The sequence below is a fragment of the Somniosus microcephalus genome, chromosome 13, assembly GCF_052327205.1.
Source record: "Somniosus microcephalus isolate GS21.2 chromosome 13, FLI_Smic_1.0, whole genome shotgun sequence".
Lineage (NCBI taxonomy): Eukaryota > Metazoa > Chordata > Chondrichthyes > Squaliformes > Somniosidae > Somniosus > Somniosus microcephalus.
This window is the reverse complement of record NC_140999.1, coordinates 40,053,374-40,160,842: the sequence shown is the minus strand read 5'-3', so window position 1 is coordinate 40,160,842 and position 107,469 is coordinate 40,053,374. Positions and strand designations below refer to the sequence as shown.

Here is a 107,469-nt window from a genome sequence, read left to right as displayed (position 1 = left end):
GATGTGTAGTTTGTGCATTGTCAATTAGATTGTGTTTGGCTCATTAATGCTGCTTTGCATCTATGATACTCGTAAACAAATTCTGATGCACTGATTTCCTAAAACCAAAAAAGTTGCAGGTATGGATTCAAATTTTGCAGTTAACCTGGTGCATTATTTTCAACAGTGATGATTCATTACAGTGTTGGCCGATTGGTTTACTGTTTTTTACTGTCCATGTGACTTGTGTGAGGAGATCAGATATTTGATTTGATTGGCTAACTCAATCTGCTCAAACACCTTGAGTTTAAAAGAGCTGTAGTCCTCAATTTGGTGTCCTGTGAAATATAAGGTCATGGGATCCAAGGTCAATTGGCTAAATTGTGGGAACATTACCAATGGAGAAGTGCTAGGGGCTTAACTGTTTGCTGTCAACTGTGGGACAGACTGGACCAGTAAGTCTTTTCCTATGTTGTTTTATATGTTTGTATGGATTCCTTTGCCTGAGATGGAGACCATCCATTTAGCTCCCTCTGCTGCTTTTCCCCTTCCACTTGTCCACTAAACCAAACCTCTTTCATTCCCCATCTCTCTTATTCCCAAACAATCCTGCACTCCCATTTACACCACATTACAATTAAGCTCTGGAACACCCAAATTGCCTGCCTGGCTTCATTTTAGCTGATAATGATTCTCTGCTCGGGCATATTTTAAAACTGCTGTCATCACTCCCCCTCTGTCCCCACTAACTACTGTCTCATCTCTTTTTTTCCTCTCCATGGTCCTTTAATGTGTTGTCATCTCCCAGGTCCCTCCAATCAGTTTTTTGCCCCTCCCACAGTACCAAAAGGGTCCTAACCAAAGTCACAAACCGCATTCTTTGATCATAATGCTTTATTATCTCTGCAGTCTTTGAGAGTTAACCAAACAATCCTCTAATTCTTCGGTTGTCGAGCTCCCCAGGACTGTCCTTGCTTTGCTCCAATCTTACCTATTCAACCATAGCCAGACCAAATCTAGCAATGACTTCCCATCACTCTACCTCATCTATGGCTCCCTCTTGCTCACCTACATACTGTCCCTAGGTGATGTAATTTGAAGCTTTGGGGTCAGCTTCCACATGTATGTTGGTGACTTCCAGCTTGACCATCTCCCTCCACTGCCTCTGTCTTGTCAGACTACTTGTTCAACATAGTTTTGTATAGGCTGTAACTTCCTAAACTTCATCCTCTTACCTGGACAGTGTCTTAGGCTGAACCAGACAATTTGCAATCTTGGTATCCTGTTTGACTCTGAGTTCAACTTAAGATGTCCTTCTATCAAAGACCATCTATTTCCACCTCTGTAACATTACCTGTTTCTAGTCCCTATCATAGCCTATTTGCTGCTGAAACATCATGTATGCCTTTCTTGCTTCCAAACATGGCTATATAATGCTCTCCTGGCCAAACTCCCACTCTCCATAAACTTGCATTCATCCAAAGGTCTGCTGGCTGTATTTTATCTCCTAGGTTATGCTCAATGAATCGCACCTGTCCTTGCTAATTGAATTCTTGTCTCCCCTCTCTCTGGGATTTCCTTCCTAAACATTCACCTCCTTTACCCCTCCTAATATTTCCTGCTTTGGCTATGTCCATTTCCAGTACACTATAAATGGCAGTTTTGAAAAGTTTAGATGAGCTGAGAGACCTTGGTGTCCATATACACAAATCCTTAAAGGTGACAGGGCAAGTTGATAAGGTGGTTAACAAAGCACCTGAGTTACTTGGGCTTATAAATAGAGGCATAGAATGTAAAAGCAAGAGAGATCCTGCTAGAACTTTATAAATCACTAGTTAGGCCTTAGTTGGAGTATTGTGGACACTTCAGGAAAGATATAAAGGTATTCGAAACATAGAAACCTAGAAGATAGGAGCAGGAGTCGGCCATTCGGCCCCTTGAGCCTGTTCTGCCATTTAATGAAATGGCTGATCGTCCAAATTTGGTACCCTGTCCCTGCTTTCTCCCCAGATCCCTTGATCCCTAAGAAATATATCTAACTCCTTGAATATATTTAATGAATTGGCCTCAACTACCTTGTGTAGTAGAGAATTCCACAGGTTCACCACTCTGGGTGAAGAAATTCCTCCTCATCTCAGACCTAAAATGGCTTACCCCTTATCCTTAGACTGTGACCCCTGGTTCTGGACTCCCCTGCCATCGGGAACCATCCTGCATCTAGTCTGTCTAGTCCTGTTAGAATTTTATAAGTTTCAATGAGATCCCCTCATTCTTCTAAACTCTAGCGAATATAAGCCTAATCGACCCAATCTCTCCTCGTACGTCATTCCTGCCATCCCAGGTATCAGTCTGGTGAATCCTCGTTGCACTCTCCATGGCAAGAACATCCTTCCTCCGATAAGGCGACTAAAACTGCACACCATACTTAAGGTGTGGTCTCACCAAGGCCCTGTACAACTGCAGCAAGACATCCTTGCTCCTGTACGCGAATCCTCTTGCTATGAAGGCCAACATACCATTTGCCGCCTTAACCGCCTGCATGCTTACCTGTAGGGTACAGAGGTTTAAAAAAAATCATTCATGGGATGTGGGTGTCACTGGCAGGGCCAGTATTTATTGTCCATCCCTAATTGCCCTTTGAGGTGGTGCAGTCCATGTGGTGAAGGTACTCACACAGTGCTATTCGGTAGTTCCAGGATTTTGACCCAGTGACTGAAGGAATGGCGATACATTTCTATGGTGTGTGACTTGGAGGGGAACTTACAGGTGGTGGTGGTGGTGGTGGTGTTTCCATGCACCTGTTGCCCTTGTCCTTCTAGGCGGTAGACTTCGCAGGTTTGGGAGGTGCTGTTGAAGAAGCCTTGGCAAGTTTCTGCAGTTCATCTTGTAAATGGTGCACATTGCAGCCATGGTGCGCCAGTGGTGGAGGGAGTGTGTTTTAAGGTGGTGAATGGGTTGCCAATCAAGTGGGCTGCTTGAGTGTTGTTGGAGCTGCGCTCATCCAGGCAAGTGGAGAATATTCCATCACAATCCTGACTTGTGCCTTTGTAGATGGTGGAAAGGCTTTGGGGAGTCACGAGTTGCAGAATACCCAGCCTCTGACCTCTTGTAGCCATAGTATTTGTGTGGCTGGTCCAGTTAAGTTTCTGGTCAATGGTGACCCCCAGAATGTTGATGGGGATTTGACAATGATAATACTGTTGAAGGGCAAGGGGAGGTGGTCGTTGCCTGGCACTTTTGTCGTGTGAATGTTACTTGCCACTTATTAGCCCAAGCCTGAATGTTGTCCAGGTCTTGCTATATGTGGGCACAGAATGCGTTATCTGAGGAGTTGTGAATGGAACTGAACGCTGCAATCATAAGCGAACATCCATGTTTCTGACCTTTATGACTGAGGGAAGGTCACTGATGAAGCTGAAGATGGTTGGGCCTAAGATACCAGAAGGTTACCAGGGATGAGGGACATCAATTATTAGGAGAGGTTGGAAAATATAGGACTGTTCTCTGTGGAACAGAGGGCAAGAAGTGACCTAATGCAGGTTTTCATGATGGGTTTTGATAAAGTAGATGAAGTGGGTTAATAACCAGAGGTCAGATTTAAAATCATTGGCAAAAAATCTAGAGGGGAGATGAGGGGAATTTGTTTTCACTTAGGATCCAGAATGCATTCTGAAAAGGTGGTGTTAGTTGATTCCATAAATAATTTAAGTGAGTTGGATGGGTACTTCAGGATGACTAACTTACAGGGTTATGGACAACGGGTTGGGGTGGGGAAGAGTACTAAGCATAGCAGGACGGGCCTAAAAGGCATGCTTCTGTGCTGCAAGTTTCTATGATTTCCCGTGGGGCGGTGGGATTTTTTTCCACGATGAAGGCACTATATAAATGCAAAATAACAGAAAATGCTGGAAATACTCAGCAGGCCAGGCAACATTCGTGGAGAGAAATTAGAGTCGACGTTTCGCGTCTAACCCTTTTTCAAAACTGGAAAGGAAACAGATCGAAAGCCAGGGCTGGGAGAGGACAGAAGAAGTGAAGAGACATTAAGAGGTATTCAAAACGAAACGAGATGGTGATGGGACTAGTGGAGACAAAAGACGGCTCACATTCGGTGTGAAATGTTAGTCATAGTCATAGAATTATACAGCACAGAAAGAGGCCCTTCGGCCCATCGTGTCTGCGCCGTCCATCAAGCCCTGTCCAATCTAATCCCATTTTCCAGCATTTAGTCCATAGCCTTGTATGCAATGGCATTTCAAGTGCTCATCCAAATGCTTCTTGAATGTTGTGAGGGTTCCTGCCTCTACCACCCTTTCAGGCAGTGAGTTCCAGACTCCAACCACCCTCTGGGTGAAAAAGTTCCTCCTCAAATCCCCTCTAAACCTCCTGCCCCTTACCTTGAATCTATGCCCCCTTGTTATTGACCCCCCTACTAAGGGGAAAAGTTCCTCTTTACCCTATCTATGCCCCTCATCATTTTGTACACCTCAATCAGGTCCCCCCTCAGCCTTCTTTGCTACAAGGAAAACAACCCCAGCCTGTTCAGTCTTTCTTCATAGCTGAGGTGCTCCAGCCCAGGTAACATCCTGGTAAATCTCCTCTGCACCCTCTCCAATGCAATCACATCCTTCCTATGGTGAGGCGACCAGAACTGCACACAGTACTCCAGCTGTGGCCTTACTAGCGTTTTGTACAGCTCCATCATAACCTCCCTGCTCTTATACTCTATGCCTCGGCTAATGAAGGCAAGTATCCCATATGCCTTTTTAACCACCTTATCTACCTGTTCTGCTGCCTTCAGGGATCTATGTACATGTACACCAAGGTCCCTCTGTACTTCCTAGGGTCCTACCACTCATTGTGTATTCCCTTCCCTTATTTGTCCGTCCAAAATGCATCACCTCGCACTTTTCAGGGTTAAATTCCATTTGCCACTTTTCCGCTCATCTGACCAACCCGTTTATATCGTCCTCTATCCTGAGGCTTTCCTCCTCCCAATTTACCACCCCACCAATTTTCATGTCATCTGCGAACTTACTGATCATACCTTTTACATTCTCCTCCAAATCATTTATGTAGATCACAAACAGCAAGGGACCCAGCACCGATCCCTGAGGTACCCCACTGGACACAGGCTTCCAGTCACAAAAGCAACCTTCGACCATCACCCTCTGCCTCCTGCCACTCAACAGATCCGGCCTTATCATATTAAAATCGGCCTTCCCCCAATTTAGAACCCTTATTTCCGAAACGTCTTTGTCTTTTTCCATGACCACCTTAAATCTCACCAAATTATGGTCACTTTCGCCAAAATGCTCTCCTACTGACACTTCCACCACTTGCCTGGCTACATTCCCTAGAATTAGGTCCAGTACCGCCCCCTCTCTTGTAGGACTTTCTACATGTTGGCTCAAAAAGCTCTCCTGGATGCACTTTAAGAATTTTGCACCCTCTAAGCCTTTCACACTCTGACTATCCCAATTAATATTGGGGAAGTTGAAATCTCCCACTATTATTACCCTATTATTTTCGCACTTCTCTGAGATTTGCCTACATATCTGTTCCTCTATCTCCCCCTGACTATTTGGGGGCCTATAGTACACTCCCAGCAACGTGCTTGCCCCCTTTTTGTTTTTAAGTTCTACCCATATGGCCTCATTAGAAGAACCCGCTAATATATCATCCCTCCTTACACCAGTTCTGGCAGAATGGTGGGTAGCACATGTTCCCCAGCTGCCCAGAATTTGTATTGTTAAACACTGACTCCCCGTCATGTACTCTGCCACAATAACCAGAGTCTGCCCTTTTTGGCGCCAAACCGGCAGCAGCTGGAACATTTCCGCTGCGGTGCGCCTGACGTCACCTCGCCAGCGTGCGGTGTCACTTCCGCTGTGGAAGGTCATTCAGCGGCAAGATGGCGGCGGCCGGGAGCCGTGGCTACCAGGTAAGAGGGGGTGGGTCCGGCTGGGCTCTCCCCTCCCGGGATCGGGTCCAGAGCCAAACATCCGCGTGGAGGCTGGCGAGGGGCAGCAACGGGCACGGTGTCAAAACAAGCAGGGCCCGGCAGCGCGCTTCCCCTTTAAGGAGCGTGGCCTGTGGGCGGGGCTCTTGGCGAGGGAGGCTGGTGAAGAGAGTCTCGAGGTGGGGAGCGACGTGTGAGGGGGAAATCAACACTGAGGGATGGCAATTGAAAAGAGTGTAGGGAGGGGCTCAGTGAGTGAACGGTGTGCACCGCGGGTGTGGGACTGAGCCTTACACCTGAGGAAGATGGGCCCAGGCCATGTAGTGAGTGAGCAAGTCTCAGCTAGGGTTGCTATTGGTCGCAGCGTCCCATGGTTAGGGAAGGGACAGTCAGCAAGGGTCCCTGGCCTATGGGTAAAGACGTGATCTGGCTCGGTCGTGATGCTCATCACAATCGGAACATTTTGCCAGCAATCATTAACTGGGATCACATGTCAAGAACAGAATAAGATACCAGATTGCAGCTGTGAATTTATGTTGACCTTTGTCCCATTTAATTTTTTTAAATTCTTATAAGGGATGCGAGCGTCGCTGGCATAGCTAGCATTTATTGACCATCCCTAATTGCCCTTGAGAAGGTGGTGGTGAGCCTCCTTTTTGAACCGCTGCAGTCCGTGTGGTGAAGGTACACCCACAGTGCTGTTAGGTAGGGAGTTCCAGGATTTTGACCCAGTGACGATGAAGGATCGGCGATATACTTCTAAGTCAGGATGGTGTGTGACTTGGAGGGGAACTTGGAGGTGGTGGTGTTTCCATGCACCTGCTGCTCTTGTCCTTTCTAGGTGGAAGAGGTCGCGGGTTTGGGCGGTGCTGCCGAAGAAGCCTTGGCGAGTTGCTGCAGTGCTTCTTGTAGATGGTACACACTGCAGCTACGGTACGCCGGTGGTGAAAGGAGCGAATGTTTAAGGTGGTGGATGGGGTACCAATCAAGCAGGCTGCTTTGTCCTGGATGGAGTCGAGCTTCTCGAGTGTTGTTGGAGCTGCACTCATCCAGGCAAGTGGGGAGTATTCCATCAGACTCCTGACTTGTGCCTTGTAGATGGTGGAAAGGCTTTCGGGAGTCAGGAGGTGAGAAACTCGCCGCAGAATACCTAGCCTCTGACCTGCTCTTGTTACCACAGTATTTAAGTGGCTGGTCCAGTTAAGTTTCTGGTCAATGGTGACCCCCAGGATGTTGATGGTGGGGGATTCGGCGATGGTAATGCCATTGAATGTCAAGGGGCAGTGGTTAGACTCTCGCTTGTTGGAGATAGACATTGCCTGGCACTTGTGTGGCGCGAATGTTACCTGCCGCTTATCAGGCCAAGCCTGAACGTCATCCAGGTCTTGCTGCATGCGGGCGTGGACTGCTTCATTATCTGAGGAGTAGTGAATGGTGCTGAACACTGTGCAGTCATCAGCGAACATCCCCATTTCTGACCTTATGTTGGAGGGAAGGTCATTGATGAAGCAGCTGAAGATGGTTGGGTCTAGGACACTGTCCTGAGGAACTCCTGCAGCGTTGTCCTGGGGCTGTGAAGATTTACCTTCAACCACCACAACCAACTTCCTTTGTGCTAGGTATGACTCCAGCCAATGGAGAGATTTCCCCCTGATTCCCATTGACTTCAGTTTTACTAGGGCTCCTTGATGCCACACTCGGTCAAATGCTGCCTTGATGTCAAGGGCAGTCACTCTCACCTCTGGAATTCAGCTCCTTTGTCCATGTTTGGACCAAGGCTGTAATGAGGTTGGGAGCGGAGTGGTCTTGGCGGAACCCAAATTGGGTATTAGCGAGCTGGTTATTGGAGAGTTAGTGCCGCTTGATCGCACTGTCGATGACAACTTTAAGAACATAAGAACATAAGAAATAGGAGCAGGAGTAGGCCAATCGGCCCCTCGAGCCTGCTCCGCCATTCAATAAGATCATGGCTGATCTGATCCTAACCGCCAATCTACTATCACAGAACCATCTCCTGAATCTAACAGAATTAGACACACGAAATAGGAGCAGGATCAGGCTACATGGCCCCTGGGCCCGCTCCGCTACCCACAGGGCCGCGACCGATCCGAACCTAGACTCATGTCCAAATTCCTGCCCGCTCCCCGTAACCCTTAATTCTCTTTACTTCTAGGAAACTGTCTATTTCTGTTTTAAATTTATGTAATGATGTAGCTTCTACAGCTTTTTGGGGCAGCATATTCCATGGACCTACCACCCTCTGAATGAAGTAGTTCCTCCTCATCTCAGTTTTGAAAGAGCAGCCCCTTATTCTAAGACTATGCCCCCTAGTTCTAGTTTCACCCATCATCGGGAACATCCTCCCCGCATCCACCTGATCCAACCCCTTCACAATCTTATGTTTCAATAAGATCGCCTCTCATTCTTCTGAACTTTCATCACTTTGCTGCTGATTGAGAGTAGACTGATAGGGTGGTAATTGGCCGGGTTGGATTTATCCTGCTTTTTGTGGACCGGACATACCTGGGCAGTTTTCCACATTGTCGGATAGATGTCAGTGTTGTAGCTGTACTAGGACAGCTTGGCTAGAGGCGCAGCTAGTTCTGGAGTACAAGTTTTCAGCACGATAGCCGGGATGTTGTCGGTGCCCATAGCTTTTGCTGTATCCAGTGCGCTCAGCAGTTTCTTGATATCACGTGGAGTGAATCAAATTGGCTGAAGACTGGCTTCTGTGATGGTGGGGACCTCCAGGAGTAGGCCGACATGGATCATCCACTCAGCACTTCTGGCTGAAGATGGTTGCAAACGCTTCAGCCTTGTCTTTTGCACTTGCGTGCTGGGCTCCACCATCATTGAGGATGGGGATATTCATGGAGCTTCCTCCTCCTGTTAGTTTAATGGTCCACCACCATTCACGACTGGATGTGGCAAGACTGCAGAGCTTTGATCTGATCCGTTGATTGTGGGATCGCTTAGCCCGGTCTATAGCATGCTGCTTCCACTTTTTAGCATGCATGTAGTCCTGTTTTGCAGCTTCTCCAGGTTGGCACCTCATTTTTAGGTACGCCTGGTGCTGCTCCTGGCATGCTCTTCTGCACTCCTTGTTGAACCAGGGTTGGTCCCCTGGCTTGATGGTAATGTTAGAGTGAGGGATATGCTGGGCCATGAGGTTACAGATTGTGGTGGAATACAATTCTGCTGCTGCTGATGGCCCACAGCGCCTCATGGATGCCCAGTTTTGAGCTAGATCTGTTCTGAATCTATCCCATTTAGCACGGTGGTAGTGCCACACAACACAATGGAGGGTGTCCTCAGTGTGAAGACAGGACTTCATCTCCACAATGACTGTGCAGTGGTCACTGCTACCAATGCTGTCATGGACAGATGCATCTGTGACAGGTAGATTGGTGAGGACGAGGTCAATAGGTTTTTCCCTTGTGTTTGTTCTCTCACCACCTGTTGCAGGCCCAGACTGGCAGTTATGTCCTTCAGGACTCGGCCAGCTCGGTCAGTAGTGGTGCTATCGAGCCACCCTTGGTGAGGGACACCCAGACTACATTCTGTGCCCTTGCTACTCTCAGTGCTTCTTCCAAGTGGTGTTCAACATGGAGGAGTACTGATTCATCAGCGGAGGGAGGGCGGTAGGTGGTAATCAGCAGGAGGTTTCCTTGCCTATGCTTGACCTGAAGCCATGAGACTTCATGGGATCCGGAGTCAATGTTGAGGACTCCCAGGGCTTCTCCCTCCCGACTGTATATCACTGTGCCGCCACCCCTGGTGGGTCTGTCCTGCCTGTTGGACAAGACATACCCAGGGATGGTGATGGAGGAGTTTGGGACATTGGCTGAAAGGTATGATTCTGTGAGTAGGACTGTCAGGCTGTTGCTTGACCAGTGTGTGGGACAGCTCTCCCAATTTTGGCACAAGTCTCCAGATGTTGGTGAGGAGGACTTTGCAGGGTCGACTGGGCTGGGTTTGCCGTGTCCGTAGCCGGTGTCGAGGTCGATGCCGGGTGGTCCACCCGGTTTCATTCTTTTTATTGTTTTTTGTAGCTATTTGTTACAACTGAGTAGCTTGCTAGGCTATTTCAGAGGGCAGTTAAGAGTCAACCACCTTGCTGTGGGTCTGGAGTCACATATAGGCCAGACCGGGTAAGGACGGCAGATTTCTTTCCCTGAAGGATGTTTGCCTTGTATTGTACGTTTACAGTACTTTAAGCAGTGATTATTTTTCTTTTGCCATTTACTTTCTCAGTGTGGAAACAAAGCGGCCTATATTTCACCCAGGTGGCCAGTGTGAGTCTTGGCGGTCAGTGTAAGCAGGCTATTTGACCACACAGGGCATCACAACCTGTTCTGTCCCCATGCATGTATATTTTCCAGTGGGAATTACAGGGCAGCGATCATAGAAGATAGGAGCAGGAGTAGGCCATTCGGCCCCTCGAGCCTGCTGCACCATTCAATGCGATCATGGCTGATCATCCAAATTCAGTACCCTGTCCCTGCCTTCTCCCCCATATCCCTTGATCCCTTTAGCCTTAAGAAATATATCTAACCCCTTCTTGAATATATTTAATGGATTGGCCTCAACTGCCTTCTGTGGTAGAGAATTCCACAGGTTCCCCACTCTCTGGGTGAAGAAATTCCTCCTCATCTCTGTCCTAAATGGCTTACCCCTTATCCTTAGACTATGACCCCTGGTTCTGGACTCCCCCGCCATCGGGAACCATCCTGCATCTAGTCTGTCTAGTCCTGTTAGAATTTTATAAGTTTCAATGAGATCCCCTCGCATTCTTCTATACTCCAGCGAGTATAAGCTCAATCGACCCAATCTCTCCTCATAGGTCATTCCTGCCATCCCAGGTATTAGTCTGGTGAATCTTTGCTGCACTCCCTCCATGGCAAGAACATCCTTCCTCAGATAAGGCGACCAAAACTGCACACAATACTCAAGGTGTGGTCTCCCCAAGGCCCTGTACAACTGCAGCAAGACATCCTTGTTCCTGTACTCGAACCCTCTCGCTACGAAGGCCAACATACCATTTGCCTTCTTAACCGCCTGCTGCACCTGCATGCTTACCTTCAGCGACTGGTGCACAAGGACACCCAGGTCTCGTTGCACTTCCCCCTTCTCCCAATCTATTGCCGTTCAGATAATAATCTGCCTCCCTGTTTTTGCCACCAAAGTGGATAACCTCGCATTTATCCACACTATACTGCATCTGCCATGCATCTGCCCAATCGCCCAACCTGTCCAAATCACACCGGAGATTCTCGGCATCCTCCTCACAGCACACATGCCCACCCAGCTTTGTGTCGTCTGCAAACTTGGAGATATTACATCTAGTTCCCTCGTCCAGATCATTAATATATATTGTGAATAGCTGGGGTCCTAGGATCGATCCCTGCGGTACCCCACTAGTCACTGCCTGCCACTCGGAAAAAGACCCGTTTATTCCAACTCTTTGCTTCTTGTCTGCCAACCAGTTCTCTATCCAAGTCAGTACCTTGCCCCCAATCCCATGTGCCTTAACTTTACACGCTAATCTCTTATATGGGACCTTATCGAAAGCCTTCTGAAAGTTCAAATACACCACATCCACTGGTTCTCCCTTATCTATTCTACCAGTTACATCCTCAAAAAATTCCAGTAGATTAGTCAAGCACGATTTACCTTTTGTAAATCCATGTTGACTTTGTCCGATCCTGTCACTGTTTTCCAAGTGCTCTGCTATTACATCTTTTATAATGGACTCTAGCATTTTCCCCACTACTGATGTCAGGCTTCCCGGTCTATATTTCCCCATTTTCTCTCTACCACCTTTTTTGAATAGTGGGGTAACATTAGCTACCCTCCAATCCATGGGAACTGTTCCAGAACCTATCAAGTTCTGGAAGATGACCAGCAATGCATCTACTATTTCTAGGGCCACTTCCTTAAGTACCCTAGGATGTAGATTATCAGGCCCTGGGGATTTATCGGCCTTCAATCCCGTCAATTTCCCGAACACCATTTCCCTACAAATACTGATTTCATTCAGTTCCTCCCTCTCATTAGACCCTATGGTCCCTGAAATCTCTGGGAGGTTATTTGTGTCCTCCTTTGTGAAGACAGAACTAAAGCATGTATTTAATTGGTTTGCCATGTCTTTGTTCCCCATTATAAATTCCCCTGATTCTGACTTCAAGGGACCTATGCTTGACTTCACCAATCTTTTTCTCTTCACATATCTATAGAAGCTTTTACAGTCAGTTTTTATGTTCCCTGCAAGCTTACTCTCATACTCTATTTTCCCCCTCTTAATTAATCCCTTTGTCCTCCTTTGCTGAATCCTAAACTGCTCCCAATCCTCAGGTTTGCTGCTTTTTCTGGCCAATTTATATGTCCTCTCCTTGGATCTTATGCTATCCCTAATTTCCCTTGTTAGCCACGGTTGAGTCACCTTTTTAAAATTTTTATGCCAAACAGAGATGAACAAATTCCGTAGTTCATCCATGCGATCTTTAAATGTTTGCCATTGCCTATCCACAGTCAACCCTTTGAGTAGCTTTCCCCAATCAATCCTACCCAACTCGCGCCTCATATCATCGTAGTTTCCTTTATTTAAATTCAGGACCCTAGTCTCTGAGTCAACTACTTCACTCTCCATCTTAATGAAGAATTCGATCATATTATGATCGCTCCGCCCCAAGGGGCCTCGCACAACAAGATTGCTAATTATTCCTCTCTCATTACATAATACCCAGTCTAAGATGGCTTGATCTCTAGTTGGTTCCTCGACATATTGGTCCAGGAAACCATCCCGTATACACTCCAGGAATTCCTCCTCCACAGTATTGTTACTAATTTGGTTAGCCCAATCTATCTGCGGTGTGACCAACTCATTAAACGTGCTATCCACGGTGTCCTCAGCATCGCGAATGCTCCAGTATGTATCCATTTGCAGCTCCAGTGCCGCAATGCGGTCTGCCAGTAGCAGCAGCTGGATACACTTCCCGCACACATGGTTGTCAGGGACACAGGAAGTGTCCCTGATTTCCCACATAGTGCAGGAGAAGCATACCACGGCGCTGAGCTGTACTGCCATGACTTACCCTTTAATTAATTCAAATTAAATTAAATCAAATCAATCCCACCAATTACACTACAATTAAATGATATACTCAAGGGCCCTTGTTTACCAGCAGACCCCGCTACACAACAGAGACCCTAGGAACTATAAACCACAAAATTTATGTTTGGAAAAAAGCGAGAAAGAGAGAAATACTCACCAACCAATAACTTACCTGCTTTCTGGTGACGTCACACTTCGATTACTTTTTACTTCTCTCTCTCCTCTCGCTGACTCTGTGCCTCTCGCAGGTCCGCCGCTCAGCTCCGGTCCCAGGCCTCCTCTCTGCGCTCTTTTTATCCTGCTCTCGCTGACTCTGTGCCTCTCTCAGGTCCGCCGCTCAGCTCCAGTCCCAGGCCTCCTCTCCGCGTTCTTTTTATCCTCCTCTCGCTGACTCTGCCTCTCGCAGGTCCGCCGCTCAGCTCCGTATCAGATCAGCAGCAGGAACCATGGTACTAAGGTTATTTGTATTGCTGCCACTTATCCCTCAGACTGGTATCGGGTACCTCAGGATCAACTGGGGATTGAACTACAGGTAGACTATCCTTTATCCGAAAACCTCGGGACCAGCCGTGTTTCGGTTTTCGGAAAATTTCGGATTTCGGAAGGTATTTTATAAGACTGGGAAATTTGTCGGGGGTGGGTCGGCGGGGGGTTGGGGTCGGCGCGGGGGTCGGCAGGAGTCGGGGTCGGCGGGGGTCGGGGTCGGGGGGGTCCGCGGGGGGTCGTCGGCGGGGGTCGGGGTCGTGCGCACGACTTACGCTGACCCTCTGCTCAGCGTAAGTCGTGTGCCACTCTGGTCATGTCGTGCGCACGACTTACGCTGAACGAAAAAACCTTCGGTTTTTAGAGGGTTTCGGTTTTCGGAAGTTCGGATAAAAGGTAGTCTACCTGTACTACATTGGGCAGAGCTGCTCCCCACTGGGCCATTGGTGGAGGGATTAAATGTGTGGGAATATGTATGATGTGATAGTAGTGTTTCTGGCCCGTTCCACTTAAAGGGAAAGGGAAGTCTAGGGATCCTTTCTATTTGAAATACTCTTGCATTGTCTATTGAAACAGAAATGTGTGAAGATTTTTGTTGACTTTTAAAGATACTTCTTACCCAAATGGAAGCCCACACGTGATTCCTTTTTACCTCCGGACTGCTTTGGAGACATTAGTGACAAGAGGAGGTTCGTTGTTCTGGAGCGGATCCGCTAATTGCAGTGGGACAAATGTGTATCTGATTCTGCACCCAGGCTGGTTCTAATTCACAGCCCCATTGCAATCAGTGAAGTTGCTGCAAGTGTGCACAGACCCATTGTGGTGGGTCTCGGAGTAATAAATTTGATGTTTTAAAAATATATTTTGACAAGTTATTTTGCAATAAACAATGAGCAAGAAAGTTGTAAATTGAATTCAGTAAATCTGGTTTAAAAAAAAAACAACCATGGAAGCTGCTGGCTTTGCCCCCCGTCACCAACTCGGTTCCCTAACCACCGATTCCATACCCCTTGCTGTGGGCACTGTTTCGGGCTGAACCAGACCTCAACCTCAGTGTCATATTTGGCCCTGAGCTGAGCTTCCGACCCATAACCTCTCCATCATAAAGACTGCTTACTTCCATTGCAATATTGCTTGTCTCGTTCCTGCCTCAGGCTAAGCTGCTGAATCCCTGATCCATGCTTTTGTTACCTCCAAACTCGACTATTCCAATGTTCTCCTGGCCGGCCTCTCGTCTTCCACTCTCCAAAAACTTAAGCTCATCCAAAACTCTGCTGCCCATATCCTAACTCACACTAAGTCCCATTCACCCATCACTCCACTGCTTGCTGACTTACCTTAGCTTCTGGTCCAGCAATGCCTTGATTGTAAAGTTCTCATCCTCATGTTCAAATTCTTCCATGGCCTCGCCTCTCTCTATCTCTAACCTTCTCCTGTCCTATGACCAATAACTCTGTGTTCCACCAACTCTGGCCTATTTGGCATCCCCCCACTTCCTTCGCTCCACCATTGGCGGCTGTGCCTTCAGCCATATAGGCCCTAAGCTCTGGAATTCCCTCCCTTTACCTCTCCGCCTCCTTTAAGATGCTCTTTAAAACCTACTGCTTTTGGTAACCTGTCCTAATAGCTGCTTCTTTGGCTCAGTGTCAATTTTTATCTGATTACGCTCTTATGAAGCGCCTTGGGACGTTTTACTATATTAAAAGGTACAAGTTGTTACTGTTGATTGTCGGAAAACCCAACTTGCAGTTTACAGCACCGAAGGAGGCCATTCAGTGTCTGTGATGGGCCTTTGCTAGAGCAATCCAAAACTAATTCTACAGCCCCGTTCTCTCCCCATAGCCCTGTATGTTCTCCTACTTGAAATATTTATCTACTTTTTCTTTAAAAGATGCAGTGGCCTCTGTCTCAACCACTGCCTGTGGGAAAGAATTCCGTGCTCCAACAACTCATTCTGCTCATCTTTCTCCTCACTTCTTTAATAATAATTTTAAATTGATGACCCTTTGTCACGGGTTCCATTCAGAGAAAAGAGTTTTTCGCTATTCATCCTATCAAAACCATCATAATTTCAAAAACTTGGATTACATTTCCTCATTGCATTCTTTGCTGTAGTGGATATAGTCCAGTATCTCAAATTTCTCCTCATAACTATAGTTTTTCATAACTGGCATCACCTGAGTGAACCTATACTCTACGCTCTATGGTTTTAATGTCCTTTCTATAATGGGCCACTCAAAACTGTGTACTGTACTCTTACTGGGGCCTAACCAATATTTTGTAAAAATTTATCATTACTTCTTTACTCTTGTACTCTCTGCCTTATTTATAAAACCCAAAATACTATTAGCCTTTTGTATGGCTTTATCTACTGGCACTTGCACTTTCAGGAAATTATTTTAAACTCCTAGGTCTTCTTTGTTCATCTTCATCCTTTAGCATCTTTCCTTTGAGTGTTTGTTTTTTCCTCGCAAAATGTCCCTCAAATATCTCCCATGTTAAAATGCATCTTCCACCTGCCAGACCATTCCGCTAACCTACGTCCTTCTGAAGTCTTTTACAATCCGTCTTACTGTTTGCTGTCAGCAAATTTCAATATCATGCTCTTTATGCCTCAGTTCAAATCATCTGTATATATTGAAAAGAAAAGTGGATTCAGCATTAACCCCTGGGGTGTATAACTTCCAATCCTTCTCCAGTCCAAGCAACACCCATTAACTCTTAACACTTAAATAAAAACTGCAAATGATGGAAATACAAAGCAAGTCAGCCTATAAAGAGAAAAGACAGGTTATTGTGACCTAATGAGTGGTCATACAGCCGGAATTTCAATAACCTCCCTTTTCTTTTTACAGATGTTGACTGAACTTCTGTGGATTTGCAGTTTTGATTTCCTTTTATATAACCTTAATCCTTTGTTTCCTGTCTATTAACAAACTTTGTATCTATGCTGCCATATTTGCTCTTATTCCATATAGTGTAAGGGGTGGTGTTTGGGTCAGCTTCGTCTCTGACATATGAGCGGTTCGAATCGCTCCCACTCCCTTGGTTCTAGACTTTGGACTTATTTGGGGGCTGCAATGAAATTGCAGCAGACAACTGAATTTTGGTGAAAAAAAACTTTGATCTTTATTTGAGAAAGAAAATACATAACAATAATCTTAACGCTCTAAAAATGGGGAACACTTCGGTACATACGAGGGAAAATTACAGTAGACAAATACTTCACCCCTCCCAATCCCACTTTATTAGCTAAATTGGGCTCCAAAGGACCAGGGATAAGGCTCACCAAACGAATCCTTGACAGTTGAGCTGGTTCGCAGTTTCGGGGTTCGCTGGATGTGTTGGCCATACCCCGGACGCGGTGGAGGACTTCGACTGCGTGGCTGGTGATGTTCTGGATCGCTGACACCGTTGAGAACTTCTGTAGAGAACTGGTGCTTCTAGAAAGAGAGCACTCCTGTTGCTTCCAGAGAGAGAGAGAACTGCTTTTCTGCACTGACTGCTGAACTCTGTAGGGAGAGAGAGCTGCTTGAATTGCTTCTTGGTGAACTAACTGCTTTCTTGTAAAAACAGGCCTCCAATTATACTAAACAAGGCCTGCTAATCTTGTTAGATTTTGGGCGGGCTCGTTAACATTGATGAGTTAAAAAATGTTTAATAGGTTTCGGGATGGTCCCATCGATCTTAATTGGTTTAAGATTGCGCGAAGTGGTTTCGGGACGGACCCATCAATTCTTAAGTGGTTTTAAGCAATTGTTTAACCTCTTGTTTAATTGCAGTAACATTTGTCTTTTCCTGTGGGGCCCAAGGCCCTTTTGTTAGTTGGCGGCATGTCCTGTATTATGTATACTTTGGATGGTTCTGTAATTTTGGGCGGGAACTGCTCTTCTGTAGGCCTATTGTCATTATGTAAAATGACTGAGACAGTCCAGATAGTCCCCAGACAGCTTGGCTTAATGCCAATACCCAGAACTGTCCATTTACAGAGGCCAGTCCCAATTCCTTTGTTGCAGCCCTCCTTTTCTTCCACAGGCTTGAACATGCTTTTAAAATAAAAAACAAAATCCTGGGGTCCTTGATTTTTAAATCTCCCCTTTAGGATCGATATTCTTATACCATTCTGACATGGTTTATTAACAGTCAAAAAATCCCTTCCTTAGGGTAATCTTCTTGGTTTTGGGGAATCTGTAGAATTTTGCGAATCTTACAATAGCCTGAAACTTTGTAACAAGCCTCCTGTGAGACACTTTGTTGAATAGCTTTTGAAAATCCATTTACATCAGGTACTGCATTCCGTTTATCAGTCTAATCAGTCTTTTTAAAAAAAAAAAAAAAAAAAAAAAAAAATTTGTCGAACACAATTTGTCTTTAGCAAATCAGTGATGGTTAGCCATGATTAACCCACGCATTTTAAATGCTAATTAATTTGATCTTGGATTATAGATTCTAAGTGGTTGCTCACAATTTATGTTAGACTAACTGGTCTATCGTTCTCTCCATTATTGAATAGACATGTTACATTGGTTACCCTCCAGTCCCCCTGCACTATTTGCATATTTAAGGAGGATTGAAAAACTTGAGGCAGAGCCTTTATCAACCTCTCTATGACTAAGGTGCATGCTATCAGGACTTAATGATTTAACTACCTTGAGTTCTGTTAATTTTTTTCAGAACCACGTCGAGTACATTCTCACTTCTGCCATTATTTGTAATAACGATGCAAACTATTTAGTATTTCCACCATTCATACTACACAACTAGATCCCCCTTTATCCAACCATTCTGCAAGTATTGCTTTACTTTTTATATGCTTATAAAAGTTGTAACTATTTCCTAGTTGTAACTACGTCCTTTTATATTGTCTGCTAACCTTTTATTCAAATTCTATTTGTCGTTCTAATCTCCCATTTATTACTTCTACTACACTTTCTATGTTCCTCATGATTTTCCTTAGTATCGTTAGTCCAAGTTTCATCATAGCTCTGCCTATTAAGTTTCATTTTAGTTTTAATTTCACTATTTATCTATGAATTCTATGCTTTGATGCAGCCCCTTTTAATCTTGTATCTATTTTGTATCCTAGGATACAGTCCTAAAAGTATAAATTATTATACAATAAATATGAATTTAAAAAATAATTTTCAAAGAAATCACTAAAGTAGCCTTAAATATACTTATTTTCCCGTAGTAATACCTACTTATCTTCACACAGGCTTGTCCCATTGGCATCTGTGGCTAGCATTCTACTTCATTTCTAGAGCTTGAAGGGTTTAATTCTGCTTTCCTGCCAATATTTTCTGTGCTTAGAACATGCTGGACCAGAGCTTGAAGCCTGTGTTTGAAGGCCATAACAATTAGGCTGTCATTTTTATGCCTGATAAAATCTCACTCTTTGCTACTGTAATAAATAAATAAAGTCATGAATTTTTGCAGCTGTCTGACAAAGCAGCAGTCACGGATTAAGGCACGGGAGTGTCACTCTAGATTGTGTGTTCAAGAAAGAGAACGACAACCATTTTCCTTGAGTAATGTCATGAGAGACCAACTATCTATGTATGTAAAAGTTTTGACTGTTACACTTGACATTCCTTTCAAGACAAAAAAACAGAAGGATAGGTAGTTAATTTCTTGCTGGTTTCCTCTGATCGGGAGCAATGTACGAGCACCCACCAATCTGCAAACATCCTTCACCAGCAGCAGTTAATCACTAATTGACTTCAGGATGTCATGCATACACAGCAGTTAGATGAAATGATCTTAAAAAGGACAGGCCAGGTTAAATACAGCTATGCCTGAGCACAGAACAATACATTGTGCAAAACATGGTTTGACGCTCTTGTTGTAAAACAGCGTTATCATTCAACTCACAGTGAGCAACGCCATGAGAGATTTGCTAGTTTGCTAAATAAGCCCAGTGGCAAGACTGTACTCTGCTCCTCTACTGAAGATGGTGAGTGGTGTTGGAGTATGGTTCCATGTTGCTACCAGCCCAGTTGGCCATTCTTGAGCTGAGACATGTGTATTCCGAATTCCAATTCAGTTGGAGCAGAGGAAGCATTACAGCTGAACCTGATTTTGTCTTCATTTGATGTTCATATATGCACTTTGGATATCAATCGGGGCAGAAAATTGATGTCTTTTCCCCTGAATCCCGATGTTAAAACCAGTCCATTGGTTATAGAGCAGCATTTTTTTTATTTGTTCATGGGACGAGGGCGTCCCTGGCAAGGCCAACATTAATTGTCCATCCCAGTGTAAGCTCTGTCTCCATTAGTATGAAGTTGACTCTCAGTTGTGGTGGGAGTGCTTCGCCGCTGTTGAAATGTATTATACTGTGTGGAACGTTAACTATAGCATGTCACGGTCAATGCATTTAATGAGAACTGATGTGGCTTCATAGAGCAGGATGAAATCTGGATGGCTTAAAATGTTATAATGCCTTAGATTTGAGAAATACGGCGTCTCATCGTGCTATATGCTCTGTGCGCAGTACCTTGATGAGCTTGGTGAGGCTGTGGGAGTAGATCAATTATTGAAAACTTTAGAGCACTGACATAGTCCTTAAGAAAGTGATTAAATGTTGAGGTTTTCTGTCAGGGTTGTGGAGTCTAGACATGTGCCGTCTAGCATTCCTAATCCATTAGTGTCAATTGCATTTAGAATATTGCATTCAGTTTTGCTTTCCAAAGTGACACTGATGAATTGGACAGGTTCGGAAGACAGAAACAGAATGATTCCCAGAATTTGATTGCTCTGTTACAATAAAAAAAAGCCATTCTGTTTAACAAAAGGATCGATTAGACAATGCATGGTTATATTTTTTAAATAGCGAGAGACCAAACAATGGAGAGTCTTTGAAGTAAGTTAGGTTAGTAGGGCATAAGGATGTGATTTCAAAATTAAATCAGAAACTGAGCATGTGGATTTAAATTAAATCAATTAAAAAATGATGGAAATACAAAACAATTCAGTCAGTATCTGAAAGAAAAGATAGCTGAATGTTTCTGGCAGGGCCCCACTGGACCTGTCTTGACGTTGCAGATAGAAGCTGCTATGTATTTGCAGCATTTTCTGTTTTTATTCCAGATTTTCACCATTCCGTTTTCTCTTTATCTTTGCTTTTTTTAATAAGGGTGTAACGGCGAGTGTGTTTAGTAAAACACATGCTCAGTGCTAGGGCTCTAGAGGTAGGTAACTAATGTTATTAAATTATATTTTAATTTAGACGGAGACTGTTCATCCAAAGTTCCAGCGAGAATGCTAACCATTGGTGTGGGAACCCTGACAGTCTCCCCCCCACCCCCACCCCAGCCAAGGTGCATAGAGATCAGTTGTTGCATCCTCTCTCTCATCCTGGCTAAGACCAGATAGCTTGGCTAAGATGGTTCAGGATTGGGGACTGGTCAATATGGATCAGCACCCTGAACCAGTGAGGGGCTTACTTGACATTTTCAAAATCCCAATCTCGGGGCTTGATTTTCTCTGATTTGTCCACGTATTTTAAGTTAGTAAGTAACAAAGTGGAATATTTCTATTTGGGGAAATATTTATAAATCTTTCTGGAGTGATATACTGAGACAGATTTGGCTTAAAATGTGATTTGGGCTGTGTTGAGTTTGTTGATTTCACCCTGGATCTTAGTTGGGGCATTAGAATTGGCCTCAGCACCCCTAGACTAGGGGAGGAAAAAGTCTGGCAGAGTTCCTGCTGCTGCTGCTCACTATCCAGCGATTGCAGCTGGAAAATGCATATGTGAAGATTAGATTGATTCAACTGTGACGCCCCTGGCAGTCAAATCACTGCCAACACTCACTATCCAGGGTCATGGCCACCCGAGAGTCTAACACCCATGGAACTGTACCCCAACGATGAGTTACTATCTTTAGGAGAAGAGAAAACTGGCAAAAATAAGCTTTTGGTATGGATTTGCCCTTTCCTTTCAAAGATTTTCTTCACTGAGAATTTAAATACATCTGTTTAGTTTGAAGTAATTGGCTACTTAACACATGAGGATCATGAGTTGTAATCTCGGGTGACTGTCCTGTGGCCTTATCCTGGCCTCGTTGGGTGGGTTTATTTACTGGACTGAGCATTCCACGGCAATAGGGTGGAGAGTCGTACCTAATAGGACCAATCCTATTGGTTTTGATGCCACAGTCCAGACTATCTCAGCTTATTGGCTGAAACTAGAATAAAAAGACACTAGGAGCCACAATGTACAGATATTTGAAGTACTTGAATCAAATTGTATGGGATCTTACCAAAAGTTGAAAGATTTTAATAACTTTTCTGAAATGACAATTCTACACATGATCTTTGGCTGTTTGTGGGATATTTTTGGTGCAAAATGGCTGCAGCATTTTCCTACAGAAAAAGGGTCACTGCACCTGGATAAAAGTAATTCACTTGAGACCTTTTAACATTATATGGTACTATGGAAATGTAAGTACAGTATTATTAATATTTGGTATGTTCCTTACAAGTTTGTCTTGTGTTATTAAGGGTCATTTGCTGGTTCACCTCATCTATGACACTACTCAAAGAAGAGGAGGATCTGTCTCCTGTATATTCTTCCTCAACTACCAAAAACACCCTTGATTAATTGGTCATTGATATCATTGCTGTTTGTGGTATGTTGCTGTGCCAAAATGGCTTCCACATTTGCTCATATAACAACAGCGACTAGACTCGGTCATTCATTGTACGTGAAGTGCTTTTGGGTGTCCTGAGAGACATGATAAGATGCTATATAAATGCAAGTTCTTTCTGCTTATTATGTTTGTTACAAATCTGTTCTCCCCAGATATGTCTAGCAAGAAGTATTCAGCTTTTGTCTACAAGGTCTCAAGTTCCAGCACTCAACAGAACTCGTGTATACAGGATATGCAGCCGCTCTTCTATAGACCAGTGTCAGGTAACGTAAACAGTGCCGGCAAGAAAAGCATGCAAAATAAAATTGTTTTTATATTGTCATCCATACGGAGTGCCCAGTTGCTGCTGGTCCTTACTGGACCACTGGACTTTCTGCTGCTCTGACAGCATCTCTTGGGACATAGGAAAAAAACTGGCTATGTGGTTTGCCTATTCTATAGTTATGGTTCGCCTCCAACATAGTGATGCTTTGCCTGCACTAATTCGATGGTTTACCTCCACTGTTGCTGAGGGTTTGCTGCCACTGTAGTAGGAACATTGGAAAAGGAGTAATAGGTCTATCAGCCCCTCGAGCCTGTTCCGCCATTCAATTTGATCATGGCTGATCTGTACCTCAACTTCATTTACCCATCTTTGATCCATGCCCCTTGATACCCTTACCTAATAATGTCGCTCTCAGTCTTGGAAAATCTCAATTGATCCAGCATCCACAGCCTTTTGGGGGAAAGAATTCCACATTTCCACAATCCTTTATGTGAAAAGGTGCTTCTGGATTTTACTCGTGAAAGGCCTAGCTCTAATTTTAAGATTGTGCCCCCTTGTTTTGGACTCTTTCCCCCTCCCCCCACCAGAATAAATAGCTTCTTTTGTATTTACTCTATCTGATCCCTTTATCATTTTACACAACTCAATTAGATCACCCCTCAATATTCTAAACTCCGGGGAATACAAGCCAAGTTTATGCAATCGGTCCTCAGAATTTAACCCTTTAAGTCCTGGTATAATTCTGGTGACTCTGCGCTGTACCCAATCCAAGGCCAAAATATCCTTCCTGCGATGGAAGGTAAGGGCAGGGGAATCTCTGGACAATCCATTGATGATTTAGCCGACCATATTATAACACATTATACATTATAACTGAATGCAGTACTAGGTGTCTAACCAAGGCTCTGGTAGTGATGGCTTGCCTGCATTAAATGGAAGGTGTTCCTCCACTGTAGTGATGGTTTGCTTGCACTATGTTAATGATGCACCTGCTGGCGATTGGATATTATCAGCATAAATACATCCCAAATGGCAAAGTCTTCACTCTTTAATCCTACCCTCTGTATCCCCTTCCCTACCACACCGAGGAGCCTATGGCCTAGAAATTCAGTTGCTTGCGCCACCAGTTTGCGCCCAAAGAGGCCACTCAGAGGCTTTAGCGCCACTGGCCACAACCACCGCGATATTTAGTGGGGCACTAATGGCGGCGTTAGCCTGTAGTGCTGCGCCGCCACCGATGACGTCATCGGTGTGCGCAGCGCCCCGCTACCGCCCCGAACGCCATATTAGGTCGCGCCCGCCTCTTCCGCGCCGGCCGCAAATAGCGACCGGTACACGGGCCAACTGTAGTGTCCGTGTGTAGATAAAGACACTGAAGACAGGAGTTGGTTCATAGGTATTTACTAAGCAAGTCTGGGGGGGGGTTCTAAAGGATATACACAATACACAGGCTTATATAGCCCAAGTGGCAATTACCGGCATTGCGCACACCTGGGGCTCTTAAAGGCACATACACCACAATTGCTTTTAAAGGCACATACACCACAATTCCTCCCCTTCTAGCTAACTAGTACATCATATTTTAAGTAATTATTAATTACATGTTATATGCAAAATAATATACATTGCTGTATTAATTAATTATAAGTTAGTCTCTCAGGAGGCTTCCTGACTCGGTCCGGATAACGCCTCGGGGGTGTAGTAGTTTCTGGTGGTGTAGTAGGTTCTTCTGGTAAGGCTGATTCGGCTTGAAGGCCAGTGTCGGGTTCATCGGGTTCCAGTATCACTGGATCGGAGGTAGATATGGGTATCTCTACTTCATCGTTAGATGTATAGCGTGGTGGTGTAGGTTGTCCCTTTTCGGATGACTTGATGATTTGGTCAGCATGGCGCCTTATTATGCTTTCTCCGATGTCCACGGTATACATCAGTGGTCCTAGTCGTGTGCAGATAGTTCCAGGCTGCCATTTCTCGGTACGGTAGTCCCGGGCCAAAACCGGTTGGCCTATCTGGAAGGCCCTAGTTGGCCTTTCATTCATGCCCTGAAACTGCCGGTTCTCCACGTCCCTTCGGATGTTGGGCTTGACCAAATCCAGCCGGCATCTTAGGTTTCTATTGTAGAACATCATGGCGGGAGTTTGGTTTGTAACCATATGTGTTGCATTCCTATATGCAAATAAGAAGTTATCCACCTTGTGCTGATGTTTTATGTTTTCATTACCCATGGCCTTTATGGCCTTCTTGAAGGTCTGGACAAACCTTTCAGCCAATCCATTGGTGGCGGGATGGTATGGGGCGGACGTGTAGTGCTTTACCCCATTGTTCTTTAAGAACTTTCTGAATTCTTCGGACACAAATTGCGGTCCATTATCAGAACATATCTGTTCCGGCAGCCCATTCCTGGCAAATATGGTCCTTAATACTGTGATGTTTTTTTCCGTGGTGGTGGAGGACATCTTTATTACCTCCGGCCACTTGGAGTGTGCATCAACTGCGATTAAGAACATTGAGTCCATAAATGGACCAGCAAAGTCGATGTGCACCCTTTGCCAGGGAGATGAGGGCCACTCCCATGGATGTAGAGGGGCCTGTGGCGGAGCATTTTGGACCTTCTGGCATCCTAGGCAGCTCTTGGTCATGTCTTCGATGTCTCCATCGATACCTGGCCACCATACAAACGCCCTAGCTAGGTTCTTCATTTTCACTCCACCCAGATGCCCCTCGTGAAGCTCCTTTAGCACTTTATCCTGGAGTTTGGGTGGAATCACCACTCTGGATCCACACATCAAGGTTCCTCGGCACACTGACAGCTGTTCTCTTCTTTGCGAGAATGCTGGCAACAGTGGTTCGCCATGTGCTGGCCATCCCTTCATTGTTAAATCGTAGACCCGTGAGAGAGTAGGGTCATTTCTGGTCTCCCTTTCAATGGCAGAATTTGTCACCGGTAGACATTCCACTATGGTAGAGTGGAATATCTCTACTGGGTCTACTGTAGGTGCCTCTTCTATCGTTGGCAACGGCAGGCGTGATAAACCGTCAGCATTCCCATGCTGTTTTGACCCTTTGTATTCAATGTTGTATTGGTGTGCCCCTAGAAAAAGGGACCACCTCTGTAGTCTTTGTGCCGTCATAATGGGGACACCTTTCTTAGGGTTGAATATGGAGATGAGGGGTTGATGGTCAGTCAGCAAGGTAAATTTTTGTCCGTGTAGGTAATGGTTGAATTTCTTCACTCCCCATACCAGGCTGAGTGCTTCCCTGTCTATCTGGGAATAGTTACGCTCAGCTGAGTTCAATGAGCGTGACGCAAAAGCTATCGGCCGTTCCGAGCCATCAGGGAATCTATGGGACAATACCGCTCCTATGCCGTAAGGGGATGCATCGCACGCCAGCCTGATTGGTAGTGATGGGTTGTAATGAGCCAAAACTTTCTCGGATGTGATTAAGTCTTTACATTTATGGAAGGCACGTTTACAGTCTTCGTTCCATTTCCAAATCACTCCTGTGTGTAGAAGATCATTAAGAGGGTGTAGAATAGTTGATAAGTTCGGTAAAAATTTATGATAGTAATTTATTAATCCCAGGAATGACCTCAATTGTGAAACATTTTCAGGTGCTGGGGCTTTTATAACTGCTTCAATTTTTTCAGGTGACTTATGCAACCCTTCCTTATTAATTATGTGGCCACAATATGATATCTGATTTTGGAAAAATTCGCACTTGGGGCGATTTGCTCGTAGGCCCCGTTCTTTCAGCCTAGTGAGCACCTGCTCCAAATTGGCAAGGTGCTCGTTGTCGTTTTCTCCTGTTATAAGGATGTCGTCTAGGTAACACTGAGTCCCCGGAATCCCTTGCAGGACTTGCTCCATAGCTCTTTGCCAGATAGCTGGAGCTGATGCTACTCCAAAAATCAGTCGATTGTACTGGTACAGGCCTTTGTGTGTGTTTATTGTGAGATACTTTTTAGAGGTCTCCTCAACCTCCATCTGTAGATATGCCTGTGCCAAGTCAATTTTTGTGAAACGTTTTCCTCCGGATAGTGAGGCGAAAATGTCTTCTATCCTCGGAAGAGGATACTGTACCGTGTGAAGGACCGGGTTTACAGTCACCTTAAAGTCCCCACAGATGCGAATTTTTCTCTGTTCATGACTGGAACGATGGGTGTTGCCCATTCGCTCCAATCTATTTTGGATAATACGCCTGCCTTTTCCAAATTCTCCAGCTCTGCCTCGACTGCCGGACGTATTGCGTATGGCACCGGTCTTGCCTTAAAAATTTTTGGAATTGCTGCATCTTCCACTTTTATTGAGGCGGTGATGCCTTTCAAGGTTCCTAGTTTCTCTTGAAACACTTCTTTGGCGTTGGCCAAGATGTCTTTTAATCGTTCAGGTATGATGTCATCATTGTTTTTTTCCTTACTGGTCACCGTCAGTGCCTGAATGGAGTGCCAGCCTAAACGTATCTTCCTTATCCATTCACGTCCCAACAACGGTGGACCACCATCTTGTAGAATGTATAAATACAACTTTTGTATTTCTTTGCCGTTGTATACCACAGGCACCTTTATTTTTCCTTTGGGGTATACTTTCTGCCCCGTATATGTTTTTAAGATAATGGATGTGTCTTTTAGAGGTACAGGTAGACTACCCTTTATCCGGACTTCCGAAAACCGAAACCCTCTAAAAACCGAAGGTTTTTTCGTTCAGCGTAAGTCGTGCGTACGAACGAAAAAACCTTCGGTTTTTAGAGGGTTCCGGTTTCGGAAGTTCGGATAAAGGGTAAGTCGTGCGCACGACGACCCCGCCGGCCCCGACAACCGCCGACCCCCCCCGCGGGCCCCGACAACCGCCGACCCCGCCAGCCCCGACAACCGCCGACCCCCCCGCGGGCCCCGACAACCGCCAGCCCCGACAACCGCCGACCCCCCCGCGGACCCCACCGGCCCCGACAACCGCCGACCCCGCCAACCGCCGACCCCCCCGCGGACCCCGCCGGCCCCGACAACCGCCGACCCCCCCGCGGACCCCGCCGGCCCCGACAACCGCCGACCCCCCCGCGGACCCCACCGGCCCCGACCCCCGCCGACCTTACGCTGAGCGTCAGCGTAAGTCGTGCGCACGACCCCCCCGCCGACCCACCTTCCGAAATCCGAAATTCTCCTTTATCCGAAACTCGGCTGGTCCCGAGGTTTTCGGATAAAGGATAGTCTACCTGTATATGCGAAAATAGCCTCTCGTAATCTCGTCGATTTATTACGGTTAGAGCTGATCCTGTATCTAGCTCCATTTTAACTGGGGACCCTGCTATTATGAGGGTAACCCAAATGGTCTGGTAATCTTCATTGGCAATTACATTATGTAATTTGAGAGAGCTTAGTCTCTTGTTCCCGGAGTCGCTATCGCTCTTCTGGTCTTTGGAGCTACTGTCCGTCATCATTTGTACCTTTCTGTGCTTTTCCTTATTGATTCTTTTCCCATTAGTGGATTTTTTATTTTCAGATCGGCATACACGTGGAATGTGTCCCATCTTTCCGCATCGCCTGCATGCTTTTTCTTTGAACCAGCAATCCCTCTGGTCATGGTTGGATCTGCCGCAGCGATAACATCTTTCGAAACCCCGTGTCATTTCATGGGTGCCGAAGTCCTGTGGCCTTTGCTGTATCTTTGCCGCTCCTATTGCACTGAAAGCCTTGTCCAGTGTTAAATCTTTTCCAGAAGATACCTTTTTTTGTGTTTCTACACTTAGGGGGATCGCAGATGAATTTGTCTTGCAGAGAATCTGCCAGTCCTGCCTCGAATTGGCAGTGTAGGGTATCAACAATCTCCTCAAAATTCTTGTCCATCGGTTCGGCTGGAGTGATTAAGTTGCGTAACAGCTTGTATGTTTCTGCGCCCATTAGATCCAGAAGCACTGAAGCTTTTTTTTCATCTTCTATTCCATTTGCGGTGCAAAATACCTCCACTCTTTCTACATATGTGGTCCAATCCTCTATCTTGTTATCAAAAACATCAATATTGCCAAAGTTAGGCTCTGTTTCGTTATCAAAAGCATCAATATTGCCAGACTTAGGCATTTCAAAAAAAGATATGGCGCTTCCCGCGCTTTTTTTTTTCTCTCTGTAGCAACGATATGGCGCTTCCTGCGCTTTCCCGCCGCTGCTACCGATAACAACGCTGTTTTACTGTGGTTTCCGTTTATTCACTGTTGGAGACTCATTCCCGACGGAGGTCTAAACGCTGACCTGCTTGCCGCGCTGGCCGTCTCCCGAGTGCACCCTCCCAGTCCGTTATTGCTTGCCTCCGATTTCGCTGCCTGTCTCAGCTGTAGAGCCCGCCGCTGGAGCCCCAGCCTGACGCCCAGGAAGGATTAGCGCAGTACCTGCCACCAGCTTGGCCAGCTGGTGAAACCACAGTTTCTATTACTTCCTTGAGTCTTCTGGACGCTGGAGGAATCGATGTCCTTGAGGTGCTGCCGAATTGCAGGTAAGTCCGTTTCCACTTCGTCGCCACTGTAGTGTCCGTGTGTAGATAAAGACACTGAAGACAGGAGTTGGTTCATAGGTATTTACTAAGCAAGTCTGGGGGGGGGTTCTAAAGGATATACACAATACACAGGCTTATATAGCCCAAGTGGCAATTACCGGCATTGCGCACACCTGGGGCTCTTAAAGGCACATACACCACAATTGCTTTTAAAGGCACATACACCACACCAACCTGTGGCGGTAGTGGAGCGAGTTAAGGTGGAGGTGCGGCCGGCCGCTTTTTCGGTGGCCGCCTGCCCGCACCTCCGTCCCCAGCCTCCTACGCACCCCCCCTGCGGCATTGCCGGCTGCTTCCCGAGAGCCCGGCACTTCTCCTTGGTGCCGGGCTCATTTGCCGGCACTCGCGAGCGGGGATCGCGCTGTTGCAGCCACCTCCCCCTTAACAGTGGGAGGAAGGCCTGCAGTACCGCTGCGTGCCGTGCCGCAGCGTGTGGCGCTGCGGCACTTTGCGCGCCGATATTCAGTTTCAGCGCCCCAAGCGGGGCGTGGGAAGCCTCGTTTAGCGGCCGGCTTCCATTTGGGGCGCAGAAACTGAATATCCCGATGGCGCAAGTGGCTCCGCGCGCAGCGGTAATTCCGGCGCCCAGGCGAGCTTGGCGCCCCAAACTGAATTTTTAGCCCAAAGTCTTTGAGAAGAAGGTGAGGGGAGGAGCTATCTATGGGAAGGCTGAGTGACCAAGCACCTGGTAGATTTATAAAGCCAAGGTTGCTTTTAAATTTTCTAATTTATTTCTTTATAGGTTCGATGTTATGCGTCAGAAGGGAGGAAGGGCTTTCTCACCGGTCTATTGGACAATATCAAACAGGAACTAGCAAAAAACAAAGAAATGAAGGATAGCATTAAGAAATTTCGAGATGAAGCGAAAAGGTTAGAAGAATCAGAGGCTCTGCAGAGAGCAAGGAAAAAATATGTAAGTTTTTAAATTTCTCAAATGTTAGAGCCACAACTTTGTAATTTTACTGAGATTAAATAGTTTGTTTATTTTTCAGAAAACCATTGAATCTGAAACAGTCAAAACCTCAGAAGTTTTTAAGAAGAAGTTGGAAGAGTTTTCAGAATCAGTAAAAGAGGTGAGTCCAGCTCACAGGTTTACCAGGAACACCTCTCATTAGAGAACTGTTTTGAAAGTTGGTATTTTTCTTAATTCCTGCTTCTCAAATGAGACAGTCACAGGACTGGAGTCCCTCGGCTTCATTGCATATGTGCGGCATGAGTTCCACTTGCTTTCTCTTCTCTCACCCCCCTGAGCCTCGACTCCTGGCTGACGGAGTTCTCCTTAGTTGTGTTAGTCTGATGTGTTCAGCCCTTCCAGTGCAGCCAATACCGTACTTCTTTCTGTGATGCTCAGCTCCTGGTGACGCCAGTAAGTAATTTCTTTGCACGCTCAGATGATTTGGCACAATGAGTGTCAACCAGGCTTTCATATTTTTTGAAATAACAACAGCTGGAAAAACTCAGCAGGCCAGGGCAGCATCCGTGGAGAGAGAAATGGAGTTAACGTTTCAGGTCGAAGATCCTTCATCAGAACTGGAAAAAAAGCAGGAAAAGGGATAGATTTTAAAGCAAGTGGGGGCTGGGAAAAGGGGGAGGGGATGAAAGAACAACAGGGAAGGTCAGTGATAGGATAGAAAGCAGGAGAGATTAAGAGACATTAAGAGATATTCAAGGATCAAAGGATGGCTCTCGATGAAGTGTGAATGGCCCTGGCAGAATGAAGGACAGCTGCCCTGTGGGAGGGAAGAAAAAAGCCCAGACAAAAGTGTGGTTGTCAGAGCATGATTTTTTAGCCAGTTAGGGAGTGATTTTAAAGATGTGAGTCCCAATCTTTTTTTAAATAAGCAAAAAGTAAAATAAATATTAAAAAGGGTACTTAATAAACAGTGCAAATTAAAATTGTTATCAGTAAGTATGGAGAGAGATAGAGGGGGTGATTTTGCCAGCCCTGGGGAGATGGGTTTAGAGGCGGGACTGCCGGGAAAATGGCAGAATCTGGGGGCGGGTACCCATCCCACCTTCGCCCCGCCTCCGTGCCATCTTCCCAGGAGGCGGGTACCCGATCTGCACCAGGTCCCATCTCCTGGAGGCGGGAAGGGGATTACAACCACTTAACTGCCTGTTAACAGGTAGTTAAGAGGATTATCCCCATTTTTCCAGCAGAGGTGCGGGCTTCCCGATGTCGGAAAACCCCGCCAGGGTCAGCAAGGCGAGCAGTGAGTCTGCGGGGGTCGGAGGGGTCCAAAAGTGCGCTGTGGAGGTGAGTGATGGGTGCAAGTGTGGAGAGGTAAGTATGTGAGGTGAGTGAAAAGTGATAGAAAAAGTTTACTGACCTTTGTTTCTTCCTGCAGACTTCAAGAGTTGGGGATCCGGAGGCTCCGGCATCTTAATGGCAGAGATGACAGAATGGCTGCTGCATTCTCCGATGCAACATCCATCTGCTTTCTGCTCAGAAAATAGGTTTGGTGAGTTTTGAGTACAAGATCTCACCAGACAACAGAGAATGTCAGTTTTTGACAGCTTCTCATGAAACGTCATACGCTGACGTTCTCTGTAACCAGCTTCCCCTTAATTGGCCTGCTAAGCTCGCTGGGTGGGCTTAACAAGGCCAATCAAGGGAAAATAGCGTGGGTTGACCACAAGTCGATGGAGGCGGGACTAAAACCCGACAAGCAGCAGTCCCGCCTCCAACGCGCCCCCATTGGCAAAATCACCCCCAGAGAGTGGGTCGAAAGCCAAGGCAAGTAGAGCAAAAGTGATTTTTTTTTACCACTCCCTATTGGTTGATCTCAGTTGGGTTAGCAGTAGGGGTGGTGCAGTTGACCTCAACACACCTGGGTTAGAATGGGGAACATTAGTCAGGGTTACTACCAACGTTCCCTATAAGCTGCGTAGCTCTCTGCCAATCCCGAGCAGCCTGGGATCGGCTTTTCCTCTGTTAAAGTTCGTGCATCGAACCTGGAAATGGGCCGCACAGCCCCTTAAAGGGGCCGTAGACCCAAAACAAATTTACAGGGAACATTGGTTACTACTACTGATCTCTGTTTTGATTTCTGCTGCAAAGTGCAAGTATGTTGATGTCGGGTGAGGGCAGGACAGGCTGGGCTGTGATGTGATTCATGGTCGAATAAACTGCTGATACTCACTGTCTAGACTCGCACATGAAGGATGAGCACTTGGCTGAGGCACCAAAAGGGTTACCAGCACCTGTGGAAGTATAGCTCAGAAGGAGTCAGCACTGGGAAGAGAATTTATCAGCTCATTTCCAGTGTGTCTGATGTTAGAGTGCAGTTTGCTGAACATTTATTTCATGTGCTTCTTGAGGCTTGTTGTTTATAGTAAGTATGTTTATGTGCTGTTCTCTATACCGCAGAGTCTAGATGAAGTTGGTAAATCTGATATCGGTAAGAAGATAAGGGAAGGAGTGGAAGAAGCAGCAAAATCAGCAAAGCAGTCTGCAGAAACGGTCAGCAGGAGTGGGGAGAAGATCGGCAAAACCACTGCCTTTAAAGCAATATCTCAGGTAGGTAACTCCACGTAAAGCAGATTACCTGGACTTGAATCTCATTCGCTGTGTGTAAGATGTAGCTGTGTGCAAAATTGTCTGCCATATTTACCTAAATAACAACAGTGACTGCACTTCAATGCAGTTCATAATATGAAGCCATGTAGGACATTGCTCAGAGACATGACAAGACACTACATAAAAGCAAGTTCTTTTAATAATCTGGCTACCGCAGGCATCTTCATGGGCTGCATAGATGTGTATTGTGGACCCTTAGGGCCACATACAATGTTTAAATCCATCTCTGCATTAAGTTTCATATTTTTCAAGTTGCTGGTATTAATAGAACTTGGTGTTCTGATTTAAGATTTACCTACCAATGGGACAACAGTGCTAAGAACAGTCTTCCCCAAACCTCAGGAATTCAAACACAACAGACCAGTGAATAAGAAATACAAGTGCAAGAAGGACTGAGTAGCCTGGGCTTGGATAGTGGCATGTAGGCCCATGCCACAGGTTGGATACCTATGTTTAAAGCTAAACCCTTTTAAGCCTTGTCAAAGGGATTGCAAATTGAAACTGAAATTAAGTTATTATAGAATAAAGTGATGTGTTTCAAGGAGATTGTAGTGTGCTACATGGCTGTTATCTGTCCATAATGAAGAATTGCCCTAAAAAACACATGTTCACAGAATGACTAACACAAAAAACAATTATTTGCAGAGTGACTAATATGCTTGCTGTCTTTTAGAAGGTGTTGTGTACTACAGGGTGTGTTACATTAGAACTTGTATCTCATTGGTTTTTTATTGCTTAAACTTTCTGTGATGTTCCTTGTGGATGTTCCTGTTGGTGTGTTTACACATACTGAACAGTTTGATGTTGGCAGACTCCAAAAGCTGGTATGTTTTTTCTTTAAGCAAACCTTTAAACAGAAGCAGAGGTATATGAGCAGGCTGCTTAACTGACTCAAAAGACCACCCCCCCCACAATCCCACCTACCTCTCTCTCTCTCTCTCTCTCTCTCTCTCTCTCACACTCACACTCACACTCACACTCACACTCACTCACACTCACACACACACACACACACACACACACACACACACACACACACACACTTCTTTTCCGATTCCCCCCCTCACCAGAAGGTGCTGACTCTTGCTAGAGTACAATTCTTTAGTTGTAGGCTGACCTCTAATATCTCACCTGCCACATATTGTAACGCGTAGCTTAGGCCAGTGAATGTTAGCAGATGATTGGACTATGGAGCATCACAGATAAAGTGTCATCACCTGACATCCACACACAGGCATTTTCCAACAGGGCTCACTGGTTAGTGATTAGAAGCAGGAATGGGAGCTGATGTATTTTTTCCCTATCCTTGGCCCAGGGCACTGAGGCCAATTTTAGCACTGTTACCAATGACATCAGCTAATTCAGCACAGACTGGGGATGTAACCTAGGCACCTCCTGGTCTATGTGGTTCAGCACAATACAGGTAGACTACCCTTTATCCAAACTTCCAAAACCCTCTAAAAACCGAAGGTTTTTTCGGTCAGCGTAAGTCGTGCGCACAACATGACCAGAGTGGCGCACGACTTACGCTGAGCAGAGGGTCAGCGTAAGTCGTGCGCACGACCCCCCGCTGACCCCCGCCGACTTACGCTGAGCAGAGGGTCAGCGTAAGTCGTGCGCACGACCCCCCGCCGACCCCCCCGCGGAACCACCTGACTCTCTTCCAAAGGCTCAAAAGCAACGAGAGCTCTGAGCCCGCGGCGGTGCCGGCCCCTGTTCCGACCGAGCACGACGACCTGTTGGTGGAAATGCGGAACTTCATTGCATTCCAGGCTAGCAGCGACGGACAAGCCACGACTGCGGACCCCCGCCGACCCCGACCCCCCCGCGGACCCCCGCCGACCCACCTTCCGAAATCCGAAATTTTCCGAAAACCGAAACACGGCTGGTCCTGAGGTTTTCGGATAAAGGATAGTCTACCTGTACCAAGTGGTGCATGTACCCACTCATGCACCAGGGGGCACTAATGCTCTCTTTAAATGTGAGAAGCAGTTTTAATTTTGAACTGATAAAAAGATGGTATTATAGCAAAATACTGCAGATGCTGGAAATCTGAAATAACAACAGAAAATGCTGGAAAAACTCAGCAGGCCAGGCAACATCCGTGGAGAGAGAAATAGAGTCAACGTTTCAGGTCGAAACCTGACTAAGGGTTTCGACCTGAAACGTTGATTCTATTTCTCTCTCCACGGACGTTGCCTGGCCTGCTGAGTTTTTCCAGCATTTTCTGTTGTTATTAAAGATGGTATTGTTGTTTGTAATTATGCTAAACTGTGCCAATGGTCTGTGTTTAATGCCTTTTTTCACTCTATGTCCCTTCGATATATTGGGTGAGGCTTGTGTTGATGTTTTTGGTGCTGCACATAGGGCAGGTTCTTGCAACACCAGTTTTTTCCCAATGGCGGTAGATGTGTTGAAGTGTTAAATAAAGGTCTTATCTGTGACGGGTTAACAGATGTAGCTGTTTCACTGCCATGACTATATGCTTTCTTCAAAATCAAACATAAGATGGTGACAAAAACCTGCAATTCAGTTTGCATCATTTAAGTTTTGTGCAGTCAGTGAAATTTGTTTTACGTCCTCCTCCACCTCCACTGAAAGGCACTGCATCTCGCTGGGGTATGGTTCCACAGATACCAGCTCCAACAACAGTAACTTGAATTTATATAGTGCCTTTAATGTAGAAAAATGCCCCAAGTCAAAAAAAAAGGATGCCGAGCCAAAGAAGGAGAGCCTTAAAGGAGGAGAGGGATGTGAAGGGCCAGAGGGGTTTAGGGGGGAAGTATGAGGCTGAAGGCACGACTGCCAATGGTGGAACAAATGGAGGCAGGATGTACAAATGGGCAAAGTCAGAGGAATATGTCAAGGAAATGTTATCTTCATTTCATTGGTGAGATACATGAGACACGCAGATGTAAATATATATCCTGGTATTGTGACATTAGTGTGATGATACAGATCAACTCAAAGTACACGCAAGTCTCACCATACTTCGCGCCACCTTCATAAAGGTAAAGGTGGCATTCTGAAGAGCTCCCCGGTGGTCCAGTGCATAGCTGAGCCATACACACCACAAAGGTACTGGGATGTGCATGGAAGTTTTGGTTTGCAAGTCGCACTGACATTGTACAAATCAGTGGTGAGGCCAGTTCTGGTGTGCCATTTTGGTCATCTACTTCAAAAAAGATATAGATGCGTTAGAAAGGGTTCAGAGGCGTGTGACCAGGATGATCCCTGACCTAAATTATAAAAAATGCTCAAGTGATGAAAATTACTATCACTGAAGGAAAGAAGAGCGAGGGGAGAGGTGATCCAGGTCTTCAAAATAATTTTCTTTGTATCGGACATCTAGCTGACCAAATACAGAAGTCTCTCCCCATGTTTAAGAATCTCCACACCAAACTACTGAGAACTCCACACAAGTAGCATTTCTGTTTGTCTGATGCAGAGTGCACACTCCCTATCGATTACGTTACACCACCCTTAACACAGTTCAGAGAGCTTAGATGTGGGTTGGGTAGGTAGGGGATTTAAGTCTTAGCATGCACGGAGGTAGTGCTTAAGTTTAACCAACTATACCACATAGCCTGCCAGCAAAGGGCACTGGTAAACTTCCCACAGCTTCTCCACCCAAGACCACCCTGTCTATTAGGGCAGGGGTGTCATCCTGAACCTCGGAAATCACAGAAATCACAGAAACCCCACAGTGCAGATAGAGGCCATTTCGGCCCATCGAGCCTGCACTGACACATATCCCACCCGATCCCCATAACCCCTACACCAATACATATCCCACCCTATCCCCATAACCCCAAATATTTTAATCCCCCTAACACTAAGGGTCAATTTATCATAGCCAATCAACCTAACCTGCACATCTTTGGACTGTGGGAGGAAACCGGAGCACCCGGAGGAAACCCACGCAAACACGGGGAGAATGTGCAAACTCCACACAGACAGTCACCCGAAGCCGGATTCGAACCCGGGTCTCTGGCGCTGTGAGGCAACAGTGCTAACCACTATGCCACCGTGCTGCCCCTCGGAGTTTCCTCATGGAAGCATTCACATAGGACAGCTTGCGACATCCCAGCCACCTTGATGTTCTAGACTCCCTGTCAGTATTCATTAATGACCGTATAGCTGACACCTCTCCAGGTTATCCAGTGACCATCGTGAGGCTGATTCCCCTCCAGATTATCCAGTGACTATCATGAAGCTGATTCCCCTCCAGGTTATCCAGTGACTATCATGAAGCTGATTCCACTCCAGGTAATCCACTGACCATCGTGCAGCTGATTCCCGTCCAGGGTAGTGACCATTGTGGATTCCCTCTAGCGTATTCAACGACAGGTCGATATAGGCTGGAGCCCTCCCTTCCTTCCTGCAAACGTTTCCCCTCTTTTGCCATAAATTTGCCCTACAGCTTGCACATGGACTGGAAGAAGCCCTTCTATTGCATGCCTAGGAGTTTCTAAACCATGAAGACGAACTGTTAGGACACATCTTGTATGGTGCAAGATAAACCTGCATTGGGATTTTTCTGTCATTGGAGGAAGGTCAGAAAGACCAAAATACCCTTTGCCCCTTCCTAGCAGTCCCAAAGGACTGTCTATGTTCAGGCTAAAGTTGGCCTCCACCAAAATCCCTAAGTAAAGTAATGAAAGTTATAGATAACATTGAATTAAGCAAACTAAGCTGGACAATGAGCACAGGACTAGAACAACAAGATTAGAAGTTAGAAAATGAAATTCCACAGGACAGTGGATATGGAACAGAATCCCAGAAAAGGCATTGATTCAGGATCCATTGGCACCTTAAAAGGAGCTTGGTCAATATCTGTTGAGAATAGGGACTGAGGCTAAAAGAGATATTAACAGCACTGCTTGATTATTTCAGGAGAGACAGTGAAGGAACTTGGGGCTCGATTTTGCCAGGCCCGAGGAGGCGGGATTGGAGGCGTGTGAGTTGTTAAAATCGCCAAAAATGGCGAGCGGGCCTGATCCCACCTCCATCTCGCCTCCGAGCAATTATCCCAAATGCGTGTTTTCTGACCCCCTTTCCATCCCGCCTCCAAGAGGCGGGATAGACCCTTAAGGCCCTTAACAACCACTTAATTGCCTCTAATCCCATTTTGAGAGGCCTTTCTGATTTTTAGACATTCCCCCCCATCCTACACGCCTCCTCTGGAACACACCAGGTAATGCTGGCGGCCTCACAAGTGGATTGCTTACTCACAGCTGCAGCTCCACCATTACAAAGGAGTTTTCACCAATGATCATTTGCAGGTGGCAGAACTTTGTTGTTTCAGGTCTGGGGGAACTTTTAGCAGGCATACTCAGTGTTGTGGAAGTTTGGAGCCTGACACCCATCTGCAGTGTGACCTCCTGGGAAACCCCTCTCCCCACCTTGACTAAGCGCTTCCTCAACTGAGGCATATACCAGAAGCATGGCGACCATTTAATTCATTTTCTCCTGGACATCAGATTCGGACGCAGAGCAGCCGTGGCAGCAGCAGAACCACGAGCAACAGCAGCACCAACAGCAGGAGCATCAACAGGAGCGCAAAGCTGCTAGCCACCCACCTGAAGATGCACAGGCCAGAAGGCGCCAGCGTGTGACAACATTGCTGCCCGGGATGCAAGGGACGCACTCAACCTGGCTAGATTTGCTTAGCTTGCACAGTCAAACACTTTAGTCATGCTCGCCAACAGTCTGCTGCTCCTGCAGTTGTGCAGGGGCTGAGACGTCCATCTCAGTTGGGTGAGGACTCTGGTGGGGCTCTGACCGAGGGCTTTAGTGGCATGGTCGTGTGAGTGCTTGGAGAGGAGCCCCCACTTCCTTGTTCTCTGCCACCAACATCCCTCTCATGGGTCAGCCCCACTTCAGAGCTAGCAAGTGGTTTGACAGCACCTTGCTGCACTGCAGGGGGGCCATGAGGACCTGTTTCTGCACTGGCAGTCCTACTCCAGAGGACTTCCATGAAGCTCTAGTTTGTTTGCTCAATAGCTGACCATCGCTCCTCAAGAGATGTCATTCTATTCTGAACAATGACCATGTTTTCAATACCCTGGCAACTAAGCTCCTCCTCTACCGTAGCCATCCTCTCCTCTACGGTAGCCATCCTCTCCTCTACGATAGCCAGCCTTACCATGGAGGTAGCCATCCTTTCCATGTAGGTTGCCATCCTTTCGGCGGTGATGCGTTCATGCGCCAATGCCTCCACAAAGGTTCTGCTCATGATCGCAATGGACTCCTCCATTCGCTCCACACTCGCAGCGACCTGACAAAACCTGCCAGAGACTCCTGTACCTGTTCCTCGAGTTTCAGCACCGCTCTCCTTCTGGATGGACCCGGAGGCACAGGGTCGACATGCAGCGGAGCCGAGCTGGCAGAGTCCTGTGCCCTCCGACGAGGACTCTCCACTGCTGTCCCTGTCTCCACCATCTGCTGATGCTCACTTGTCAGCTGTGATACACCAGGTGACAACACTATATCTCGCGAATATCCCACCGAGGTGTGAGTGTCTGCGCTGGTGCTGGGTGCGCTGAATTCTGCTGATGCTGCGCCCTCGGAGGTTGCAGCTTTCTCTGAGGAGTCTGCAGGCTCGGGCTGTTCCTCCTGGATAGTGGGGACGAGGGCTTTCGATGGTCCTGTGGGAGTAAAGGAGTTAGAGATGTGAGGCCAAGGTTACGTGCACATTGAATATTGCAGATGGTCATAAGTCAATCTGTTAGAGCATCAAAGTCAATCTGTTAGAGCATCAGAATCATTATCAGTGACTCATGCTATGTCACTGAGAGAGATTCCAAACTATTCTGTCACCAGCTTGCTGTGATGCGCCCGTCTGTCCGTCCCCCACTTGGGTATCCTCCTCGATCCCAGCAATTTCCAGGGCGGCCGCTTCCCAGGGGGTGAGCTGGGCTACTGAGGGTGGCCCTCCTCCTGTCATGGCTCTTTCCCTCTTATTGTGGACTCTTTTCCTGCAATGAGGGACACAAGTGGAGTTTGAGTGAGAATGAAGGAGTGAGTGTAGAGAATCCATAGCATAGATGCTTAGAAGGATACAAAGGACCCTTCCTGTGTGTTGAAAGTTGTTGTTGTCATGACATCACAGTGAGGGAGTGTGAGGGCTGCATGGTCGAATAGTTATAAGTGAATGTGATCATAGAGAGAGGGAATGGGTAAGGGTGCAGCGATGTAAGTGGCATGTGGAGGAAGAGGTTGGCAAAGCAGAGTGCTGGTGAGGAGAGGCGATGGGGATCAGATTGAGGGTGATGGGAAAGTCATACTCGCTTTTCCTATGCGGAGAAGGTCATGAAACCTCTTCCTGCACTGCAGCCAGGTTCTGCGGCTCAGCGAAATGGAGATGACCTCCTGGGCCACTTGTAGCCACACAGCTTTTGTCTGCTGGGGTGGCTTTTTTCTCCGAGGAAGGGAACAGCACCTCCTTATAACAGCTGGTTCCGTGCATCAGAGCTTGGAGGGAGGGCTCATCAAATCGAGGAGCACACTTTTGCTTGATCGTTGACATTTTCCACAATTCAACTCCTTCGTATAAATTGCAGAGCCTTTGCAGTCTCCAGAGGAATCAAGGCTGGCTGCTGGCCTTAAATCCAACAGCATTGATGACGTCATCGGAGGCGACTTTCTGTATGAAAAGACTCATTGGGCCAGTGGTTCCCACACGCAGGAAATCAGTTACCCAACTAGGGGAAAATCCCATTTTTTCAACACATCACGAAGTCGGGGTCCTGACACGGTTTCCACCTGATGCGACCCAGCCCGCCCACACTGACAAAATCCAGTCCTTAGTGTTCCTTAAAGTGAGGGAATCAACCGAGTCCATTCTGAAATAATCATATACTGACTCTGGAGGGAGTGGGGTTGATGGGCTCTGGGTGGTCTCTTCCATCTAGACGTGGTCTGGGTTAGGTAATCTGATCTTAGCTGGGGCAGCAGTAGAAACTACAGTGAGCCTCCCCAGCCCTCCGAGAGGAATAAATGAGCCAGAATTCCTGCTCCTGTTCTTTGCCCAGGGAAACTCAACTATGTTTCTCCTGGTTCAATAGCTTGTCAAGGCTCAAGCGCGAATAACGGTCACGTTGGTGAAATACTGATGATTGAATGGACCTTTGGAACCAGACCCAGCACAGAGAGCCATCAGGGGAGGTGGCGTGAGAGTCAAAAAAGGGTGAAAAAGTGCCATTTAAAACACAATTTCCTGACCGTTGCAACCTTCAGTGGTCAGAGAAAATGGGTCTTTCAGCAGGGTCAGGGTTAGTTAGTTTGTTTTCTACATTTGCTGGATATTGGAATCAAGCCACTTTTTGAAGTAGACATTCTGTGCTCAGTCAAGGATGATGACTAACGGTGAATTTGCTCTGGAAACTTTCTGATGACTTGTTAACCTTTGCCGTTGTTCGATTGAACTTTTCAGCTTTACAACAAGAAACACAATTTTTTATTTTGAAAGAGAAACTGTCTGCATGAGGCTATTGACTGTGACTGTAGTGTTCTCAGGAGGTGAGAAGTCTATTTAAACTGGCATGACTGCCCACAGAGACAGAGCCAATAGCTTGCTGCCTGTGTATTTCCATTTACAGTTCCTGTAGAAAATCATGAACTGAGATAGTTTGGGCTGCCACTGTGGTTCAGGGAAATTGACCCTTGACACTCGAGCAAAGGCAGTTTGTAGCTGCAGAGAAAACTACCAATCACACAGAAATCGTTTCAGTGACTGAGGTAGTGAGGCACTCCCGGGTGTGACCTGTTCAACAGCCCATTGTGTTGATGGAAGAGGAAAAGCCCTATTTGAGGTTGAGCATTTTATGGTGTCGATGATGCAGTCTTCTAATAACTTGTAGTGCTCACTCTGTACTAGTCTAAGGTGTATTAGGGTTGATACTGTCCAAGCACAGAGGCACTAGTGTGCAGAATGCCAGCTGTAAGCTGCTCTCCTAGATGAAACAGAAGTAGAGGATGAACGCCAAGGGGCTGGCTATTGGGTCATTCCACTGGCCTGAAGCTGTGCAGGGATTTAGTACAAGTTTGGGCTCACTAACAGTGAAACCCCCAAGCAGTGGGATGAGATTTGATACTGAAGTTTTATTTGTTTGTTACTGCAGCTTCCATTTTCCGAGCTTGGAATTGCTCCTGGGATTGAGCTTGACTCCCCCCACCTGTCAGTAGTTGAGATCTTGTCTGGAATTGTCTAGAGTAAAAGAAAGAACGAACTTGTATTTATATAGCACCTGTCACAACCTCCCAAAGCTCTTTACAGCCAATTAAGTACTTTTTGAAGTGTAGTCACTGTTGTAATGTAGGGAAATGCAGCAGCTAATTTGTGCACTGCAAGGTCCCACAAACAGCAATGTGATAATGATCGGATCATCTGTTTTAGTAATGTTGGTTGAGGGATAAATACTAGCCAGGACACCAAAGAGAACTCTCCTGCATTTCTTCGAAATAGTGCTATGGGATCTTTTACGTCCACCTGAAAGGGCAGACGGGGCCTCGGTTTAACATCTCATCCAGAAGACGGCACCTCCGACAGTGCAACACTCCCTCAGTACTGCACTGGAGTGTCAGCCTGGATTATGTGCTCAAGTCTCTGGAGCGGGGCTTGAGCCCACGCGGACGTGTCAGTGGGTCACACGCCACTCCCACTATCCCAAAAGCCTCACCTGGCAGATGAACGTTATTTTGTTATTTGCTCTTGGGGGGGATTTGTGCGACGTTGGCAAAGCTACATTTATTGCTCATCCCTAGTTGTCCTCAGAAGGTGGCAGTGGGCCTTCTCGACCCGCTGCAGTCTTTGCGGCAATGGTGATTGCTGTGTTGGTTGACCATTTTCTCTAAGCAACTAAGTGACTTGCTAGGCTACTTCATGGGGCATTAAACTTCAACCACATAGCGTGGACAAAAATCACGTGTAACCCCAGACCGAGTGGGGGTTTGCAGTGGCAGGTTACCATACATTAGTTAACCAGTTAGAATTTTGCAACAATCCGGCATCCGGCAGCTTTCATGGCACCCCATTGCTACAGTTGGAGCAATGCTCCTGCAGTGACAGTGAGACTGACCGCAATGCACACAATGTTGGTGTAAAATCAGATTTGTGTAGCTGCTTCTTCAGAAATCACAGAAAAGATGTTGAAACAATGAACTCGGGATAAAGTTCGAAGGAAGCCACAGTGCTGGGACAGTGACATCCACTGAGAAACAGCCCCAGTTGCTGGATTGGGTGAAGATGGAGGTCTGTGCTCACGGTACTTGTGGATATAGGACAGTGAGTCACACGGGCAGAAATCAGCCGTCCTGGCGATAGCACGTGGCAGGCAAAAGAACAAAGAATAGAAATCTGGCCCAGTGATTACATTTCAATCAATAACATTTTACAATTGCTTATGGTGGAACAGCTTTAAAACCATTTAGTAAAATATTAATGCAGCATGACAAAATGCAGCATGACAATTTGGCAGTTTTTCTCGCAGCACTGGAACAAGTGCAATTTTTAAAGAAGAAAAATGCTGTATGAATATTTAGATTTTATGTAACTGAGCAGCCTCTAATGATTTTTATTCACTTGTGCACATTTCTTCAAGTCACTAAGTATCACAGAATTAAACACACTGATGCTGTGTGATGTCTCCTGGGGAACAGTGCCAGTGAATAATGACACCATCTGGTGAGGAGGCTAAATAACTAATAAGAGACATCAGACACAGGAAGATATTAAGACAGAATTGTTTTTTTAACACTTTGCTCCATCCCCTGAAGGCACTTGACTCCTGTGGGGTAGTGGTTCTGTGGACACGAGCGACCCACCATTACTTCACTCAATAGCCATTCTTCGTGCTCACCTTGACTATCGGCTAACTATTCAAACGTAGGGGATTCACAGCTAATTCTGATCGGCCTCTATCCAACATCCGCAATTGTGCATTCCGGTGGGGTCAGTGGGCAGGAACAGGTACCCTGGCTGATTTTTCTTCCCCCTCTTTACCCCTGGGGCACTGAGGGCAATTGTTGCAGGCTGACTCCCTCCCACCTCAGATCCATAAACTTAGCACACACTGATGACGGAACCTGAAAACAAACAGATTTCAATAATGAAACATTTTTTTGGAAAGCCATGATAGAGTTTTGAATTATTTACAAGTGAGACATTGTGAGTTGGAGCAGTTGTTAATGATCCAGTTCTAACTTATTAATGTTCAATGAGAACAGGCAGGATGAGGTGTATTGCATTTCATATAATTTATTCAAATATCAACAAGGTGGGTTTGCGAGCAAGAAATTATGAAACCTTCATCGATATTCTAACCTGAGTTCCTTGTTTGGAACAACAACAATTTGAAACACTCTAATAATCTGCATTATATTTACACGACAGTGCCAAAAACATCTAGTTGCTAATCACTAAATAATAGTCCAGAAAACTTGTAGCAGAACATTACATACTGCTTCACTTGTTTGTTTGTACCTGTACTAGCTGCTAGAGAGTGTTGTGTGCTGGTGTCCAGAATTGGATTTCAACACTTCCTCACTAAATAAGACTGCAATAGGTTAGAAGAAAGCTCTCAGTTGGCCTTTTGATTCCATAACACAAGCTATTCCAGGCTTATGTGAGCAGGCATGGCCTTGGTGCGTTGAGTGGCCTCTGTGGGCAAGGCCAATTTTCTCTCAATGCAGCTGATCCAGGAGTGCCCTGTTATGTCATCACATCTGCAAGAAAGAAAAGATTTATGTTGAATCCTGGAAGCACCCAGACCAGATAAAACTTCCATTCTCTGCTTGCTTTTTGATTGCAAATAAAGAGCACAGGCATCAGCTTCAGTCAGCTTTAGTTTCCATAGCATTCATATTTGGTACCATTGATTCAGATAAAATATTGCTATAGCCAGATTACTTGGACACCATTCCAGCTGATGTTCTGTTCTATTATGGTGCTACTTTCTCATACTGATGATAAGACTGTAGGAGGGGTGATACAGCGTAGTGACAGTAAAAGCAGAATTGTTGGCTTCTATTTGTTCAGCCATGACCCTATCACACTAACGTCAGCTTTACTCCTTTGCTTTCTTCAGAGTGTTGAATCTGTTAAGAAGGAACTTGATGAGAGTGTTCTCGGACAGAGTGGGACCTACCGGTCACCATCATTGCTGAGGAAAAGAAGCGACTTTACAAAAGATAAAGCGACGGAGGAAAAAATATTTGAACCGAATGAGTACGTGATACTTTGGCATTTAGACAGCCAGTTTTCTCCATTTGTCTCCTGAAGGTGCTGACTAGCTACAGGTGCCAGCCAGCCTCTGGTTACTCATCCAAGTGATCATTCTTAATGTGTGAGCCTAGATAGTGATTGTCTTCAGGCCTTTCAACCATGGGTCCATCACAGCTGAGCCTAGTCTTCTCTCACCCAACAACCACACACAACAGCAACTTACATTTATATAGAACTCTTCATGTCAGCCCTACATCAGAATTTTACTGAGGAGAACAAAATGGACTCTTGGCGAGAGAGAAAGAGCAGGTAGAATAGGGGGCAAGACTGAAAGAGTGGTTGAAGAGAAAAGTCTTTTAATAGGCTTTTTAAAGTAGGGAGGAGGAGGTAAGTTGAGGGAGTCCCAGACAAAAGCATGGCGGGTGAAAGAATAGTCGCCAATAGTGGAGCAAAGATCTTTTTGATGTATAGTAATGACCTGGACTTGGGTATACAGAGCATAATTTCAAATTTGTAGATGACACTAAACTCAGAAAAATAGTAAACAGTGAGAAGGATAGTAGCAGACTTCAGGAGGACAGGTGAAATGGGCTGACAGATGACGTTTAACACAGAGAGTGTAAAGTGATGCATTTTGGTAGGAAGAATGAGGAGAGGCAATATAAACTAAATGGTACAATTATAAAGGGGGTGCAGGAGCAGAGACCTGGGGGTGTACATACGGAAATGTTTGAAGGTGGCAGAACAAGTTGATAAGGCTGTTTAAAATAGCATATGGGATCCTTGGATTTATAAATAGCGACAGAGTACAAAGCAAGGAAATTGTACTAAACCTTTATAAACACTGGTTAGGCCGCAGCTGAATATTGTGCCCAATTCTGGTCACCACACTTTAGGAAGGATGTCAAGGCCTTAGAGAGGGTGCAGAAGAGATTTACTAGAATGGTACCAGGGATGAGGAACTTCAGTTATGTGGAGAGACTAGAGAAACTGGGATTGTTTTCCATAGAGCACAAAAAATTAAGGGGCGATTTCATAGAGATGTTCAAAATCATGAAGGGTTTTGATAGTGTAAGTAAGGAGAAACTATTTCCACTGGCAGGAGGGTCGGTAACCAGAGGACACAGATTTAAGATAATTGGCAAAAAAGCCAGAGGTGAGATGAGGAGAAAAAGTTTTTACACAGCGAGTTATTATGATCTGGAATTCACTGCCTCAGAAGGTGGTAGAAGTAAATTCGATAGTAACTTTCAAAAGAGAATTGGATAAACACTTGAAGGGAAGAAAAGGACTATGGGGAAAGAGCAGTGGAGTGGGACTAATTGGATAACTCTTCCTGGCACAATGGGCTGAATGGCCTCCTTCTGTGCTATAAGGTTCTATGATGAGTTTCAGTTTGTGAAGGATGGAAATGGAGAGGCCAGCTAGGACAGCATTAAAGAAATCGATCCTCAAAGTAACAAAGGCCTAGATTAGAGTCTTGAGTGCAGTGAAGAGAGGTTGGGCCACAGGCGGCTGATATTGCAAAGGTGGAAGAAGGATAGTCCAGGTGACAGATTTGATGTGGTGAAGGAAGCTCAGCTCAGGATCAAACAACACAAGGTTCCACAACACCAGACTTAACCTAAATTGGGGAAGGTTGACTGAGTTGAGGGTAAATTAAGTGACGGGAGCCAAAAGGAGTGACTTTCGTTTAGCCTACTTTTAAGGTAGAGAAAATTTGGGTTCATCTAAGACCATGTCAAATAGGCAGTTGAAGAGAAGTGAAAACACAGGAGGAAGCAGTAGGTAAAGCTGGGTGTCATCAGCATACACCCACAGCCTGATTCTGAATGATGTCATCAAGAAAAATGTGGGGGTATACCAGTGGTGAGCATGTGGAGATGGAAGGGGAAGCCATTGAATGATGCATAGTGTCATCATTGGGGGAGCTATGAATGGAGCCAAAAGAATGCTATGGACACGGACTGCCAATAAAAATTGGCACTAATCCCTTCCCGCCTGGTTTCGGCAAGTCCCAGTGCCGCCGCCCCTGAAACTTACGTGGGGTGGGATTTTGGCCGGGATGGTGTCGGGATTCCCTTCCCCCACCCCCCCCCCCCCCCCCACACGCCTGAAACCCCACCTGACGGCTTCCACGAAAATCTAGCCCATAGTCAGGAAGGTAATAAAATGGGGGAAAAAGAGGGACTGTGCACTAAACTTGTGAAGAATCTTTTAAAATCAATTTTCTCCCTCATCCTCATGTATTGGGATTCAGGTTCACAGGCACGTTCCCTCACCCAAATGCCTATTTTTATATGAGAGCCTAGACAGCGAGTGTTGGCAGGATATTTGACTAGATGGGGACGGTATCACAACCAAAACTACTCCTGTCCTCACCTGACATTCACATGTGCCCTTTGCAGCAGGAGCCCAGGACAGCAGCAGAAGTATCCATTACACACAGCTAAAGATCTTATTGTGATATCCCTAGATCATGCTCCAGTTTAACTAAATAACAAGCAGTAAAGCTGTGGCCCAGATCATAGGGGACCCATCGTTCAGGCTGAGGCCAGTTGTAGCTCCTGCTGCCACCTAGCTGAAATCTGTTAGCTCAGCAGACTGGGAATTGAACCGTGCATCTTCTGGGCCTGTACGGTGCAGTTCCACACTGGCTTTTACAAACTAAGCCATTGGTGGAGTTCCTGAAGGTGAATCTTAATGGCAAAGGATTTGTTACTCGGAGGTTAAAATGAATTAATACCGTCAATTATGTTGGCTTATATGCAGCAGTTAGCCTTATTCCGACCTAATATTTGCAATCTCGATTGTTCTCTTACAGAGAAGCTATGGGGATGGTGCTGCACAAAGACTCAAAATGGTACCAGCAGTGGAAGGAATTCAAGGACAATAATGTTGTCTTTAATAGTAAGGACTCATTTCCTTGTGTTTTTTCTATTCTTTGATGGCGTTGGCTGGATTGTCAAGCAATTAGTTGCCTGTGTTTCATATGGTGATATAAATGCAATTTTCTCTCCTTTTCCTTCATAGGGTTCTTTGAAATGAAGATGAAATATGATGAAAGTGACAACACATTTATTAGGGCATCGAGAGCCGTAACAGACAAAGTCACCGATTTGATAGGTAAGTGAAAATGTGTGAGCTCTCTTTGTTGTGGAGGTGGGAGCTGAAGGAACTGCATTATTAAATAAGATTTATTTAAATAAAGGTCACTGTCTGGGCTCAGCAAAGCAGATCACACCAAACAAAAACAGCAGCTACCCTTCAAAATAGCAGGATACAAGATAAAAATAAATGACTTGCAGTCTGCAGCCTTTGTTCCCACCCCTCCTGTCCCCCAATAATTGAATTTATAACAACAATTTGCATTTATAAAGTAGCTTTAATGTCGCATTTCATGGGAAAGAAAATGGATGGGAGGTGGTGGGAGACGAGTTAGGGGATGTGACTGAAGAAATGGTCAGAGGTAGGTTTCAAGCAGGCTTTTGAAGGTGGTGAGAGAGGCAGAGAAGGTTAGGGAGTGAGTTTTGAGTGTGGGTTCGACATCTGAAGGCTCTGCCACTGAAGGTGGAGTGGAAAGAGATGGGGTTCAAAGGAGGCTGGAGTATAAGGCGCCACTGACATGTAGAGCTAGAGGAAGTTGCAGAGATTGGGAGAGGGCGGGAATGGGGGGAGGTGGTAAGGCTGCAGAAGAACCTATGAACAAGGACAAGGGATTTTGAAGTTGATGTGTTTTGGACAGGGAGCCAGTGATTATTGGGAAGATCAGCGATGAGGGAGTGAGACATAGTGAGGCTAAGATGCAGTTAATGAATCTTTGGGCAAGTTGTTATATAGGATGGAATTTAACAGGCTGGGGTGGAGAGTGTTGGAGAAGTTGAGTCTAGAGTTGAGAAAGGCATGTATGAGGATTTGCAAGCCATTGTAACTTAATTCTGTTTATTGTAGAAAATAACATGTCCAAGACTATGTTAAAAGTCTTTAAACATCATCACACTACAGATAATGGGTTTGCGACTGGGACATATTTAGTGAGACTTGGGGCCAACTGACCAGCATTACTGCTGATTTTGTGCTGCACCCTATCTAAGAACTGTGGCTCCTCTCAGTGGAATCAAAATGCCCATACATTTTTAATATTAACAAAGCTTATGCCAAAAAGGGGAAAAGTTTAAAAAAAAAACACTTGGGAGCTTTGTGCAACTCACTTCACACCAGTTGCAATTGTTATAAATCGGTGGGAAACTACTTTCTTACGGTGGTCTTGTGTCAACTCAATTTGTATGACTAAAACTGAATTAAATTACACTGTTTGCGTTGACACAAACTGGGTCGTCAGTTCTGAAGGCTGAGAAGAATGAAGCTATGGGGTGCTTCATACTGTCATTGGAATCCTGACGTGAAACTCATCCCCCCAGCATACTTCACTGGGTCTTTTTTGATACTTTCTACCATTTGTTCATATAGTCCATTTCACTTGCCTTTTTGTGTACGTTACTGGTGGTTTCTGTATCACAGCACGAAGGTTTTCAAGAAAATTGGATAAAAAAGGGATTTTGTTGTTGTTAGTGTTTCACCTGTCTGCTGTTCCAGTCAATCATTCTGCGTTGTGGTTCATTGCTTGCCCTTTGCCTCTTTGCTCAAGTTCCCCAGGTTTCTGTTCTCTCTCTCTTTCCCCGCCCCCCCCCCCCCGTTCCTTTAGATAAGTCACCTCCTCCACTCAGCATTCAACTCTAGCCACTCTTTTACTGATGATTCCACCCTTCATTCATTAACTTCCTGCACATTGCATTCCCTCAGTGCTCACAACCACCCGTCACCTTGCAGCGCAATGCCTGAATCGCTGTATCCTGATCTCCTCCATGCTCCATATTCCTCCGTGGATTAATGGCAATTTTTCAGCTCTTCAAAGATGTAGGCCTAGAAATTCCGTTGGTAGCGCCAGCCGCTAGTGCCTTAAGAGGGCAATAAGTGGGGCGCGAAGCGGCTAGCGCCCGGGCGCGGCGCGATCTGCGCCTCTCGCGAACTTGAGTGGACATTTAGCGGCGGCGCAAAACCGCAACGCCCGCTCAGCTGCGCTCGCAGATCCTGACGTCATTTCATGGTGCAACGCCCTTGGTGCGCCCCGAACCGGAACTTCTTTCCGCCTGGCGCTCCCAGCGACTGGTTGAGTGGAACGGTTCCCAGTCGCTGTGGGGCTGGGGGGGCGCTATTTATAGGGGGCTCTTCCTGCCTTATTAGTGGTAGCCATTTTGGACCACTCCTTCTGTGTGTGAGAGAGAGAGATTTGCAGAGAGACAAAGGAAGAGAGCTTTCTGCTTTGACTCAGTGCTCGCACAGGTACTTCTGGCTTTAGCCCAGAGCTTTGCAGTTGGATTGATTTTTCAGTGCCATAGCCTTGAGTGGCCACATATAATGGGGGCTGCAATGGGTGGAAACGTTGGGTTTCTCCATTGCATTGAGAAGGCTCAGACGCCGAGAGAGAGTGCCAATCATGGCCAGACGGAGGAGGGCCAACAGGCGTCAGCACAGGAGGCCTTACCCTCCCCAGGTATACCGCCAGCAGTTCTCCTACCTCAACTTGTCTGAGGAGCAGTGCATTCGGAGGCTTCGATTCAGAAGGGAGGTGGTCACTGATATCTGCCACCTGCTTCAGAGAGATCTGCAGCCTCAGCTGAGGAGCAGTACGTCTCTGTCGGTGGCAGTGAAGGTGACGGTGGCTCTCAACTTCTATGCCACCGGCTCCTTCCAATCCGCTACTGGGGACATTGCCAATGTCTCCCAGTTCGCGGTGCATTGCTGCATCTGCCAAGTCATGAATGCCCTCTTCAAAAGGAGACGTCAGTACATTTCCTACCCCATGACCCTGGACAAGCAGCAGGAGCGCGCAATGGGATTTGCAAGAATAGCGGGCTTCCCCATGGTCCAGGGCGCCATTGACTGCACGCATGTGGATTTGCGGGCGCCTCTAGAGAATGCCAAGGATTACCGCAACCGGAAGGGGTTCCATTCGTTGAACGTGCAGTTGGTGTGTGACCACAGGCAGCTGATACTAGCTGTCAATGCCCGCTTTCCAGGCAGCAGCCACAACGCCTTCATCCTGTGGCAGACCTTTTCGAAGCCCCGGCTCACCCAGGAGGCTGGCTTCTCGGGGACAAGGGCTATCCTTTGTGCACCTGGCTGATGACCCCGCTCCGTGCGCCCAGCACCCCTGCTGAAGAGCGATACAATGACAGCCATCAAGCGACCAGGAACATCATTGAGCACACAATCGGCGTGCTAAAGCAACGGTTCCGCTGTCTGGACCATTCCGGGGGAGCCCTTCAGTACTCGCCTGAGCGAGTCTCCCATTTCGTTGTAGTGTGCTGCATGCTGCACAACCTGGCTATCCTCAGGACTCAGCCACTGCCAGCAGACATTGGAGGACCACCAGAGGAGGAGGAGGAGCACCAAGACGGGAGGGAGGCACAAAGTGCAAGGGCTGTCCGTCAGCGGCTTATTGCAAGTCGGTTCTAGGCCCCCTCTCGGGAATGGCTTGTGCCATTGAAAGAACACGAATGGACCCGCTCCGCAAACCCTGAGCCAGTCAAGGCAACAAATAGTTCAAAGTGCAAACATGCACAATCTGAATAAAGACAATTATTTATTTAACAAACTCTGTGCCCTTCCCTCATGACAAACAAATACAGAGAAACCCCCCAAAAAACAGTCAGACACATAACTGGATCTCACAACCTGGAGACAATGAACAAAAGAGTTAAACAAAAATGACCATGATCCTCGGCCTTCACAAAAAAAAAAACACAGCATTTTGCCACACCTCCTACTTTTTGGCCTGCGAGGGTGATCTGCCTCGCTTGCGAGATTGGCCCCTTCTCACCCTGCAGCTCTTCCGTAATGGGACCCCAGTGGCTGCAGCAAGGCTGGGAGAAGGCTGCTGAGGGTCAGATATGTAAAGTCTGTGGGTTGTACAGTTAATAACGACACAGACTTCAGGAATAACAAACAAACAGGTCTTTACTATTCGAAGGTCAGGGCGAATCTGCCCCAGCAATCCTGCCACAACACTTATATACTGGTGTGGTCACTGTCGGTATTACAGTATACAGAAGCCAAACAAGTAGTGCCACACCTAAAGTAGTTCTCTTAAAGGTGAACGGTTACATACAATAGTTTCCTTAAAGGTAGACGGGTACATACACTACAATCCTCCCTTTTTAGCTTATTACTTAGAGTCCCATTAACATACATATCTTCAACTTCATATAAAACACTTTACAGATATAATCTCGGTGGGAAACAGTTCACAAAGTCAGTCTCTGCGGGAACAGTTCACAGATTCAGTCTCCGATCTTGACTTGGTCCGCACAACATCTCTTTGGTGTAGCCGGTTCACATGGATAGTGTGACTCCTCCATAGCCTTTTCCTTGACGTAACAGCTTGAACTTTCGTCCTGTTGAACCGGCAGTGCCGACTTTTATAACCAACTGGCTGTCTTGATAATTTCCCACTTTTCAACTAATTTAGCTCCTTTCGTAGGTCCCCTCCTGAGCTGGTAGAAGTGATAATATTTTAGATAGCTATTGTCTTCTGCCTCTTCTTTTTCTTTTCTGCCTTTTTGAGACTCTCGGGGCTCCTTTCTCGGCTGCCAGCTGTAGCGCCACCAACTCTCTATGTTCCTTAGACCTTAAGTGTTTCATCCTGATTTCAGCACTTTGGGAGTTTTCCTCACAAACTGGGCAGACCAGATCCTCGTAATATTCAGTGTCTCTCAACAGGTCATGGTAATATTCGGGGTCGTCCTGAGTTAGGCCAGCGAGAGGGCCTTCTACTTCCTCCTTACCCATCTGGACGTTAGCCGACTGTGGTTCCTTCCCTAGACATCTTTCTTGAAAAGACTTCCTCATACATTCATATTCATCACGCTCTTCCTGGGTTGTCTGCCATTCCTTCACTACTGTCTTCATTTGTGAGTTCAATACCTTCCCTTCCATCGGGGATTGCGTTATCCGGCTATTTACTCCTTCTACTGGAGTAGCTGTTTCCCCATTCTTCTGTTCAATTTGACGTAATTCAGCGTCCTTTTGGCATCCTTGTAAAAGCTGTGTTGCCACCTCAGCTATCTCCATCCCTTTTGGAAGCTCCGAATTCCTTCCCTTTGAAGCCTGAAGCTCGTGTTCCCCTTGTGGAGTCTTGTCACTCCGCCTGTGAAGGAGTTGGCTGGTCGTTAACTCTTCCCCGGGGACACTGTGGATCAGCTTCTTCTCTATTTCATCCACCTTTCCCTCTGGTGCTTGGGTTTTAAGCGCTCGAAGAAGTTGCGCCTTGATGCTCTCTAGCTCCAGTTCAGGGGCCATTCTTCCAGTCTCTGTTTCTCTTCCAGTTGCCTTTCCTTCCACTGCCCGGATTCCCAGTTGACTATGTTCTTCAAGTTGTTGAACCCTGGTCATTTCCGCCTCATATTTGTCTTGGGTTTCCTTCAGTACTTTTATGAGTTCTTGAACCTCTTGGATTCCATGTTCTGCCATGTCTTCCACCTCCAATTTTTCATCGATGGATGGAATCTCTACCGATGAGTCTGTCTTGGCCTGGAGCTCCTCAAACATTTCCTGCATCCTTTGGACTTCTTGCTCATGTTCAACCTTTAGTTGCTCATATGCTTTCACTAAAACTAGCTTTTCGGAGGTTGCCGAGTTAACCCCCTCCAGAATTGTAGCCTGGGCCTGTTCATACTGTTCTTTCAACTTCTTACACTCTGCTTGTAAGGAGTCGTAGAGAGGAACTGGGATAAAATCCTGGCTGCCTGAAGATTCCTCTTCATTTGTTTCGTTCTGCAAATATTCTAACTCTTGAACAGCATCAGGGAGATGTGATCGATACTTAGCCATGATGGCCCTATGGTCGCTCTCAGCTTGAGCTAGCTGCCTCTGTTGTCTTTCCAGGTTCTCCCATTCGGTGTCCCAGAATTGTTCCATTGTTTTCATCTCTTGTACGAGACGGTAACTCAACTGTTCTAATTGTTGTTGTATTTTGCGATACGTTTGAGTCCGGGCTCTGTGTTCTTCCGTCGTGGATAAGTCCTTAACTTGGACAGGCTCAGAATTCTCTGTCAACCTGGAGTTCTGCTCTGAAGCTTTATCCTTCTCGGTAGCATAAGCCTTTATGCCTGTCTTTGTTTTCTCCACCATAGTCGGCAAGTCCATTTCAGCCTTGTCTTCCATATTTGAGTTAGTCTTATCGTCATCCGTTCCAGAATCTGAGCTGATTGCTCAGTGATGGCTTTTAGATAGTGCCATTCCATGTCTATTTTCTTAATCCACTCCCGTCCTAGAAGTGGTGGTCCTCCCTCAGGTAATACGTACAAGTTCATTCTTGGGTGTTCTTTACCCCTCTCTCTCACCTTGACTCTTATCTTCCCCATGGGGTATACTTTATGCCCCGTGTATGTCTGTAATACGAACTTGGTATTCCTTAAGGGTATGTGAGAGAATAGCCGGTGGTAGTCCCTTCGATTGATGACTGATAGAGCTGATCCAGTGTCCAACTCCATTCTTACTTGGACTCCAGCTATTCTTAGCATGACCCAGATAGTTTGTAGATCAGCTTCCCTCCCCACATTGTGAATTCTCAGACTACCCAGCTCCTGGTTGTTTGGGTCTGAGTCTGAATTCTGTTTGTCTGAACTCTTCTCAGCCACCTTGTGTACCTTGCTGTACTTTTCTTGTGGTGGCTTCCTTTGGTTGTTGGTCTTCTTCCCTGACCGGCATACCTTTGCGATGTGACCCAGTTTGCCACATTTCCTACATTCTTGGTTCTTAAACCAGCATTGATTCTGGTCGTGCTTTGTCTTCCCACAACGATAGCATTTTGTTGTATTCGAGGTAATTTGGTCCACCCCGAGTGCCGCCGCCTTCAGCTGCATTTCTGCCGTTCCTTTCGCTGCGGCTTCGTGCGATGCAGCTATAAGAACAGCCCTGTCTAGTGTGAGGTCGTTCTCTTCCAGTAGTCGCTTTTGCGTCCCTTCTTTGGACAATCCACATACGAACTTGTCTCGCAGTGCCTCTGTCAGATTCCCTCCGAACTGGCAGTATTTCGCCAGCCTACGCAGTTCGACCAAGTATTCCGCGTTACTTCCGTCTTTCCTCTGCGTTCTTGCATAGAATTTGAAACGTTCAGCCAGCATCAACGGTGTGGGGTTCAAGTGGTCCTTCAGCACAGCCACAATCTCTTCGAAAGTCTGATCCGCCGGTTTATCTGGTGCTATTAGATGCTTCAAGAGCCCGTATGTTTTTGCCCCCATCGAGTTTAGCAATGTTATCGCCTTGTCGTCTTCCTCTATTTTGTTGGCTTCACAATAAATCTCTATGCGTTCCACGTACGTGGCCCAGTCTTCTATCTCAGAATTAAAATCGTTAATATTCCCTCGCTTAGGCATCTTTCTTTCCTTGGGAGCAGCACAAGTATTTCTTTGAGTATTCTTATTTATTTGTTTATTTCTAAGATGGCGGTTTTTCCCGCGAAAATGGCAGTTTCCCGCTCTTTCCTTCTCTCCCCGCCCACTTCAATGGCGGTTTCCCGCTTCTGTCGTCTTCTCCGCCTAATGGCGGCTTCCCGCGTTTCTTCCCTGGTGGAAGGGGTACGCTTTCCCCACAGTGGACAGGTTCAGCCGCTGGCTGGCTTCCGCACAGCTCCCCTTACTCGGCTCTGTCTTTCTCTCCCGCTCGCACGGCTCTACCGGCGCTGGGTACACCCCGTTCACGGATAACAGTTCAGCCGCTGGACTGGCTCTCGCGCAGTCTCTCTCCCCTTGCTCGGCTCTGTCTCTCTCTCCCGCTCGCACGGCTCTACCGGCGCTGGGTACACCCCATTCACGGATAACAGTTCAGCCGCTGGACTGGCTCTCACGCAGTCTCTCTCCCCTTGCTCGGCTCCGTCTCTCTCCCACACGTTTGGCTCTACCGGCGCTGGGTACCCCGTTGGTGGAGAACAGTTCAGCCGCTGGACTGGCTCTCGCGCAGCCTCCTTTGGTCGGCTCTGCCTCTCCCACACGCTCTGTTCCCGTTCGCCTCCCAGCCCTCACGCAGTCCGGTGCTTCCCTCCCCGGCTGTGGCTGAGTTTCTCTCTTCCCGCGCCAGCTCCCGGTCTCAGCGCTTCGTGGCTTCGGTCGCTGCCCGGCTTTTTCCTGCCGATCGTGGTCCGGCTGTCTCACGACGCCGTTGGACCTGACTTTCTGACCGGCTCCGCTCCCCCTCGACCGTGGTCGAGTGCACAGCCCTTATCCTCCGGATATTCTTTACACTTTCCCCTACTCACAGTCTCCGCGGCCGCCTTGTTTCCTGCTGATCGGCTCACTCCGCACCGTGGTAGAAGGGTAATCAGTGCCTGTTGCTGATGGAAGCTTTTGTTGCTAAAGTCTTCCTCCTTTCTGTTGCTGCAGCCTCGTGTTTTCTTCCAGCAGAACGACGAGGGCGGTTGCCTCTCTTCGACGCTCTTTAGTTGCTTTGGTAGTCTTGCCGCAGGGTACGATCGGACTCGTCGCCACTGTAAAGTCTGTGGGTTGTACAGTTAATAACGACACAGACTTCAGGAATAACAAACAAACAGGTCTTTACTATTCGAAGGTCCGGGCGAATCTGCCCCAGCAATCCTGCCACAACACTTATATACTGGTGTGGTCACTGTCGGTATTACAGTATACAGAAGCCAAACAAGTAGTGCCACACCTAAAGTAGTTCTCTTAAAGGTGAACGGTTACATACAATAGTTTCCTTAAAGGTAGACGGGTACATACACTACAAGATAGTGAGTCGGCAGATGCCCTTGGGGGACGGCCTGGACCAGCTCTGGGCCTGGAGGGCCCGGCTGCTGACTGCTCCAACTCTGCTTGGGCGGCAGCAGTCTGTGCTACAGGTGGTGGCAGCTGCAGTGGAGGAGTGACAGTGTTGGCAGCACGAATGCTGCCAACCTGACAGCACAGGCACTCCCTGGTCGGACGAGACACTGGCACTCGCACGGGGCAGCACTGAACCATGCACAGCAATCTGCTGAAGCACAGACTGCTGGGCTGCTGCGGCGCGGCGAGGGCCCCGGTGAATCCTGCCCGATCCAGCAAGGGTGGCAGCAGTTAGTGCTCGTGTGGCCCTGATCTGTGTCTGCATCAGACCAGCCAGTGACTGCATGGCACGACTAAGCACTTGGCTGGAAGCCGCCTGTGCTGCACCGAAGTCCTGCAGACTCCTTGCCTGTGCTGCCCCGAATTCCTGTACACTCCTTGCCAGTGACTCTATGGAGTCAGGCATCCTTGCCACTGCAGCCATGAGCTCAGTGTGCCTGCGCTCCGCCTGGGCGCCCATTTCACCAAGGCGCCGCACCTCCTCTGTGCTCACTGTAGCAGGACTGGAGGCCACACTCTCCCTCCGGGGAGAAGGCCGCCGAGCTTCCCTACCCCCCCCCCCCCCCCCCCCCCGCATTGCTGCAGCTCGCTGGGCCCCGGAGCTTCACCCTCCTCAGACCCTTCCCCCCCCCCCCCCCCTGCTCCACTCCAGGGAAGATGTGTCCCCATTATAGCCATGGGCTGCCTCGGCTGAGGGTGGCACTGATGTTCCGGCTTCTTCTTCCTCCTCCTCGCCTTCTGTTTCACTCACAGTGGCAGCTTGAGGGCCCGCCTCCTCACCTCGCGAATCAGCATCTGAAAGCAGGGAGGTACAAGAGTTGCTTTAGCGTGAGGACAGGGCGGCAGCGAGGGAGGCATGAGTGCTGCAATGCACTGCATTGGTTCGATAGTGGCAAAGGATGCTGATGTGAGGCACAAGTGGAAAGAGAGAGGTCAGAAAGGTGATGACTTTACCATTGCTGTCCAGAACGGGGTTGGCATCTCCAGTGGCGACGGGGCCAATCAGCCGGCCTGCCATAATCCGTTCCACTCGCTGCTCCAGATCGCTGAGGTCTTTAAGTTCAGGACGACCTCCCCCGATCCGTTGCTGCTGCCTCCTATTGTGGGCCAGCTTGCCCTGCAAGAGAAAGGATGGGCCCTGAGTACAGTGTGAAGCCCTGATCTTGGCTGCACTGCCTCCCATGGTCGAATAGCCCTTACAGTGTGTAAAGTGGTGAATGGGCATGTAATTTACATGAGAGGCCCATAGGTGTTGGATGAGGGCTGGGCATTGGGGCTTTCAGGACCCTTTGGCCATAAAGTGAGGTGCATATGCAGGAATGAAGAGGATACCGGAAAGGGTACTCGCCCTGACCACCCGAGTGAGGTCGTTGAACTTCTTCCTGCATTGCATTGGGGTCCTAGGGACCATGCTGCTGGAGGTCACTCTGTGTGCCACCTCCCTCCAAGCTTTTCGATATTCGTTGGGCAGCGGCCTCCTGCCACTGTCCGGAAAGAGGATAGGTCGCCTGCGCTCCACTGCGCCAACCAGAACCTTCAGGGCCCCCTCACTGAAGCGCTGCGCTCGCTCCCTGGCCCTCTCCATGGTCGTAGGCGTAACGATGTCGCAGCAGGTCTGTCCAGGCCGAGAATCAGGGCTCCAATGTGCAGGGCGTGGCTGCAAGCCAAATCGACCCTCCCCCTTTAAGAGGTGACCGGCGCCAGCGTGTCTGCCTGCAATCGCTAACTGGCGGCACCTGCGCTGCACCCGCCCTCGGTGGTAGCGCCTCGCCTCTCCGGCTTAGCACCTTAGGATAGTCGTGCAGCGCCTGCTTTAGCGCAGCAAGAGCCTCTTGGGGCAAAGCAACTCAATTTCGCTGAAGGTGGCGCTAAGTTGCGCCGGGCGCTAAATTTAGCGCACGCTCGACTGTAGCGCCCCAAACGTGGCGATACTGAATTTCTAGGCCGTAGTTTCTTCATGTATTTTGCAACTCTATCCAATACCTCCCATCTCTTACCTTTGATGGCTCCACCCTTAGTCCTTCATCGTTACCTTTGGTGTCCCCTAAAGATCTATCCTTGGCCACCTCCTATTTCTCATCTACCTGCTGCTCCTCGGTGAAATCATCCGAAAACACAGCGTCAGTTTCCACATGTACGCTGATGACTCCTAATTCTACCTCACCACCACTTCTCTCGACCCCCTCCGCTGTCTCTAAATTGTCAGCCTGCTTGTCCGACATCCAGTAGTGGATGAGCAGAAATTTCCACCAACTAAATATTGGGAAGACCGAAGCCATTGTTTTCGGTCCCCGTCACAACTCCGTTCCCTAGCCACGGACTCCACCCCTCGCCCTGGCAACTGTCTGAGGCTGAACCAGACTGTTTGCAACCTTGGTGCCGTATTTGACCCTGAAATGAGCTTCCAATCACATATCCACGCCATAACTAAGACCGCCTATTTCCACCTCTGTAACATTGCCCGACTCCGCCCTTGCCTCAGCTCATCTGCTAAAACCCTCATCCATGCCTTTATCTCTAGACTTGACTATTCCAACACATTCCTGGCTGGCCTCCCACGTTTTACCCTACTTAAACTTGAGGTCATTCAAAACTTGGCTGTCCGTGCCCTAACTCGCACCAAGTCCCGTCCATCCATCACCCCTGTGCTCGCTGACCTACATTGGCTCCTGGTTAAGCAACGCCTCGATTAAAAAAATTCTCATCTTTGTTTTCAAATCCCTCCATGGCCTCGCCCCTCCCTATCTCTGTAATCTCCTTCAGCCCCACAACCCCCCCCCCCCGAGATATCTGCTCTCCTCTAATTCTGCCCTCTTGAGCATCCCTGATTTTAATCACTCAACCATTGGTGGCCGTGCCTTCAGCTGCCAAGGCCCCAAGCTCCGGAATTCCCTCCCCAAACCTCTCTGCCTCTCTACCTTTCTCTCCTCCTTTAAGACGCTCCTTAAAACATACCTCTTTAACCAAGCTTTTGCTCATCTGCCCTAATATCTCCTTATGTGGCTCGGCATCATATTTTGTTTCATAACACTCCTGTGAAATGCCTTGGGACGTTTTACTATGTTAAAGGCGCTATATAACTACAAGTTGTTGTTGTATTAATATTCTTGGCCTCATTGTTTCCTCTATCAAATGAAGCTACCACATCGCCCCTATTCTTCAGACTTCCTCCAAGAAGCTTGGTTTCTTCTTTTGTGCCAAACGGCTTTTAATTCACTGTACAGCCCAATTTGAACATTGCATCCATGTCTAGGGAGGCTGTTCTAGCACCTCTTGGTCTGTATGGCCCAGATAGTCACTGAATAAACTCACCGAATTACCAGGCAAGCCGACATTTTCCTTTAATTGCTCACACCATGTAAACAGTTCCTAAAATGATTATCAATTGCTACCAGATTGTTCCATCTCCTTCACCTTTAATCTCTTTTTATGAAATGCTGTTTAATGTTTTAGCAGCTTGTATCTTTCTCTGTTGGATTCCACTTGCCAGTGAATTAAATCCTTCATAATCCTTTTGGATGATCGCCACCTCCCTTTTGCAATTAACCAACCTACATAATTTTGTATTATCAACAAATCTGCTACTGATCTTTTAATCAGAGTTGTTAATAAAGAATGTGAAAATAAGCAGTCTGAGAAATGATTCCCCGAGGAACTCGATGAGTCAGCGCTGCCCAGGACTGAAAATGTATTGAAAGGATGTATATATTCATTTTGCCATTCACATAGTGAAGGGAGTTGTATTCACAGTAGTGTGTAATAATGAGCTTTAAAAAATAGTGAAAGCCACATCTGATCGGTTGTAGAAGACAGGTCGAGAGAGCAAAGGTTCACACAGGAAAATCACTCTTACCAGTTGGGACCCTTTCACTCAGCTCCCTGGATCCATCAGGCATTAGAGCCTTAGAAGCATGTTACCTGCCCAGCTGCCTCCCTCAACATGGTGCAAGACTTAAATTGGAAGAATGTAATTTTAATCAAAACAAAATTGAATATTTTTTCCCTGTTAAAAATGAAGGATATTGAATTAATTTTTCTGTAGTGAGCTTTCAGTATGCTGTGTGATAGGGCATCATAAATGCACTTGAAAATTTGTGTTTCATTCCTTCTAATTAAATAATTCTTTAAATAATGAAATTTAAACTATTTTTGCACAAAATTCTAGTGCCTTTTATTAAAACTCTATGATTAAAGGCTCATCAGTGTCTGAGTTTATTTAGAGTAGCTGAGGTAAGCAGACCAGAAGGTTCCCGGGTGTGTGATCCAATAGCTAACCTCAACATCTGCAGGTTAGGGATGAAAACATCAGCCTAGATTCGCGCTCTTGCTCACTGTCCAGGGACCCCTCTTGGCAGGTGTGTGTCGCATCAGGTGAGGACATGATTCTGCTCAACTGAGATGCCCTCCACAGCTGAGTGGCCTGCAGGCATGCATTATTAGGGTTCACACATGAAGAATGACTACTTGGGTGAGCTGTCTATGGGGGGGTGGGGGGTGGTGGAATATGATTCGATATGTTAAATAATTAAACCAATCGAACAGTTTTAAAGAAGTCTCACTGGTTTACTGTCACAGCAGCACACCCAGCTGGAGAATCCCTTTATTTGGTTCTTCATCTGCTTCATAACGAGGCAGCCTACAAGTGTAGATGCTTATTCACAACTTTCAAATATTTTACCTACTCCTGCATCTGCGATATTTTCCTTTTATCTTCCCGGTCGGTGCTCCTTTTAGCAGACTCTATAAGACCTGCCCCTGGGTGCCATTCTATTTGTGTGTTTTTTACCCACTGGCTTTAAAAGTGATGTTGTCTCAACCCACCCACTTTCCATTGCAACCCCCTGGTGTTTATTATGATGATTAATCTGCTGGCAGGCTTGGTTCAGTAATTAACACTGCTTCATTTAATCCTGCAGCGATTTACAAAAGAGAATTTATATTTAAAAAAAAAAAACAGGGCGGTGACAACAACAGAAACTCCCAAGCAGACTAAACTGAATGAAGAAACACAGACTTAGCTGCTTTAATTTTTAGTGTGAATCACTGCACTGTGCTCGGGGTGGGGAGGGCGGGGGGGGGGTCCTGAGTCTGTGATTTCTCCCCAACTTTTTGACGCTGTCCATTGGATCTCTGTCACAGAGAGCCACTGAAACGGCTTTAATTTTTGTGCACAACATATCCTTGCAGATTGACTTCTCGATTATATATCTCCAGTAGGGGAAGGTTGTTTCCAAATAAAAGGCTGGGAGCTGTAATGGGATTAATTTTCTAATAGTTTGGAATCGCAGTCTTGTCTAGACCTAAAGCTTTTTGATATTTTGCTTTTGCTCTGAAACACGTTCAACTCTTGAAGGGCTGCAGCCTGGCTATTTCTGTTCATTTGCTGGAAGTATTTAGAAATCATTGTCTTGCTTTTGATCAAACAAACCCTGAGCTGATTTTGCATTTGTACTTTGTTTCCCAGGGGGGCTGTTTTCTAAGACTGAAATGTCAGAGGTGCTGACAGAGATACTGAAGGTCGACCCCGGCTTTGATAAAGACACATTTTTAAAGCAATGTGAGAGGGACATCATTCCCAATGTTCTGGAGGTACTTGGAGACATTTAATTTCTTCTTTTGAGGGGGAGGGAAGAATCTAGAGAAAATTTAATTTGTTATAAAAGATCAGTAAACTGAAATGTAAAAGTGTTATGGTATTTAATATTCCTCACAAATTTATTGTTTAAAAGTGTATTTTCCCAAATATTTCTCATTTACAGGAAACTTTGTGCCATCCGGCACCGACGGGACCGAGCTGTTGCCGTCCCATCAAAACTGCCGGACAAACCAGCGGTAATGTTAAAACATATGGAGCTTTTGAGCTCCGTATCTAGCAACAAGCCCTGTTGCTTAGCAACAGCTTCTAAACAGTCGGCCGTAGCTTGCAAGCGTCTCTGTAGCTAAGCAACAGCTTTAGCTAGACCTTGCAGAGCCTGACTGGTGGAAAAAAAAAGCAACGAAAAGAAAAAAAACTTACTGAACCGACTCCTGAATTTTGCCGGTGGATCGAGCATTCCGGACAGTTAACGTCCGGATAAACCAAAGTTTCCTGTACTTTTATTTTTATGTTTTTTAAACTTTCCTTTAAGTTATTATAGCGCCAGAGGTTAAGAGTGTATCACTCCTTGGTGGCTCAGTGGTAAGTACACCATCCAGTGTGGTACTGAGCCATGTGGACGAGGGAGGTCCCAGGTTTGATTCCTGATTTGTGCTGAGTTAGCTGATCTCAGCCAGGGAGGTAGTTGTGGTACTATATTTAGTTTCAACGTCCCATGTTAGAGGGGAAAAACCAGCCAGGCTCCTGCTCTTATATTCAGTGACTGCTGCTGGAAAGTGCATGTATTTCAAGACGGGGTCAGGCTCAGCAATGATGGCCTATACGCGGCGTCCAGGCTCACACATGAAGAATGGCCACTTGAAACTGTACCTAGCCATGACTCAAGGGAGGAAGGAAATATTTTTATAGTGTGTGTGTAGATGATTTGGGAGGTATGGACAGTACACTCTTTGAAGTCAAAAAGATTTTGTCTAGCTTCGACTGACCTTCCTACTCCTAACATTCCTTGGAGTGGTGCAAATTTGCCAGTCTTGTCCGAGATGCCCCAGAGTGCATCCTGCTGGTCCAGCCAAGGAGTAGTATTGATGCTGAGGGAGATGGCAAGAGGGTTTGTTGGGAAATGTTGGGGAAGCATGATCAGAATCAGGAGCAAATGCTAAAGCAAAAAAAAAATTAATGAAATAGTTTTCAGCACCGTTCTACAAAATAAATCAAAGTGAACATCTCTTGTTTGTAAGTAATGAAATTCAACATTAGGAGCAGCGAGTGCATCTCATTCAATACAAGGCAGTGGGCTGCAGGGTTTATCTTCATGTTCATGCATACCCTGTCCTGTAGTTTCTACCTTTTAGGCTCAATGGCTGATACATCTTTGTTGGTGCTCTTTTTGATCCCGTATAGGATCATGTGATCTCAAGACTATGGTCTTTTTCAAGTCAGTGCATTGCAGAGAGCACTCATTCTCGTATTAATATGACATTGTAGGAGTGCTTGAACTCCTAACAAAAGTACTGAGACTGAAACAAGCAGTTAACCAAACGTGGTTTAATGCACTAGTAAAAGTTACAAACAAAAACGCAGGAGAAACTCTATACAGGTCTGTACACCAACTGGTTCCACGAGGACTGAGGGGGAACGCCTCTCCCCTCTGACGTCATCACGTTTCCTGCCGTTGGGAACGTTACGTGACCTGCGTGATGACGTCATCGCGCTGGATCGCCATTTTACCGAACCCGCGCTGTTTATACAGAGCAAACACTTAAAGGTAACAAGCCCCTGTTAAAGGCAATTATATACATTATTACTGCAAGAGTCTCTTGGTGGCTTTGCCACAACATGGTGTATATACAGAATGAAGGTCAGTCACAACACTGCAGAAGTTCTGTCCTCCCCTGCATGGAATGTTGCAGCACAGGAACAGGCCATTTAGCCTATGAAATCTGCTAGTGTTTTGCAACCCATGAGGCTCATAGTCTCATTAGTTTCCCATACTATCGAATTTGCTTTTTAAGGAATTTATGGACTGTTTCAACAACAGCTGTGGCACAGAATTCTAATCACCATCTTAACTCTTGAATTCTTTTTGTGATTATCTTAAATTTGTGCCCCCCTCATTGCCACCTCGTTAATCAGTGTAAACAATCTTATCACTATTTACCTTCCCATAACCCGTTATTGTTTTGAAGATCTCGTCAGGTTGCCTCTTATCATTATCTGCCTTAGTGAAAAAACCCTAACTTCTTAAGTCTCTTCATAATTGTAACCCCATCCTTGATGAGGTGCTAATGAATCTACATTTCTACTGCTTTTATATCCTTCCTATAATGGGGTTCCCAAAACTATACACAGTACTCCAACTGCAGCCTAATTGAGGTCTTGTACAAGTTCAACATTACCTCCCTGCTTTTGTATTTTATGCCTCTGGATACAAAACCAAAGTTTCTAGTTGCCTTTTTATGACCTTATAGACTTATGCTGCCTCCTTTTATGACCTGTGTATCTGCACACCGAGGTCCCTTTGTTCTTCTATTCCCTTTAAAATTTGAGGTGTATTTCTTTTCCCTATTCTTCTAAAATTCTCTACATTGAAGCATCTGCCGCTTATCTGCCCACCCTGCTAAACTATCTGTGTCGTCTTGCAATCTTTCACAGCGGTCATCATAATTTGCCATAGTCTGTCAATTTGTTACCAGCAAATTTCAATATTTTTCCCTTAATTCCTAAATTCAGATGCTTTATTTATGTAGTAAAAATAAGAGCAGCTCCAACTCACTGCATTCTTCCAGTCCAGGAAATTCCTTTGTCTACCCTTTGTTTTCTATTCTCTAAACATCTTTTTATCCATGTAGCCGTATTCTACTTAATCCCACAGGATACTCTCTTTGACAATAGCCTCTTATGTGGTACCTTATGAAATGTGTTTTTTTGAAAATCCATATAAAGCACGTCCACTTCGTTTCCTTTACCTTCTGTTACTTCTTCAAAAATGGCTATATGGTTGGTCAGGCATGACCTACCCTTTTGAAATCTGTGCTGCCCTTCTGTGTCGTGCAAACATAACCATCAAAAGTCATAAATTACTTGACCGCTCCCCAGAGACAACCCTCGTGATGTAGTCAGGTGTGATTTGTGTCCAGCAAGCAGACCCAACATTATAACATTCGTGAGCTAGTCACTTGTGTGTTACTGAGTTGCAATGGCTTAAATTGAATGTACATATTCAGCTGCACCCCCAGGATGTATTTTCTGTTTCCATGGTCATTGTTGAACATTAAGTTAATGCTGATGGTCCCATTTATTTGTAGGCTGTGCCTCATCCCTCTCTCATACAATGACATTCTTTCCAATTCAGGTTTGTGCAGAATTATTTGTTAAATTACAGAATTGAAGGAGAGTAGTCCACAAATATTTTTAAAATAAGGGCCATTCTAATGTGAAAATGGTAACTGAAATGGCCTGAATTACATATACACCCTGATGTTGTGAATCATGGGGTGAGCTGTTTAGAGAATAGAGGGTATTTTGGAATGATCAGCAGGCAATGATCTCGAGGAATCCAGGTGGTTTAGTAAACAGCGAGAGTGAGCATTTATAACTGCCTCCAATAGGCCTGGAAATCATTCCCATGCATCCATTATTCTAATATAATTTGTACTGTGGAGTTAGTTGAGCAAAATTTAATTTGTTACTGGCTGGTGTTCTAGGTGACCCTAGCAACTAGGTTGCTTGGTGTGGTGGATGCACAGTGCTGCCCTAACTGGCGATGAACAATTATAGCTTCATTGGGCAATGTTTATTGATGAGGAATCTACAATTACAGATCAGAACGTTTAAATGAATCTGGTATTCGAACAGCTGCATTAAGAAAGCGATTCCCTTACAGTTCAAATGTTAGTGGGATTGGGTTGTGTTTATTTTGCTCATTGAGAAATCCTTGGAGTAAATGGAAAGAGATTTTGACTGGAAATCTGTTTTGTCTTGCAGGCTATGATGAGAGGCGAACTAGAAGTTCTGAAGGATTGGTGTTACGAAGCAGTATGTATTTTAGTTAACCAAATCTCTCTCGTTGCAAATTTTTTTATATATACAAGAGCATAAGAGATCCCCCCGATGACTCTTTGGCCTCGATTTTCATTGGGCCGTGAGGCGGGCTTTTAGGCGTGCGGGGGGTTAAAATCGCAAAACCTACGGGCCGCGACCCCCCCCCCCCCCCCCCCCCCCGGCGCCTGGTTCCCGCCTCCACGCCATTTTAACCTAGGTGTGTCTGATTGACCCGAATCAGTCCCGCCTGCAACAGGCAGGACTGGTCTTTAGGACCCTTGAGCAGCACCGACTGACCTTTATAATCCCATTTTAACAGGCCCTTGCCTGTTTAACCCTTTTCCCACGCAAAACGCGCCTGGTGGGGATGACGCCTGTGAAACCTGGCGTGAACACTATTGGCTTGCTGACTATTAGCTGCCGGTCCAACATTAAAGAGGATATTTGATCAGTCATCATTTGCAGGTGGCAGGACTTTGTTGTCTCAGGCCTGGGGGAACATTTAGAAGGCATAACCACAGCTGTGGAAGTTTGGAGCCTCACACACTTCTCCAGTGTGACCTCCTGCGAGACCCCTCTCGCCACCCTCACTCAGCGCTTCCTCAACTGAGGCACCTGCCAGAAGCATGAGGCCTTTTTTTCGTTCCCCTCTTGGCATTAGAGGACCTTCAGCCCCATTCACGAAATGACACGCGCCACAACTGCAGAAGTTGCCATCAGAAATTTTATTTACAATAACCAACTGATGGCATTTTTAAAATAAACACATTTCACCCAAGTGACTACCCTTGTGACTATTAGTGCTTTATTTTCCTCTTACGCGTGCTCCTACGTAGTGGTTCCCCTGTGGCTTCAGCAGATGTGGAGGCCCTTAGCTCACTTTCCTGCTGCTCCTGTCTCAATACTTTTGGCGGGCGTGCTCTGGGATGGCGAGCCTGTGAGGGCTCGCCAGCAGTCTGCTGCTCCTGCGGCTGTGCAGGGGTTGAGACCTCTATCTCCATTGGGTGTGGACTCCGGCGGGGCTCTGACCGAGGGCTCTGCAGTGGCATGGAAGTGTGAGTGCTTGGAGAGGAGCCCCCACTTCCTTGAGGTCTGCCACCAACCTCCCTCTCATGGGTCAGGTCCCCCTCAGTGCCTGCAAGTGGCTTGAGAGCAGCTTGCTGCACATCAGGGGGGCCATGGGGACCCGTTTCTACAATGGCAGTCCTACTCAGAGGAACTGCCATGAAGGTCTGGTTTCTCTGTTCAATAGTTGACCATCGCTCCTCCAGAGATGTCAGTCTATTCTGAAACTCACCATGTTTTCAACACTCTGGCGACTAAGCTTCTCCATGGCCGTAGCCATCCTCTCCTCTACTGTAGCCATCCTTTCCACGGAGGTTGCCATCCTTTCCGTGGTGATGCGTTCATGCGCCAATGACACCACAAAGGCACTGCTCATGTTCGCTATGGACTCCTCCATTCGCTCCACACTCGCAGCGACCCTAGAGACAAAACCTGCCAGAGACTTTCTGCGACTTTCTGACTGGAAATACTCAATTGCCAAGGCTTCCCACACGCTGGAAATCAATTGTCAATTGTGTTAAATTTGCATCAATCTCACAGACCCATTTACAATCGTGTCAGAATCACTAAATTCGGGGAAACCGCCAATTCCCCGCATCTGAACGAAAATCGACCCCTTTGTGTTTATCCAGTGAGTTGTTCAGCCATACAGACCAGGACAGTTTTGTGATTTTATCTCTGGACTGGGCTGATTTAGCTAATCTCAGCCGAGACAGCCGAAGGGCTGCTCCTTGACTTCAGTGAGTGGGAAAGATCAGCCAGCAATTCCTTCATCCCCATGATCACTATCCAGTGACTCCTGCTGGAAAGTGAGCTTGTGTGGACATTGTATGAGGACAGGATTAGGCTTGGCTGTGATGTCTGAATGTCCTGCCGGTATGCACTTGGGCAAAGTACCAGAGGCACCTGTAGATCCGTGCCCCAGCAAGAGTCAACACCTTCAGGAGGGGAGAGTTGCAAAGAGGAATTCAAAAAATGCCAGCCTCCTGATATTTATAATTGGAATATTTGTGGAGATTTTCTCTTAATATAGTTGGCGGTTGGGTTGGTAGCTTCTGCACATCACTGACTGGATGCAGTTTGTGTGAAAGCAAGATCTGAAATACAGTTGTTCGCATAATGAGCTTGTCAATTGTGAATCATCTTTGCTAATAAGGTACATGTTTCTGTTCCCTGCAGAGAGAGGAATTGTTCTGTGTTTGCAAGAATCAGTCTGATGTAGGAGAGTTTGTGATTACCTCTTGATAGCAAGTCAGTCTCGGGGAATTTTGACATTTAAGATCACACATCACTGTGTATTGGGACTGCAGGATGGGATTTGGTAACGAGTACAGTAGGAGGAAATGTTTAGAAGTAATTTACTTTCTCCAGCTCATTTGCTGTTACTCAGCACTGGAACTCTGTGGCGAATGCACACGCAGCCTGGTAATTAATTGTCCTGGGTTGCAGCAGTTGTCTCTGATGGTCCCTTGTGATTGTTTGGATTATTCAGGGAACCTGAGCAAATGGAGTCTAGTAATATCTGGCGAGCAGTTTAACATAGTGCAAAAAAACAGAAAAGAAAGAACTTGCATTTATATCACATTCTTAGGACACCCCAAAGTTCGTTATAGCCAATGAATTACATTTGAGGTGCAGTCACTGTTATTTATGTAGCTAAATGAGCAGCCAGTTTGCGTACAGTAAGGTCTCAAACAGCAAATGTATAAATAACCAAGTAATCTGTTTTGGTGTTTGAGGGAGGGACTGCTGGCTAGGACTTGGGGAGAACCACACTGCCATTCTTTAAACAATGTTATAGGATCTTTTACGTCCACCTGAACAAATACATGGGGCCTTGGTTTGACATCTCACCCGAAAGGCAGACAATAAAATCTGGATTTGTTGCAGTAGCAGTAAGATAGAACAATGAATGTTTAGAAACTGGCAATGTTATCAGGCCCAACTAGGCTGTCCCTTTTTCGTAGACCAGCCTCACCTCCCTGGCATTTCACCATATCGCCCAACCCTACCTACATCCCTCAGCCTTACCAAATCTCTGTCTGACCATATTCCTAGACCCCTCCTCCCCATTTTCTCTCTCTATCTTTTGAATCCTTTCCAGAAACACATCTAATTATCAGGTTTCCTGAGAAAATGGATGGATTTGTTGAACACCTGGAATTTCAATTTAGCAGTGAAAGGTCAAGAATTTTTCCCTACCTGCCACGACCTCCTACCCAATCTTCCCTATAAGCTGCGCTTTGTTCTGCGCGGTCGGTTTCTTTTAATGCGCGGTCCCTTTAAATTTCTGAATATCTGCGGTATTTACAATGTAAAAGCTGGCGAGCGGCCTGCGCGGGTCCTTTCCCATTACTGCGCGGTCACACAGTTTAGAGGGAACATTGCTCCTACCCCATTCCTTATGTTTCGGCTCATCCCATTCCCTTCCTCCAACCAATCTGCTGTTGAGCCTCCATCCAAACCCTGAATTACAGGCTCCTTTTCACCCGGCTCCTGCCCAATGATTCTCCCGATCTGCCGACCTCTTCTGTCTGACTCTGCTGATCTGGTACTCCTTCACGCCTGACTCCCTGGTCCCTACAAGCCCTGTGTGAGCTGACCTCAGTCTGCATCTGGTCAATGGAGGGTGAAGCTGGGTTCAGAGCAGCTATACTAATGTTCACCTTTAAACTTGCCAGAAATAGGGAGCTTTATCAAGTCAGTCTGTGTATCAGAGTTATAAGTGGAATGTGATGGTGAGACCATGTCATTGTATCACAGGATGCTGCTGCATCAATTGAGTGGCATGCTATCTATTCCAAAAGTGTTTTGTCATTTTCCCTACCTAATGGGCTGTGGAATAATTTAATTTTTGTTCAACAGCAACAATAAATCAACAATCCTTTGAATAACGCAACTAACCACTGATAATGCTTGGGGTGTGACTGAATCCATCCACTCTGCCATTTATGGGCTCCGTTTTCCTCCTGATTGAGTAAGAAAATAAACAGACGTCTCGTGCTGCACAGTGCAAGGTAGTGAGGGACATTGAGGGTGGATGGTGCAGGCAATGGTCTGAGGAATTTGGCTGGGTGCAGCAGTTCTGTGCATGTTTTGAATATCAGACATTAGTGTCGTCTTGTTGGTAGATGCGAGGAATCGAGAGAAGTAAAGGAGAGGATACTTTTGAAACTGGAGCTGACGCATATTGATGGGACTCGAAAGAGGAAGCTTTACTCTGTATCTAACCTGCATTATACCTGAACTGTGAATGCTTGATGGGGCAGTATAGAGGGAGCTTTACTCTGTATCTAACCTGTGCTGCACCTGACCTGGGAATATTTGATACTGATACCTGAAATAGTACACTAGCATATTTCACTTAGCTGAGCACAGAATAAAAAGAATATACCTCACCAAATCTATCGCCAGGGCCGCAGGCTGTTGTGCGAACCTTGAGTAGAGTTCAAACCTATGTCCATATAGGTCAAAGACACTGGCCTACAAGGTATTCCAGGCTACTTGGCCTCATCAGAAAGTTAAACAGGTTGGTATTTAACACTAAAGTTTTGTGTTTCTTTATCTCACAAACAGACTTACAGCCAGCTGGCGCAGCCCATCCAACAGGCCAAGGCCATGAACCTTCAGTTCCGATCCAAGATACTCGACATTGACAATATTGATGTAAGTAACTGGCTTCATTAGCAGTGTTCGCCCTCACACTGTGCAGCAGCCGGTCCACTGAGTGTAGGGTACTTTACTTTGTTTCTAACTTATGCAGTATGTGATCTGGGAGTGCTTCATGCTGAAATAACAACAGAAAATGCTGGAAACACTCAGCCGGTCAGGCAGCATCTGTGGAGAGAGAAACAGATTTCTCTAAATCGGCTTCTCTCTCCATGGATGCTGCCTGACCTGCTGAGTGATTCCAGCATTTTCTGTTGTTATTTCAGATTTCCAGTATTTTGCTATTGTATTAGTGCTTAATGCTGACACTGGGTGCCTGAAATGAAAAGTGTTCCATTCCGCAGCATTAGCATTCTTCACCTTGATAATCAGACTACAACAAAAAGAGAGAATTCAGGAAATACACGGCAGGTGAGTTAACCCCTGAATGAGAAACAAAGCAAATTTTTGTGTGGGACCTTCATTACAGGTCAGTGAAGGTGCATGTCCAAAACGTCAATCAATCTGTATGTCCCCCTCTCTATCTATTTGTCTACCAGCACTGTTTTAATGCTTACTGCTACAAAAGTTTATTCCAAAAATCCTGTTTATGTCCTTGAGATTGGGCATTTAAGGGCATTTGTCATCATTTTCATAAGAACACAAACAGCGTACGGGGAGCAGGTCACAATTTATGTACAATGGCTGTTATATTATTTCTGTCACTGCGCTGTTGATATTTATTACTTCAGGACATTTGACTCAAGATCATCACCAGCTGCCTGAGACAAGGCAGCAAAATGATCTCCAGGAGCCAGCCTTCAGCAGCACTGAAACTACTGTGCATAATAATTGAAAGTCAGACACTCCTTAACTGAAAACGCAAACACGCCTCAAAGTGGCAAAGGTAGTCTGGAGGACGAGTTCACGGAATGCTTTCGGGACAGTTTCCTAGAACAATATGTCATTGAACCAACCAGGGAACAGGCTATTTTAGATCTTGTATTGTGTAATGAGACAGGGTTAATTAGCAATCTCATAGTAAAGGATCCTCTGGGGCAGTGATCATAATATGATAGAATTTTACATTAGTTTTGAGAGTGACTTGCCTAAGTCCGAAACGAGAGTCTTACACTTAAAGCTAATTACATAGGTACGAGGGGCGAGTTGGCTAAGGTAGATTGGATAAGCAGTGGCTAGCATTTAAAGAAATATTTCATAATTCTCAACAAAAATACATTCCATTGAGAAACAAAAACTTCACGGAAAAGTGATCCAACCGTGGCTAACTAAAGAAGTTAAGGATAGCATTAGATTGAAAGAAGAAGCTTATAATGTTGCAAAGAATAATAGTAAGCCTGAGGATTGGGAGAGTTTCAGAAACCAGCAAAGGTTGACCAAAAAATTGATAGAGGGAAAAAATAGAATGAGAGAAAACTAGCAAGAAATATAAAGCAGATTGTAAGAGTTTCTATAAGTATGTAAAAAGGAAGAGTAGCAAAAGTAAACGTTGGTCCCTTAGAAGCTGAGACAGGATAAATTATTATGGGGAATAAGGAAATGGCAGAAACGTTAAACAAATATTTTGTATCTGTCTTCACAGTAGAAGACAGAAAAAGAATACCAAAAATGGTAGGGAACCAAGGGTCTAATGAGGGTGAGGAACTTAACGTAATTAATATAAGTAGAGAAAAAGTACTAGAGAAACTAATGGGACTAAAAGCCGATAAATCCCCTGGACCCGATGGCCTACACCCTCGGGTTCTAAAAGAGGTGGCTGAAGAGATAGTGGATGCATTGGTTTGATCTTCCAAAATTCCCTAGATTCTGGAATGGTCCCAGCGGATTGGAAGGTCGCAAATGTAACACCGCTATTCAAGAAAGGAGAGAGAGAGAAAACAGGGAACTACAGGCCAGTTAGCCTGACATCAGTCGTCAGGAAAATGCTGGAATCCATTGTTAAGGAAGTGGTATCAGGGCACTTAGAAAATCATAACATAATTAGGCAGAGTCAACATGGTTTTATGAAAGGGAAATCGTGTTTGACAAATTTATTAAGAGTTTTTTGAGGATGTAACTAGCAGGGTAGATAAAGGGGAACCAGTGGATGGTATATATTTAAATTTACAAAAGGCATTCAATAATGTGCCACATAAAAGATTATTATACAAGATTAGGGCTCATGGGGTTGGGGGCAATATAGTAGCATAGATAGAGGATTGGTTAACGGACAGAAAACAGACCAGAGAGTAGGGATAAACGGATTTTTTTCAGGTTGGCAGGCTGTAACTAGTGGGGTGCCACAAGGATCAGTGTTGGGGCCTCAGCTATTTACAATCTATATTAATGACCTAGATGAAGGGACCGAGTGTAATGTATCCAAGTTTGCTGATGATACAAAGCTAGGTGGGACAGTAAGCTGTGAGGAGAACACAAAGGCCGTGATTTTTCCTATCGATGCGGCTTGGGGGTGGGACAGCTGCCTTCCGGGTTCCAGTCCTGCCCCCAACGACATCAGATGCGATTTTGCGTCAATTGGCCTTGTTAAGCCCGCCCTGCGGGCTTGCTAGCCAATTAAGAGGAAGCCAGTGTCAGATGATATCAGTTGATGATGCGTCATCTGCCGGTTTTCTTAAAGGGGCCATGCACAATATTTTTTACAGCTGATTTTTCAGTGTTTGACAGCATTGAGGTGCAAAGGCAGGCCCTTGCACCCAGGCTCCCCAGTGACTCCCTCCATAGGCTAGAACAGATGGCAGCTGCAGGTGAGATTACAGAAGCGATCTGTCACTGGTGAAAGGTTATCCCAATGAGGTGGGACTACGCACACAATCCAAAACTTGTCACCTACAGAAAAATGTAAATGCATTAAAAATGATTTTCCTAACATTTTCTTACCTCTGAAACTCACCAGTGTACCATTGGATCCTTCACACCACTTCTGCAGCTGTCATCAATGCAGAAACATTACAGTAGACTCACAGCACGCCACACTTACCTGGATGTCGGGAAGCCCGCAGTAGACCTGTCAAAATTGCAAAAAGCCTCTTAACTGCCTGTTAACAAGCAGTTAAATGCCTATAATCCTCTTCCCGCTGCTAGGTGTCGGGTCCCTGTGCAAATCAGGGACCCGACACCTGGGAAGATTGTTTGGAGGCAGGTTGACAGCAGGTCAGAAACCCGCTGTCAATCTTTGTGATTTTGCCGGATGTCCCGCCTCTAAACCCGCCCCCTGAGCGCTGGCAAAATTCCGGCCAAAGAGTCTGCCATAGATAGACTAAGCGAGTGGGCAGTAAGGTGGCAGATGGAGTATAATGTAGGGAAATGTGAGGTTATTCACTTTGGTAGGAAGAATAGAAAAACAGAATATTTTTTAAATGGTGAGAAACTTTCAAATGTTGGTGTTCAGAGAGATTTGGGTGTCCTCGTGCAAGAAACACAGAAAGCCAGCATGCAGGTGCAGCAAGCAATAAGGAAGGCAAATGGCATGTTGGCCTTTATTGCAAGGGGGTTGGAGTAGAAGAGTAAGGAAGTCTTGCAACAATTGTACAGGGCCTTGGTGAGACCAGACCTGGAGTACTGTGCACAGTTTTGGTCTCCTTATCTAAGGAAGGATATACTTGCCTTGGAGGCGGTGCAATGAAGGTTCACTAGATTGATTCCTGGGATGAGAGGGCTGTCCTATGATGAGTGATTGTCTAGAATGGACCTATACTCTCTGGAGTTTAGAAGAATGAGAGGTGATCTCATTGAAACATACAAGATTCTGAAGGGGATTGACAGGGTAGATGCTGAGAGGTTGTTTCCCCTGGCTGGAGTGTCTGGAACTAGGGGCATAGTCTCAGGATAAGGGGTAGGCCGTTTAAGACTGAGATGAGGAGGAATTTCTTCACTCAGAGGGTTGTGAATCTTTGAAGTTCTCTGCCCCAGAGGGCTGTGGATGCTGAATCATTGAGTATATTCAAGGCTGAGATAGATTGATTTTTGGACTCTTGGGGAATCAAGGGATATGGAGATCGGGCGGGAAAGTGGAGTTGAGGTCGATGATCAGCCATGATCTTATTGAATGGCAGAGCAGGCTCGAGGGGCTGTATGGCCTACTCCTGCTCTTACTACTTATGTTATTAAACGAATTCTCGGACACGTCTTAACCAAATACTCAGACACTCCTTAACTGAATATACTACAATTGGTCTCAATGTCCCCGAGTTCGGGTGGGTCAAATCAGCTCCAGAACACTACCAATGACCCTTGAAGAAAAATGTTTGTGTGTGTGTCAAGAGAGGCTGGGTTGGGTCCATTAGTGATGTCCCCACAATCAAATAGCCTGCCAGCATTCACTATCTAGGCTCATATCTATATATATAAAGCGGCTCTTCTGTCTGTCTGCCTGTCTGTCCGCCTGGTCTCTATACGTTTGGAAGTTAGAGCGTACCGACGCGCGCGTCACCTCAAAAGAAAGCTTGCGATTCCGGACCGGTCATAGGCGTATTTACGTTTCGGCCGGACAAAAATCCCGCCCGCGGTATCCCAAAAACGTTCAGCGTTCCGCTCATTAGCGACCGTGTGACATCGAGGTCTTCCTACAGTTGAGTGTCGAGTGACTCGACGATTGACCAATCCTACGCTTCGGTGACCTGACCGGTCGACCAATCGGTGCGTGTGTGGGCAGGCCTGATCCTTCTGAACCGAGGTGAGTGGCCGCCATCTTGATTTTCCACGATTTTTTCCCCCACACTTTCTGTGTGTTAGGGAACTACGGTAAATATTTCAATTATGTGTTAGGCAATTAATTAACAATTTATTTGAGTTTTATATTGTGTTTAGCAACCCCCCCCCCCCCCCTCACCCTCGCGCAGGGGGGACTCGGGGCCTGAAGCTGAAAAAATTTCTCTCTCTCTCTCTCTCTCTTTCTTCCCTCTCTCTCTCTCTCCTTCTCCTCTTCCCTCTCTCTCCTTCTCCTCTTCCCTCTCTCCTCTTCCCTCTCTCTCCTTCTCCTCTTCCCTCTCTGTCTCTCTCTACTTCCCCCTCTCAGGTGTCGCGGACGGAGCGCGGGCGCGCCGCCCGAAGTTTCCCGCTCGCTAACGGCCTTGCCGGCTCCCGCGGGCCGCTCGCACTGACCGCGCATGCGCCGCCCGCACTCACCGCGCATGCGCCGCCCACACTCACCGCGCATGCGCTGCCCGCCCGCCCGCAGCGGCCGTCCATCAGCCGCGCGATACGCGGGGGACCTCAGCAACGGCACCGGACCTCAGGCGCTAGGCAGGGGGAGGGGCCGGAGAGAGGGACAGAGGGGAGCGGGGGAGTGGGGGAGAGGGAGACGGGAGGGGAGGGAGAGAGGGGAGGGCGGGATAGGACAGGGAGAGGACATGACAGGGAGAGGGGGGACACACAGGGGCAGGGAGACCAAACGCCCCAAAATTGCCCTCGCGCCCCAAAATTGCCCTCGCAACGCGGGGCTCGCTAGGCAGGGGGAGGGGCCGGAGAGAGGGACAGAGGGGAGTGGGGGAGTGGTGGGGGGGAGAGGGAGACAGGGGAGGGAGGGAGAGAGGGGAGGGGAGGGAGGGATAGGACAGGGAGAGGACATGACAGGGAGAGGGGGGACACACAGGGGCAGGGAGACCAAACGCCCCAAAATTGCCCTCGCGCCCCAAAATTGCCCTCGCAACGCGGGGCTCCCCAGCTAGTATGTATATAATGGTCAGCATAGGGCTTCCGGTGCCTCTGGAACAATACCCCAGCAAAGAATCAGTACCTTCAATGAAGAAGAAAAAACTGGTGGGAGAAAAAGGAAGGAACTGACAATATGACTCCATATTTAATAGATAGCAGATTAGTGCCACTGCTGCTGCTGAGGCCTACATGGTGGTCCAGTGCCTTGGGATAGTTGGCACTCCCTGGGTGGGCCAACATAGAGTTTAAGAGCGCAGATGTCCTAAGAAATAAAAAAAACTTCCACTTAGACGAGTGTTCCTGAAACTTCTTGTGCGAGTGTTGGCACCTTGTGCTTTGATTTTGTGTCCTGGTCAATATTTATCCATCAATCAACATCACTAAAATAGATTATGTGGTCACCACTAAAACAGAGGATCACATTGTTGTCTGTGGGACCTTGCTGTGCGCAAATTGGCTGCTGCGTTTCCTACATTACAACAGTGTATACACTTCAAAAGTACTTTATTGGCTGTAAAGTGCTTTGGGACGTCCTGAGATAGTGACAGGTGCGGTATAAATGCAAGTTTTCTCTTTCTTTATAACTATAGCAACCAAACAATGATATGAAAAGATAAAATAAAAGACTTAGAAGGGAAGGTCCGACACAACTGAGCTCTTGATAAACAAAAGAAACAGTAAAGTAACGATAATGAGTAAAGCTGGGGCCTTCACAATCCAGCCTGTGAGCATATGCAGCTCAGTTAATTTGTACTTGTATTACTTGAGGTTATGCTGTTTTAATTTGTGGGCCTGGAGGTTTGGAAAGGCTGTTTTTAGCACTGTTGCCTGATTGCTGGATAAATCCTAAATCAGGACAGCACGATATATTATCAACAATTTGAGATAAATGCAGATTAATAGTAACATGGATTTAAACTTTAGAACAAGGCTTTATGGATGCACTAACAAAGTCAGAAAGCTTGGATAATGAGGACATTGTTGCAGTTTGCAAGAGAGAGAGAGAATAATACATTTTAATGATCGTAGCAGTCATCTTGCAAACATATGACTAGCCAGAGCCTCAAGGATATTTATTTGTTCCAGTGTTGAAATAAGAAGTTAAACACAAAAGCAAAGCTCAATAATTCTAACACGGGTTGGCTGAGCAAGCCATGTGCTGTCACTCCACAGCGCACTTGAAAGGGCAGGTGCTGGGGTGTTGGTGGTCTGGTGTTGGTGGTCTGGTGCTGGGGTGTTGGTGGGCTGGTGCTGGTGGTCTGGTGCTGGGGTGTTGGTGGGCTGGTGGTCTGGTGCTGGGGTGTTGGTGGGCTGGTGGTCTGGTGCTGGGGTGCTGGTGCTGGTGGTCTGGTGCTGGGGTGTTGGTGTGCTGGTGGTCTGGTGTTGATGGTCTGGTGCTGGGGTGTTGGTGTGCTGGTGGTCTGGTGCTGGTGGTCTGGTGCCTGCCCCCACCCCCCCACCTAACCTAACTTTTTGTCTCGCATGGCAGTGAAACTTAAAGCGGCCAGGTTAGACTTTCCAAACAGGACTCTAGAATATAAAGAGCAGCATAGGGGGAGACTTGAAACAGACGTTGTCTACAGAATTTGAGAGCCAGAGGACCGATTTCAAGATAAGGAAACTAAATTAAATAGGGAATTCAGGGAGAATTTCTTTTTCTTTAACAAAATTGTAATCAGCACATGAAACGAACTGCAGCACTGGTAGGAACAAGAAACTTTTAAGGGTTTTGCTCAAAATAAACAAAGGCAATTAGCTCAAGGAGACTTGAGTCTCTGGATCTAGAATCATAGAAATTTCAGCAAAGGATGCCATTCAGCCCATTGTGCCTGTGCCAGTGGCAGCTCTTCAACTGGAGCTGTCTTCTGTAACTACATTTCCTGCTTGTTCCCTGTATTCTGATTTTTTATAAACAGCTTTTGGATTGACTATACCCTCTATTTACTGAAATATCTAATTGGATAGGTATGTAGATAGAATTGTCCTCGCTGTTTCATCTTTACGTTTTCTATGTGTGTTCTGCTTTTTCAAGGACAGGGCTCCCTATTTTTAAGGCATCCTTTGTGCTTGCCTTTCCTGGAAGCTCCCAGCACAATGCACCTTCCTCAAGGGTGAGGGGAGAATCTTCTCCCAGTCCTCCAGCATTGCTGCTCTCAAGCTGTCTGCTAGTTATGTAGGGGTGTCTCAGGGTGATCTTCCTTCACCCCACCCCACCCACACATCTCCTGTTTCCCTTTCTCTTCCTTTGGAACACTGCCAGCTCTCTGCTGCGGGGAGTAGTTTCATTTGTAAAATGTATTACAGGAAATCTCAAAAGGTTTGCATGTTATTTTAATCTTATTCTAATCACTATCTCTCTATGAAATAAACAGATTGATTATTTTGCTGGAGAATTGGGGATTTAATAGAATAAGAGTAAAATTGCAAATTTCTGATTTACTTTCTGAGAATGTCTTTTATTCTCTTTAGCGGTCACATTTCTCTTTTAATCTTCTTAATGGCCAATTTCTCAGGTACTTAGAATTAATGCTTTGCTTTAAAAGTGCCCTGGGAGGATGCCTTGACTGAATTTATCCATCCAAATTCAACCTTGAAGGCAATGCCAGGAACTTATGGTGATCGGAAAATCGAGGCTGTAGTTTCTGCACACACCATTTACTGCAGTGCAGCCCCTGTTATCTGCCACACTGGTGAATAATGGAAGTTGACCCCCAAATTTGGTCTTGTATTCACGATACACTCGTGCAATAAGCTTGGTACAGGAATGAAGACAATTACAGGACAAATAACAGAAACTGAATTTAGAAACAGTAAAAGGTTGGAAGTACTCAGCAGGTCAGGTAGCATCTGTGGCAAAACAAGTTAGTCAGTTGATGATTCATATCTAAGACCTTTCCTCAACACTGGAAGAATAGTCTTAGACCTGAATCGTTGACTGGCTGAGTTCTGTTTCTCCACAGATGCTACCCGACCTGCAGAGTATTTTCAGCCTTTTCTGTTATTGTTTTCAGATTTTCAGCATCTGTAGAGTTTTGCTTTTTGTTTAGAAACTGAATTTAAGCATTCGTGGGCTGTGAGGTTGATGTCAGATACGAGGAGATTGGTACCAATGAGCTGAAAAATGAGGCTACATCCTGTGGAAGTTTCCTGGAAGATTATGGAGTTCCCATTACAACTAAGAGTAATTTTTACATGGTCCTAAACTCAATAACAATGTTTGACATGTCCACAGTTGGGGGTTAAATAGAGAAATTCAGGGTTTGCAAAAGCATCACTTGGGACAGTTGAATCCTTGGTTGAAGCTGACTCTGTTCCATATCCAATGGAGTTGTGCTCAGGGGATGAGACAGTTTGAGCAAACCACTCTGAGCCATCTACAGCAATGACAGCAATCAAAAAGAGAATTAATTATTAAATACTGCGGATGCTGGAAATCCGAAATAACAACAGGAAACGCTGGAAAAACTCAGCAGGCCAGGCAGCATCGGTGGAGAGAGAAACAGAGTTAATGTTTCAGGTCGATGACCTTTCGCATTGTGTTGGAAGGAAATGCAGATTCCCAAAGTTCCTTTTCTTTTTAAGGTCCTGGCTACTCGAGCATGATTCAGATCAAACACTGCACCTTACTTGGCTGAAAAATTCACCATTATTTTGTGTGTTTTCATGTCAAAATTACACTCTCTCTCCATACAAATCACCTGCCAAATGTTTTGGACAAGAATATTTTAAGAACAGGAAAAGGCCATCAGGCCTACAAACCCGTCCCTTTTTGATCTCAATCCATATTCTCATATTCTTCTGAGGTGGGAAGGGATTAGTGCCAATTAACTGCCTGTTAACAGGTAGTTAACAGACAGTTTTTAGCCTAATCCCTATTTTGAAGGTTGTCGTGTGGGATTCCCGACAGCTCCAAACCACGCCAAGTTAGAGGAGTCAGGTTGAAGGACTTGGAGGGGTCGAGATGTCCGTGTTCAGGTGAGTGATGGGTGCATGAGTGCAAAGGTAAGTGTGTTTGGTGTGTCTAAAGTGTGTAAAGAAGTTTAAATTACCTGTACTTACCTTTACAGCCTTCCTTCCTCCATCATTCAGCCGGCACAGAAAGCAGAATGACCGCGAGCTGTCAAAAGTGACAGCCTGCAGCTTTCAGTGCCGGCGAGATTTTTAACTGAGTCTGCGTAGAAGGACTCAGGTTAGAAGTAAGACTGTCAGTGTTTGACAGCTGCAAACAGCTGTGAAACACTGATATTTCATCTGTCAACACGTCTTGACAGATGAAATTTCAGTCTGTGACATCACCTGTTGCTGGGTGGCCCTTAATTGGCCTGCTGAGCCCGCTGGGCGGGCTCAACAAGGTCAATCAAGTGAAAATCGCGTGGATTAGCCGCATCTCGATGGAGGCGGGACCACAACCCGAAAGTTGTAGTCCCGCCTCCTTCCCGACTTCTGAATGAAAATCCAGCCCTATGTTTCTGGTCAGTATAGGCTGCAGCCCTCCTTTCCCTATTTGCCACAACTCCACCATAACATTTTGATCCTGAATATCCTGCACATGGGCAGACAGAAGCCTTTGCATTGCATGGCCAGAACCATCAAGGACTGTTTGGATACAGACACAAGCTTAACCTGCATTTGGACTTGGTATTGAAAAGAAATGAGAAATAGCAGCATGCCCTTCATCTCTTCCTGCTTAGTATGGCTTATTGTATTGAGCAGAAGGAATTAATTTGCAAACATCCAGCTGCGATTGAAGAATTTCCAGCCCTCAGCTGTTGTTTATTTGACAGCCACGTTCCAAACATATTTTGCATCCAAGTCACTGAATAACACCAATAATAAAAGGGAATGATCACAGCATTCATCTTTGGTAATGACTTTACCAGTGGCATCTCCTGTCAATCAAGGCAGTCCCATCCAATGTTCCAAAGTGTTTTGCAGCCAAATTTCAGTAACTCTTGACTTCATTATTTAGTGAATTATTGATAGTTTTGTGCACACTCTCTGAAACTGGTGGATGTTTGAAGTAGCAATATGGCCTTGGTGAGGTTTTTCTGTGTGTCAGAGCAGTTAATATTAATGAGAATGTACTGACCAAACAGCATGAACTTTGGGCTGAACCCACATTACTGGGAATTATTAGTCAGGAGGCCCGAGACCTGTGAATGCAGAAACTGATGTTAGCTACAAAGGGAAACTGAAAATCTGAAATGGACAGAAAATTCTGAAAATACATTGGTCCGTCAGCATCTGAAAAAGTCAGGTTAACATTTTAAATTGAGTGTTCTGCTGAAGGGTCTCCATCTGTAACTTAACCGTTCCTTTTTATGATACTAACAGTTTCCAGCATTTCTGTTTTCACTTTGGTTGAGTGGTTGTGCGCCGTCCTGTCCTAGCTTCCTTCTCAGACACAAAATGGTGTGTGGCAGTGTGTGTAGGAGTGAGGGATGGAGAGAAAACCTCCCAGAGGCGTAAAGTAAAATGGGTTGCAAAAAACTACCTGTTTAACTGAATGAAACATTGGACTTCTTTGATCGGTTACATGCCAGAGGAAGATAGTGTGTATTATCCTTCAGTCGTGTAAAATTAAAAATAAGTGCTAGTTTTGTTGTGCATGACTGCCGCACAAGGTATTGTAAATCCTGGGTGGTGTGCATTAGAAGATCCAAAACACAACATGGTGTGAACATAAAAGGCGTGTGGCATGAAACCATTCAAAAACAGGGGGGCTTGGGAACAAAATGAAAGCAGTAATACCTTTTGTATTAATAACTCAGTGACTTGTGCCAAACTGTATATAAGCTAAAATAAAAACAGAAAATGCTGGAAATACTCAGCCGGTCAGGCAGCACCTGTAGAGAGAGAAACAGAGTTAACGTTTCAGGTCGCTGACCCTTCGCCAGCTCTGACTCTTGGCAGTCCTAATGCCTCTTGAGTCAGAAAGTTGTGGCTTCAAGCCCCACTCCAGGATTTGAGAACATAATTAAGGTTGGCACTCAAGTTCAGTACTGAGGGAGCATTGCATTGTCAGATATTAAAACCTGCCTGTTCAGGTAGAATTTAAAGATGGCATGGCACTGCCCAAAGAAGAGATGGGCGTTCTCCCGATGTCCCGGCCAACATTCCTCCCTCAGCCAACATCACCAATAAATGATTAACTGATTATTGCTGTTTCTGGGATTTTGCTGTGCCACATTTTCTTGTATAACAACAATCATTGCACTTGAAAGCATTTAATTGTATGTGAAGTGCTTTGAGGTATTTCTAGGACATGGGATAAAACACTAGATAAATGCAAAGCTTTCTTAAAATTCTCACCAACTGGTCATTTTTGTGGTTCTAAACTGGGGATATATTGGGATTCAGTTGTGATACTGCAAAAGTAAAGCACTTACCAGGCTAAGAGTCCATTGTAAGTGGTTATTTCACTATAAGGAGGGGTACAAGCCCATGTTATTCTGAATACCTCCCGTTGATTTGATTCTGCTTGTACGCCGCGGTCTGAATTCCCAATGTTGTATTCCAGTGCTGTCAAGACTTGGCTGGTTTAAATAATGATGGCATTTTGAATTAATGTTTTTTGTTATAAAATGGAACAGTAACAATTAAATTTCACCCTCAGTACAATATGGGATGACAATGCAAAAATCCCATGTTTCATTGAGTGTTGAAATCTTGTTTTTTGGGTGAAATCCAAAAGCTGAGTATGATGCAACATTAAATTCTGTTAGCCTGATGTTTTTAATATCCTGGTGCTCGGTACTCTTGATTAAAAGTTCTGCAAGTTTTAAAACTTCAAAGCAGCAAGAAAATGTCTGTAATTTAATCCGTGCTGTTTGTGTTTAGATTGTTTACTTTTAAATTGCTAGAGGAAGTACATTCTGTTCCATATTGTCGGTGGAGATGCAGAGTCACGATTTTACATTTTGATCTGCATATGGTGTTGCAGTCAGTTTCTGCTTACAGGCCATCCCTGGCAGCCTACCTAAGATTGAAACCTTGTTTTGTTGAGAATTGTCTCCGCGATTCCCACTCCATGCCAACTGTGTTTTTTTGCAGTGAGTTACATTACTGAAACCTCTGGTTTTTCGATAGCGATTTTTTTTTTTTTGACTGCGATTTTCCACTCTACTGAGGGCACTGACACTCGCTGGGGGACGGTTCCATGGACAGCAGACACCCTCCATTTTGCTCAAGTAGCCACTCTTCAAAAGTGAGCCGTAGACAATGAACGCCTTATAAGCCTACTCCTGTCATTATCTGATGGAGCGCCTTGCACCTTCCAGCAGGCACCATTGAATAGTGATCAGCAGGAACTCTGGCTGACTTTTTCCCCCCTCTCTAATCCAGCGGCCAATTGTAGCACCCCTACCGCTGGCCCAGCTGAAGTCAGCTAACGCGATACAGACTTGAAATTGAATCTGGGACTTCTGGTCCGTGTGACTCAGCTACTCACTGCCTTAACCAGCTGAGACATCGGCAAGTCAGAAAACCAAAACAGGAATCACGTTGTAAATAGTGAATCATCATCATCTCAACTAAGTGCACACACAGTGTAATGCTCCGTAATAGCAAAAGAAAAATCTAATTCCCTTCACTGATCGATTTACCCCATTCTGATATCACTGCAGTGAAAATGCATTTCATGCCACAGAACCAGGAGAGCCCACTCCAATCGGATTCTGTAAACTGCTGATTGAATTGAACTGTCAAGTGAAGCTTCCTTGTAAAAGAGAATGTGTTGATGGTTTGCGGGACTGTGGAAGGGGGGAGTGTTTCTTGCTGACTGACCCTGTTTCTCTCTGATTGCAGCTGGCTATGGGGAAAATGATGGAGCAGGGACCCGTTCTAATTATCACCTTCCAGGCTCAGCTCGTCATGGTCATAAAGAACCACAATGGAGAGGTGGTGGAGGGCGACCCGGTACGTAAACTCACAGTCCCTGAAATGGCAAAAGTGATGAGCATAACACGAATGATGTCTTAATATGGGACCCATGCACTCCTTTGTAAAATAATGTCCCTATAACCAGTGTATTAGTCAGAATGAATTCCCTTAGCTGAAGGGAGGCAGTTCCCAGTTCAGTTTGTAAAAATCAACTAGTTTCTCCCAAATGTCAATGTTTGTTTATTGTGAAGATTGAAATACCAGGGACACAAGTTTAAAAACGAAGTCGTTGTTGGGAACAAGAGTTGTGGAATAAGTTGCCTGGGAAGGACATTGAAGTTGAGATCAGCAGACAATTTGCAGTGTTTCTGGAGAGAGAAGGGATTGGGGGATATAGTAAGAGGTCAGGGAGGGTAGGTTGATTCCTTGGGTGTCTGGGCATCTCTGTCCTTAAAAATCTTGTGTTTCCTATACTGAGATGGTTTAGGTTGTAAACTGCACAGTGATCGTAAGAATAGTATCAGGCTTGGTTGTGATTCCCTCCCCTTCTCTTGGCCAAATTGCCTGCTGACATTCACTGTGTGGACTCGAACATGAAGAATGGCTAATAGAAAATAACAACAGAAAATGCTGGAAACACTCAGCAGGCCAGGCAGCATCCGTGGAGAGAGAAACAGAGTTAACGTTTCAGGTCTGTGACCCTTCGTCAGAACTGCAAAAAGTTGAGTTAATTAAGACATCAACATTGAGTTCAACAATTTCAGACTATAACCCCTGCCCCTATTTTTACAGGCAGCAGCTGTTGATGATTCTGCCATCCCCCATTTGCAACATTTAATCTCTCCTGCCTTCCATCCTAGTACAGACCGTTCTTTTGTTCCTTCCTCCCCTCCCCCCCACTTTCCCTGCCTCTGCACCTGCTTAAAACCTGTTACATCTCTAACTTTTTCCAGTTCTGACGAAGGGTCACAGACCTGAAACGTTAACCACGGATGCTGCCTGGCCTGCTGAGTGTTTCCAGCATTTTCTGTTGTTATTTCAGATTTCCAGTATCCGCAGTATTTTGCTATTGATGAAGAATGGCTATGTGACCGAGACTCCAGGGCCATATCCTGAAACGGAGAAACACAAGTGAAATTTGTATCTGGAAGACTCCTCAGTCTGAAAGATATTAATTCAATTCACAAAGGAGCTAAGGAAATGCAGTACAGTGACATCAGTAATGAAGGAAAGGAATCCTCACACAGAGCAGCTGCTTAGGACTAGCTTCAAAACATAGAAGATAGGAGCAGGAATAGGCCATTCGGCCCCTCGAGCCTGCTCCGCCATTCAATGAGATCATGGCTGATCATCCAAATTCAGTACGATAGCAAAATGCTGCGGATGCTGGAAATCCGAAATAACAACAGAAAATGCTGGAAAAACTCAGCAGGCCAGGCAACATCCGTGGAGAGAGAAATAGAGTCAACGTTTCAGGTGAAAACTCTTTGTCAAGACTGGAAAGGCACAGGAAATGAAATAGATTGAAAGGCCAGGCTGGGAGAGAACAAAAGAGAAATGAAGAGACATTAAGAGGTATTCAAAACGAGATGAGATGGTGATAGGACTAGCGGAGACAAAAGACGGCTTTAGATTAGGTGTGAAATGTGCTGGCAGAATGGGAGACAGCTGCCATGTGGGAGAGAAAAAAAGAAGAAAAAGGGGGGTGCGGGGGGAAAAGGTCAAAACAAAGGTGGGGATAAAAAATAAGTAAAAATGTAATGGGGGCCGAGGTTATGATCTGAAATTGTTGAACTCGATATTAAGTCCGGAAAGCTGTAAAGTGCCTAATCGGAAGATGAGGTGCTGTTCCTCGAGTTTACGCTGAGCTTCCGTGGAACAATGCAAGAGCCCAAGTACAGTGAGGTCTGAGTGGGAATGGGGCGGTGAATTAAAATGACAGGCGACCGGAAGCTCGGGGTCATCCTTACGGACTGAACGGATGTGTTCCGCAAAGCGGTCACCCAATCTGCGTTTGTTCTCCTCTACATTGGGGAGACCAAATGCAGATTGGGTGACCACTTTGCGGAACACCTCCGTTCAGTCTGTAAGGATGACCCCGAGCTTCCGGTCGCCTGTCATTTTAATTCACCGCCCCATTCCCACTCAGACCTCACTGTACTTGGGCTCTTGCATTGTTCCACGGAAGCTCAGCGTAAACTCGAGGAACAGCACCTCATCTTCCGATTAGGCACTTTACAGCTTTCCGGACTTAATGTCGAGTTCAACAATTTCAGATCATAACCTCGGCCCCCATTACATTTTAACTTATTTTTTATCCCCACCTTTGTTTTGGCCCTTTCCCCCCGTCCCCCCTTTTTTTTTCTTTTCTTTTTTTCTCTCTCCCACATGGCAGCTGTCTCCCATTCTGCCAGCACATTTCGCACCTAATCTAGAGCCGTCTCTGGTCTCCACTAGTCCTATCACCATCTCGTCTCGTTTTGAATACCTCTTAATGTCTCTATTTCTCTTTTGTTCTCTCCCAGCCTGGCCTTTCAATCTATTTCATTTCCTGTGCCTTTCCAGTCTTGACAAAGAGTTTGACTTGAAACGTTGACTCTATTTCTCTCTCCACGGATGTTGCCTGGCCTGCTGAGTTTTTCCAGCATTTTCTGTTGTTAATCCAAATTCAGTACCCTGTCCCTGCTTTCTCCCTATATCCCTTGATCCCTTTAACCTTAAGAAATATATCTAACTCCTTCTTGAATATATTTAATGAATTGGCCTCAACTGCCTTCTATGGTAGAGAATTCCACAGGTTCACTACTCTTTGGGTGAAGAAATTCAGATGAAGCTGACACTTGAAGCATGGGGAGCCACACTCTTTATTATGTAATATGCTGATCAGTATTAGACTGTTTAAAGGAACATCGCTGCTGGATAACATGACGTCCTGAATCAACAGTAAATACAAATACAGGAGACTTTGGTTTATCTGGAGGTTGTATGTCCGGAAACCTCAATCTACCGGCAGAAATCAGGAGCCGTTTTGTTAGGTTTTTTTACTCCTCGTGGCTTTTTTTTTCCAACAGTCAGGCTCTGGAAAGTCTCTCTGAAGCTGTTGCTAAGCTACAGGGATGCTTCCAAGGTACAGGCCGACTGTTTGAAGCTGTTGCTAAGCAACAGTGTTTGTTGTCAGATACGGAGATGAAAACCTCCATATCCTTCAACATTAACGCTGGTATGTCCGGCAGTTTTGATAGATCGGCAACAGCTCGGTCCCGTTGGTGCTGGATATAACAAAGTTTCCTGTAATTGGTCTCCCTTAGTATGATAGCATCAAAGACTTTGATGGAGGGGGCCGCTGGACTGTGATCACAAGCAGGAGCCCTGGTTGATTTTCTCGTGATCCCGTCTACATAGAATCATAGAATCTTACAGCACAGAAGGAGGCCATTCGGCCTGTCACGCCTGTGCCGGCTTTTTGAAAGAGATGCCCTATTTAGTCCCACACCCCTGCTTTTTCCTCGTAACCCTGCAAATTAATCCCCTTCACGTACATGTCCCATTGCCTTTTAAAAGTTCGTATGGAATCTGATTCCACCACCCTTTCAGGTAGTGCGTTCCAGATCTTAATAACCCTCTCTGTGAAGATATTTCACTTCATTTCACCTCTGGTTCTTTCGCCAATTATCTACGACCCCCTTGCCAGAGGAAATAGTCTCTCCCTACTCATCCTATCAAAACCCCTCATAATTTTGAATATCTCTATTCGGTCTCCCCTTAACCTTCTCTGCTCTGAGGCATCATCCTGGTAAACCTCCTCTGTACACTCTCCAGGGCTTTGACATCCTTCCTAAAGTGTGGTGCCCAGAGTTGTACACCTGTGACCTTTAGTCCGTTTTGCAAGCTGCCCAAGGGCAGGGACTGATGTGTAGGCTCACTATTGAGTCAGCCACTCCAACTGATCTTCCAGCAGGGAGAAGATTTGTGCTGAAATCTGCTGGAGCAACTTTAAAATAATGTCATTTGTTAAACTACCTCTTGAAGGATCCACCTTAGAAACTGAAGAGCCATGCATAATGTTTTTAAATTCCAGTTTCCAGTCACTGGGTGCTTTAGTATAAAACGTCCATGTTTAAACGGGCAGTCGCTTATATCGGCCAAAAAGCGATAACCTTTAATCTCAATTTCAAAGTTGCCGGTTATAACGTCTTAAATAACATAGAAACATAGAAGATAGGAGCAGGAGTAGGCCATTCGGCCCTTCGAGCCTGCTCCGCCATTCAATGAGATCATGGCTGATCATCCAAATTCAGTACCCTGTCCCTGCCTTCTCCCCATATCCCTTGATCCCTTTAGCCTCAAGAAATATATCCAACTCTTTCTTGAATATATTTAATGAACTGGCTTCCACCGCCCTCTGTGGCAGAGAATTCCACAGGTTCACCACTCTTTGGGTGAAGAAATTCCTCCTCATTTCAGTCCTAAATGTCCTACCCCTTATCCTTAGACTATGACCCCTGGTTCTGGACTCCCTGACCATCGGGAACATCCTTCCAGCATCTAGTCTGTCCAGGCCTGACAGAATTTTATAGGTTTCGATGAGATCCCTTCTCAATCTTCTAAACTCCAGTGAGTATAAGCCCAATCGATGCAATCTCCTCATATGTCATTCCTACCATCCCAGGTATCAGCCTGGTGAATCTTCGCTGCACTCCCTCCATGGCAAGAATGTCCTTCCTCAGATAAGGCGACCAAAACTGCACACAGTACTCAAGGTGCGGTCTCACCAAGGCCCTGTACAACTGTAGCAAGACATCCTTATTCCTGTACTCGAACCCTCTTGCTACGAAGGCCAACATACCATTTGCCTTCTTAACTGCCTGCTGCACCTGCATGCTTACCTTCAGCGACTGGTGCACAAGAACACCCAGGTCTCTTTGCACTTCCCCTTCACCCAATCTATTGCCATTCAAATAATAATCTGCCTTCCTGTTTTTGCCTCCAAAGTGGATAACCTCACATTTATCCACATTATAGTGCATTTGCCATGTTTCTGCCCAATCACCTAACCTGTCCAAATCGTACTGGAGTTTCATGACATCCTCCTCACAGCATACCCTCCCACCCAGCTTTGTGTCATCTGCAAATTTGGAGATATTACATCCAATTCCCTCGTCCAGATCATTAATATATATTGTGAACAGCTGGGGTCCTAGGACCGATCCTTGCGGTACCCCACTAGTCACTGCCTGCCACTCGGAAAGCGACCCGTTTATTCCAACTCTTTGCTTCCTATCTGCCAACCAGTTCTCTATCCAAGTCAATACCTTGCCCCCAATCCCATGTGCCTTAATTTTGCAAGCTAATCTCTTATGCGGGACCTTATCGAAAGCCTTCTGAAAGTCCAAATACACCACATCCACTGGTTCTCCCTTATCTATTTTACCAGTTACATCCTCAAAAAATTCCAGTAGATTAGTCAAGCATGATTTACCTTTTGTAAATCCATGTTGACTTTGTCCGATCCAGTCACTGCTTTCCAAGTGCTCTGCTATTACATCTTTTATAATGGACTTTAGCATTTTCCCCACTACCGATGTCAGGCTTACCGGTCTATAATTCCCTGCTTTTTCTCTGCCACCTTTTTTGAATAGTGGGGTAACATTAGCTACCCTCCAATCCATGGGTACCGTTCCAGAGTCTATCGAGTTCTGGAAGATGACCAGCAATGCATCTACTATTTCTAGGGCCACTTCCTTAAGTACCCTGGGATGTAGATTATCAGGCCCTGGGGATTTATCGGCCTTCAGTCCCATCAATTTTCCTAACACCATTTCCCTACAAATACTGATTTCTTTCAGTTCCACCCTTTCATCAGACCCTATGTTCCCTGGTATTTCTGGGAGGTTACTTGTGACCTCCTTTGTGAAGACAGAACCAAAATATGTATTTAGTTGGTCTGCCATTTCTTTGTTCCCCATTATAAATTCCCCCGATTCTGACTGCAAGGGACCTACGCTTGACTTCACCAATCTTTTTCTCTTCACATATCTATAAAAGCTTTTACAGTCAGTTTTTATGTTCCCTGCAAGCTTACTCTCATTCTATTTTCCCTTTCTTAATTAATCCCTTTGTCCTACTTTGTTGAATCCTGAACTGCTCCCAATCCTCAGGATTATTGCTTTTTCTGGCCAATTTGTATGTCCTCTCCTTGGATCTTATGCTATCCCTAATTTCCCTTGTTAGCCACGGTTGAGTCACCTTTTTTGTTTTATTTTTATGCCAAACTGGGATGAACAACTTCTGTAGTTCATCCATTCGGTCTTTGAATGTTTGCCATTGCCTATCCACCGTCAACCCTTTGAGTGCCATTCCCCAATCAATCCTACCCAGCTCGCTCCTCAGACCATCATAGTTTCCTTTATTTAAATTGAGGACCCTAGTTTCTGAGTCAACTACTTCATTCTCCATTTTAATGAAGAATTCGATCATATTATGATCGCTCCGACCCAAGGGGCCTCGTACAACAAGATTGCTAATTAATCCTTTCTCGTTACATAATACCCAGTCTAAGATGGCCTGATCTCTGGTTGGTTCCTCGACATATTGGTCCAGGAAACCATCCCGTAAACACTCCAGGAATTCCTCCTCCACAGTATTGTTACTAATTTGGTTAGCCCAATCTATATGTAGATTAAAGTCACCCACGATGACTGCTGTGCCCTTATTGCACGCTTCTTTAATTTCCCTTTTAATGCCATCCCCAACCTCCGCCTTACTGTTTGGAGGTCTATACACCACTCCCACTAATGTTTTTTTCCCCTTAGTATTTCTCAATTCTACCCATGCAGATTCCACATCATCAGAGCTAATATCCTTCATTACCATTGTGTTAATCCCTTCTTTAACCAGTAATGCTACCCCACCTCCCTTTCCTTTTTGCCTATCTTTCCTGAATATCGAATACCCCTGGATGTTGAGTTCCCAGTCTTGGCCATCCTTGAGCCACGTTTCCGTAATCCCAACCAAATCATATTCGTTTACCTCTATTTGCGCAGCCAATTCATCTACCTTATTACAAATGCTCCTCGCATTAAGACACAAAGCCTTCAGGCTTGTTTTTTTAACGCTCTTAGACCTATTAGAATTATTATTTACTGTGGCCACGTTTGATTTAAACCCTTGATTTCTCTGACTGCCACTTTTGTTTTTCTCCTTCCTATCTTTTGCTTTTATCCTTGTTTCCCTTTCCTCTGTCTCCCTGCTCAGGTTCCCAACCCCCTTCCATTTTAGTTTAAACCCTCCCCCACAGCACTAGCAAACAAACCCCCTAGGACATCGGTTCCAGCCCTGCCCAGGTGCAGACCGTCTGGTTTGAACTGGTCCCACCTCCCCCAGAACCGGTTCCAATGTCCCAGGAATTTGAATCCCTCCCCCTGGCACCATTCCTCTAGCCACGTATTCATCTGAAGTATCCTTCTATTTCTACTCTGACTAGCACGTGGCACTGGTAGCAATCCTGAGATTACTACCTTTGAGGTCCTGTTTTTTAATTTACCTCCTAATTCCCTATATTCCGCTTTTAGGACCTCATCCCGCTTTTTACCTACATCGTTGGTGCCTATATGCACCACGACAACTGGCTGTTCACCCTCCCCTTCCAAGATGTTCTGCAGCCGCTCAGAGACATCCTTGACCCTTGCACCAGGGAGGCAACACACCATCCTGGAGTCTCGTTTGCGGCCGCAGAAACGCCTATCTATTCCCCTTACAATTGAATCCCCTATTACTATAGCTCTACCACTCTTTTTCCTCCCATTCTGTGCAGCAGAGCCACCCCTGGTGCCAGGAAGTTGGCTGCTGCTACCTTCCTCTGATAAGCCATCCCCCCCAACAGTACTCAAAGTGGTGTATCTGTTGGAGAGGGGGATGGCCACAGGGGACCCCTGCACTAACTGCCTGCGCCTAGTACTCTGCCTGTTGGTCACCCATTCCCTTTCTTCCTGTCCAACCTCTACCTGTGGTGTGTCCAACTCCCTAAACGTGCTATTCACGATGTCCCGCGCATCGTGAACGCTCCAGTATGCATCCAATCGCAGCTCCAGCGCCGCAATGCGGTCTGTCAGTAGCTGCAGCTGGGTGCACTTCCTGCACACGTAGTTGTCAGGGACACCGGAAGTGTCCCTGAGTTCCCACATATCGCAGGAGGAGCAGATCACAGGGCTGGGCCGTCCTGCCATGATGTACCCTTTAATTAATTGAATTTTAATTAAATCAATCAATCCCACTAATTACACTACAGTTAAATAGTTTACCAACAGTGCCCGCTACACCAGAGAGACCTTAGAAACTATAAACCAGAGTTAAAGTTTAAAAAAGAGAGAAATACTCACCAACCAATCACTTACCTGCTTCCTGCTGACGCCACACTTTGATTACTTTTTACCTCTCTCCCCTGCTGCTGAGTTGGTCGGGCCTCGTTCACTGCTGCCGGTTATATGCTCCGCCTCGCGCTGCAAGTCTCACCCAGGTCCGATGCTCTGGTCGGGCCTCACTCACTGCTGCCGGTTATATGCTCCGCCTCGCGCTGCAAGTCTCACCCAGGTCCGATGCTCTGGTCGGGCCTCGTTCACTGCTGCCGGTTATATGCTCCGCCTCGCGCTGCAAGTCTCACCCAGGTCCGATGCTCTGGTCGGGCCCCGTTCTCTGCTTCCGGTTATATGCTCCGCCTCGCGCTGCAAGTCTCACCCAGGTCCGATGCTCTGGTCGGGCCTCGTTCACTGCTGCCGGTTATATGCTCCGCCTCGCGCTGCAAGTCTCACCCAGGTCCGATGCTCTGGTCGGGCCCCGTTCACTGCTTCCGGTTATATGCTCCGCCTCGCGCTGCAAGTCTCACCCAGGTCCGATGCTCTGATCGGGCCCCGTTCACTGCTGCCGGTTATATGCTCCGCCTCGCGCTGCAAGTCTCACCCAGGTCCGATGCTCTGGTCGGGCCTCACTCACTGCTGCCGGTTATATGCTCTGCCTCGCGCTGCAAGTCTCACCCAGGCCCGATGCTCTGGTCGGGCCTCGTTCACTGCTGCCGGTTATATGCTCCGCCTCGCGCTGCAAGTCTCACCCAGGTCCGATGCTCTGGTCGGGCCCCGTTCACTGCTTCCGGTTATATGCTCCGCCTCGCGCTGCAAGTCTCACCCAGGTCCGATGCTCTGGTCGGGCCCCGTTCACTGCTGCCGGTTATATGCTCCGCCTCGCGCTGCAAGTCTCACCCAGGTCCGATGCTCTCTTTATTTTGGGCAGAAACAGCTATGCTCACTCACTAGTTCGCACTGAATGCAAGAATAAACATAAGTAAATGACACCTCGTTAGTCATCAATTACCCTTTGTGTGTTTAAACCTTTCTAATCCCCTCAATGGTGTGGGGGTTACAGTTTGTACTAAGCACTGACGGCTGGTTTAAATAAAGCTGCAGCTCAGAGTGCAGCTGGAAACAACTGGGCGAAAGGTCACTACACAGAAGGAACATTCTTGTTAGGTACTGCAAGAGCGCTACCACGTTATACCGGCCATCGCGTATAGCGGACAAATTGTGTTTGTATGAACGTGCCCATTATAAGCGGTGGGGAATGTATTTATTACATGAAAGAAAAGAAAGACTTGCATTTATATAGCGCCTTTCACGACCACCGTACGTCTCAAAGTGCTTCACAGCCAATGAAGCACTTTTGAAGTGGAGTCATTGTTGTAATGTGGGAATATGACCAAAGTCTTAAATATGCCAAAATTATTTTAGTGTGTTAAAGCCCCAGGTCTCTGGTCATTTAACATTGAAAGAAATGTTATCTCTTTCAATCTGCTATTGTGTTTCTTGGCTCATTGAAGTTATAATTTTAATCTGTAGTCTGTATAAAGTGTTGATGCCTCCACAGACTGGGCATGGAGGAAGTTACCAGTGGGCATGGTATCCAGCTGGTGTTGCACTCAACACAGGCTCTGCTTTACTAACTGCCATGAAAGGGAACTCAGTTGACCACAGAAATCCGGACATCTGGCATACCACGCGGGCTACTAATTGAATTTAAAGTCTTAAGTGAACCTGAAAAACACTAACAGATTGAAAGAACTAACACAGCGTATTCAAAGTTTTGCATCACTGGATAAAAGAAATGGTGGAATTAATTTTACATAAATATATTTATAATACCTTTAAAAGTTTGCATCTATGTGCATTTCCTGACACCTTGTATCCATTAGAAATTCGTGTGTCCACATTTATAATGGGAACTGCCTATGTTATCTTGTCATGCTGTAATTGCCCTCTCCTTCTAGTGGAGGCACTGCAGCACCACCACTGGCGGAGAGGATGTATTGCAGCGTGGCAAGGTTACATAAGTTTCCATTATGAAAGCGGACATAGGAATTTATAATTAGATTATAAAAATTAGGACAGAGTGTATTACTTTAAAATAGGAACTGAATTGTATCTGCACAACCTGGCCCAACGAACCTGTCCTCTAATCCTACTTTACCAGAAGATTTTCACGTGCAACGAATGTGGAACTCGCTGCCATGGAGTGGTTGAGGCGAATAGTATAGATACATTTAAGGGGAGGCTAGATAAGCGTATGATGGAGAAGGGAATAGAGGGCTATGCTGAGAGTTAGATGAGGAAAGGCGGGAGGAGGCTCGAGTGGAGCATAAACGCCAGCATGGACTGGTTGGGTCGAATGGCCTGTTTCTGTGCCGTATATTCGATGTATGTAACACCATGGGAAATTGACTAGTAATGTACATTTTTTTAACTGCAAAATTATCCTGCTTTACTTTTATTTTAATGATATCAAACTTTCTTTCAATTATTTCCCAACTTGTGTGTATCTGGAAAGAGGTTATTAAAGAATTTATTGACAAGCTCAAGGTTGAATAAAAATGAAAATGTGCAAATTTATTTAAAATTGGCACATGGTTTCACAGTGGCAGCAACTAGCTTTATATTTTAAATGTTGACGCGGAGGAAAGGATATCAGTTAAACATCTTTTTATTTTTATTTTTGCATTTTGTGTTCTTTATATGCAGACATAAAGTTTTTAATCTACTAGTGGATCTCCCACTGCGCTAGTCATGGCAATTCAGAAGATGTGCTGTTCTGTCAGGACGGGAACTTTATAGGATGCAACAGACAGTGCATTTTTCTACATTATTAAGGTGAAGCTGTGTGTAATTTGACCTGTTACTTTAAGGCTTCAAGATTTAATTGCTGTAAATAAGCACATCCTTAGGTCAATTAGAGAGTGACTGGCATCATAAGGAAATGACTATCTTTCTGTTTTTATGCTCTTTAAAATTAAAATTGTTTTGTATCTGTAATAAACGGCAACACCTTGAAGAATGGCAGATTCAAAACCTTTTAACTTTGTTTTTTACTTTTTTATACATCTGTATATAGTATCAAAACAGTAAGTTTACTCGCACTTCCTGTCACGTGAGCAATCACACTTCCTGTGTCACACGTGACATAGGCTAATTATATACCAGCAAATGTCTTGCAGTCATTTGGAATGGCTGGAAAAGGAAAATACTGGAGTCTGCAAACTCTTAACTGACCTTCCCATAAACCCAGGGTTCTGTTTTCAGCCTGACTATCAATTCACCTTTGAATGAACTCACCCAATGTTTATGTAACATCAGTTAGCCTTTGTACCTTGAAAGGGACACAGCTTCACCTTAGCAGCAGAATAATGCACTGTGCATTATATGCTATAACACTCCTATCTTATAAAAAGTGTATCATCTGACTTATCCTGAGCAATGCCATGTGGGATGAACACACAGACAGACGCACACACGCGATAGTGTGTGGGGCCACTGGTTTGCCGTTTACACAGGAAAATGGACAGAATTGTAGAATGTCATTACAAAAATTCTGGAATCCCATATAATAAAAACAGAATGTGACTTATATGGCCATGGAAACCTGTGGTCTTGGTGTTGGTGTCTGCCTATCCAAGAGTTTGAATAATTAAAAAAAAATCATTTTCAACACTTCATAGTCAGGAAAATGTGGATTGGCCCATAATGGTGACTGCTGGAGTGGTGATATATCATACATATTGAAACTTATTGTCTTTCGTTGAATTTAAAAAAAAAAAAGTCAAATAAATCCAGCGCCTCAAACTGCAATAACAGTTAAAGGCGTGTGTAATTATTTATAATTAGTTAGCCTCCGGGAGCACATTCCTGCCTTAATTCAAACGTGTTTGTTAAAATTTATAGATGTATTTAATAATTATAGGTAGTTTCAAAGCATTTTTTGGAAGCCTGTGATATTTCAATAATTGGAGAGATGGATATGTTGATTTGATTTACATTTCAGCACACGGACTGTCTGCTCTCGGACTGCTTTGTCAACTCTTCATATTAAATTAGCCTTTTAAAAAGGGCCATATTGATGGAGTCATTTTAAGATCTTATACGAGGTTCCATTTATGTTCGTATTTCACTCGGACAGCAGTAAATCAGTAAGTTGCATAAGAGCTTTAATGATAAGTGCTGGAGTGTTTTTGCAGTGAGCTCTATACTCATTTCTTTCTTTCCCCTCCCCTTCCCTACTCCCTTTTTTGTATCTCTCCCAGGATAAAGTATTGAGGATGCTTTACGTGTGGGCTCTTTGCAGAGATCAAGATGAGCTTAACCCATATGCTGCATGGAGGCTCCTGGATATTTCTGCTTCAAGCTCAGAACAGATCCTATAAGGGAAGGGCCTGCCAATCAGGATTTCTGCACTGTTCCATCATGAACTGCCTCTGGGTCTCTGCTGAAATGTGGCCACGCTCTCTGTCATTACCACGTGATGTTTCAGCCAGCAGAGCCTTAAGACTCAAAGGTGCTAAAGTGTCAAATGAGGACTGAGGAGGTTTTGGTACCACCATAGACCATATATGAAAACAAGTGTACCCAATTCCATGGGTAACAGTGGCAGTAAAGCATGGCTGCTGTCTTGTTGTAAATAATTTGTATTAAATAAAAAGTAGAACTGGTATTTTCTACCAGTATGATCTTTGGTTCAGAGTGTTCCCCTTTTTACCAGTTTCCTTTGTTATTCCACCCTCCCCGCCATTGTATTTACAATATTTCATGTAAAATTCCCAACTGATCTAGGATCCTAGGAGAATAATCAGTCTATGCAATGGAAATTGACCAGACACAAAAATGATGGATTGTTCAGCTGACAAACACTTGACCTGCAGCTCTGGGAAGGAAATATCATCCAGCAGCTGAAATAAACTGTGGTTACACATTTTTTTTAAAAGTTCATTTTGTTTGGTGCTACAGGAACAAGCTCCCAAATTCTCAATGATTACATTCAAATTCTAAATGTCAACAAATATGAATGTTGCTGCTTTTAGTACTAATCACTTCAGTACACAGTACTGGTTCATCAGGAAACTTTTTAGTAGGAGCACACTCGTGGTTTATAGCCACATAGACCGACAAAGTCCTAGGTTCTGAGTTAGCCGATCCTAACCACGGTCATGGTGGGGATGCTTTAGTTAGATTCACTGTCCCTGGGCTAGGAAAGGGAAAAACCAATGTCTGATTGGTATCCACTATCCATCCCTTCCCTTCACTGGACTGGAAAATGCAAGTGTTTGGACAGTGGCTGAGGCCAGGATTAGGCTCAGCTGCGATGCCATGCTCCTCATGGTTACACAGCTTGTTGAATTGCTTGGAGTTTACACCTGAAGAATGGTCGGCACCTGTGGAACCCATATCCCATCAAGAGTCAGTGGCTTCATGGTAGGGTGAAGAAAAATGGGAGGAAAAAGTTTTTAAGAATGGGAGTAATTGAGGGGGAGAATGGAATTGAAGAACAGGATTGAGGGAGAATGGGAGTGACAGATGAGATTGAGGGGGCGAATGGAACAGGATTGAGGGGGCGAATGGGAATGACAGATGAGATTGAGGGGGGAGAATGGAACAGGATTGAGGGAGAATGGGAGTGACGGATGAGATTGAGGGGGAAATGGAAGAGGATTGAGGGGGAGAATGGGAATGACGGATGAGATTGAGGGAGAATGGGAGTGATGGATGGGATTGAGGGGGAGAATGGGACTGATGGATGGGCATACTGGAGGAAAATGGCAGTTATAGATAGGATTGAAAGAGACAAAGGGAAATGAGGTATGGGTAATATTACACACAATACATATCTATTATAGCAATATTCCTGGCTTCACTTTTACATTTAAGTAAATGGCATTTACTGCGATACAAATCTGTCAGGCTTTTCATAAATATAGGTTCTGGTTTAACCTAAAATTTACTTAAGAAACTTAAGTGACATTAAGGAGCAGCTGAGTGCACAGAACATGGTGCAGATTATGGACCCTGACAACATCTCGGCTGTAGCGCTGAAAACCTGTGCACCAGAATTAGCCACCTCTGCAGCCAGGCTGCTCCAGTTGAAATGTCACTGGCATTTATATCTGATAATGTGGAAAATTGTCCCAAGTATATTCTATATCTACAAAAAAGGACAAACCCAACCCAGCCAATTAGCTGATCAACCTATCAGCAAAATGATAAAAGGAGTTGTCAACACTGATATCAAGCAACCGCTACTCCCAATTAATCTACTCACCAATGCTCAGTTCAGGTTCTACCAGAATCATATGGCTCCTGATCTCATCGTAGCCTTGATTCAGATATGGATGCAATAGCTGAATGCCAAAAGAGATGTTAAGGTAGCTGCCAGATGTTAAGGCAGCATTCAACTGAGTCCTAGCAAAAGTGAGGTAAATGTGGGTCAAATGGATAATTCTCCAGTGGCTGGAGTCATACTTAATATAAAAGGTGATGATTGTGGTTGTTGGAGGCTGATCATCGCAACCCCAAGATGTAGCTGCCTTCCTCAAGGAAGAGTTAGCTGCTTCATCAATGACCTTCCCTCTATCATGTCAGGACAGCCTGTTCACTGATGATTCTAGTGTTCATCTCCACTTACAAACTCTTCTAATCAAGTAGCCCATTCCAGCCTACAAGAAGAATTGGGCAAGAGCCAAGGCTTATAAGTGGCAGATAATGACCATCTCCCCGACCATCAATGGCACCTCTGTCAACATCCTAGGGATCAAAAATTTGCAGAAGCTTAAGTGGACCAGCAATATCAATTCAGTGGCTACAAGAGCAAGGCAGAAGCAGCATACTCTGATGAGTGGCTCACCTCCTGAACCTCTCCACCATCTACAAGTCAGGAGTGTGATGGGATACTCACCACTAACTTGGATATCTGCAGCCACAGTAACACTCAAGCTCAACACCATCCAGGACAGAGCAGTTTGCTTCATTGGCACCCGGCCATTGGCTCAATATCCACCTCCAACACCACCAGCGCTGTGTGGCTGCAGTATACACCAGCAACAGGATGCACTACAGTAACCAAGTTTACTTCAACAGCATTTCCCAGGCCCGTGACTTCTATCATCAAGAAGGACAAAATCAGCAATATCATGGGAAAACCATTCAAGCTCCCTGCCAAGTCATGCATTATCCTGCCTTGGACATTTACCACTGTTCCTCCATTACCCCTGGATCAAAACCCTGGAATTCTGTACCCAACACTATTGTGGGAGCAACATCAGCACAAGAACTGCAGTGGCTCAAGGAGAAGACCCATCACCACTATCTCAGAGGAGCTAGACCTGGACGATAATAATGTGACTTTTCCGGTGCCCCACACATCCTGAGAACAAATTAAGAAAAAAAGAACTTTACAATATCTCCCTCAAAGTAGCTGTTAGTTGATAAACCACAGCTGGATGATAACAGTTAATTCCTGCCCATTTATTAAAATCTGAAAGCACAGGCTAGAATACTCCTTTAAATTGGCAATGGACTCATGCTTTATCCATTTGTAACCAACTCCTGTTGCTGTCTAGTGGCTTAATTTTGAGCTCTGCGGCACTTTGTATACATATCATTCATAGAATGAAACAGCACAGGAGGTCATTCGGCCCATCATGCCTGTGCCAGCTCTTTGGTAGAGCTATCCAATTTGTACCACTCACCTGCTCTTTCCTCACAGCCCTGTAATTATTTTCCCTGCAAGTATTTATCCACTTCTCTTTTGAAAGTTATTATTGAATTTGCTTCTATCACCCTTTCAGGAAGTGCATTCCAGATCACAATTTGTGTAAAAAAATGTTTCCTCATGTCGCGTCTGGTTCTTTTACAGGTCACCTTAAATCTGTGTCCTCTGGTTACTGACCCTTCTGTCACGGGAAACAGTTTCTCCTTATTTACTGTCAAAACCTTCCATGATTTTGAACACCTCTATCAAATCTCAACCTTCTCTGCTCTAAGGAGAACAACTCCAGCTTCTCCAGTCTCTGCACATAACTGAAGTCCCTCATCCCTGGTACCATTCTAGTAAATCTCTTCTACACCCTCTCCAAGGGCTTGACATCCTTCCTAAAGTGTGGTGCCTAGAATTGAACACAAAACTCTCGCTGAGGCCTAACCATGTGATATAGGTTTAGCATAACTTCCTTGCTTTTGTACTCTATTCCTCTATTAATAAAGACAAGGACCCCATATGCTTTTTTAATAGCCTTCTCATCTTGTTCTGCCATCTTCAAAGATGTGTACATACCTCCAAAGCTCTCTCTGTTCCTGCATCCCCTTTAAAATTGTACCATTCAGTTCATATTGCATCTCCTCATTCTTCCTACCAAAATTTGGCACACTTCCCTGTGTTAAATCTTATCTGCTTTTTGTCTGCCCATTTCACCAGTCTATGTCCTTCTGAACTCTGTTACTATCCTCCTCAGAGTTTTGTGTCATCTGCAAACTTTGAAATTGTGTCCTGTATACCCAAGTCCAGATTATTAATATATATCAAAAAGAGCAGAGGTCCTAATAGCGACCCCTGGGAAACACCACTGTATGACTTATTTAGACTGGACAGGGATGGATGGGTGGCGCAGACACGATGGGCCGAAGGGCCTCTTTCTGTGCTGTAAAACTCTATGACTTCCCTAAAGTCTGGAAAACAACTGTTTGCTACTCTCACTTAGCCAATTTTGTATCCATGCTGCCACTGTCCATTTACTCCCATGGGCTTTAATTTTGCTAACAAGTATATTGTGTTTTTTTTGTCAAACACCTTCTGAAAGTCCATATACACAACAACAACAACTTGTATTTATAATAGCGCCTTTAACTTAGTAAAACATCCCCAGACGCTTCGCAGGAGTATTATAAGACAAAAAAATTGACACCGAGCCATATAAGGAGAAATTAGGGCAGGTGACCAAAAGCTTGGTCAAAGAGGTAGGTTTTAAGGAGCACCTTAAAGAGGGAAAAGAGGTAGCGAGGCGAAAAGGTTTAGGCAGGGAATTCCAGAGCTTAGGGCCGAGGCAACAGAAGGCACGGCCACCAATGGTTGAGCAATTATAATCAGAGATGCTCAAGAGGTCTTAGTTATGTTGCAGATATGTGGTCGGGAGCTAATTTCAGGGTCAAATATGACACCAGGGTTGCAAAAGTGTGGTTCAGCCTCAGACAGATGTTAGGGAGAGGGATGGAGTCAATGGCTAGGGAACGGAGTTTGTGGCGGGGACTGAAAACAATGACTTTGGTCTTCTCAATATTTAATTGGAGAAAATTTCTGCTCATCCAGAACTGGATGTCAGACAAGCAGTCTGACAATTTGGAGACCGTGGAGGGGTTGAGAGAAGTGATAGTGAGGTAGAGCTGGGTATCTTCAGCGTACATGTGGAAACTGACGCTGTGTTTTCGGATGATGTTGCCAAGGGGCAACATGTAGATGAGAAATAGGAGGGGGCCAAGGATAGATCCTTGGGGGACCCCAGAGATAACCATGCAGGAGCGGGAAGAGAAGCCATTGTAGATGATTTTCTGGCTACGATTAAATAACTAAGAAGGGAACCAGGTGAGGGCAGTCCCAGCCAGCTGGACGACGGTGGAGAGGCGTTGGAGAAGGATGGAGTGGTCAACCGTGTCAAAGGCTGCGTACGAGTCAAGAAGGACGAGGAGGGATAGTTTACCTTTGTCACAGTCGCAAAGGCTGTCATTTGTGACTTTGATGAGAGCCATTTTGGTACTGTGGCAAGGGCGAAGAACTGATTGGAGGGATTCAAACATGGAGTTGCGGGAAAGTTGGGCACGGATTTGGGAGGCGACAACATATTTCAAGGACTTTGGAGAGGAAAGGGAGGTTGGAGATGGGGCAGTAGTTTGCAAGGACGGAGGGGGTCAAGGGTTGGTTTTTTGAGGAGAGGGGTGATGATGACAGATTTGATGGAGAGGGGGACAGTACCTGAGGAGAGAGAACCATTAACAATGTCAGCTAACATGGGAACCAGAAAAGGGACAGCATCAACCATACTATCCTCATCAACCCTCTCCGTTACTTCATCAAAGAACTCAATCAAGTTAGTCAAACTGATTTGCCTTCAACAAATTTGTGCTGACTTTCATTTATTAGCCCATACTTTCCGAAATGCCAATTAATTTTGTCCCGGATTATTGTCTCTAAAAGTTTCCCCATCACCGACATTACGCTGATTGGCCTGTACTTTATCCCTCTCCCCTTTTTTAAATGGGTGTAACAGTTACAATCCTCCAGCCCTCTGGCACCACCCCCATATCCAAGGAGGATTGGAAGATTTTGGACAGACCTCCACAATTTCCACCCTTATTTCCTTCAGTAACCTAGGATGCATCCCATTCAGACCAGGTGACTTATCTACTTTGAGGACTGTCAACATTTTAGGTACCTCTTTATCTTTCATTATCCTATCCAATATCGCTACAGCCTCCTCCTTCACTGCTACATTGGCAACATCCTCTTTTCTAACCAGCATCCTCTTTTCTAACCGGCATCCTCTTTTCTAACTGGCCCCACGCTTCCTTTGACTACCCTTTTACTATTTGTGTTTATAGAAGACTTTTGGGTTCCTTTTTATGTTAGCCACTAATCTATTCTCATAATCTCTCTTAGCTCCACTTATTCCCTCTTTTACATCTCCGTACTTTCTATATTCAGCTTGGTTCGCTACTGTATTATGAACCTTACATTTGTCATAAGCCTCCTTTTTCTGTCTCATTTTAATCTCTAATACCTTTAGTCATCCAGAGAACTCTAGCTGTGGGTGCCCTTCCTTTCCCCCTCATGGGAATGTGTCTTCTCTGCCCAGAACCATCTTCTCTTTGAAGGCCTCTTATTATTCAATGATTGTTTTGCCTAACAATTTTTGATTCCAATCCATCTGGGTCAGATCCTTTTTCAACTCACTGAAGTTAGCCCTCCTCCAGTTAAGTATTTTTAGGCTTGATTGTTCCTTGTCCTTTTCCATAACTATTCTAAACCTGCAGATATTATGATCACTGTTCCCCAAATGCCCTCCCACTGAAACATGCTCCACTTGCCTCACTTAATTTCCCAGAACTAGACCCAGCACTGCTTCCTTCCTCATTGGGCTGGAAACACACTGATCAAGAAAGTTCTCTTGTACAACAACAAGTCATTTGTAGAATTCCTCCCCCACTTTGCGCTTTACACTGTTACTATCCCAGTCTATATTAGGTTAAGTAAAGTCTCCCATTATCACTACTCTGTAGTTCTTGCATATTTCTGTAATTTGCCTGCGAATTTGCTCCTCTATCTCTTTCCCACTATTTGGTGGCCTATAATATACACCCAGTAGTGAAATAGCTCCTCTATTGTTCCTTAATGCTAACCAAATAGATTCTGTCTTTGACCCCTCAACTACATCATCCCTCTCCAATGCTATAATAGTTTCCTTGAGCAATATGCCCCCCCTTTTTTCCTTCACTATTGGTCCTGAATACCTTGTAGCTAGGAATATTAAGCTCCCAAACCTCCCCTTCTTTGAGCCAGGTCTTTGTTGTTGCCACAATTTCATAGTCCCATGTGGTGACTTGTACCTGCAGCACCCCAATCTTATTTACCACACTACGTGCATTAATGCACAGGCACTCCAAGCTCATCTTTGACTGCCTCACATTTTCCTCCTGTCTGATCCCTCCTATTTCTGAACTATTCTTTACTCTAGTGCTATGTGTCTCTATCAGTCCTCTGTGCACCTTGTTTCTCCTCTCTAATGTTTCATCCTGGTGCCTGTTCTTTATTCGTTTTTACTCCATGACCTATGGTTAAGTCACCTCTGTAAGTTGAGGTGGGGGCAGAACAGCTGGCTCTGTAAGAGATGATTTGAGGCAGTACCAAGTGATATCTCCGGCACTGTGAAAGGCAGCACCTTCAGGGGAGCTCAGCCTCAGTTTTCTTTCTCCTACTGTCACTGTGAGTCACGTTGTGTCTGATCCACTATTATAGAATTACACTTGGCTCTGCTCCATTTGTCATTTTCCTCAATGGCCTGAAGGATGTATCAAAAGTGATGTTCTCTTTGCTGATGATACTGCCCTTTAGAGTGACTCACTGAAAGTTGAGTAGCAACTGAATCACTGCAGAAGGCAGCTAAAAGACAGGATTGAAACATCTGGTGAACAAATGGTGAAATATCTTCAACACTGAAAAGGCCAAGTCATTACCTGACAAGCTTGATATGACACACCAATCTCTATAAGGATATCGTTCTGTCTTCAGTTGCAAGCACCTTGGCTTGTTAATTACATGAAAGCTACATTGGGACAACCACAGTAAATGTGTCTGGATCAGTCATACAGCTATACTTCTCCCAAGGAAACCCTGGCACTAATTGTGACTGGCCACAATCTTACCACTCAACGCCTGTATCTGGCCAATGGCGTAATAGTCCTGTTTGGCAAGCTATAGGTAAACCAGACCTCTTGCTTCTGTGTTTAGTACTGTCCAAAGCCTTACAGACTGTACGAGGATAGGCTGCTGCCTCCCAGAATCTCCTTCGAACATTGGAGCCGAGCTTTCATCCAAAAGTTAGAATGCCGGTATCTATCATTTCCCTGGGTTGTTGGGGCGTCTATTAAGTTACGGGAAATTTGTGTCTTGCCCATTGTTGCCAAGTTTGTTTTTGCTTCCAGGAAGCAGCACAAATGTGTAAGCCTTCAGCTTCACCTTATTGTGCCACCTAATGCACTAAAAAAAAGGAAAAACAAGCTCTCAGCTCAACGTTTTTCAATTTCAATTTTAACGGTGGTTTCTCTACAATATAAAGTTCCCTGTTGATGGTAAGAATGGCCCAGTCAATCTGTTCAAAGTTCCAAAAAAGTATTTGAAAAACACGTCGATGGTTGATTCTTTTTCATTGTAGTGAAGAGCAAAAAGTTAATAAATCACCAGGAACCTGAAGAGCTGTTTGAGGGCCCGACCTTCACCGACACTCAAACCATCCATCAGGGAAACCAGGCCACTGCAGTGCTTCGGAGAATTCCTTCTCAGACCCAACTGTAATGATCAGTAACATGTCATTCTAGAATGGTACACTAGGTGGAGCTGTATATTTAGTAAGGGGCTACCCACAAGGCAGTAGTCAAGATGGATGCCTGTACACTAGTCCACATGGCTGAATAAATGACTAGCTCAAGCTAGCTGTTCATAATGAAAACGTCTATTTATTTATGAACATAACATGGTACCAGGATTGGTAATATCTGCTGAATATTGTGAAACGCGACATGGAGAATTTGAAGCCACCGGAGGGTTTGAAACTCACGGGGAATGTCGACTGCAATTGGCAGACTTTCAAACAACAATTCGAACTCTACATTGCTGCCATCGGGTTCAGTACAAAGCCAGACACAAGGAAAATAGCGTTACTGCTCACGGTTGCAGGCCCGCAGACGATAGAGGTATTTAATACGTTTGTATTTGATCAAGAGGAGGACAGAGAAAAAATGGATGATGTGCTAAAGAAGTTTGATACACATTGTTCTCCCAAAAAGAATGAGACCTATGAGAAGTACATGTTCCGTTCACAGACTGCAGCAAAATGAGACTTTTGATAGCTTTGTGACCGATCTGAAACTGAAAGCACAGACATGTAATTTCTCTGAACTGAAATCATCCATGATTCGTGACCAGATTGTGTTTGGTATTCATGATAAAAAGGTCAGGGAACGTTTGTTGAGAGAAACCGAACTAACATTGGAGGATGCTGTGAAAATATGCCATGCCAGTGAGCTAGCTCAACAGCACGCAAAGACTTTCAGTGAAATTAATAATAATGCGACTGTAATGAGTGACTGTGCTGCTGTCGGTGCTGTGTCCTACAAGGGGAAGAAACAGGGGCAGAACAGAAATGCAAAGCAATCGGAGGATGGAATTTTTAATTGTAAACGCTGTGGTTACCAGCACCAGCCAAGACAATGCCCAGCGTTTGGAAAAATGTGCACAAAATGTAATGGAAAGAATCACTTTGCCAAACAATGCTTTTCAAAAGTAAAAACAAAGAAAGGGCAACAAGTCAATGTGATTGAGGACACTGATTTAAGTGAGACATTTTTTGTAGGAATGGTGTCATGTGACAATATAGAAAAGGATACAGAAAATGTGCAGCCCTCAGGAATGGACAATGCTGAACATAAAGTTAATGCAGTAAAAGAGGACAAATGGATGATGCCACTGCAGGTAAATGGAGCATTAGTTACATTGAAACTAGACACTGGGACAAAAACAAAATTAATCAGTATGAGTGACATTAAAAATATGAAAGAAAAGCCCAAAATACAGAAAAAGTCAGTACTACTGAAGAACTATAATGGACAGAAAATAGATAGCTTAGGTGTATGCAGACTTAAAGTGACAGTCAAAGACAAAGTGCATCATCTCATGTTTTCTGTTGTGGCTGAAGGACTTGATTCACTACTAGGTGACAAAGCTTGTGAGGACTTAGAT

General features: G+C 45.6%; 1 protein-coding gene across 3 annotated transcripts; it reads left to right on the top strand.

The window, feature by feature from the left end:
• Nucleotides 1-5,810: 5,810 nt before the first annotated feature.
• On the top strand, nt 5,811-97,650 carry timm44 (translocase of inner mitochondrial membrane 44 homolog (yeast)). 3 transcript variants are annotated; one of them, XR_015080555.1, is made up of 15 exons: nt 5,811-5,923; nt 22,345-22,455; nt 29,742-29,912; nt 29,992-30,072; nt 32,370-32,519; nt 44,669-44,808; nt 47,630-47,715; nt 47,839-47,931; nt 62,167-62,291; nt 66,283-66,333; nt 70,981-71,070; nt 84,532-84,642; nt 95,667-95,795; nt 96,964-97,108; nt 97,223-97,310. XR_015080555.1 is itself a non-coding variant. In XM_086004789.1 (13 exons), exons 1-13 carry the CDS (start codon nt 5,894-5,896, stop codon nt 97,340-97,342), a joined length of 1,359 nt encoding a protein of 452 aa, XP_085860915.1. In that variant the 5' UTR covers nt 5,814-5,893; the 3' UTR covers nt 97,343-97,650. The 3 variants fall into 3 exon arrangements, 1 of the variants encoding a protein (XP_085860915.1); XR_015080554.1 differs by lacking the exon at nt 96,964-97,108; XM_086004789.1 differs by lacking the exons at nt 95,667-95,795; nt 96,964-97,108 and having other exon boundaries at nt 5,814-5,923; nt 97,223-97,650.
• The last annotated feature ends 9,819 nt before the right edge of the window (nt 97,651-107,469 follow it).

What these genes read in the sequence shown, in the direction of transcription:
- timm44 (XM_086004789.1), top strand. Translation starts at nt 5,894, where the DNA reads ATGGCGGCGGCCGGGAGCCGTGGCTACCAG. An exon ending in AGAGAGCAAGGAAAAAATAT is followed by an intron (nt 29,913 to 29,991) that starts GTAAGTTTTTAA and finishes TTTATTTTTCAG; the next exon opens with AAAACCATTGAATCTGAAAC. An exon ending in AGGATTGGTGTTACGAAGCA is followed by an intron (nt 66,334 to 70,980) that starts GTATGTATTTTA and finishes TCTCACAAACAG; the next exon opens with ACTTACAGCCAGCTGGCGCA.